Here is a 121,415-nt window from a genome sequence, read left to right as displayed (position 1 = left end):
TATGCCCTTCAGCTGAGCCAGCTAACACGAGAGGGTGGCTGTGCAGACTGGCCCACTTTCTGAAGAATGTTAAATAAAGGTCACAGGATCCAATTCCTAACCCTGGCCCAAGCCTCCGATGCTCCCCAGCTCACTGATACCTCTCCTGTGTGGTTTTTCTTAAGCCCTGCATTCATGACTTGGACCATATATTTAAACTGCCAGTGCTTATATGTATTAACCACTTCACAGCCAGGATCTACTTAGTTTCTGGAGGAAACAGTCCTCAGAACATGTTTCTTGTGTCATCCTGAGGTTCCTCGTCACATCCAACCAATTGTCCGTTCATTCACACATTCGTTTAACCATCCTGCACATTCCATGCCAGTCTCCTTGCAGTTGGGCACTGTCCAATTTCTTCTCCAAATTGAGAAACCGAAGCCTAGACAAGTCCTGCTCCAAAGAATATGCTAACAAAAGAGCCAACTTTGAGAAGACAAACTTTGGCAGAGTATAACAAAGCAACTTAAATTCTCCTTCATACTTGTACTCTCACTCTCTCCCAACAGCTTGGGAAGAAGGCAGAGAGATGATTAGTACATCTCAGACAGAGCCAGACTGAGGCCCAGGAGAAAATACAACACAGGGGACCTGCCTTTCAGCCTGGTGTTCCCACCACCAGTCAGTACCTCCCAGGCTTGGGAAGGCTCTCAGGGACACCACTATCTGGAGATGATGTCAGCCCTTAAGTGATGAGAGGGAACTTATCATTAACCAAAGCAAAACCTCAGAAGAAACTTACTATGAAATGGGTCTCTGACATTTCTTGAATAAAGACGGTCTTTGGAGAGTCACACCGAGATAAATTCTCACTCCTCTGGGTCTGGAATCACAGCTTCTCTATGCTCTCTATGATGTCGGACAAAAATGTGACCGCAAGCTCTTAAACTTGCTTTCCACCAAAAGCCGGAGAGAGAGATCATCTGCCCACCACCTCGTAACAACTGGAGCCAAATCTCTGTTTCATTTTTACCAAGAAAAAGACTCCATCCTACCACAACAGGCCTTTGAATTCAAGCCTCTTCACAGAGGAAGCAAAAGACTTCCTAATCTCAAGCAAAAAAAATGCCAGCTATGTGCTCCCACAGGGTTCCAGTGCCCTGCAGGCACAGGGCACCAGGGCTATCACAATAACCTCCCAGCTGATCTACAATTCAATTCTCTTTTGTATAAAACTCCAGACACTGTCGCAGTTCAGATCCCAAGCTTCAGTCCCAGGACAGTCCACTCTGTCCTCTCTACCAGAAGCATCTCCTGATTCAGAAATCTAGACAGACTAGGATCTGGGGCCCAGAGACGACCATATACATAGCTCTAACTCTTTCAGAGGAAAGATGAATTCCCAATCTGACCCAGTAAGTGCTGCCTTCTGTGTACCAGGCACAGGGGAGAAAGGATGTGGGTGAGCAGTGGGGGATGGGAGCAGAGAAGAAGTAGGAAGCCCTCAAACACACATATACCCAAGAAAAATGAGCCAGGCAGCCATTGTGTCAGTAGTGAGGGTTTTATAGTAAGTGCTTTGGGTGTCAGAGGAAATGGATTTGACCGGGGACATTGGCTAACTTGCCAGTTTCCCAGAGAAATGTCAATCTCCTTCCCTCTGCCCCTCAGGCCTAATCCCACCATCAGATTTATTTTTGCATCCAGCCCTGTCCTCTGTCTCTCCACAGCTGACTATAAAATTTACTGTGCTTTTATCAGCACCAGGGTACCTGGTGAATAGTATTTCATTTAGGCTTATAAGAAGCTGTAAAAAATAAAAAAGAAAAAGAAAAGAAAAGAAAAAAAAAAAGAAAAGAAAAAATGGACATAAATCGTAATGGTTACCCATGATGTATTGTTAAGTCAAAAAAGTTAGATGCAGAGTAATGTGTAGAGTAGAATCGCATTTTTCTTACCACTGCCACAAACAAAAACAAGCATACCCACGTGTATCAGCTGCACCATGGGAAATGTCTGATTGGGTAGGCAAAAAATGGTGAAGGTTAGAGAAAAGTGTTATAAAATCTACTCCTTCCTCTCCCTGCATATAACCTGAGATAATCACTTCCTGATCCTTCACTAGGGGCAGGAATGTCTCAGACCCCAGTATAGGGGCCCATGGAGAAAGACCAAGACATAAGTCCTGCTTGAGTAAAAAGCCAGAAAAGCAAATGAGGCTTGACTAGCCTCAGGTATTATTTGCTCACCCTCAAGGGCTGGTAGATGATAACCCAGTGAGATATTCCCTCCCAGCACCACTTCTGCATAACAGACTAAAAGTCAGTCCCTAAAACCCTCACCAAGAGAATACTTGGGGCTAACAGGAACGTTGAACAGTGGATTTGGGGGCCCAGGAGTCTACATTCTAGAGCTCTGCTTCTCCCTTCTCCATGAATTCACTGGGACTGACTCAGAGCAGGCTCTAGCCTCAGGGTCTAACCCAACACACGTTCCAAGACAGAGTAGTGGATAACCCTTAAGTGACGAAGTTCACCAGGCAACTACCTAGATATCTGAGGACCAGAATGACCTGCAAAGAACAACGACAAACTAGGAACAGATACCATTTGAAGCAGAAATAGAACAGGCAGACCAAGAAGGTAAAATAAGTAAGGATGATGGATATACTTAATGAGATAAAGAACAGCATGAAATGAAATAAAATATGAAAGTATTTTAAAAAAAGATATGAAATTATTTAAAATATAGAGGCATTATATATGAAAAACATAATATAGAGTTGAAAAACAACATAATGGAAAATTAGGCATATATACATACACACATGTATATACAAGTGTGTGCATATATATTTGATATATTACATATACATGTAGGACACCTAAAGCATAAACCATGAAAGAAAAAAGTGATAAATTAAACTTCTTGAAATTAAAAACTTTTGCTTTTTGGGAAACACTCTTAAGAAAATAAGAGGCAAAACATAATAGATGGACACATCTATTAGAATGGGTATGGCTGAAGAATGAATTGCTGAGTTAAAAGATTAGATTGAGAAACTCTCCTAGTAGGAAGCAGGGAAAGAAAAAGAAATAGAAAAGTTAAATAATATGAATAATAAAAGTAGATCTGCCAAAAAAAAAAGTAGAAGTATCAACATTTGGATAATAGGAATTCCAGAAAAAGAGAAAAATAAAATAGAAAATATTTGAAAATAAAACAGATACATTTCCTACAACTAAGTAAAAATGAAGGACCTCAGAATGAAAAGGCTGTAGAGTCTTTTTTTTTTAAGTTTATTTATTTATGAGAGATAGAGATAGCATGAGTGGGCTCCCTCCTGGCAGAGAAAGGAGGAGACACAAAATCCGAAGAAGGCTCCAGGCTCTGAGCTGTCAGCACAGGGCCCTTCATGGGGCACGAACTCACGAACCTCGAACTCATGAACTGTGAGATCATGACCTGAGCCGAAGTTAGATGTTTAACCGACTGAGCCACCCAGGTGCCCCGGCTATAGAGTCCTAAACAAAAGATATAAGGGAAAATCCATCCCACATTACAGAATACCATAGACAAAACAAAGAAAAAAATTCTAAAAGCTTCTAGAGAGACACCAAATCATAAGAACTAGATTGACATTAGGCTTCTCAATAGCAACAATGAGATAAGAAAACAATAATTTAATGAATTGAAGGAAAGGATTCTTGAATCTAGAATTTTATATCCAGCCAAATTATCACTCAAATATGAGGGCATCATAAAAAATATATTGAGGCATATAAATCCTCAACTTGCCACATAAAGTCTCTCCTTGAAAATACTTTTTTTTAAGTTTATTTATTTATTTTGAGAGAGAAAGAGAGCATGAGTGGGAAGGTGCAGAGAGAGAAGAAGAAAGAGATGGAGAGAGAAAGAATCCCAAGCAGGCTCCACACTATTGGTACAGGGTCCAGTGTGGGGCTTGAACCATGAGACCATGACCCAAGCTGAAATCAAGAGTTGGACACTTAACCTACTGAAGCAGCAGCAGATCACTATAATAACTGGGGGAAAAAATGGATAAGCTAAAAAAAAAAAATCACATTTCTTTTTAGAGGCACTGGAAAGCTAGAGATACAAAGAAATCTAATGAAATTAAATTCTAGGGCAGAAAGAACTCTTCTAAGGCGAATGGAGATTAGTGACTGCTTTCCTCTCTGAGGGCATTTGCTGAGTCTAGGCAGGGACTGATAGGAATTGGACTTGTCAGAGCAAAGACAAACCTGCTGAGAGAAAGAATGAGAAAAAAAAAAAGCCAGCTTTTAATGGCCATGTGGGTTGGCTTGACAAAGTAGAACTTTACAAAGCCTCAAGTGCACAGCTGGTTTTCCCCACTGGCTTGTGTTCCACCACAGCAATTTTACTATGTTCTGGGCGATAGAGGAGTCTAAGGGTTAGAATGGAAATTCAGGGAGAGATTTCCTGAAATATTATGTTTGACAAAGAGAAGTGTACTTGAAAAGAGGGCCTGCAATAAAGACAAGATTAACATTAATCTTAAAGATATTTGAAATTAAAAGTAAGCTGATCCAGCTCAATATCAAACTGGATTGAAGTAATGAGTCCATCATTTCAGCTGTCTCAGAGAAGAAAGAGTTGTTCTCGCTCTGGGAAAAAATAACATCTACTTCAGATTCTGTGGCTATTAATATATGAGAGAGAGAGAGAGAGATGGGGTGGGGGGGAATAATGTGAAGAATTAGAAAAATGTGACCTATAAGCAAGAGGAAAAAATAAGCAATAGAAATAGTCGTATGGGTGATCCAGAACTGGAGTTAGAATTAGCAGACAAAGACTTTTAAAAACTGTTATAAATATGTTAAAGAAAAGATGTACAAGATGGATGAAAAGATAAAGAATGCCAACAGAGGAATTGAATCTATTGAATTGCTAAAAAAAAAAAATGGATATTCTACAATTGAAAAAATACAATATTTTAAGTTAAGAATTCATTAATCCATCTTTACACTTTCCCTATGCCTCACTCCAGGTTGCCAGTGTCTCCCAGAAAGGAGCTTGTGCACATATCTGGTGCCCTAGGTTTTGTAACTGCCACCCACAGGATATGCCTTGCTTATGTGGCTCTGGTGGTCAGTGGGACTTACATTCCAGGGTCTCAGAACTGTAACAAACAAACAAACAAATATTTTTAACTGCCTATCCCCCCCGGACACAGTGCAGAGGCAGTAGACGGAAAAACCATTTTTCCTCACAAGGCCTACTTGAAGATCTTAAAACTGCAGTCTGAGGTTCAGGCTTTTAATGTAACACATATCTAGGGGCCAGTGGCAATCCCCTTCAAAAAAAGAGGAGGCTGGCAGGTACCATCTTTACACTTTCTCTCTACCCTGCCCCAGGTCTCTTGTGTCTCCAGAAAAGGAGTGTGTAAGTCTGGCACCCTGGCTTTTGTGGCTGTGGCCCAGGAGATACAACTCTTGACAGCCTGGCTCTGGTGGCCAGTATGGCTTGTGTTCATGGGTTTGACAGGACTGTAGCAAACCCAGAAACAGTTTTTAATTGGCTGTCTTCCCAGGGATCAGTGCAGAGGAAACAAAGAGCATGTCCGTCTCCCAGTGTTTCCCCGAAAGAGGTATAGTTGCATACTTTAAAAGCTGTTGTCTGAGAGTCTAGCTTCCAGTCAGCCTACATCTAGGTGCTGACTGAAATTCTTTCTTCTGGGACACTGACATGCCTTGGCACACGCTCAACTACTGGGAACCACCAAGAACAAAGAAGGCTGCTTGGACAATTACAAAGGCTTGAGAGAGAACCAAGAGCTAGGGCAGGGTTAAATAATAAAGTTCAGGGGCACCTGGGTGGCTCAGTCAGTTAAGCATCCGACTTCGGCTCAGGTCATGATCTCGCGGTTTATGAGTTCAAGCACCGTCTCGGGCTCTGTGCTGACAGCTCAGAGCCTGGAACCTGCTTCAGATTCTGTGTCTCCCTCTCCCTCGGCCCCTCCCCTGCTCACACTCTGACTCTCTCTGTCTTTCAATAATAAATAAACATTTAAAAAAATGATAAAGTTCATCTCCTACTCTTTCAAGACTGGGAGAGGTGGTTGTTTTATCTAATGCATAGAAACCAACTTAGTCAAGGAAAATGAAGAAACAGAAGAATATGTTCCAAATTAAATAATAAGATAAAACTCTAGTAAAGGACCTTAATGAAACAGAGATAAGGGATTTACCTGATAAATAATTCAAAATAACGTTCACAAAGATGCTCACCAAGGTCAGGAGAATGATGTATAAACAAAATGAGAATTTCAGCTAGGAGGTTTAAAATATAAGAAAAAAAACCAAACAGACAGAAATCATACAGCTGAAGAATACAACTAAACTGAAAAATTCAGTAAAATGGCTCAACATCAGTCTAGATGAAACAGAAGAAAGCATCAGCAAACTGAAAGACAGGGCAATGGAATGCATCCAATCAGAGGAGCGAAAAGAAAAAAAAAATGAAAAAGAATGACTTTACAGCCATATAGAGAACATTCCATCTGAAAGCAACGGAAAACATATTTTCGAGTGTACATGGAACATTCTCCAGGATAGATCATATTATTAGACCACAAAACAAGTCTCAATAAATTTAAGAAGACTGAAATCATACCAAGCATCTTTTCTGACCACAATGGTATAAAACTAGAAATAAATTACAAGAAGAAAACTGGAAAATCCACAAATGTGTGGAGAATAAACAAAATGCTACTGAACAACCAATATGTGAAAGAAGAAATCAAAAGAGAAGTCAAAAAATATCTTGAGACAAAGGAGGATGGAAATACAACCTACCAAAACTAAGGGGATGTAGCCAAAAGCAGTTCTAATTTCATAGTGATAAGCACTGAATTAAGAAAGAAGAGAGATCTCAAACAACCTAACTTTACACCTAAAGGAAGTAGAAAAAGAGCCCAAAGTTATAGTAGAAGGAAGGAATAGCAAAGCTCAGAGTGGAAACAAATGAAATAGAGACTAAAAAGACAATAGAAAAGATCAATGAAACTAAGAGCTGTGTTTTTTTCTTTTGAAAAGATAAACTAAAAATTTTGGCTAGATTCTTCAAGAAAAAAGTAGAAAGGAATCAAATAAAATCAAATCATAAATGAAAGAGATGCTACAACTGATACCACAGAAATACAAAGTAAAATTCTACTATGAACAATTATATGCCAACAAATTGGACAGCCTAGAAGATATAAATTCCTAGAAACACAAAACTGTCAAGACTAAACCATTAAAAAATATAAAATCTGAACAGACCAATAAATAAGCCCATACATTTATGGTCAATTAATTTTCAACAAAGCAGCCAAGGCTGTACAATGGGAAAAGGATAGTATCTTCAATAAATGGTGTTGGGAAAACAGCCATGTGCAAAAGAATGAAACTGGATTCTTACACCATACAAAACAATGAACTCAAAACGTATTAAAGACTTAAAACATAATACCCGAAACCATAAAACTCCTAGAAGAAAATAAGCACTAAGCTCTTTGACATTATTGGTCTTGGCAAAGATTTTTTTTTATTTGACACTAAAAGCAAAGACAACAAAAGCAAAAATAAACAAGTGAGACTATATCAAACTAAAATTCTTCTGTACAGCAAAGGGAACCATCAAGAAAATGAAAAGTCAGCTTATAAAGAATGAAAGAAAATATTTTTAAATCATGTATCTGACAAGAGGTTAACATCCAAAATATATAATTAAAAATGGGCAGGGGCACCTGCCAGTCGGTTAAATGTCAGATTCTTGATTTCAGCTTAGGTCATGATCTCACAGTTCATGAGATTGAGCCCCATGTCAGGCTCTGTGCTGTCAGGTTGGGATTTTCTGTCTCCCTCTCTCTCTGCTCCTCCCCTGCTCAAACACACACACACACACACACACTGGCACTCTCTCTGTGTCTCAAAAAATAAATAAACATTTTTAAGTGTTTTTAAAAAATTGGGCAGAGTATTTGAATAGATATTTTTCCAGAGAAGACATACAAATGGCCAACAGGTACATGAAAAGGTGCTCAACATCACTAATCATTAGGGAAATGCAAATCAAATCCACAGTGAGATATCACCTCCTGTCTGTTAAGCTGGTTGTTATCAAAAAGACAAGATATAACAAGTGTTGGAGAGGATACAGAGAAAAGGGAACCCTGTGCACTGTTGATGGGAATATAAATTGATTCAGCTACTTGGAAAACAGTAGAGGTTCCTCAAAAAATTAAAACTGAAACTATCATATGACCCAGCATTTCCACTGCTGGATATTAATCCAAAAGAATTGGAATTACTGGGGTACCTGGGTGGCTCAGTCGGTTAAGCATCTGACTCTTGGTTTGGGCTCAGGTCATGATGTCACAGTTCACCAGTTAAATCCCCACATCGGGCTCTGTGCTTTCAGACTGAAGCCTGTTTGGGATTATCTCTCTCCCTCTCTCTCTGCCTCTCCCCTGCTCTTTCTCAAAATAAATAAACTTAAAAAAATTTTTTTAAGAAGGAGTGGAATTACTCTCTCAAAGAGATATCCGTATCTCCATGTTCATTGCAGCATCATTTACAACATGTCAGGATATAAAAACAACCTGTGTCCATCAGTGAATGAATGGATAAAGAAAATGTGGTATCCGTAAACAATGGAATATTATTCATCCATAAAAACAGGAAATTCTGCCATTTGCAAAAACACGGAAGGACATGGAGTATTATGTTAAACTACAGAAGTCAGACAGAGAAAGACAAATGCCATATGATCGCAATCATATGTGGAATATAAAAAAACCTGAATTCATAGATACAAAGAACAGATAAGATGTTGCTAAAGATGGAGGGGGAAAAGGGTGGGCACCATGGGTAAAGGTTGCCAAAAGGTACAAACTTCCAGTTATAAGATAAGTCCTGGGGATATAATGCACAATATGGTGACTATAGTTAACAAATACTGTATTGTATATTTGAAAGCTGCCAAGACAGTATATTTTAAAAGTTCTCATAAGAAACTTTTGAAGAAAATAAACTATGAAGAAAAAAGTTCTTCATAAGAAAAAATTGTTAACTATGTGTGGTGATGGATTTTAACTAAACGTATTGTGGCAGTCACTTTGCAACATATACCTATATCAGATTGTTATATGTTATTTTTTAATGTTTATTTATTTATTTTTGAGAGAGAGTGGGGGAGGAGCAGAGAGAGAGAGAGAGAGAGAGAGAAAGTACCAAGCAGGCTCCATGCTCAGCACAGAACCCAACATGGGGCTCAATCCCATTAACCATGAGATGAAATCTAGAGTCAGATGCTAAACTGACTGAGCCATCAAGGCACCCCCAGATCATTACACCTAAAACAATGTTATATGTCAATTATATCTCATTAAAACTTTTTTAAATACCAGTGTGTTTTATTTTCTTATACTCTGTAAGACATTCTCTCACCATTACCCAATAAAACTGGATATCAATATAAAAATAGCAAAAAACATTTTCTCTTAATCCTATGCTGATGATAATAATTTATTGTGTGCACTCTCCCTAGTCATTTCCTCTCTGCTAAGCATTTCTCATGCAGTATTTTATTTAAAATATCTTCAAAATAAAAAAGAATTCATTGGCTGAGCTTATGGCAGACTGAATACAACAGAAGAAAGCTCAGTGAACTTAAAGGCTGGTGAGTGGAAACTCTGCAAAGTGAAGCATGCAGGGAAAAATTGATGAAAACAAAACAGAATATGAAAGACGTGTGAGATGTGAAAAAATAATCTCACATATGTACATCAGAATCCTAGGAGGAGAGAGGAGAAATAATGGGTCTCAAGCCAACAATTTTCAAAATCCAACAAAGACAGCAACTCACAGGTTAAAGGAGCTCTCAGCAAATCTCAAGCAGAACAAATAAAAAGAAAGCCACACCTATGCACATTATAATTAAACTGCTAAAAACTAAAGATAAAAGGAAACCCTTAAAAACAGCCACAATAAAAGACACACCACTTGCAGGAGAAAAACAATAAGAATGATGATGGACTTCTCAACAAAAACTATGGAAGCCAGAAGAATATGAAATAACATCCTTAAAATATTGGAAGAAAAGAACCCTGCCAGACTAGAATTCTATACCCTGCCAAAATGAGGCAAAAAAAAAAAAAAAAAAAAAAAGATATTTTCAGACAAATAAATGTTGAGAGAATTTACCATCAGTAGTACTGTATTACAAGAAATGCTAACTGAAGTTTTCCAGATTGAAGGAAAATGATCCTAGATGGAATCACAGAACTGCAAAATGAAAGAAAAAGTAGCCAAGTGGATTAATATAACACAGTTCTTAATATAAAAAGACTATCAACTATTCAAAACAACAGTAACTGTGTATTATAGGAATTGTAACATATATGTATACTGTATGTCAAAAACAGCATAAAGGGCAGGGGGATGGTAAAGAGATTACAATAAGGTTCTTACATTGTTCATGAAATGGTAAAACACTAAGTCAAGGTAGGCTGAGATACATAAAAATCCATACTGTAATCCCTAAAGTACCACCTTGAACAAGGTAACTTTTCCAGGGTGAAGATAACGTTGTCTAAGTTGTACCAGGAAATGCATTTGTTGAAACTTACCGGGGACACCTGGGTGGCTCAGTCGGTTAAACATCCGACTCATCTGGCTCAGGTCATGATCTCACTGTTCATGGGTTCGAGCCCTGCATCTGGCTCTGTGCTGACAGCTGGGAACCTGGAGCCTCCTTCAGATTCTGTGTCTCACTCTCTCTCTGTCCCTATCCCCCTCACATTCTGTCTCTCTTTCCAAAAATAATTAAATGAACATTAAAGGGCACCTGGTTGGTTCAGTTGGTTAAGCAACCAACTTCAGCTCAGGTCATGATCTCACAGTTCATGAGTTCAAGCCCCGCGTCAGGCTCTGTGCTGACAGCTCAGGGCCTGGAGTCTGCTTCGGATTCTGTGTCTCCCTCTCTCTCTGCCCCTCCCCCACTTTCTCTCTCTCTCCCTCTCTCTCCCTCTCTCTCTCTCTCTCTCTCTCTCTCAAAAATAAATAAACATTAAAAAAATTAGAAGCCAACAGATGAAATAGGATGGAATAATAAAACTACTTTGATTAATCCAAAGGAAGTCAGGAAAACATAAATAAACATATAACCGATAAGACAAATAAAAAACAAAGCATTAAGATGGTAGGATTAAAGCCATCCATAACTATAATTACACTAAATGTAAATAGAATAAATTGCTTCATTTAGAGAACAGAAATTATCATACAACATAAAAACAAGACAAAATAAGATCCAACTAAACGTTGTTTGCAAGAGATGCTCTTTAAATACAAGGGTACAGATTGTTGAAAATAAAAGGACAGAAAATAATACAACATGCAAACATTAACCATAAAACACCTGATGCAAATATCTTAGTGTCAAACAAGGTAGACATAAATAAATAACAACAAAAAAGTCTCTGGCAAAATTGATCAACAAAAGGAGAGAAGGCTTAGAACAATGTAATGAATGAATGTGGGCACATAACTACAGATACACACTTCATGTCACAAGGATATACATATAGATCAATAGAATAGAATTGAGAGTCCAGAAATAGACCCACGTATTTATGATCAATTGATTACTGACAAGAGTGCCAGGACCTATCAATGGAGAGAGAATAGTCCTTTCAGCAAACGGTGCTGGGATTTGACAATGGATAGCCAAATGCAAAAGAACGAGGTTGGACCTCTACTTCACACCATATACAAAAATTACATCAAAATGGGTAAAAGACCTAAATGTAAAAACTAAAACTATAAAACTCAGAGAACAAAACATAGGGGTAAATCTTGACCTTGTGTTAGACAAAAGTTTTCTAAATATAATGCCGACAGCGCAAACAAGAGAAAAAATAAATTGGACTTTATGAAAAGTATAACTTGTATGCTTCAAAGGACACTATCAAGAAAATGAAAAGACAAGCCACCAAAATGGGAGAAATTGTTTGTAAATCATACATCCAAAAAGGGTCTAATATCCAGAATATATAAAGAACACATAAAGCTCAACAATAAAAAGAGAAATAGCCAATTTTTAATATGGGCTAAGGACTTTAGTAGGTATGTCGCCAAAGAAGATATACAAATGAGCAATAAGCATATAAAAAGATGCTCAATATCAGGGGCACCTGGGGGCTCAGTCGGTTGAGCGTCCGACTTCAGCTCAGGTCATGATCTCGAGGTCTGTGAGTTTGAGCCCCACGTCGGGCTCTGTGCTGACAGCTCGGAGCTTGGAGCCTGCTTCTGATTCTGTGTCTCCCTCTCTCTCTCTGCCCCCAACCCAGTCGCATTCTGTCTCTGTCTCTCTCAAAAATAAATAACATTAAAAAAACCTTTTTTTAAAGATAGTCAATATCAATAGTCACTAGGGAAATGCAAATCGATACCATACTGAGATACTACTTCATAACAACTAGGATAGCTATAATCAAAAAGACTGTCAGGGCACCTGGGTGGCTCAGTCGGTTGAGCAACCAGCTCTTGATTTATGCCTAGGTCATCATTTCACAGTTATGAGATCGAGCCCCATGTCAGGCTCTGAGCTGGGCGTGGAGCCTGCTTGGGTCTCGGTCTCTCTCTCTCTCTCTCTCTCTCTCTCTCTCCCTTCCCCACTTGCACTTGTGTGCGTGCATGCATCACTCTCTCCAAATAAATAAACATTAAAAAAAAAAAAGACTGCCAATAACAAATGTTGATGAGGATGTGGTGGTGTGATTCTCTACTACACACACACACACACACACACACACACACACACACACTGCTGTGGTGGGAATGTAAATGATGCAGCCACTTTGGGAAACAATTTGGCAGTTCCCCCCAAAGTTAAAACATAGAATTACCATATGGGCCAGGAATTTCATCCCTAGATACGCATCCAAGAGAATTAAAATCATATGTTTACATAAAAACTAGTTCACAAAAGGTTCACAGCAGCACCATTCATAATAACCAAATGTAAAAACAAGCAAATACCCATGAACTTATGAAGGGATAAACAAAATGCAGTATATCCCTACAATGGAATATTATTTGGCATTTACCAGAAGTAAGCTTTGACACATGCTACAACATGAATGAACCTTGAAAACATTAAGTGAGTGATGCCAGACATAAAAGGGCACATATGGCATGAGTGTATCATATGGAATGTTCAGAATAGGCAATCCATAGAGACAGCTGATCAGGGTTTGCCTGGGGTAGGGCTCAGGAGGAATGGAGAGTGACTACTAATGGGTATAAAGGTTCCTTAGGGGCAATGAAAACATTCTGGGATTAGATGGTAGTAACAGATGCATAACTTGCTAATATTTTTCAAAAACACTGAATTTTATACTTTAAAAAGGTAAATTTTATGTTGTTTGAATTATATCCATATCTAAAAAAAAAAAAAATTAGGTCGTCGTATTTGAAAAATTAGACAAAATGGATAAATTCTTGGAAAAATATAACCTGCCAATCTGATTCAAGAAACAATGGAAAGCCTGGATAGTATGATTATTCAAAAAAAAAAAAAAAATTGAAGCGGTAGTTAAAATCTTATCCCAAAGAAAATAAAAGGCTAAAATGGCTTTTGAAGCCACGAAACTGTCAATGAGTTCTTTCAGAAAACAAAAATTCATATCATGAGACACGTATACCCATACAAAAACTAGACAATGACTATATGAAGAAGAAAAATTATAAGCTTATCATTCATAAATATAGATGCAGAAATTCTACATAAAATATTAGCATATCAAATCCAACAGTTATAAAAATGGTAACAAACCATGACCAAGATGGGTTTATCCAGCATTGCAGTGATGCTTTAATATCATTAAATAGAAGTTACTCACTTTTATGAGAAAAAAATGTACACTATTTCAACAGTGTAGTAAAAGAATTTGACAAAATTCGATACCTGTTCGTGGGAAAACAAAACGTCTTAGTAGACTATGACTAAAGGAGAACTTATTTAAGCTGATAAAAGGCACTCCCAAAAACACATAAAAATCATTCTAGGTCGATGGAGAGGTGCTCAGCCTTCAAGATCCGCAAGGGGAGGTGGCCGCTGAGCACAGGAGGAAGCCCCGCTTTTCATGGGTGCTCTGTTTCAGGCTTGGTCCAGCAGTGGGCAGGGCCCGTGGAAATCAGCGAGAACTTGCCATCAGGAAAACATGAAGAAATCCCAGGAAATTAACAAGGGAAAAAGAAAAGAGTGTAACTTAACTACCTTTCAGAGAAAGCAGAGGGACTCTGAGATCACACAGCAAAAGCAGAAGGCAGCTAATGAGAAGTCTGTGCAGATTAAGAGGAAAATGCTGAGTGACTGTCTGGAAAACCTGGTGCTACCACCTAGTAGGTATATTATAAGCTCTGTGATCAAGACTTTGTAGAGTAAACAGTCATTACATGTCCGGTAACAGATCCTTATAAAACTATTTTAAACGTTACCTCTCAGCTTGTCTTCGTGTGATGTTTTAGAGCCATTCTCCAAAAGTAAAACACTAACCGTGCATATGAAAAAAAAATTATTCTAAATGAAGAAACGTGTAGTTATACACTTTAAAATCAGGAATAAGACAGAGATACTCACTACTGCCATTTCACTTCAACATCGTACTGTATGATTTAGGGAACATAGACAAAAAACAAAATTAAAAGCATAGGAATAAAAAAAAAAGAAATAAAACCGACAATATCGGTGGATTATATGATTGTCTAGACATAAAATCCAGAGTCATTTAAATAACTAGAAATAAGAGGAGATTCCTAAATTTGATAATTTCACTGTGGTTGTGTAAGAGACTGTCCTTGTTCTCAATAGATACATGATGAATTATGTAAAGGTAAAGGGTCGTGGTCTCTGCAATTCATTTTTAAATGATTCTGCAAACCTAGAATCATTTTAATGGTAAAAGGTAAGTAACCTCGATTATATTACATTATATATATATATATATATACACATACCCAGCAGAGAGGGAGATAAAACAAATCTGGCAAATATTATCAATGAGTGAACTTAGGTGAAGGATAAATGGGAGTTCATTGCAACAGTTTTGCCAGTTTTCTGTAGATTTCAGATTTTTTTCAAACTGACAAGGTTAATGACAGTCATAGAAAAGTCTAGTAAGGTGATTGGATATAAGATTAATAATAAAAGTCAATTGCGTTTCATTGCATCAGCAACCAAAGAATTGGGAACTAAATTTTTTTAAAGGACTAAATTTATAATCACAAAACTGTATCACAAAACTATAAACTACTTAAGAATAAATCTAAGAGCAAAAGAATGCAAGACTGATGTAGGAAATCACAAAGTTTGTTTGAAAACATTAGGAAAGACCTAAATCAATGGAGAAACAATCCATGTTAATGGCGAGGAAGAATTAATATCCTAAAGAGATTATTCTCCCCAAATTGATCTACAAATGCAGTACAACGTAAATACCAAAAGGGTTTTCTTAGTTTTGCTTTTTGTAGAATTTAAAAGCTGCCATGTCATGTCAGTGGAGAAAGCAGAGGCTAGTCAAGAAACAGAGCTTATAGGGGTGCCTGGGTGGCTCAGTTGGTTAAGCATCTGACTCCTGATTTCGGCTCAGGTCATGATCTCGTGGTTGTGAGATTGAGCCCCATGTTGGGCTCTGTGCTGGGCACGGAGCCTGCTTGGGATTCTCTCTCTCCCTCTCTGTCTCCCCCTCCCCCCCCCCCCACTTTCTCTCTCAAAATAAATAAATAAACTTAAAAAAAAAATAAACAGAGCCTATAAAATTAGTTACCTAAATGAGGGGAAAATAAAATTGGTTTGAGGGGCACCTGGGTGGCTCAGTCAGTTAAGCATCTGACTCTTGGTTTCAGCTCAGATCTTGATCTCACAGTTCGTGGGCTTAAGCCCCACATCAGGCTCTGCACTGACAGCAAAGAACCTGCATGGGATTCTCTCTCTCCCTCTGTCTCTGCCCCTTCCCCACTCATGCTCTTTCTCTTTCTCTCTCTCTCTCAAAATAAATAAATAAACTTTAAAAAAATTGCTAGTGTCATTCTAAGAAAAATTTTTAAAAATTTAAAAGTAAAAAAATTAAAAATAAAATTGGTTTGTAACTCATCCATACATAAAAATCATTTCCACCTATATTAAGAATAAATGTCAAAAGCTAAACCTTATAATTTTATTTTTTTAAGTAATATCTGCACCCAACATGGGGATCAAACCCACGAGCCTGAGATCAAGAGTCACAAGTTCCACTGACTGAGCCAACCAGTGCCCCTCAAGAGCAAAATTTTTAAATGTTTTAGAAGACAATACTGTTGAAAATCTTTCTGACCTTGAGGATAAAGAAAGATTGGTTCAGAAACAAAAAAATGCTACCTTTTTAAAAAGATTAAAAAATTTGACAATATTAAATTTAGAACTATGTTCATCAAAACCTTAAAATGAAAGGATGAGAAGATATTTGTAATGCCTAAAACTGACAAAGCACTAGATCCATGATATATAAAGAATTCTTACAAATCGGGGCGCCTGGGTGGCTCAGTCGGTTGGGCGTCCGACTTCAGCTCAGGTCATGATCCCGTGGTCCGTGGGTTCGAGCCCCGTGTCGGGCTCTGTGCTGACAGCTCAGAGCCTGGAGCCTGTTTCAGATTCTGTGTCTCCCTCTTTCTCTGACCCTTCCCTGTTCATGCCCTTTCTCTGTCTCAAAAATAAATAAATGTTAAAAAAAAATTTTAAAAAAAGAATTCTTACAAATCAATAAAAAAGGAACCAACAGCTCAATTTAAAAATAGGCAAAAATAAATAAATAAATAAATAAATAATTTATTAATTAATTAAAGCATTTCATGGAAGAAGGAAAACATTTGGTCCATACAATGGATTGTTACATATCAGGGAAATACAAATTAAAAGCACAATTATATACCACTATACGCCTATTAGAATGTTAAATAGACCAACCAATCCAAGTGCTGGCAAAGATGTGGAAAAACTCAAACTCTCATAAACTGCTGATGGGAGTATAAAAGGGTTCCACTACTTTGGAAGATAGTTTGGCTTTTGCCTAAAAACTTAATCAAATGACCTAGCTATTCTAGTCCTAGGTATTTGCCCAAGAGAAATGGAAGTATGTCCATACAAAGACTTGTATACAATGTTCATAGCTGCCTTATTTGTAATAGTCAAAAACCGGAGACAATCCAAATATCCATGACTAGATGAATGGACAAACAAACTGTGGTGTATCCACAGAATAGAATACTCAGGGAAAGAAGGAATGAATTCTGGATACTGGCAACAACCTGAATGGGTTTCAAACTAAGTACACTGGGTGAAGAAAGCTGGATTTTAAAAGTATACCACCTGTATGCTTCCACTTATATAAAATTCTGAAAAATGAAAACGAAACTATATAACCTAGAAACAGAAAGCAACTCAGTAGTTAACTGAGTAAGGGGAAAGAGGTGCAGGGCAGAAAAGAGGTGTTACAAAGGGTCACGAAGAAACCTTTGGTGGTGATGGATATGCTTATTATCTTGATTGTGGTAATGATGTCATCAAAACATCAAATTATACACTTGAAATATGAGCGGTTTGCTGGGTGTCGAGGAAAAGAGCTTGCCATAGCTTGACTCTAAGAGAACGGAATAATGTCTTTTAGAGAGAAAATGCTTCTTTTTTTTATTCAAATACCTCAACGGGCCTTTTGGGCTGGGAAAGTTGAAATACCTTGGGCTGGCATGGGGGTGGGTTGAGACTATGGAAGAGTCCTTAGCTCTATAAAAGAGAAATTTTTCACTTTAGGGAAAGAGTCCAGAATTCAGAGAAGAGAAGGATATGAGAAAGAAGCCTCCAGAGAAGTTGGAAAGAGTCCCTAATACCTACTGCTAGCAGAGACTATGGAGAACGATGGCCAATGAGAAATTCCCTGGGGTGGAGACAGTCATAGAACTTTGATACCTAATATTCACATGTAAATGGTTTCCTATTCTATGAAGTATTTCCCCTTCACCATCCCCAAACCTTTAGCTCAGTCTGTTCCAGACACTGGCCTTGAGTTCATGGTGTTAGGGGAATCCAAGAGGAAGGGACAGTTCTGCACATCGGAAACAGAGAGAGAGAGAGGCAGCAGCTGCAGGAATTGTGACATCAGCTAAGATGAGTGGGAGCACACTGGAGGCAGCAATAACAGGAGTAACTGGAAGGTAGAAGCATTCCACTCAAGAATGTTGAACTATTGAGGCACCTGTGTGGCTCGGTCGGTTGAGAGTCCGACTTTGGCTCGGGTCGTGATCTCACAGTCTGTGAGTTCGAGCCCCACATCTGGCTCTGTGCTGACAGCTCGGAGCCTGGAGCCTGCTTCAGATACTATGTCTCCCTCTCTCTCTGCTCCTCCCCGACTCATGCTCTGTCTCTCTCTCATGCTCTCTCAAAAATAAATAAACATTAAGAGAGAAAGAGAAAAAAAAAACTTAAAAAAAAAAAAGAACGTTGAAATATTAGGGCAGGGGACAGGACTTTCTCCAGCATGTGGGATAAGGGAAATGAACCATTTTCTTTGAGTATTAAAGGCAAGAATGACCCTAGACTAGCTGACTTTGTGAAAGACCACTCTAGACCATGCTAGCCGTCACAGAAGTGACTCAGTAGGAACGGGGTCACAGACAGACAATGACGTGAACGGCACCCCCTGGAATTGTGCCTTGTGCTGTTAGTGCATCGTTTAGGTGCACTAGCTCTTTAGGTCAATAGCTCAAACCATTCTGAGTCCCTAAATTATCAATAACCTACCTTACTCCCTGTCTCTCTTTCTTTCTTAAATGTATGTACCAAAAAAAAAGGGAAGATTTTTAGTTTCATTTTCTTCACAGCATCATTCTTCCATTGGCTGGACCAGAAAGGAACTCAACTCCTCTTCTCTAATTTCCCCTTAGTTCACCCCAAATAGAAGCCACCAGATCCTTGTATTATCCCCGACTTGACCCAAGTCCCATCCTTCCTCCAATAAAATATGGCTCACGAGGAGTTTCAACTGTGAACTAACAAGAGAAGGAATATATCAAGACAGTGTAGGTGGAAGGAAGGGGTTGTGAGAAATGCATTTCTCCCAGTTGCCATTCACTACCCCTCCGCATGGCTGGGCAGTAGGCTTGGAAGGACCTTTAGGTTGATGTTCATGTTGATCACACCAATAAGACAAGCCCCGTAACAATAGGAAGAAGCATAACGCAAGTACCTCACACGTGTGCGAGTGGCTCACAGCTTATCCCCATGTCTACATACTTACCTTGTGTACTTCCCATAACCTTGTTAGGCTGTTATATTATCTTCTATTCTTTTTTTAAATATTTATTTATTTTTGAGAGAGAGAGAGAGAGAGAGACAGACAGACAGACAGAGTATAAGCAGGAAAAGGGTAGAGAGGGAGGGAGACACAGAATCTGAAGCAGGCTCCAGGCTCTGAGCTGTCAGCCCAGAGCCCAATGCGGGGCTCGAACCAACAAACTGTGAGATCATGACCTGAGCCAAAGTCAGAAGCTTAGCTGACTGAGCCACCCAGGTGCCCCTATCTTCCATTCTTACAAAAGGAAAACGAAACTTAGAAAGGTTAAATAGCGTGCCCAATTCTTCTGAGTCCAAACCACAATGCCTTTCTGCCATCTAAGATGCTATCCCAAACAAGTGCCAGGTCTAGTAGGACGTTTCAGTCAGGGATTATTAACCTAGGTCCCAAGGGGAGACCCCCAAAGTGGGGAGTCCATGAACTTCTTTAGGATTTATTTTCAATCACCTCTAATTGAAATTTAGGGGGCGCCTCGCCTGGGTGGCTCAGTCAATTAAGCGTCCGACTTGGGCTCAGGTCATGATCTCACGGTTCGTGGGTTCTAGCCACATGCTGACAGCTCAGAGCCTGGAACCTGCTTGGATTCTGTCTCCCTCTATCTCTGCCCCTACCCTGCTCACGCTGTGTCTCTGTCTCAAAAATAAACAAACATTAAAAAAACTGAAATTTAGCATTTCCTTCCATTTAGAATGTGGACAACAAACCACAGTAGTGGTAAGCAATACCTTGGACTTTGTCTCCAGGAGAAACCATGGACATTTTCATATCTATGCTGTTGTTGCAAATGTCTCAAAATACTGTTTACACTCATCAGGATTTCAGAATTATGATTATTAAGTTCCTGCTGGATCTCATTACAGTGCATTAAAAAATAATCACATATGTTACTCTATCACCACTTTAGTAACTGTGATTCATAAGTATCTTATGCATTTAAAAGCATTATGAGGGGAGTCTGGGTGGCTCAGGTCATGATCTTGCAGTTCCGTGAGTTCAAGGCCCGCGTTAGGCTCTCCGCTGTCAGCGTGGAGCCTGCTTTGGATCATCTTTCCCTCTCTCTCACCGCCTTTCTCCTGCTTGTGTGCTCTCTCTCTCTCTCTTTAAAAAATAACTTTAAGGGGCGCCTGGATGGCGCAGTCGGTTAAGCGTCCGACTTCAGCCAGGTCACGATCTCGCGGTCCGTGAGTTCGAGCCCCGCGTCAGGCTCTGGGCTGATGGCTCAGAGCCTGGAGCCTGTTTCCGATTCTGTGTCTCCCTCTCTCTCTGCCCCTCCCCCGTTCATGCTCTGTCTCTCTCTGTCCCAAAAATAAATAAAAAAAAAGTTGAAAAAAAAAATTTAAAAAAAAATAAAAAATAACTTTAAATCAATCAAGCAAGCAAGCAAGCAAGCATTATGAGAAAGTACCTGTAGGTTCCTCATACTTGCCAAAGGGGTTTATGGTGCACACATACACTCATGCCAATGCACACACACACACACACACACACACACACACACACATATTTTCCCACAGGTTGAAGGATGCGGCAAATGGTCAGGAATTGTGTTCTCCTCTTGTTCCTGTTTACGACCATATTGTACTGCAGATATTTATATGTCTTTCCTTCCTTGCTAGCATGTGAGTTCTAATAAAGCAGGAATGGTATCTTCTATTCCTTTGAGCCTTCAGTGCCTAGAACGGGGCTTGGCATTCGCTGAACAATCATTTATAGAGTATCTACTGTGCATAAGGCGCAGGTCCCATTGGGGGTGGCTGAATAATGGAAAGACTCAAAGGAGAGCAATAAATTCATTCACAAACTTGTTTGAGCATTCATTCATTCATCCGCTTAGAGGATTATCTAATGGCTACTCGACGCCAGCCACTGAGGTAGGCTCTGGGGAAAATAGGAAAAATGAGATCTGAGTCCTTGTTCTCACAGGACACCCATTCTAGCTAACGAAAACAAGATTTCTGAAGACAGACAAATGGGAATGAGGTCACTTGTTCTGGAGAGTCAGAGTCGTAGGGAAAATCTAGTTCTCAAGTCTATGTTTATTAGATCTTTTTAGCCAAAAGGTTACTGGGAGAAACTAACCACAGGGTAGAAAATGTAGACTAAGATGCCCTTCATAAGAGGAAAAGTCTGTGGGGTCCACAGGAGGACAATTTACCTTGTTGTGTGGTTGCTGGTCTTGCCTAGCAAACCTTGTGGAGACGTTAGTCTTCCATTGCCCCCGGTGTTTCAGGGCCGGCCTGTCCAAAGACAGCAAGATGGATGCGTGCCGTCTCTGCAGTTCTGCTCTGCTTCAAAGATTCTATGATGCTATCAATTAGTCAGAATGTGCAAGGTTGCCTAGATACCTTGGGGCTTCTTTTTCTTGTAGGAGACCAGAGCTGGGTGACCTCCTCAAACCTGCCAAATGTGTGGTGAGAGACCAGGTATGGGAGAATGTGGTCATACAACTGCCTGGATATCTGGGCCAGATCATCCGTCCAGGCAGGAGGGCAAAGGGAGAGACACCCAGCAGAACTAGGAGAGAAAGGGATGGGGGCTGGGTGTGTCTTAACACCGAAAAGGAGAGCTGGGAAAAGATAACAAGGACAGCAAGGTTTGGGGTTAAGACAAAATCTGATAAAGTGAAACATTTCCCTGAAGAAGCATAAAATCCAAATACAAAGAAATAAATTTAATGAATCCATACAACATCTCTTCCGAGAAGTATAACCTTAAAATACAAAAAATAATTTCACTTTGGTAAATCTAGGTCCCACCCACAGCAGTATCTCTGTCTGTGTTCACTGAATGCGTGAAAAAATATTTCCTAGGGAACCTCAACTCCTTCATCTGTCCCCAGCTCCAGCTGGCCTCTCTCTTACCCTCCTTCGGCCTCCTCCATTCTGTCGGAACATCCTGCTTCAGCAAATGGTGACAGTTATCGCTAGGAATTAAGTACGTACATCAAAATCAACCTGGATGATCTGGAATATTATTCTTTTCAGTCTGTAGCCCATGATAAAGGCCTCTACTTTTTCCACGGGAAATTTCTTGGAACACTTCATTTTTCAATCACGCCTCCATCTAGTAAGTATTTAGTAAGAACAGCATAGTCCTGCCTTCCCTGGAGCACTACAAAAACGTATCTAACCGAGGGCTTGCAATCTACTAGTCCAGATGAGAAATGCCTACAGGTAACTCTGTGACAAGGTAGAATGTCACAGGTGGCTCAGATTAATGGGGAGAGGGGAGGTAGAGAGAGAGAGAAAAAAGAGAGGACATCCACTGGGGCAATGGTCAGGGACAGGCCATCTCCACCTAGTTCTGGAGGGTAGAATGCAGAATAGCGGGGCCTGTGGGAGGGGCAAGTTCCAGCGAGGTAGAAGTCAGAGTGAAGTCAAAAGGCCCTTCAGTCAGCTTTAGCTGTTCAGAAGCAAGAGCTTTAGGATCATGTGATAAATGCCCAGTCACTGGAAGTATTCATTCAAATGAGATTTGGATAATTTACTAAAGATATGGTGGAAGATATTCCATATACTTCCCCCTGTTGGTAAGAAGTTTGGGCTAGAGAGATGCTCTCAGCAACTTCTGACTCTACGTGTGCCTTACTCCACCGGCAGAGCAGGAAGTCAGCAAGCGAGCCTCCCAAATGAAACATTAATACCTCATGCAAAGAATCTTGGGAAATCAAACATTCTTTATTCATTTACTGTATTTCATACACCTAGCAGTCCTTTAAACAACTATCGACAGCAGCAACACGAACCACAGGTAGAATGAAAACGGGTGCCCCAAATGGCACCCTCCCCAACACACACGCATGTGGAGAAGCACAGTCCTACAGGCTGCTGACATTACTCACTTTAAGCATGAAAAGATTCCTACAGGGCTGCCTGGAAATCAACCTTCTTCATCCTGGAGCTGATACTCCGAAGTCTTTGTTCTCTTTCCATGTTTGAGGTCAACATGACAAGTTAAGGACAAGTTAGATTAGATTTCCAGTTTATTACATGAGACCCTATCCTTCTCAAGTGTGCATCCCCAAGTGAGGACCCAATCTACTATAAGCAACGGCTGAAGCATCCCAGAGGGGGACTCGGCCAGCCAGGCCTCACGGGCAGATGGCATGTATGTTTCAAGTCCAACAGCCACAGGACCCAAAGCCATAGAGAACTAGCAGCTTGGGCCTCAACTGAAAAATTTGCTAAAAGGGGATCTCTCGGGCCCAACTGCTTTGATTTTACAAGTTGGCCCATCTTTGGCCCAAATATGCCAATGATAGGTATCATTTAATGCCCTTGAAAAAAACACTGAGTAACAAAATGCTAAGAGTACCCGAGAACCCGGGGTTCTCTTCCGGTCATCCAGAATGTGAAGTCAGCTAGAAGCTTGCCTGTTGGTCCCTGACCGACTCATCTGCCAGAGGAAAGGCTGGTCAGTATCCAAGGCATGTGGGGCCCAACCCTGAGGGAGTCCCTATTTCTCCTTCTGTGCCTGCTGTAACCTCTTGGCCACAGCAGTGATCAGAGCAGCTCCCTTTCCACTCCCATCTTCTGACAGCATGAGTGTCACATCACATCGAGGAGCTAGTTCTTTCACGGTTTCCTGCAATATCCGAGAAAAGCTACAAAAGAGAGAGAGAGAGAAACATCATCAGCACTCACATAAGGGATCAACATATTTGTGAATGGTTCCAATCTAGTTTGTTCCTTCCAGCTTGCTTCTCAAGGCTCTAGAACAGCTCCATACACCTCTTCCTAAATAGCTGTTTTAATTTTACCTTTTGTTGAGCAACTATTAATGCCAGAGGCTCTTCTAGGTGTTTTACATACAGAATATACATACAGTCAAAGTGTAATAACAGTTCAAAAGCAGTTATTAGTATTTTCACAACATAAAAAAAATTGATGCTCAGAAGTTAAGAAATTTTTCTAAGCTTGTACAACTAGTAAGTTATATTAGGACTTGAACCAGGCCTATCAGTTCTCAACCTCACATTTTTTTTTTGTTTTTGTTTCAAAAATCCCTAAATGTTTATTTTGAAAAATTTCAAACTTACTATAGAGCTGAAAGACTAGTTTGCTGAACGCCTGAACACCCTCTGCCTACACTCAACAAAGTTATAATTTTATCCTACTTGCTTTATCCATTCACCTATCCATCCTTCCCTCCCTCCATTGATTTTCCCCCAAAGCACATAGTTGGCCTCTCTCAACTATCCTTTGATATATTAAATCCATTTGAGGGGACATCTTGTAAGTTGAATTACCAGGGCAGTCTGTGAGGTCAAAGTATGTTTAACAGAGGCCTGGGCATCTAGGCCCCATGTCCTGTGATCCTGTGTTACCATGAATGGTACAAGTGGTGTTCATCTCTGAGGGCCAGCATGCTAGAGCAGGTTCTGAACCTGACTCCATCACACAGCCAGTGGGTGACTCTGGCCAACCGCTGATGCTCCCTGGGGCCCTACTGGTTATGTAATAGGAGAAAGTTTGAGGTCTTCTTGAAGGCACAGCAGGGTGGTTAGCCCCCAACTTTCCAGAAGAAAGGAGAAATGGCTTAGTGGTCACAGGTCAATCAAGTCTTTCTTTCTTCTTTCTTTCTTTCTTTCTTTTTCTTTCTTTCGTTTCTTTAAGCATACAATTCAGTGTTTCTTAGCATATTCACAAAGTTATGCAACCAGCACCACTATCTAATTCCAGAACATTTTCATCATCCTAAAAAGAAACTCCATGCCCATTAATAGTCACTCCCCGTTCACACCAACCCCCAGGTGCCCCCCTACTTTCTATCTCTATAGATTTGCTTATTCTGGACATTTCATATAATGGAATCGTATAGTAAGTGGCCTTTTGTGTCTGGCTTCTTCTTTCAATTAACACTATATTTTTCAAGGTTGATCAGAGTTATAGCATGTGTCAGTACTTCACTCCTTTTTATGAGTACTAGTCCATTGTACAGATACACTACATCTTGTTTATCCACTCATTGCTTGGTGGACATTTGGACTGTTTCCCCCTTTGGTTATCGTGAATAGTTCTGCTATGAACGTCACCAACAAGTTTTTGTGTGAACATGTTTTCAGTTCTCTTGGATACACCTCGGAATGGAATTGCTGGGTCATATGGTAACTCTATGTCTATCTTTTTCAGGAACTCCCAAACTGTTTCCCACCAGCAATGTATGAGGTCTCCAATTTTGCCATATCCTCATCAACACTTGTTAGTGTCACTCTTGTTTATTACAGCCATCCTAATGAGTGTGAAATGGTACCTCATGGTTTTGGTTTGCATTTCTCCAGTGACTAATGATACTGAGCATCTTTCCACATGCTTATTTGCCACTTACACATCTTTGGAGAGATGCCTATTTAGACCCTTTGCCCATTTGTTGATGGGGTTATTTGTCTTTTTAATTGTTGAGTTGTAATTGTTCTTTCTATTTTCTAGGCAGAAATCCTACATCAGATATAGGATTTGCTAATATTTTCCATCATTCTGTAGGTTGCCTTTCACTCTGTCGTATTCTTTGATGCACAGAAAGTTTTAATTTTTATAAAGTCCAGTTTACCTATTTTTTCTTCTGTTACTTATGCTTTTGATGTCATATTTAAGAAATCATTGCTTAATCCAAGGTCACAAAGATTTATACCTATGTTTTCTCTTAAGAGCTTAATAGTTTTATCTCTTAAATTCAGGTCTTTGATCCATTTTAAGTTGATTTTTGTACATGGGATGAGGTACGAATCCAACCTCATTTTTTTTTGCAAGTGGATATCCAGTTGTGCCACCATTTTCTGGAAAAAATATTCTTTTCCCATTAAAAGGTCTTCACCTTCTTGTTTAAAATCCCTTGACCATAAATGTAGGGGTTTATTTCTGAGCTCTCAATTCTAGTCTGATGATCTCTATGTTTATCCTTACGTCAGTACCACACTGTTTTGAGACTGTAGTTTTATTGTAAATTTCAAATAGAGAATTGTGAGTTCTCCAACTTTGTTCTTTTTTAAGACTATTCTAACTAGTCTAAGTTCCTTGCATTTCCATATGAATTTTAGGATCAACTTGTTGATTTCTGCAAAGAAGTCTCCTGGGATTTTGATCATGATTGTGTCGAATCTGAAGATCAATTTGTGAAGCAATGCTACGTTAACAATATTAAGTCCATTAACATAGGCTGTCATTCTATTTAGGTCTTCTTTGTTTTATCTCAACAATGTTTTCTACTTCTCAATGTACAAATCTTACATTCCTTTTGTGACATTTATTGCTAATTATTTTATTCTTTTTGATTGTGTTGTAAATGGAATTGTGTTCTTCATTTCATTTTCAGATTGTTCATTGCTAATGCATAGAAATGCAATTGATTTTGTGTATTGATCTTGCATCTGAAATCTTGCTGAACTTGTTTAACAGTTCCAATAGTTTTTTGTAGATTATTAAGGGTTTTCTGTATACAAAATCATGTCATCTACAGACAAAGATAGTTTCACTTTTGCCTTTCCAATATGGATACTTTTTATTTCCTTTTTCTTGATTAGTTGCCCTGGCTAGACTTGCCCTTGATTTTCCCTTTGAAGTCACATATGTTTGGTCTGGTCTGACAAGCCTCTGCCTTTAATCAAGTCTGGACTGAGAGACAAAAACCATGCAACCATCTGGAGGCAGTGCCAAAGCAGGACAATGTTGAACAGCAGTGACAAGAGTAGGCACCCTTGTCTTGTTTCTGATTATAAGGGCAAAGCATCCAGTCTTGCACCAGTACGTATGAAGTCAATTGTGGGTTTTTCATAGATGCTTCATCAGGTGGAGTCCCTTTAGCTCTAGTTTGTGGGTGTTTTTATCATGAAAGGTATTGTATTTTATCAAATGCTTTCTCTGCACCTATTGAAATGATCATGTGGTTTTTGTCCCTTGGTCAAGTCTTGGTTCAAGGGAGAAGAGGCTCGCAGGAACCACATCAAAAGTAAGCGACTGCGAGGGGGAAAACAAGAAAAGATACTAGGCAGTGATGTTGGAGAATTAGTCATCACCGTAGGAGGGGCTGAGGATCAGGGGTTACAATAATAGTATGTTCATGTATATATTTCAGTATGATTGGAAACTTTTATAAGCTCGTTAATACTTTTCATTTTCACCAAAACAAAATGTTAAACATTAAATGAAAATAATAGCTTTCATCATTGACCTTTTTGTGATGTGCCATGCACTCTACAGATACTGTTTAACTTAATCCTCGGGGCGCCTACATGGCTCAGTCAGTTAAGCGTCCGACTTTGGCTCAGGTCATGATCTCGTGGTTCATGGGTTCGAGCCCCGAGTCAGAGACTCTGTGCTGCCAGCTCGGGCCCTGGAGTCTGCTTTGGATTCTGTGTCTCCCTCTCTCTCTGTCCCTCCCTGACTTGCGTTCTCTCTTTCCCTCAAAGATAAATAAACATCAAAAAATGTTTAACTTGGGGCGCCTGGGTGGCGCAGTCGGTTAAGCGTCCGACTTCAGCCAGGTCACGATCTCGCGGTCCGTGAGTTCGAGCCCCGCGTCAGGCTCTGGGCTGATGGCTCGGAGCCTGGAGCCTGTTTCCGATTCTGTGTCTCCCTCTCTCTCTCTGCCCCTCCCCCGTTCATGCTCTGTCTCTCTCTGTCCCAAAAATAAATAAAAAACGTTGAAAAAAAAAAAAAATTTAAAAAAAAAAAAAAATGTTTAACTTAATTCTCACAACCACTTATGAGGTAGGTAAGATTTTTGTTGTCATTTTACAGATTAAGAACTGAGGCTCGAAGAGGGTGAGAAACTGACCCTCAGCCTCCCAGCTTCTAAGTGGTGGAGCCAGGATCCAACCCTACATTTCCTGATGGGGCTCTCAATCCTTCTGTCCACTGCCTCTGAGCTAAGAAAGTCATAACCAGTTCATACTTGGCAAACGCTCTATGCTGTACAAAATACTCAGTTCTCGTCACTTCCCTGTGAGGTCAGGTGAGAATATGTCAGTAATAATGGCTTGTATTTGTGGAGCACCGTGTCAAGTACATGTAGGAACTCAATCCTCATGGGGCCCTATGAGGCGGAGATTATTACTACCTGCCTTTGACTGTTGGCGATCAGGGGGTTCAGAGAGGATGGTGAATACTCCCACATCCTACCACTAAGACACAGAGCCACAAGGGCTCACACCTTGTCTGCTAGAGCCGTGGGGTCCACTTTCAGCTTCAGCACCCTCCCACCCCCACCTCTCTGGGGCACTTACTGAGGGTGCAGCTTGTACAGGGTGCCATCCACACCCACGGTGACCTTCAGGTTCTCAAGCCCCTGGTCTTCCCTCCTCTTCTCCACGATGGCTGCCAGGCCAGCGCCATAGAGCTGGGCTGCCCGCCGGGACACAGCTCCACACACCTCCTTCACCACAATGCTGTCCTCACACGTGCTGTCCAGGCCAAGCTGCTGCAGGATCCTCCTGACCTGGAGGAGGGCCAGCCGATCGCTGCAGACAAGCAGAGCGGGAGGTCAGGACCTGCTTCGGGGGGCCCCGGAACCCGCTCCACATGGCTCACAGCCCCCCGTCCCCAGATGCCCTAGGCAGAGGGAGGAGAAAATGATCCAAGAAATGGCTAAGTTAGAGCAGAATGCCACAGAAGCTGAGACTCAAGAAAGTCTGCCGCCCCCAGGAAGTCCCATCATCTTTACAAAATAAAGCGTAGCACACAGTTTCTCACACCACGTCTAAACTCTCCCACTGAGCACGCCAGCTCCTGCTGCCCTGCTGTTTGATGAGAAGCTAGCTTTCCTTCTATTTAACTTTTTCTGATTTCCTGCTTTCTCTTCCCAACTAGACTACATGTCCTTGAGGGTAAGACTATATTCTCAGTAGTAGCCAGCATAGGGCTGTGTATATTCAGTGGGCAAGTGAAAAAATTAATATACAATGTACCATCAGCACCTTTGTGAGCAGGAATCTGCACGTGGGACCACGAGCATGTATGCACGTGCAAAGCACCCATCGCGGGGACAGGCTGGCCTTGAGTCTAGACCCTGATTCTCTCATGGTGAACTTACAGAGCTCTGACTCCCAAGCTAAACAACATGAAATTATATCCTTGACTGCCTCAGGGAATACTTAGAGAAGAAGAATGTTATCAAGAGAGAACTGAGAAAAAAAAAAAAAAAGAGAGAGAGAACTGAGAAAGAATCTATACGGCTGTATAGTGGGTTCAGCAGGTGAATGGTGGCACAGCCAGACAAGAGAATCCTTTGTAAACCTTAGAGGTGAATTTGCATGAGACTATTTAATGCTATGGCAAGTATTCATGACATATTAAGTGAAAAAATAGATTATAAAATACTATGCGCCATATGATCTTGGTTTTCATGAATTTGCATCCTTGCATAGAAAAAAAAAAGCAGAAGGAAATCTATTCAGTTGCTGGTAGGATTACCAGTAGGTTCTTATTTTCTTGCTTTTACTTTTGAATGAGCAATATGTGTATAGGAAGAAAAAAAGGGGATTTTTTTAAGTATGTAAAAAAATAAAACCTGAAATTCTTTCCACAGTCCCAGCCTTCACAGTTTATCTTGTTCTTTCTGTTTTATTTTTTTTTTAAGTTTATTTATTTATTTTGAGAGAGACAGAAATAGTGTAAGTGGAGGAGGGGCAGAGAGAAAGGAGAGAGAGGGAATCCCAAGCACAGAGCTCAATGTGGGTTCATGTGAGATCATGACCTGAGCCAAAACCAAGAGTCAGGACACTTAACCGACTGAGCCACCCAGGTGCCCCCACCCCGCTTCTTCTTTCATCTACATTTCCCCGCTCAATCCTCAGAGCAATCCTTGGAGTTAAGCAGTAGAGTACTTATCTTTTATAAGGAAAGGAATTGTCCAGAAAGGTGAAGCAACTTGCCTCAGGTCACACACCACAAGCAATCTTAAACTCAGACTCTGAGACTATAAGCCTAGGACACTCCCCACAACCCAAGAATCGCTGTTGCATCCATTGGACAATGTGCTTTGAAATGGACCACAGACAGCATAGCACCTACCATTCCCAACTGGTACCAGATTGGATGTGATTTTCTTTTTATACCATGAAGTTTAAAAACAAATAAAATAACTAGAAATAGGAAACCAAAGCATCCAAAGCAGACACCTTTTGTGTGGCAGAAGCAAATATTTCTGGAGGCATATAGGTCCTGCTAACTTACTCTTGTCCAAGAACATCTTCCTTTGTATTCAGGGGACACACACACACACACACACACACACACACACACACAGCGAAGATAGTCAATGTGCTTATCTCTTGCACATGAGGAAGAAATCATTTTTCCCCACAGCAAAAGAGGATCGCTCTGGTCATCAACAGTGATGACTTTTAACTTGCACTTTTGAATCTAATAGGTTGAAGAGCAGACCAAAAGGGATGCTGGATATCTGCTTATCACAACTTCCGAAACACAAAATTGCTGCTGCTGCTGCTGCTGCTTATTCCAGCACCATCTCCTTAGCAAGAACGGCCCTACAACAGTCCATCTGATTTCTCTAAGTACACTGCTTTCACTTCTAAAGAGTTTTCTGTTTTTCCCAAAGTGATTTGTGGCTTGCTGGCATGTGGCCATGCAGACCAGGGAAATTACATGAATGAATGCAAATTGAAAGAAATTCCAAATACAAATCTGGACAAGAACGGCACTGGTAGGGAGAAAAAAAAAAAAAAAGCAGTGACATTGACACATTTGTACATGACTGGTGGTGGTGGAAAGTGGAACCACCTTTTTAGAAGTGTGTCCACAGGGAAATGCTTCTTTTTTTTTTTTAATTTTTTTAACGTTTTATTTATTTTTGGGACAGAGAGAGACAGAGCATGAATGGGGGAGGGGAGGCAGAGAGAGAGGGAGACACAGAATCGGAAGCAGGCTCCAGGCTCTGAGCCATCAGCCCAGAGCCCGACGCGGGGCTTGAACTCACGGACCACGAGATCATGACCTGAGCTGAAGTTGGACGCTTAACTGACTGAGCCACCCAGGCGCCCCGGGAAATGCTTCTTTTAACCAGATACTTCTACTCCTGAGGAAATAATTTGTGAGCTGCAAATGGTTACACAAAAAGAATAATTACGGTGTTACTCAGAACTGCGGAAATCCATAAATTATAAGCTAGACATCTTATACTAAAGGGAGAGTTTAGTAAATTATAGTATAGCAATCTAATGTAACATTATGCAGCCATTTTAAATGATAATTACACCAAAGACTTGAGATGGGGAAGTCTCTAGAAGTATTCCAGCTAAAAATTGCAGGAGTATTAGCATTAACTTACCATCATTTTACAATCTCAAGTGAAATCACAGATCTTGGCAATAAGCATCAGTGACTACTTACATCATAAAAGACAGACAGTAGTGTCTAGGTGGCTCATTCAGTTAAGCGTCCAACTGTTGATTTCGGCTCAGGTCACGATTTCACATCCCGCATTGGGCTTGGTGCTGACCGCATGGAGTCTGCTCGGGATTCTCTCTCTCTCCCTCTCCCTCTCCCCCTCCCCTGTTCCCACTCTCTTTCTCTCAAAATAAATAAATAAACTTAAAAAAAATAAAAGTAAACAAAAGAGAGACAACTCAATGCCACTTCTGAAATATTCTTGTCCAAAACTCAACACTGAATCTAACCATGCATCTAGGTCTAACTACGAAATTGTAGAAAATATAAGAGAGAAGAAAATCTTAAATGCTATAACCAGCAAAATCTAGAACACAGGAAACTTCTAGGATAAAATAAGTTTCTTCATCCAATATATTCCAAGGGGAAACAAGAGAAGTTTATATATTAAAAAAGATTCTAAAAAAAAAAAAAAAAAAAAAAAAAAAAAAAAATATATATATATATATATATATATATATATATATATATATATATCTCAACCAAATGACCTGTCTGGACCTTGTTTGGATATTGATGCAAACAAATGCACTGTAAAAACCATTATTTTTAGGCAATTTGGAAAATAGAAACATTGGCAGGATATTTTGACTTTAAGGTTTATCATTAGCTATTTTAGGTGTGGTGATGGTAATGTGGTTATGTTTTTTTTTAAAGAACTAATATTTTATAAACACATTTTAAAATAATTATAGGGGCACCTGGGTGGCTCAGTTGGTTAAGTGTCCAACTTCGGCTCAGGTCATGATCTCGCAGTTCATGAGTTCGAGTCCCCTTGTGTGGCTCTGTGCTGACAGCTCAGAGCCTGGATCCTGCTTCAGATTCTGTGTCTAGCTCTCTCTCTATCCCTCCCCCACTCATACTCTGTCTCTCAATAATAGATAAACATTAAAATTTTTTTTAAATAACTCCCATGTTTATAGCAGCATTATCAACAATAGCCAAAGTATGGAAAGAGCTCAAATGTCCCTCGATGGATGAATGAATAAAGAAAATGTGGTATGTATACACACACACACACACACACACACACACACACACACACAACGGAGTATTACTCGGCAATCAAAAAGAATGAAATCTTGCCATTTGCAACTACGTGGATGGAACTGGAGGGTATTATGCTAAGTGAAATTAGTTAGAGAAAGACAAAAATCATATGACTTCACTCATATAAGGACTTTAAGAGACAAAACAGATGAACATAAGGGAAGAGAAACAAAAAGAATATAAAAACAGGGAGGGGGACAAAACAGAAGAGACTCATAAATAGGGAGAACAAACTGAGGGTTGCTGGAGGGGGTGTGGGAGGGGGGATGGGCTAAATGGGTGAGGGGCATTAAGGAAGCTACTCCTGAAATCATTGTTGCACTAGATGCTAACTAATTTGGATGTAAATTTTAAAAAATAAAAAATAAAATTAAAAAAGTTTTTAAATAGTTATAGATAAACTCACATAAAATGTGAGATTTGTTTTGGGGTGCCTGGATGGCTCAGTCAGTTAAGTGTCCAGCTTCGGTTCAGGTCATGATCTCGCGGTTCATGGGTTCCAGCCCCACATCGGGACTTTGAGCCTGGAGCCCACTTTGGATTCTGTGTCTCCCCCTCTCTCTGCCTTCCCCCTGCTCATGCTCTGTCTCTCTCTGTCTCTCAAAAATGAATAAACGTTAAAAAAAATTTTTTTTAAATGTGAGATTTGTTTCAAATTCATCCAGTTTAGGGGTGGGAAAAGCAGGAGTATATCAATGAACCAAGTTTGGTCATGAGTTGATCATTATTGAAGGTGGTGATGCAAACAGTCAGTTCATTTTACCATTCCCTCTATTCTTCTATGTTTAAAACTTTTCAGGGGCATCTGGGTGGCTCAGTCAGTGAGTGTCTGACTTCGGCTCAGAGCATTATCTTGCCATTCATGAGTTTGGGCCCCGCGTAGACTCTGTGCTGACAGCCTGGAGCTTGGAGCCTGCTTCAGATTCTGTGTCTCCTTCTCTCCCTGCCCCTCCCCCGCTCATGCTCTGTCTCTCTCTGTCTCTCAAAACTAAATAAATAAATGTTTTTTTTTTAAATTCAAAAAGAACTTTTCATAATAAATCATAAAATAGAAACCAGAATTATAACTGACAATTGTCCTGTACAATCACTGAATAAACAATATACAGAATGATATGTGTAGTATGATTGCAATTATGCAAATATGTTTACACACTTTTAAAAATTTGAAAGGGAATATGTAAAAATCAAAACAGCTATATTTGGTCATGAGCATATAGGTGATTTTTTTTTTAAAGAGTTTTCTTTCATATTATGGACACATCAACTTTTTAGGAACAAGAGAGGATCATTTTTCAGCCTAAGCTAAGTCCTGTGTAACAGTTTAGGAACCTCAGGGCCCAGGCACGCAGCTGGCCCTTCAGTTGTGTCCTGTGGTCCTGATGCAGCTGGAGAGACAGAGCAGCTCTAGGAGGAAACCCCTTGCCCAGCCAGGCCCTTACTGTTTTTATTTTTAAATCTCAAGCCTGCTGGACCCCAGCATGACAGCAGCACATCCCAATCAGTGCCTCTCAGACCAAGCAGGTGAACCTGCTCACACATCACCTTTCAATCTGGGACAGGAACTTGGTTTCAAAGATGCCCCTGGTCCGGAGACGCTCTGAAATCTGCCCACGGAAAAGGAGACCGTGCTTGGTGAGGTCAATCAGGATCTGCCGCACAATCTCCCCCAGGTACATCCCACTGGTCATTTTCTCATATCTGTTTGGAGAATAGAGATAAGATTGGTAAGAGCAGGAAAATCAGCACTGGTGAGTGGTTCACAAAAGGACCACGGGTCTGGGTATGGAAGGTATGCCCATTGGCATCCAACAACTGCCTGGTTTGGAGTGGTTCGGAGTAGGCTGTAGATCCAGAGAAATGCAATGTAGAAGTCTGCATGATGTGGGAAAGCCAGTCTTTGGAGCCATGTTGACCAGGAAGAAGCCAGGCCCCAGCTCTCCCACATACTAACCGTATGACCTGAGCAAGCACTGTAAGTCATCATCTATAAAACAAGCAGCAAACTCCTGGTCCCACAAGAGCGTTGGGAGGCCAGCATCTGGCGCAGAGCAGGTACTGAGCAAAAATTGAGTCCCTTGCCAGGTCCCAAAGCCCGCTCTCCTCGGCTTTGTATTATAAATCTGGTCTACTAGATTCCCCTTGGCTTTGTATTTGGAGAAATCTAGAGATTCACTAGAGATTCTCTCCATGAAATAATAAACTGCACACACCAGGGGTTCTTTAAAAATATTGGCTCTCCTCCCCCTTTCTACCAGGCTATGAACTCCATGAGGGAAGGAACAAGAGGAAAGGGGGCTCTGTAACCAACAGGCACTGACCAGACACTTTGCACAGGCATCTGCAACAGTATTAATAACAGTGATGTGGAGCTAGACAGCCACTTCCTGCAGGGTCAGGTGGAAAGCTGAGTATATCTGAGACTTACGTGCTGGACTTGTACTCACTTAACTGCTTGGGACCTCATCAGTCTAAGAAACTAAGACTTAGACAAATAATGGTGACAGCAAGGCAAATTCAAATGTGTGCCCCCTCAAACTCTCACTCTAAAAATGTCAGCCTCCAGTGGATTCAGACACAAAACTGAGTCAGAAGGAACTTGCCCCTTCAGAAGAGCCATGATACTCAAATGCCCCAACTTGGGATTCAGAGACAAGGTTCCTTCTTTTTGGATCAACCTCTGGTTCAGCTGGGCTGACCATAACTCACCTTCCTCTCAGCTACAGAGACTAGTGCCAAAGGAAGAGCAGGACCATTAAGGCTGGTCTTGGCCTTGCCCAAGCATCTTCCTGTACAGTGTTCTCAGCTCCCTAGTTACCAAGGCATCTGTGGCCCAGGTATCTCATTACATGTCCTATCTGTTCAACTTCTCCACTTGGATATCATCATCATGATAAATCTATATTTTCATCTTATTGTATATATTAAGATACTGAGTTTCATTGTGACAAACACCATATGGCCTGATAGTAAAACATTTACAATCTGGTCCTTTACAGAAAAAGTTTGCCAACACCTGCTGCCACGGATGGGCCTGGGTTAATTATCAATTCCTAGCACGTTACCTCTATTCTACCCACTGCTTTCTCTCTTAATCAAGAAGCTCGATGAGAACACAAGTGAAAATGTACTCTATTTTTTTTAAAGAATCATTCATTGCTTTCAGTATTTTTAATATGACTAGTAAATGGAACATACCTCACAAGTGATTGTGACCCGTGGTGGGACATGACATCATGACTAAGAACCAATACTCCCATCCATCACTTGCTGCCCCACCCCCACCCCCAACTGCAACAGAAGTCACCAGAGTGGCAGCCAGCTCTTGAAAGGCTGAGGATGTTGACCTCTAAACTGGATTTACTAGAAGCCCACCCTGAGAGGGCCTACTAAGTCAGCATTCCCCTGCTCTGTGACACTTGGCCCACGGTGAATGGACTTTGTAACCATCTCTGAATCACTTCCAAAACCACCACGAGACCTTATGCCACCTTATGGTAATTAGAAAAAGGTACCTCTCCTTTCCACTTGTTGGGAACTTGCCCTGTGTTTTGTTTTTGTTCTAGTCAGACACTTCACTGACCTCTGATGGAGAGTTGTAATAAAAATACAAAGCTGTACTGTCTATGATATGAACACAGTACCCTCCCCCAGAGCTGGTAATGTCGTACACAGCACAACATGCATAAATACACACATCTGCCCTCCTCACCTCTGTTTGCCAGGGTTCAAAGACCCCTCATCCACCTTCTTGTCATATTGCGTCCGGATGTCATCTATGCAGCCATTATCTCCAAACCCTCCCCACTCGGTGTTAATGCACATCTTCCCTTCGTCTCCTTCCACCAGCTCGATGTTCTTCATCTCCTCCATGTAGCACATGTTGCTGCCTGTTCCTAGAAGGAATCATGAAGGGACTTTAGTCTTCAAAAGACATCACCAAGTCCTAAAGAAGCAGAGGAGCACAGTGGACGGGAATTTAGGCTTGGAGTCAGATATGACTGGGTATGAGTTCCAGCTTAACGCTCATCACTAGGCGACCGTAGACAAGTATCTCATCTTTTAGGGGTCCAATTTCTTCATCTGTAAAAAGGAAATAACACCTGCCTTATAGATTTGTTATAAAGGAAAAAATGAGATGGTGTTCACAAGCTTCCTCCACATAGTAAGCATCCAGGAAAGGGGTCCCTGAGATAACACCATCCTCCTTCTCCTCATCACCGTCATCATCGCATCACATCATCATCCTCTTCCTCATCATCACTGTAGGCTATAGGCACACAAAGTGAGCTCCCAAGTAGTCACAGTTAGCATCCAGAGCTAGAAGGGACCATGAGGAATTATCTAGTCTTAGAAAAGTAAACATTGGCATCCATAGGCCACCTTCTTTCTCCTTTGCTCATGACGTGGTCTCAGAACTATTCTCAGAGCAGCAGCCCAGGCAGCGACTATATTCAGTCAAGCAAGTCTCACCCCTTTGTCCTCCTAATTCTAGCCTGACCCCTCCCACAGATGAGGAAACTCAAGTCCAGACAGAAGGAGTAACCCTCCCACAGTCACAAAATGGTAAGAGTTTCTGGGAGATGAAACTCTTGGCTGGCACTGAAGGCATCTCACTCTACCCCCTCTCCTTGTTCTAGCCACTGTTCACATTCAGGGAGTCCAGACAACCAACTGGAACAACTTTCCCGGATTCTGTCATTAGTAACCTGTGCCTGTCACTTGATGCCTATCATCTCCATCTTCATCTGTTTAAACCCCTTCCCTTCACCAATTGGAGTCATCCCCTTGAAATCCACCCTTCTGCTTAGTCACTGCTGGACTTCTCCCAAAGGTCCCTAAAATACCTATATTATATGCCAGGCCACTCCCTTCTCTTCTCTTATACCTCTCTTCTTCTTTCCAACTCTTCCCCACCCTGTGCACCCTGACAGCCAGAAGAGGTCAGATAACAGAGGAGATGTACGTTGGAGCCGCATGAAAATCTAGCTCCTTCAGCCCTAGGCCCACATGATCCAACTATGGTCTCTTTCCACCCAGGATAATTTGCCTCAAGGCCCTATTTTGAAAATCGCTTCTTTCTATGCCATTCTCCTTCCTCAACAAAAGGGCAACGTTGGCTAAGGACCCTTAAGGAGAAAGATATTAAGTAAAGATTTAGAAAGTAGGAGACCTGGAATCCTAATCTTAACTTCATCTCTGCCTTGGTCAAAGCTGGCTTTAGACTTGCTGTGTAATGGAAAAATGGTCCCTGTGCACTTCCCTACGTTAAAAGGAAACCACCAGGGAGTCCCGGGTGGCTCAGTTGGTTAAGCATCTGACTTTGGTTCAGGTCGTGACCTCACAGAGATCTCACAGAGTCCTCATCGGGCTCTGCACTGACAGCTCAGAGCCTGGAGCCTGCTTCAGATTGCCTGTCTCCCTCTCTCTCTGCCCCTCCCCTGCTTATGTGCTCTCTCTATTTTTATGTCAAAAATAAAGAAACATTTAAAACAACTAAATAAATAAAAGGAAACCACCAAAAGATGAGATGATGAGAGCAGGCTAATGGGACATGCGTGACCACTTACCTGCAATCAGGCCAATCTCACAATTAGGATCTTCATATCCACAGGTCATCATAGTCCCCACTGTGTCATTCACGATCGCAACTATGTCCAGGTCAAACTCCTGCAAAGGAAGCAGCCATATTGTAAGTAGGATGTACAAGCCAAACAGGCTCAGGAGGGCCACATCAGCTCAAGGTGGGGCGGGGTTGGGGGGTGCGCGGCAGAGGCTGGAGTCACAGGGCTCGGCACAGGATGGCAGAGTAAAGGGACCTGGGAGAAAGGGCAAGGTGAGACATGAGCCTTAACACCATAACATACATTTCTCCTCTTGATGGCTTCCCTGAGCATGTCCACCACATCTTCCCCTTCACAGTCAGTGGCCTTGAAGCCTTTGGTCCACTCAATGAGTGTTCCCTGAAGGAAAGAAGAAGAAGTTCATTTGAGCAATAATAGTTTGCTGGGACCACTGCACAATCTCCACATCCAATAGATTCGAAGTGCTGGGGTCGGCTGCTAGTCCAAACCATGTGCTTTTGACTGTTCCATCTCTGCAGCCTATCACTGGGCCCAGAGCATGATGCCCAGACAAGGTCCACTGCCAAGGGGAACAACTGTAGCAGCTTGTATTTATCAAGGGTCAACTCCTGTTCCCTGGCCATGACCTCACAGAACAAAGGCCTGGATCACAGGGATTCTATTTCTAATTTAACCAAGGACCGATTAAGATGTGATTAAAGGGGCGCCTGGGTGGCTCAGTGGGTTGAGCGTCGGACTTCGCCTCAGGTCATGATCTCACAGTTCGTGAGTTCAAGACCCACGTCAGGCTCTGTGCTGACAGCTCAGAGCCTGGAGCCTGCTTAGGATTCTGTGTCCCCCTCTCTCTCCGCCCCACCCCTGCTTGTGCTCTGTCTCTCTGTCTTTCAAAAATGAATAAACATAAAAAAAATTTTTTTAAAGATGTGACTAAAGATAAATGCTACAAAATGTCCATCAAAGCATGGTTCCACAGTGAAAAACTAGAGGCATCCTATCATTACAATATACATCTATTATCTGGTACATTGATATAAGAAACGTTAAACAGTCATAAAAAATCATGCTGTAAGAGAACATTGAATGTTAGAGAAAAATGTTCACCATACACTGTAAACACACGTTAAACAAATACAGATGCTGAATTATACTATCATTCTTTTAAAAACCACACACACATGGGGCGCCTGGGAAGCTGGGCTCCCTTGTTCCTTTCCTGGTGGATGTACGTAGAACACTAGAGATTCACTAGAGATTTGAAAAAAAAATCGCTCTTTCTTATTAGTTGCAGTTACAAAAAATACTATTTTTTAGAAATCATTCTTTTTTCTCCCCAGCCATCAGTGGCTTTGCTCCCAGCTATCAGTTGGTCTCCTCCTGCCTCTTAATTGTGTATCCATGAACTTGTCAGAACTTCCGAGAGGCTGAGAGGCCAAGTGTCCTGGGTCAGGAGGAGTGGCTGTGTCTTGGTGCTCATGGACCATTCAGGACTTTGGACAGCTGCATGTGGCTGCCTTCCCCATCGGTGATTGATTGACTGATTCATTCATTCATTCACTATTTATTCACTTATTTATTTATTTATGAGAGAAAGAGAGTATGAGCAGAGGAGGGGCAGAGAGAGAGAGGGAGAGAGAGAATCCGAAGCAGGCTCTGCGCTGCCAGAACAGAGCCTGATGTAGGACTCGAACCTGTGAACCGTGAGATCACGACCTAAGCTGAAATCAAGAGTTGGATGCTCAACCAACTGAGCCACCTAGGCACCCCAGTGTTTTAATTTTTAATGGCAGCAGTCATACAGCAATGTGTTGCCTTTGTAAAAAAAAATTAGAGTGTTACTGATAAGGACAAAGTCCCCCTTAACTTTCCATCCCCCCAATCTGAGAGATAATTAGACCTTTCCAGGTCAGTTAATATGGATGTCCCACATTCCTTCCCTGAGCAGAATATTCCTCAAGTATAATTGCATAGAAATAAAAAATACCTATAGAATAAGTACTATTTTTAATCTCCATTTTTCAAATGAGGAAACCAGAGAGGTTAAGTAATTTGCCTAAGGTCACACAGTCAGTAAGCGGAGAAGCCAAGATCCAACGTGGTTCCACACCCATGCTCTTAACTATTGTGCTCTGCTGCCTCCCTGTTAGGTAGGAAATATCTGTGAAGCACTCAGAGCATAGTCCACCACAGAGCAAGCACTGTGTGTGTGCCTGTTAAATAAAAGTCAAGTAATTAAGTCCATATGACTGATAGGCTGTAGTTTACTTAGTCATCCTCCATTGCCATTTGAATTATTTCTAATGTTTCGTTATAAAAAAGGAGTGCTGTAGTGAACATCCTTGTTCGTTCCTTCTTGGCACATGTTTGAGAAATAGAGTCTTGAGAAATGGGTCTTCCGGCCTTAGCATTCTGGCATTTTTAATTTTAAGAGAGTCAGCCATATTACCAGATAACACAACCTCTTGAACCCCTCTCTCCTCATTCTCTGAATAATTCGGGTGGGAAGGCGCTGCTGACGTGCATGTTTCCACGCTGTTCTCAGAGCCCCGAAGAGCTCTGCCTCAGTTTGATTTTGTACTGACCAATCAGATGAGGCCTGCATGGCTCAACTTTCTCATATGAGAAATGAAATAGGATAGAAAATGGAGTGTAACGCATACAGTAAGAATACTGTTTCTTGATTTTTTGGTTTTAATTATATAGATGTAGGTGTGCTGTGCATTTTAACCAAAATGGTTCAACGACACGGTTCCAGGTCCTGGTCTCCCCAAGGGTGAAGTGTAAGAGCCTGGGCTCTCAGGCCAGTATCACCAGTGTTTATAGATGTGGCAATTTGGACAAGTCACCTACCTCTCTGTGCTTCTGATTTTCCTAACCACAACAAGGTGATTAAAAATAGTATGCATACATACAATGAGATATCACTGAGTTTAAAAAAGGATGGAAATTGTGACACGTGCTACAACATGTATGAATCTCGAGGACATTATAGCTAAGTGGAATAAGCCAGTCACAAACAGACGAATACAGTATGATTCCACTTAGATGGGGTGCCCGAAATAGTCCAACTCATAGAGACAGGAAGTAGACTAGATGTTAGGAGGGACTGGGGGAGGGGTAACTGGGGAATTATTACTTAATGGGTATAGAGTTTCAGTTTGGGGAGATAAAAAAGTTTGGAAGATGGATAGCGGTGATGGTTTCATGGCAACGGGAATGTACTTAATGCCACAGAACCGCACACTTAAAAGTGGTTAAAGTGGTCAATTTTGTGTGATATCTATTTTACTACAATTAAAGAAATGGCACAAAACAAAACAAAAATAGTACGTACATCATGGGGACGTTGAGTGGATTAGATGAAATCTTAACAAATCTTTGGTGTCATTCTTATTATCATTGTCATGGGCTCTCTGGTTGACTTGTGTTGACCAGACTTCTCCCCATAAATTCAAAAGTGGTGCTCTCCTCTCCGCCAGCCCTGTAAGTAAGCCTGTCAGAGAGCACACGTGCTCCCTCTCCATGAGCTGGTGAATGGGGTTTTTGGGGTGTTTTTTTTTTTAATGTTTATTTATTTTTGAGAGAGAGAGAAAGAGAGAGCATGAGCAGGGGAGGGCAGAGAGAGAGGGAGACACAGAATCCGAAGCAGGCTCCAGGCTCCGAGCCATCAGCACGGAGCCCGACACAGGACTCAAACTTGTAAACCGCAAGATCATGACCTGAGCTGAAATCAGTCGCTCCACCCACTGAGCCACCCAGGCGCCCCCGGAGAATGGCGTTTTTATCCCAGAATTCCAAGAAAGCCTTGGTGATACACGTTTCTAAATTATTATGAATGATTTATTAAAACTGTTATCCATGATGTCCTTCATTGTCAACTAAGTAAGTGTTTGTGTGATAAATTCTTTCTCCGATTCTAGTATCAGGAAGGAAATACACTTCTGATGCACCGGTAAACTTTCATTCAACAGATAACACCCTGCAGCCTACCGTGTCTCCCTGTTTACACTGGCCGCCCAGGAGTTCACAGGCATTATTACTACTTAAAAGTTATAACTGGCTTTAACTGGTCATTACCTCTCTCCATCTCTCCATAATATGATTTAACCTCCCATTTAACAGCTCTCTTACGCATGTGTCCCTTTACTGTATACTGCCCTAAATCTCTTGTGAACTTCAATCCAAAAAATAACAGTGGGGCCACATGGCTGGCTCAGTCAGGAGAGCGTGTCACTATTGAGAATAGAAGTTATTTAAAAAAAAAAAAAAAAAGAAAAAATCTTTAAAACAAAAAACAAAAAAATACCAATGAAAATGGAACATAATGAATAGAAAATATTAGTAGAAAACATAATCAAGTTCTTGATTATGTTTCCCCAGCTGCCCTGAACCTGAGACCCTTAAAAGAGGAAATAAACATTGACTCAGAGGTACGCTGAGGTTCCCTGGTGGAAGAAAGAAGCCCACCGGGCTGTCTGTAAGCCTGCGGGGCTGTCTTACCTTGTCAATGCTCGTCTGCCTGCAGGGAAATGAGAATGTGAAGCCCAGGGGCAGCTGGGCTCCCTTGAGGCCCATGTAGTCCAGGAAGTCAGCGATGCACTGCACAATGTGGTCAAACAGCTGCAGGGAAAGAGTGGCAGTCAGGCCAGGCCAGCAGGGACACAGGGTGGCAGGCTGGCCCCTCGGGCACAGAACTCCCCCGCCCGGCGCTCACCTCCTCGCCGGTGCCCTGCATGATCTCCAAGGGGATGGCGAAGATCTTGTTGTACATTCGCACCGACCTCCGTCCACTTCTGATCTTTACCAGGAGGACCCGGAAGTTGGTTCCCCCCAGATCCAGGGCAAGGAACTTGCCTTTCTCTGTGGTGGAGAAAGTTGGAGCTGCCTTCCACCAGCGTCCACAGAACAGGGGCTCACGTGGAGGCATTGAGAGGAAGAGGAGACACCAAAATACAGCCGACTCAGAGCCTTTTCCCTTGGGGCTCTCGAGCCAGAGGAGTGTGGCCGTCACCAAGCACAGCGTCAGAGCACTGGGCAGGCGCTTTGAGGCTGACTGAGGCCGCCTGCTTTTCTCGGTATCTGCTAAAGGCCACACTTGATACTTATGCTCAAGGAGCCTCTGAGGGTGAATCCAGGCCAGGCTACACTGACTGCAATGAACTCTGGAGGGTGTTTCCATCCTGTCTCTGTGTCCTAGAGGGAGTGTTCATGAAATGATTCTTCCTGCCCCCTGCTCTTCTCATTCCTGGATTCCCACACCTGCACGTGACCAATAAGAAGCCATGTCAAGTCCGACCCCCATTACCATCCAGGGCCAATAGTATCTCTCATTTCTCCTGACGTTGAAGAGCACCAGAGTCTGTTCTGTGTGACCTTGCAACTTGCCCTCTGCCTCTTCTCACTCCGTTCTGGCCACACCGGTCATTCTATTGTTTCCCGAATTTGCCGAAGGCATCACTCCCAGCCAGCTTTCTGACCCCTTATCCTGCTCTATTTTTCTTCATAGCATCTGCTGCTACATGGCCCTTGTTTATTGTTTACTAAATGTTCATGGCTTTTGCTTATTGTCTGCCAGCCCAACAGAACGTAAGCTCCACAGGGGTAGGGACTGTGTTTTCCTCCCTGCTCTCTGGCCACGCCTGGACCAGAGCCCGACCTATCGTAGGTACTTAGTGAAATTGTGAAAAATGAAGGCAGAAGGAGTAAAGAGATCAAAGAATGAACACTTGAACAGTGTCTTTTACTGCTCCTATTTTTTCTCCCCACATAGACTCGAAGGATATTAGCGCTGGAAAAGATCTCTGTTGCTGTGAGACCCAAGGTGCAGATGTGTGGCTTTGAGTATGTCATCTGACCTCTCCGAGTCTCCGAATTGTCAGCAATAAAATGGGAATCATTTTTTCACTACATCACTTACGAAGTGGTTGTGAGGAGGAAATGAGATGAGAGATTCCAAAGAAAATCACAAGACAAAAAGCATTTTACAAACGTCATTGTTTCCATGTAAGGCTACTGAGGTTCAAAGAGGTGAAGTGACTTGTCTAAAGAACTCACCCCACTTCTTGTCTAAAGACAAGAAGCCACTTGTCTAAAGTGGCTCCTCTGGGCTGAACACAGGGAAAGGGTCAGAAAGCAATGAGAGAGAGAGAGAGAGGAGTAACCAAGCCCCAGGAGAAGAGAGAGAGAGAGAGAGAAGCAGGCAGAAGACAAGCCAGACAACTCCAAGTGTCCAGATGGCAGCTCCCAGGGACAACACCTGGGTCTTCTGTTCGCCAACAGCGTGGGGTACACTCTGTGTCCTCGACTACATAGACACACACATGTGACCTAACTTAGGTATTCTTCCGTTGCAAATGCCTTGGATCAACCAAGGCAAATAGATTCAGAAGGAGTACCGACCTTCTACCCTACTCCCCCTCCCTCCATTACAGACACGACTCCAAGGCTTTTAAAACAAAACAACCTAACTGGGTTTGAGGAGTTTTGGAGAGCTCTGTGCATGGCCCACCTGTACCATCTGGCATCCCGCAAACGTAGGTGGGCAGCATCTTGACCGTGGCCAGCAGGTGGGTGTCTCTTTTCAGCCCGTACTCGAATTCAGTCCGCATCTTGCCCTGCACAGCCTTAAGTTGCTCTTGAGTCAGCTGGAACAAAGCCAGCACCTTGTCAATCTGCTTCCGTTGGGTCTGCACACGGGAGGCCACCGCTGTCACCATGGCAGCCCCCTTGGTGCTTCCACTCTCCGACAAGAGGAAGCGGACATCACAGTTCGGAACCAGTTTCCTCACCACCTTGTGCAGGCGTTTTGGGTATCTGAAGGCAGGGGTGATGGCAAAATATGTAATAATCATAAAGGCCCATGCCTGGTCAATGGGAAGAGACCCAGGTGTAGCAGTGGAGTGGGGTCCTGGGGAGCCTTGAGGAGCTGGGTTCACCTCTTTAGTTGCCAGATGGTGGGAGGGTAAGGAGATGACTGGGGGGAGGGGCTAGGGCAGCTAGGGTAGCAGAAGGGACACTTGGAGGCTCAAAGAAGTGGCTGTTATTTTTAAGTTTATTGAGAGTGAGAGAGAGCACAAGAGGGGAAGGGGCAGAGAGAGAGGGTGGTACAGAATCCGATGCAGGTTCTAGGCTCTGAGCTGTCAGCACAGAGCCCGACGGGGGGCTCGAACCCACGAACCATGAGATCGTGACCAGAGCCAAAGTCAGACACTTGACTGACTGAGCCACCCGGGTGCACCCCAAGAAATGGCTATTTTATCATTAATATTTCAATCAGTAGGGCATGTCCACAAGACTGTATTGGCTGAGCATCATCTCTGTCCAAACGGGAAGGGTTCTTTCCCCAGCTCTTTCCAGTGTGTAATCACCTGACTTCCAATACCATCTCTATTAGCCAGAGGGACTCTCACACTTCCTCCTTCTAGGAAATTCTCACTTCTCTGTGTTTTCTTACCAGTATCCTTCCTGTGAACCTGGCACCCTCTGCCATTCTGATTTTTCCTCATATATAACTGAGTGTATATTACTTTCCAATCTTACCAGATAGTAGGTACTTGATAATAACATAGATAGATGGACAGATGGATAAACACATGAATGGATGCCCTTCTAGTCAGGCAACTGGGTTTAGCAAAATATTTTTCTTTTCTTTTCTTTTTTCTTTTCTTTTTTTCTTTTTGAGAGAGAGAGAGAGCATGCGCACGCACTGCAAGCAGGAGAGGGGCAGAGAGTGAGAGAGAATCCTAGAACCCAGTGCAGGACTCAATCTCACAACCGTGAGATCATGACCTGAGCCAAAATCAAAGGTCCGATGTCTAGCGGACTGAGCCACCCAGGCGCCCCAGAATATTTAAGAATGATCCCCCAAGGCAACCCAGCCAGCTAGATGAATATAGTCTCTCTTTCCTCTGTAAACTCAGAACCAACAGGACGTGGTTGGTGCCAGCAACACGGAGAAGCAGCAGAGTTTAGAGAGAACCCTGGGACTCTGCTCTGGGGAGACACATTGTGAGGGATGCAGGCTGGCAGGCGGCACTCACTGAGGATGTATCTTGTAGACCGTGCCATCCATGCCCACGGTGGTCCGGAGCCGCACCAGCTTCTTGTTCTCCCGGAGGCGTGTCAGGATGGCTGCCAGGGCCGCTGCACAGAGATTGGCTGAACGGAAGGACACGATGGTGCAGACGTGCTGAACTGCGATGCAGTCGGCCTCCGAAGGCTCCAGGCCCAGATCTGTCAGGATCTCTCTTGTATTGGCCAGGCCTTCTTTATACCTGGCCAGGGAAATAGGAGTGAGAAGACCACACTTCTCCATCCCATGAGAGTCCCCTTAGAGAACCACATTTCCCACCTTGCAGGAGTGGGAAAATAAATAAGCTGGCACCTAGTAATAGAATAACGATAACAATATCAACAATGATCATAGCAGCCACCGTTTACTGAGCCCTCGCTATATGCCAGGCACTTGTCTACAGATTTGACACATATTAACACAACCCTCACAACAATCCTGGGGGAAGTACTGGCATTACCCTATTGTACAGAGAGAGACCTGAGGCATAGAGAGGGTAACTTGCCCACAGTCGCATAGCCAGGAATTGCAAGGGTCAGGATCTGAACTCAGGCAGTTAGATCACGAGCTCACCCTTTTAACCACCCTGTACTATTCTGCCTTTCACAGAAACGCAGTCCCTGCTATGCTGTGCACAAAATCAGACTCTAGGAGTCAGATGCCACTCTGCTGAGCTCAGAATCTAAACTGATTATGAAGCTCAGGGCAATGCTGGGGTTTCTAAGCCTGGGGAACAGGACCCTGAGTGGACTGGTTTCAGCCGCCTTCACCAGCCCTGTCTCCATTGCAGGGACCTCTGTGTGAGGTCTCTCATCACCAAAGCCAAAGTCAGTCTCCAACAGCACCAGGTAGAGAAGGTTCTTGCTGTAGCAGGAGTTCTTACCTTAAGATTCCATGCATGGGAATCTTTAATGGGCCCAAGAATGCCCTAATAGTGTAAGCAAAATTGAGTACAAATGTACATTTTTATGGTAAAAGGTCCAGAACTTGAATTAGACCCTCAAACAGGTCTGTGGCCCTAAAAAGGTTGTAAGTGACCACTTTAGGGAGGAAGAAGGCAGGAAAAGAAAGGAGTTGACCTCCAACCACAGAATCCCTGGCTGATGAAACCAACAAGAAGCCACACTTGAGCCATGGTAGGCATCGCCGACTCACCCGAAGCTGGGTCCAGGTCCGAAGTTGTCCTGGTGAAGATCTGGACAGATCTGGTCCCTTCAGCTGGACCACTACCATGATCATACCACGCCTTGGCTCCCCACTCTAACCTTCTGCAGAGTCAAGGTGAAAAGGACCCAGCCAGCCACTTACTTCTCCATGGCAGCCACATGCCGTGTTTCAATCTTGCCCTTAGTGTGGAGAGCAGAGGATTTCTTGCCGCCAAACAGGAGGCCTGCCTTGGCCATCTTCAGCAAGATGATCCTAACAAGTTCACCCAGGTACAGGCCGCTGATCATCTTCTCAAACCTACAATTTGGTGAACAGATCAGTAGCAGCAACACCTTTAGTTACGCAGCATCCTTCCCAATGCTCATGAGCTATGGCCCATGGTCAAGAGCAGGAGTAACAGAAAGACAACTCCATGGGTCAGGAGGCCTCAGTCCCCATCCCAGCCCGGGGTGCCCTTGGGAGCTCACTTATTCTCTCTGGGATGCATTCTCTTCATCTATAAAAGGAGGGGGGGGGGCGCACCTGGGTGTCTCGGTCAGTTAAGCGTCCAACTTCAGCTCAGGTCATGATCTCGCGGTTCACGGGTTTAAGCCCCACATGGGGCTCTACGCTGAAAGCTCAGAGCCTGGAGCCTGCTTTGGATTCTGTGTCTCCCTCTCTCTCTGCTCCTCCCCCACTTGCACTCTGTCTCTCTCTCAAAAATAAACATTTTTTAAAAATTTATAAAAGGAGAGAACTATGCTAGAGGAGACCTAATATTCCTTCCTTCTCACAAAGTGCTTGACTCCAAGGATCTTTATCACAAATCACCCCTGGCCACAGGAGTAGCATTCTCATATTAGGTATAAGGAATCTTGACTTCATGGACTTCAGGTGATCCTAAGATCACCAACCATGGCATGACAAATCCAAATTTCAGACACTTCCAATTCCTATACCATGCTTTTGTCCCAGAGAGAAAGATGCTGTGTCTGTAGAACCAGAGAGGTTCCACAATAGTGTGGATGACATATCCCACCAGGCTACCTACACCTTGACTTTGAATTTGTACCCAACAAGCAATTACTAATTGTTTCCCAGGGAAAAAACTAAATATAATTTTTATTCTCCAAAATAATGGACACAAAATCAAGGACAACCTGTTTTCTAATCAACTTTACCTATTTCGTTATAAAACCTCTTAGAACATTGCAGAAGCAGAAGACAGTCAAAAGAAATCCTGGTTGGGTTTGGGGGATGAAATTTGTTTTAAGTGAGATGGAGAGAGTGAGGACGACAAAGTCCAAAAAATGGGTCCCACTTTCATGGGCCATGACTGCTCTGTGCCACCAGTGAAACAGGTATGTGCTGGGGAGCAGGTACGTCCAAAGCAGAAATTTGTTTTCCAGGTATGCGGTTCTAGTGTTTGAATCATTTCTAGGAGGGACTCAAAATATTTATTCATCAGAGCTTCTTGGGAAAATGGCTGGGACTCGAAAAATTCCCGATGAGCCTGGAACATCTCACCGGGCCAGAAAAAATAAGGAAGTACTTCAAGAGTGATGGGAGCACATCGTTAAGGACACAGGGGACCAGTTTGGAGAAGCTTCCATTGGTCACGTCCAAAAATATTTGAGCATCAAAATAAATAATGATAAGAAGAACCCTCCATTAAATAATTAAAAAAAAAGAATCCATGAGTTCATATTAGTATAAACAAATAAATGGAGGAGATAGGAAAGCTGTTATTTACAGTAAAATAACAACTAATAAACATGGAGGGAATAATAGATTTGGAAATTCATCAATGGATGCTAAAAGTAAAGAGTGAAAATTTAATGAGAAAGGATATTTACATAGCCTCAAAGCAGGCTTCACCAGATATGTATTCTTCACCAGATATGTATTCTTTACAGAAGGAATAACAATAACCTTCTGGTAGAGAAACCTTTGCATATCCCCTTAGCCGAGTGATTCGAGGTAGCATCACATGTGATGGAACACACAGCATGTGCTTCCAGATGTGATGCACTGAAGAGGAAACATCGTCCCCTCTGTGATATTCCTGCCAAAAATACACCACCTGAATCTAATCATGAGGAAACATCAGGAAAATACAATTGAGGGACATTCTGTAAAATATATGGCTTATATGTCTTAAGATCATAAAAAACTAGGAGACACTACAGAAGATTTCCAGATTAAAGGAAGCTAAAAACAACAGCAACAAGATGTAAAGTGTGAGCCTGAACTTCGTCTCTTTTATAAGGGACATTAACGGGGCAGCTAATGAATTTTGAATAAGTTCTATAAGTTAGATTAAGTATTTATTTCCTAATTTTGATAATTATACTTTGATTATGTGAGACAATACACTTGTTTGCAAATAATACATTTTGAAGTATTTAGGACTAAAGGGATACTGTTTGCAACTTAGTCTCAAATGGTTCAGAAAAATAATTCTATTTAGACATTTTGTATATATGTGTATGTATATACATGTACACAGAAACAGAGAGAGAATATTAGTACTTAAGGAGTCTGGGTGAAGGGGAATTTTGTACCATTTTTGTAACTTCTCTGTAAGTTTGAAATTATTCAATTTTTTTTAAAGAAAGGCTTTTCAGGAGCTCCTGGGTGGCTCAGTCAGGTAAGCGACCGACTCTTGATTTTGGCTCAGGTCATGATTTCACAGTTCGTGGGATCGAGACCCACAATGGGTTCTACACTGACAGCAACAAGCCTGCTTGTGATTCTCATTCTCTCACTCTCTCTATCCCTATCACGCTCATGCTCTCTCTCTCTCTCTCTCTCAAAATAAACAAATAAACTTTTTAAAAAACTATTCTTTCACTTTGAAAGGAAAAAAACTAACAAAACAAAACAAAAAAAGAAAAAAATTTTAATGTTTATTTATTATTTTTGAGAGAGAGAGAGAGAGAGAGAGAGAGAGAGAGAGAGAGAATCTGAAGCAGGCTCCAGGCTCCGAGCTGTCAGCACAGAGCCTGACGCAGGGCTTGAACCCATGAACCATGAGATCATGACCTGAGCCAAAGTCGGATGTGTAACTGACTGAGCCACCCAGGTGCCCCACAAAAAAAAAAAAAAAATTATCTAAAAAATGTCTTTTTGTCCAAGAAACACTTCATGAGCTGCAACAGTGTGTAAGGCACTCTGCTTGTTAAGGCAAGCTCTGGGAGCTCAGCATGCAGGCAGAGCTAGGGCAGACTCCCAATAGTTACTCCACTGGTGAGTGTGGGATGAGAGTTGGGAAAGACCCCCAGGTGCTATGATCAGGCCTCTGAGAAAGTGGGGTGACAGGGGAGCCCTGGAAACACCAGTGAGGGACTTGCCTGAGTCCTGCTCCCTTGGCCACATCGGTCTGCGCTATGGCCCCTCGTCCGAACGCACCAAGAGGGCAGGACCCGAGTCCCTGGGTTCACTGCGTATCTCCCCTGCCTCACACATATGTGATCCGGAAATACGGACTGAAATTGAATCAGGATTATGACCTAGGGGGCATCACTCCATTTCCTTGCCTTCACTTTCCACAGGTGTCCAATGAAACTGAAACACAAGCCTCGCCTCGCAGAATCATTGTGGCAGGAAACTAGTCACATCTAGAAAATCTGCCGGGTATAAGGTGTACCTGAGGGACTGGCAATTTACTGTAAATACCGAGGCCCCGATTTAGAGCACACGAGGGGACTCACAGCTGCTTCCCAGGGTTGAGAGAGCCAAGGTCCAGCTCCCGGTCGAACTCGGTGCGGATGTCTTCCAGAGCCCCGTCGTCCCCAAAGGCCCCCCACTCCGTGTTGATGCACATCCTGCCCTCGTCGCCTTCCACCAGGTCAATGTTGCTCATGTCCTCCATGTAGCACGCGTTGGTGCCAGTGCCTGAACAAGGGATCAGAGCGAATACGCAAAGACGGAAGGGCTCCCAGCTGGGCAAAGACAGAGAGAACTCTTAACTGCCTGAGAGTCCTCTGAATGTACCACAAAGTGCTTTTGATCCACTTCCCGGGCCTGGTTCTCACTGAGGGAACAGCTTTGGCAAGCCTGGAGTTCATGAGGAATAAAGCTGACACGCCAAGTCTACACTTCTCAGATGTTAATGGTTTGCGGTCATGAATGGGGTCGATTGTGAAGAAGTCCCTGATGAATATGCATGAGAGCTGACAAAGCACATTTACAAAGAGGAGGATGAGTTAACCTAACCTTGGAAATTAAAAAAAAAAAAAAAAATCACTAACCTACTGTTAATTTTTTTAATCCTTTCTCTAAGCTACTTAGCGTCTTCTCTATTTGATACTAAAAATATTCTGTACTCACGGCCTGCCACAAATTGTTCCTGGCATAAGCTATATCCTTATCTTTGACAGTGATCAGCTATGACATAAGAAAGCAACATTCCATTATTCAAACACAAAATCACTCCAAGGAGATTCCTCAAACACTACAATACTGGGGAGTGACTACAAAAGGGCACAATCTGTTTGGGACCTACTGGGCTGATGACAATGTTCTACAGTCGGATTGTGGGGATGGTTAGGAAACTCAAAATTTACTAAAAATCATTGAATTGTATCCCTTAAATGAGAGGATTTTTACGGCTCAATAAAGCTGCTTAGAAAAAAAATTTTTTTAAAGGATCTCCCCCTACCTGATGCTCTGGTCTGAGGATTTTAAAGCCAACATGAGAAATAAGAAATGAGAGAAGCAGAATGTAAAACAGTACCTAGAGTAAGCTTTTCTAAGAAAAGTGTGGACTCTGTTTAGGCGTGGCTCCCAGTCTGCAGGGTGCCACACGTAGTCACCAAGACACGGTGACAGCGGTTAGAAGATGTGACTGGCAAGCGCCCATCCCATTCTGAGCTGAGGGCTCCGGAAATGGGAAGGCAGATCAAGCCGCTTGGGTGCAAAGATCCTGCCCTTTGGGATCCTGCCCAAAGAGAGAGCAATTCAGAAAACTCTCCCCAGTAGTGGTAACGGAACGGGGAGGTGGCAGGAAATGTTCAAGAACAGTCGATAAATCTAATGCATTTGGTTTTATTGTCCCCCATGCTGCCTTCTCACGGCCAGCGTCTGGCAGACTCCCTCCCAGCTCAGGTGTCGAGAACCACCCACCGGGCACCTTCGTGGTGCTGCGACGTCCCTGGTCCAGGCCCCCACCATGTCTCGCCCACACAGGAGATACAGTGACCTCTTGGCTGGTCACCTTGCTTCCATTCTTGCCCCAGGAGTCAATTCTCTTTGGGTGACACGGCAGCCGAAATGAGCTTTTTAAAAACGCACACTCCATTTACCCATTCCCCACCCAAATCCTCCAGTGCCTTCCTGCCTCCCCTCGGAGCAAAAGCCAAAGACCTTATGGGAACTCTGTCCTGTGTCCCACGCGATCTGCCCAGTCCCGTCCACTCCCTCTGACCTGAATAGCCTATGACTCTCAGCCTTCACTCACTTTGGTGCAGCCCCCATTCAGCTTTTTAGGGTCCTCGAGCATCCCAGACGCAATCCCACCTCAGAGGCCATAGGTTTCCTCCTTCCTTCGCAGCGACTCTCTTCCTCTCGATCTCCACTTGGCTCCTTCCTCCTCATCACCAAGGTCCCTGCTCAAATGTCACCCCTCACCGCCACCTGCAGTTCTATTACTCGTTTATACCTTTCAGGCCTTCCCCCCACTTGCCCACTGAAAGCTCAGGAACCTCCGAGTATTAACTCACCACTGAAAACCCAATAGAGCATGGGGCCTACCACACAAAAGGCATGCAGGAAATACTCGTTGAATGAACGGATGGATGGATGGATGGATGCATGTTTTAATTTTCCATTTCCCTATGTTACTTCTCATAAATAGGAAGTGTCAGCACCCTTCCACAGAATTTACTCGGTTGGCTAAAACTAAGCCCCAGACCGATCCCTTTTCCCAACCCGGAGAATCAAGTCAAATTGAGTTACCAATGATGACACCAACTTCACAGTAGGGATCATCATAGGCGCACGTCATCATGGTCCCCACGGTGTCATTGACCAAGGCCAGGATGTCCACGTCTATGTCCTGCTTGAACACAAGTCCCAAAGGACATCAGTGGATGAGAAGGAGGCATTATCCCTTTATCTTTCCCCACGGAGGAAGTGAAAGCGGTGAAGGTGACCGAGACAATTACTAGACCCTGCCTGCTGGGCCTGCCTGGAAGAAACAAGGCCTCTATCAAGGTTCCGGGATCTAGAAAAGAGGAATGGCAGTCGGGAGCTAAAGAGTGGAACCCATGCTCCTGCCTTATGGGTGAAGGTCTCCATGCAATGAAATATGAGTGACAGACCACCAGGACTGCAGTCTTGATCTGAGAAACACCAAAGAAAGCATATTTATTCTGGGACCCAAGTCCTCCCCCACGGGGACAGCTTAACCAGACTCAGCCAAGTCCTCTCCGTGGGCAGCACTAGGGACATCCCATCTGGGTTTCCCATGTTGGCAAGTCAACTTGGGTTATTACCTTATGGTTCCCCCAAGGTTTGGGGGGACATTTTAAAGTAAAACGAAACAATAAGAGAAAAACACAAGATACAAGAGATTGTGACTGCATGTTTAAAGAGAAAAAAGACTGGAAGGGTATACATTAAAATATTCCTCGTTGTCAGGATAACAAATAATTTGGGTTTATTTGTATGCGTTTTGGCTCAGCAAGGAGCATGTCTTCAGGTATTTAGATTATTATAAAATTTACTCAACGAATAAAGATAGCCCATGAACAGACAGTGGAAAACAGAAGAGACAGCCAGACTGGAAAGAAAGCAGTCTTTTAAGCTCAGAGAGGAAAGGTGGGGCTAGAGCATCACACATGCATAGGGGCTAACCAAGACCCTCTGAGGGGGTTGGGCCACCTTCCAACAGCAATTGGACCCAGCTCACCACCTGGAACCAAGGCTCACCAATGGGCTCATCCAAACTGGTCACAATCGGTCACATCTACAGTGAGACCTTCCCTAAGATCCATCCCATCTCTGATCCCCCCTCTGGGGCAGGCAGAGTAGGAGACCCCACCTCGAGAGAACTGGGCTGGGACTGGTAAATTCCTCACCTTGTGTTTTTTTATAGCTTTGGCCAGACAATCCACCACATCAGTGTCTTGAACTCCACGTGCCTTAAACTTCTTGGTCCATGAAAGCAGGATGCCCTGGGAGAAGATTTCAGAGCCAGTGAAAATGAGGAAGGTGCTCAGTTCTGAAAACGAGGGGCAGACATTTCATGCATCAAGTGCAGCCCCATGGCTTTCTCTTCTTTTAGCTGAACCACCCCCCCAATTCTTTCAGCATTCCTTCGGAGGGTTTTCCGAATAATCTAAACATCTTTATTTCATGTGAGCAGTCTGAAATAGCACACACGGTGCCAGAAAGAACAACTGCTGAGGAGTCAGAACACTTGGACTCACAAGATATTAGACAAGTCATTTAACCCCTCCGAGCCTCAGTTTACTCGTCTGTGAAGTGGAGAAACGTCATATCCTGCCTCGGCCCCAGGAATGCTCTGAGGGAAAGGCCTGGCATATGGTAGATAAACATTGTGTGTGCAGAATATGTGGTCTGCCAGGTCCATGAAACAGAACCGGCATGGTGTTACCTGGCAGGACTCCTTTGGGAACTTAATTTCAACTTAGAAAAATGGTTCTCTATTTGCATGATCAATTAGTTGCTTAAAATTGGTGTTTCCCAGAGCACCTCACTGGCTCAGCTGGTAGAGCGTGCAACTCTTGATCTCAGGGTCATGAGTTCAAGCTCCATGTTGGGTGTAGAGATTATTTAAAAATTAAAATAGATAGATAGATAGATATTTTTAGTGTTTATTTATTTTTGAGAGAGAGCTTGAGCGGGAGAGGAGCAGAAAGATGGGAACAGAGGATCTCCAGCAGACTCCTCCCTGACAAGCAGTGAGCCAGATGTGGGGCTCAAACTCACAAACTGAACTGTGAGATCATGACCTGAGCCGAAGTCGGATGCTCAACTGACTGAGACACTCAGGTGCCCCCAAGATAGAACCTTTTTTACAAAATTGTTGTTTCCCAAGAGTTTTGTAAAATAGCAAATAATCGGAATGTTTTAGACTTAGAATTTTGGAGACAAGTGATTTGCCCGCAGTCAAAAGCAGCTGAGCCAAAATTCATAAACTCCCCGACCACACCCTCCCAATCCCTTCAGTTTATGGATAAAGAAGCTGGGATTTTTTAGAGAGGAAGGAAACTGCTCTAGAGATAGCACAGTGAGTGAAGGGTCCAACTGGAATGCCGTTGTCGGAATCCTGAGCGGCCACCAGGTCTTTTCCCCTGCACCACAGCGCCACCTAGTGGCATCTCTCCCTAACTTCTGCCGTCACTGGTTACGGAAACAGCCTTGCTTCATGGGATAGAATAAAAGAATGTAGGGTGGCGTCCCCCCAAAAAGTGTACTGGAGACATGTGGGACTTATTGAGGGCAGGGCGTATGGCGGTGTGGGGAATAAATGCTTGTGATATATAGTTAAGTGGAAAAAAGGTACATACAATTATATTTTCTAAAACTATGCACACGGCAATAACATCAGTGTTGAAAATAGACATGGCTGGAAGGGAAACCAACCATTCAAGGAGCGGGGGTATCTCTGAGAGTTGGGATTAGAGGTGATTTCTGTTTTCTTCTTTAAACTTTTCAATTCCTACCCTCATCTCTCTCTCTTCTACATTGAAAAGTATTACCATTTTATCATTAGAAACACATACACAAACAAAGAAATTTCTCTCTAGCTAAGACTTTTCTGTTCCCTCACTTAAAAAACAACAAAATAAAACAACCACAGCAAAGTGACCGCCCCTCTTAATTCCCAGGCTCTTATTTTCTTTAATCATTTTTTAGTTGCACAAAGAAGCCTCCCTGGCCACCCCATTCTCAGGAAGGCTTTCCCTTCCCGCCTCCTTCTGCACTCAGTTTGCCAGCCCCCACCTTCTCCAAGAGCCCTTATTTTAGTGCCACAAAACCTATGTCCGCAGCAGAACCATGATTAAATAGCTGTGCCCACACTGAGTTATTACCAGTGCATTTCCTGTGCCTCAAGTTTTTCTACTTTTCTTTAGGCTTCACTGAAAGGCAGTTGGGGGGGCGGGGAATTTTATAAAATACAAGTATTCAATTAGACTTTGATGAGAAAAACCAGTTTTCCCTTCCTCAATATAATCAAGCACTCTTCCCAAGTTTAAGTGTTACCTGAAAATCCTTACTGGGGAAATGACACAAAATGGGTCAAAATGCTTCCAGGCACCTGCTGCCATTTTAAACAAAGTTCTAGAGCTATGTCTCTGAAAAGAGTGGGTGGGGGCTTGTGAGCTTGGCCTGTGTGGCCTTGGGCAAGTCTCTTAACATCTCTGAGCAGCAGCTTTTCTCACATATGAAATGATCATATCTACTTCATATGATTGCTTGGGGAATTTAATGAGATAATACACATAAAGAGTTCACAGTATAAGATACGCTGCCGAAATCTGAGGTACAGTGCCATTAATATTATTATTATTATTATTATTATTATTACTACATAAAGATGCAGGCAGGGATTTGACTTAGATAAATGCCAAAATCCCAGATAAACGAACTATACATTCACCACCAGTTATCAAGAAAATATACAAGTTTGGTTTTCAAACTCAGATGAACTCCAACAGAGCTCAAGAAGTCTCTTCCTTCTTCCTGGGGTCTCCCTTTCTGAGCTCAAATAAAAGGTGCTTAACTATTTGGTGAATTTGATCTCAAATCTGGAGGCCTAATTTCCAACGACTCCTCCTCCCCCTTCCTCTACAGACTCTGGGACCTCTACTCCTCCAGCCAGCAAAGATGATGATACCTCACAGCCAGACTCCAACCGGCCTCTTCTAACATTCTCTGAAACCATCTTAATTTTTGATTTAAAAAACTTTTTAATGTTTATTTATTTTTGAGAGAGAGACAGAGTGCCAGCGGGGGAAGAGCAGAGAGAGAGGGGGAGACACAGAATCCAAAGCAGGTTCCAGGCTCTGAGCTGTCAGCACAGAGCCCAACACCAGGCTTGAACTCATGAACCACGAGATCATGACCTGAGCCAAAGTCAGGCGCTTAACCGACTGAGCCACCCAGGCACCCCTAATTTTTTTAATTTTAATTTTTTTAAGAGAGAGAGCGCGCACACAAGTGGGGGAGAGGGGCAAGGGAGAGAGACAAAATCCCAAACAGGCTCTATGCTCCACATGGAGCCCAATGCAGGGCTTGATCCCATGATCCTGGGATCATGACCTGAACCAAAATCAAAAGTCAGATAAATTGACTAAGCTACCCAGCACCCCTGAAGCCTTTATACCAATTTTTTCTAATCCTTTTTTTTTTTAAGTTTATTTATTTATTTTGAGAGAGTGCATGTGTGCATGTGTGAATGGGGAAGGGGCAGAGAGAGAGGAAGACAGAGAATCCCAAGGATGCTCTGCACTGTCAGAGGAGAGCCCAATGTGGGGCTCAGACTCACATATGGTGAGATCATGACCTGGGCCAAAATCCAGAGTCGGATGCTTAGCTGACTGAGCCACCCAGGTGCCCCTAATCCCTGTTTTTATAAAATAATAAAAATGTGAACCTCAGCCCATCCCCTGCATAGATTGATCATGGCAAGTTCCCATTCAGTGGAATCAAGTAAATGATTGATTGAAACTCTCAATTGTCAGATAGTTAACAATCGGCTATTAAATACAAGACACTGTGCTACAGATTGTGGGGGTGGGGAAAAAGAATAATATAAAAAGAATAATATAAAATAGCACCTGCGCTCTAGAAACATCTATTGAACCGGGGGACAAGGTACTGAAGCACCAAGAGACAAGTTGCATGGGGACAATCATTGTGGTGACCCTGCAGGTATCACTGATGCACCAGGCACTGTGTTGGGCACGTCGCAGAGGTTTTGTCTAAGCTTCCCCTCAGCCTGGCAAGTAGCTATTATTATCCCCATTTTACATACGGGAAAACAAAGGGCTCAAGAAGTTAAGTAACTTGACCGGGGGACACAGCTTCTTTTGAGCCATGATTCAAAGACAAGTCTGTGGGACATGAAAACCCGTTCCTTTTCCGCTATTCCACACTGAAAAGTGGCTCATGCCAGCAATAGCAAACACATCCCAAGGCCGTCCGTGATATCAAGGTGCTCCATGAATTGTCAGCTGGGTGTCCTGACCAGTACATGCAGGAGGAGATCATGGGCCACCACCCCAGACTGGTGTGGCCTGGGGAGACCTGACTCTTGACTGTGACCCCCTGGCCCCAGAAAGCTCATTGTCCTTTTATATGGTCCCTGTTTACTTTTGCAGATTTACATAGATGGGGTTTGACTTCTCCCTGTTTATCAATTGAACATCTGAGTCACACAGAGTTGAGACCCCAGCTGGGTAGTGACAACACTGTCGCTCCAATGACCCCACCTACATTCTCCTCCTAAGGGCTCACTGGAGAGGTGAGACTCCGTGAGCCTTCCTGCTCTATTCCAGTCAGCTATGTCAGCCATGCTAAGTGTGGCCCCCACCCCGGAGGCTGTAAGAAATCCAAACCTAAGTCCCCACAAATTAAAACACTCTCAGGTGGGGCTCGGCAATGTGTGTCTAACAAGCCCTCCAGGGGATTCCCACGCAACCAAGTCTGAGACCTAAAGGATAAAAACTATTCTGTTGTCGTGTGCTGTGCCCGTGTCAAGTGCAAAATCAAGGCAGCCACATTTGCAAATTCTTTGCCTCACAATTCCACCTCATTGTGCAAAACAAGGAAAAGAAAAAGAAAAAGAAAAAAAAAAAACAAGAAAACTCTTGCTGACCTCTCCTGTTCCCAGCCTGACTCCTGAACCTGCCCACATTCTCCAGCCCCGAACCCCAAATCCCACACAGCTTCTTCCCTCCCCGGCACGAACCTTACCTCTTCCAGTTTAGTCTGTCTGCAGGGAAAAGAAAAGGTTAGGCCAAGGGGCAATTTCTTATGCTTCAACCCTTTGGTCTTCATGAAGTCTGCCAGACAGTCAGCTACGTATTCAAACAGCTACAGAGAAGAGAAAGCACAGAACACTGGGCTAAGGCATGGTCACTTATAAACTTGATGCCAAGTCCTCCCCACCCCCACCTCACAGAGCCCTTGCCCCAATACCTCTGAGCCGTTTCCTCGGATAATTTCATTGGGTGTTGGGTAGAACTGACTCTCCATCTGGACGTTTCTTTTCCCCTCTTCAGAGACCTGCACCTTCAAGACTCGAAACTTGGACCCTCCAAGATCCAGGGAAAGAAACTCCCCTTTTTCTATTAAAAAACAAAGTTATCACTTATTGAAGGTCTGTTATACAGCAAACTCTGCTTTAGAAGTTGGACATGTAATAAATGTCACTAAATCTCACAACCACCCCATGAACTAGGTATCATCATACCCACTTGCTGAGACTCTAGAAGTACAACCATGAGCTGAGCCCTCCCAGTAAGGGGCAGAGCTGGGGCGTGGCCCAAACCTGCCAGACTCTGCAGCCTAGGCCCCGCCCACTGGGCCACGCTGTAGGGCATAAACGTGGAGGCAAACGCAAACCCACTTGAGGCAGGTGGTATTAGAAATGGGCCTTGGGGCACCTGCACGGCTGTTGGTTGAGCATTTGACTCTTGATCTTAGTTCACATCATGATCCCAGGGTCGTGGGATCAAGCCCTGCGTCAGGCTCTGTGCTGAGCATGGAGCCTGCTTAAGACTTTTTCTCTCTCCCCAACTTGAGGGAAGAAAGAAAAGAAAAGAAAAGAAAAGAAAAGAAAAGAAAAGAAAAGAAAAGAAACGGGAAGGGAAGGGAAGGGAAGGGAAGGGAAGGGAAGGGAAGGGAAGGAAAGAAAGGAAAGGAAAGGAAAGGAAAGGAAAGGAAAGGAAAGGAGGAAGGAAGAAAGAGAGGGAGGGAGGGAGGGAGGGAGGAAGAAAAGATAAGAAAAGACAAGAAAAGACAAGGAAAGACAAGAAAGAAAAGAAAGAAAGAAGAAATGGGCCTTGAGGATGGAGTCTATTCTAGCATGCCACAACCAGGCTGAGAGCAGATACTCCAAGAGTGGGCAAAGTGCTGGTAAGGCAGAAGGAAAAGGCAGAGAGGTATGCAGGGAAGAGAAACCGGCCCCATACAAGGCTCAGTCTCATGGGCAGAGGGAAAAGACTCCAGAAGGGAAAAAAGACAGGGACCAAATGATAGCCCTTAAGGGGCCAAGGATATTCATATTTGGGGCCAGACCCAGCCCAGTACAAGGCAGATGCTGTTAATAAAAAGGTGGGAATAATAAATAAATAAATAAATAAATAATAATAATAATAAATAATAATAATAATAAAAAGGTTGAGGCAGTTCACTTTGGTGACTTCAACTCGGGATCCAGCCAGAATTTCTGCTAGGACTCTTGCCAGTGTCTGCATCAGCCACAGATGTGGGATAGGAAGGCAGGTGTACAAACTCTTGAACCAACAAGCCTTTGTATAGAATTATCTATGCCTGACAAGTGGCTACAGGTTAGGCATGCTTCATGATATACATACACCCAAGACACATGTAAGTGAAACTCCATGACCGCAAATCTGGTCACCCAAGTGGCCTTATTTTGTACCGTGTGACCCTAGACACAGCTGCATGGATACAGGGACCAGCTGGCCATTCAGATTTACTTCTTGTGAAATATGAAATAAAACACAGTGAGAAATTGCTAGTTGGTGGTAAAAACCAAAGTGGAAGGTGCCCCAAACCAGAGGTCAGCTGAGGAGCCAAGGTGGCCCTATATATGTAGGCCGAAACCACGGAGGGAAATTCTGACTCCTAGTTCCCTTGCAGCTTAAGTGTACCACGGTTCGTGCCCTCAGATTCACGAGATCCTGTGTGTCTCCCTTTTTGCTTTCTGTGTCTTTGTACAACAGACCTCCTTTCTTGACCTGGCTTGCCTGGGTTCTCCGTTCCTGGCATTAAAGATCTAGAGACAGGCCCTCCTGAGCAGTGCTCTGCAGACTTCAATGTGCATGTGAATCTCCCAAGAATTTTAACATGCAGATTACATGATTCAATTTAGGTGGGCTCAGAGATTTTGTGGGTTTTAAAAAAATGTATGTATATATACGTATGTATGTACATATGGATGTAATCACTACATCCAACATGGGGCTTGAACTCGTGACCCTGAAATCAAGAGTCGCATGCTCTTTCAATTGAGCCAGCCAGGCACCCCTGAGATTTTATATTTTTCTTTTTTTTTTTTTAATGTTTATTTTTGAGAGAGACAGAGACAGAGAGAAAGAGTGTGAGTGGGGGAGGGTCAAAGAGAAAGGGAGACACAGAATCAGAAGCAGGCTCCAGGCTCTGAGCTGTCAGCACAGAGCACGACGCGGGGCTTGAACTCACAGACGTGAGATCATGACCTGAGCCGAAGCCAGACGCTTAACCGACTGAGCCACCCAGGTGCCCCGAGACTTTATATTTCTAAACAAGTTCCCAGGTCTCTGCTGCAGGTCTCTGGACCACAGTTAGAGTTGCACGGGCTTAGTCATTTATAGACCCAGCCAGCTGGATCTTTTGTTTTTGTGGAGATTATTTGGACAGAAAGATTCTTATCTCCCTAGATCAGCCCCCAAAGAAGCCTGTTGGAGTCATTTATTATTCATGAAGGGAATCCAGGGACCTGATACTGTGCGATTTTTATTAGCCTTCATCACGTACCAAACAAGAGATGCTTTCACAGATGTTATCTGAAGTAGGAAATAGGGAAGATCACACAATCCTTGTATGAACATTTACTGAGCACTGACTCTGTGCCAGATAACACGCCACGTGCTAGGAAGGCACAGGGAGGGCAGGAGTGAATGCCACAGAGGAGGCGGAAAGAGCCGAGTACTGAAGAATGCGAGGGAGGGAGGCGGGCAGCCGGCCAGAGGAGGTCCCAGGGAGGAAACCTGGAGCCAAGGAATGAGCTCACATAGGGAAGGGAGGGTCTGCTTCTGAGGAAAGAGGGAGGTGTGACAGAAATGAGGCTCGCAGGTAGTCTCGGGATAAACTAGGAAAGAGCTGGAAAAACTGCCCCACCCCAAAGAGCTTGAGCTTTATCCAGAAGGTGAGGGGGAGCCACAGAAAGATTTGAAGCATGGGAGTGCCGAGCTCTGATGGAGACTTGGGGAAAATGCCTCCAGCACCAGTCAGAATAGACTGGAGGATTTTCATAACAGAGGAGCTTCCTGTGCTGCGGTTCGGGTTGGAGGTGATATGCAAAACCCAGTGTAGGGTAGCATGGATTCATCCCTTCCTCTGGACACCGGTGCTCTTATCGGTGTGCAATCGCCTGGCTCCACCAGTGACTCAAGATGCAATTTCATGGAAACCACCTGGCGTGGTCCCTTCTGTGACTTTGACCCCAGAGAAAGGACTCGTTGGAACCTGAGGGAGGGAGGACCTACCTAGAAGAAGAGACAATAGCGGCAGTGGGGCCGTCAGGATCTCGACAGCAATTATGAAGATTATCATGACTGTCCAATCGTGGGGACGTAATGTACAACATGGTGACTATAGTTAATAGTACTGTGTTGCGTATTTGAAAACGGCTAAGAGGGTAGATCTTAAAAGTCATCATCAGAAGAAAAAAAGAAATTTGTCACTACATGTGTTGCCAAATGTTAGACTCACTGTGGTGGTCATTTTGCCGTATATACAAACATCAAATCATGTTGTACACCTGAAACTAATACAATGTGGTGCCAATTATATCTCAATAAAAATTTTTAAAAAATAAAAAGATAACGATCTCCCAAGAGAGTGAGGTTGCCTTGACAATCCGCCTCTGTAGGCGGATTCTGTGACCTTTCCGAGGCTCCAGGGTTTCCTTCTCCTAAGCCACTCCCAGGGTTTATGCCCCTGTTCCTTCCTGTTCCCACAGATGCACGATGACTGAATGTGTAGATTCCCGGAGACGCAGAATCTCCAGGGGAAGAGACCTGAGAAACCACACCACATTTAGGAACTGCTTCGGGGGAGTCTTTTTGTTTTTTGTTTTGAGAGAGAGAGAGAGGGCACAAGTGAAAGAGGGGCAGAGAGAGAGAGAGAGAGAAAGTGGGGCTCACCCAGGGCTCATGCTCACCCAGAGTGGGACTCGAGCTCACGAACTGTGAGATCATGACCTGAGCTGAAGTCAAATGCTTAATGACTGAGCCACCCAAGCGCCCCGCAGCTGAGTCTTATACTCAGGTGAGCAAGGGACCCCTGTTCTAGGGCAGCCCCCTGGGCATATCAGCTGACTACGTCAGGCCCCCTGGGCTCCCCTTCAAGGCTCCCCCCTCAGTAGCAGCATCTGGAGTCGGGCCTACAGCATCACAATCACCGTCACAATCATGTGATGGGCACTTCCCGTTCCCCTTCCCTCGTGACTGGTAGAGGATAAGGCACAAAGGCTAACACTTTTAAGGCACTTTGTAAGAACAGTCAGTTGCAGCTCCCTCACTGAAAGGCTGGGAGGGAGCTAAGCTCTAACAAGTTACCCCCTCTCAGGTAGGTTTGGATAAAAGGAAGGGAATTACAGACAGTAGGTGAACTCAGGATTTCTCTGGCACCTGCACACATTTTTGAAATGGAGGTCCCAGTGGATTAGCAGCATTTTATTTGTTTGCTTTTGTTAGTAACCATGAAATTACACCACCAGCTCACAGGAGCCACACAAGACTTGGGGCAATATTTGCGAGATTTTAAAGCACTCCTTCCACATGACTTCATCAGATCCTAACAACCCTGATCTTTTACTGATGCAGACAGGAGTGCAGTGGTCCTGGGACTTACCAAGGCCACTTGGCCCCAGGGACTCTGGGTCCCAAGACCTCACTGCAACAGGATCACCGGTGAGAATTATTATATGATGAGAGGCTCTGAGGAGAGGTACCTCCGGGCCTGAGGGTTTCTAAGACTTGTCAGTTTCACTTCCAAACCTTCCTGAAATAGCCAGGGCCAGGAAGACGCATCTATCCCCACAGCCTCCAGACCATCAAAGTCACTTTCCCTCGCTTCTGGGGACACACCTCAGCAGGAAGAACCAAAGCACAGGAAGCTGGGAGGACTTCACCCTGGTGCCTCCCGCCATAGACACACCCATGACTCAGATGCTTACTCTGAATGGCCCTGGATGACCCTTCGAGGACCACAGTCCCCTAGGTACTTTCATAGAACAGCATCTGGAACTCAGCAGAATTTTTTAAACAGGACTGTCTCTCTCCAAAGCTTATGTCCCTCCAGGGTGAGTAATTGTCCACCATGTCACCCAGCCACCACTGAGGGAATAGGACTTTCACATCACAGTTCCCAGAGAACTCTCGAATGGCAGAAACTACCTTGACCCAGTCATTGGCCCACAGGGGCCCAGAACCCGGCTAATCCAAAGCCCCTGGGAGTTTCCTAAACTTCAGTCTCTGCTCCTTCAAGGGCCCCAAAGCCCTCGCTGGAGCTTGGTGGGAGCACTGGGACACTGCCATTGGGGGAGCTCATTGGTCCTCAGTGTTCTCATCTGACCTGGGCAAAACAGTTACAACTCAGGGTTCTTAAGGGACAGTAACACCTCTGACCACAGACGGTGCCTGGTAGACACCTGTCTACCCTTCCTGTCCCTCCTGTGGCTTTGCCCAGAGGCTGAGAATGGAGGAGGTGGATGGAAACTTGTGGATTCCCTCTAGAGACCTCTAGGCTATGGTCAGCAAAGCAATAGTTCCCCAAGGATGTCCACATCCTGGGATGCCTGGGTGGCTCAGTCGGTTGAGCATCTGACATTTGATTTCGGCTCAGGTCATGATCCCAGGGTTGTGGTATGAAGCCCTGCCTCAGGCTCATGCTCATGCTCATTTTCTCTCTCTCTCTCTCTCAAAATTAAAAAAAAAAAAAAAAAAAAAAAAAAAGATGTCCACATCCTAATCCCCAGACCTGTATATATGTTAGTTACATGGCAAGGGAAAATTAAGGTTACAGATGGGATTAAAACTGTTCATGGGTTGGCCTTGATTTTGGAAGATTATCCTGGATTATCTGAGTGTGCCTAATGTGTAATCACAAGGTCTTTAAATGTGGAAGAGAGAAGCAGAAGGATCAGAGTCAGAGAGAGATTTAAAGATGCTCCGCAGCTGGTTTGGAGATAAAAAGGGGCATGAGCCACGGAATGCAGGCGGAAAATGCAAGGAAAGAGATTCTACCCCAGAGCTTCCAGAAGGAACGTGGCCCTGCTGACAGCCTGATTATAGCCCAGTGGGACCCAGTTCAGACTTCTGACCTTCAGAGCTGTAAGAGAATAAATTTTGGGTGGGTTTTAAGCTGCTACGTTTGTGGTAACTTATTATAGCAGAAAACAGAAAACAAATACAGAGGCCAACTCTCTCATTTTACAGATAAAGAAACTAAGGCTAAACGTTTGGCCAAAGGTCACCAAGAAATGGGCCTAGAACCCAGGTTTCTTGAACTGTCATTTATTCTTCCTCCCACTACATCACCTTATCTTCCATTACTTACCACCTTGGGCCTAGAATCCAGATACCTAGGCATGAAACACCACTTATTATCCATTCAACAAATATTTCAGGGCCTAGTGTGCATCAGGCACTTCGCTAGGTGCTCAGAACACTGTGGTGAAGAAGAAACAGACCCTGCCCTCAGGGAGCACTGGCCCAGTAGGGAGACCCGGCATGGGAATGCTTCCTAGATGGAGGCAGTGACCGCTACCCTGAGATTGAAGAGCCAGGTTGATGTTCACGAGAGGAAGAATGTTGGATACCCCAGCAAGTGAATAAACAAAATGTGTGGGGCCAAGGTGAGCGGAGAAAAAGCAGGGTACATTTGAACTTTGGTTCAAAACTTTTGGTATTGACTAGACTGAAGCAGAGAGAGTTGGAGAGGAATGTGCACAGAGGGCTGGAGAGATAAGCCAGGGGACAGGTACCCATCAGCCAGGGAGAAAGCAGGGAGATCAGGGTCCCTGGCAGCCCCTAGCCCCACTCACCTGAGCCATCTGGAATGGCCCTGACAAAGGTGGGCAGCATCTTCACGGAGGCTGTGGGGTTGGTGTCCTTCCCCAGGCCCTTCTGCATTTCAGCCTGGAACCGAGCCATGATGTCCAAAAGGGTCTCATCGGAGAGCCGCATGTGATACAGGAATCTGTCCACCTGGAACAGACACCAGGGTGACCAGGGTTGCCTGTTAGGGGTGCTTGTCCTCCACTCCCATCACGAAGCTGCATTTCTGACTCTGGGGACATCGACAGTCATGATGTCGATTCCCAAAAGTTCCTTGCCTGACCCCTCACATCTTGGAGACAAAGTGGGGAATTGGAAGAACAGAATGGATTGGAAGGCTGGGAGGCAGGAATTTATTCCTCTGAAGGGTGAGCTCTGAGGAAGAAAGGATTCTCCCATTTTTCTGACGGGACAATAGAGGGGCAAAAGCTACAAAGGATTCAGGGTTTCTAATTCCTAGCCCAGGGCCTGCACCCTTGTCTCATTGCCTCTCCACTACAAAAGACTAGCTATAGTTTGAAAGGTAAATTCCTAAGCACAGAAGTTTTCACTTCCAATGATGACAATATATACCCAGACTTGTTTCCTTTTGTTTATGGGCTGCTAGGAAGCTCAGCTAAATTTAGTTTCCAATTGCAATCTCTAAATTCTAGTCCTTTAAATTGTCATTCTGCTTTTAACTGAGGTTCTAATTAAGATGAAGTTTAATTTCTCTTTAAATGTTTTTTATTACGTTTCTTTATTTTTGAGAGGCAGAGAGAGACAGGGCATGAGCAGGGGAGGAGCAGAGAGAGAGGGAGACACAGAATCCGAAGCAGGCTCCAGGCTCCGAGCCGTCAGCCCAGAGCCTGACTCGGGGCTCCAACCCATGAACCGTGAGATAATGACCTGAGCCGAAGTCGGACACTCAACCGACTGAGCCACCCGGGCGCCCCAAGATGAAGTTTAATTTTTAAAGCCAGCCCCAGTAGCTCCTAAAAATGAGTGGGAAACACTCATTTTCAAATGAGTGGGCAAAGGACCACTGCCCTAATGGAGGGACACTATAAAACTCACTCTGGCTGTGCTTAGTACAACAGTTTCCTCTTCATGGTAATGCTCATCATTTGGTAGTGACAGCCTGAATTCCCAGGGCTTACTGGAACAGATGACTGAGGGGGTCACGAGTAGGGACAGTGGCACAGATGCCCTGTATTTGCCCCTCCTGCTTTATGTACACATACTGAGCAGCCTCTCCACCCACCCAAGTCACAAGCAGACTTGATCCCAGCACATTCCTAGAGGAATCACTCTCCCACACTTTTCTCAAAGGCTAAGAACATTCGTTGCAGTCTACAAAGTGCTTTCATGTAGGCAACCTCATTCAATCTCCCTGACATGGCTTTGAGGCAGCCAGGTGAGGCCAGAATTCTTGCTTCTGGTTGAGAAATGAGGTCTCCAAGCCTCAGAGTCATGAAGCAACACTGGGAGAGCTGTAAGTGAATGGCAGCCGTGGGACTAGAATCCAGTCTGGTTTTGCCTGGTTTTGCTTCACAGCTCTGTGCAGGACACAGGAGCCCAACAGAGACATTACACGGAAAGTGCAGGGGCCACATGACCTTTATCACAGGACAGGTGCCTAGTCATCAGCCAGGCAGGCCTACTGGGCGGCGCCCCAGCTTAGGCTGGGGACAATATGGAGACCCAAGCCAGTGAAATGGCGCATGGCTCCAGGGACTTGGGGGCCAGGGAGAGGCCAGAAAACCATCAGAGAGCCATTAGCAAAAAGGACAATTGGGCTTTCAGTGTATTTGAGGAGATAGGATGGAACCAGGTCATGCTTCATTAAGGGCTTCCTGTTCACCCTGAGTCTGTTTATGACTAATTGGTTGGCACAGCCACACACACGGAGAAAACCGACAGAAGGGACGTGACCCAAGTAATTGGGGCTTGGGGAAGGGTGAGATGTACTACACGGGAACTAAACTTGCTCCCTTTCCACCCCAAGGACCCTGAGATGCGCCCTTGGACCTACAGCTCATTTTGCTCAGCGCCCAACAGAACTTCTCCCGTGTCCCCATAGTGTCATCCCTCACGTACAAGACATGGGTTTGAGGCCCCATTGGGGTCATTTGCCAGCTGCAGTTTAAGAGTCCTTCAGAACTGTGGGTTTCCGCTCCTGCTGTTTCACTAAGTTCAAGTCGTGACAGAAAGAATGTCAGCTTAGCAACAATTTCTTGTTTATTCTTTGTACCTCCCACAGGACCTAGTGCAGTAGCTAGACGGGAAAAATGAAACATATGTTGGGGAGGGAAAGCTGTATTTTAAATCCAAACAGGTGATTTGGGGCCTGTGTAACCAGGCACATCCTTTGCAGGCACTAAGGGAGGGTGTTTGAGTTGCAGAAAACCAAGCACACATTTGGAAAGACTCTGAGACCGTGAAACAGGATATCTTCTAAACAAAAGAGCCAACACACGGTACATTTAACATAGAAGAGCAAATTCAAAAATGTAAGCTCAGACTTGCTGAATGACAGAATGTGGGAGCCGGAAGTGACTTTAGAGATCACTTAGTCCAAAGGTCCCATATGAATCAAGAGTCATAAAAAGGTTCACCTCTTTGACCCAGTGATTTCGGTTCTGAAAATCTAACCTTATGATGATCACAAAGATGGATAACAGTAAACACATTCCAGTGTTTTTCATAACAATATCTTAACTGTTAAAAAATGTTTTCGAAAGTAGCCAAATGTCAGGGGCACCTGGGTGGCCCAGTTGGTTAAGCAACCAACTTCCGTTCAGGTCATGATCTTACGGTTGGTGAGTCTGAGTCCCACATCAGGCTCTGGGGTGACAGCTCAGAGCCTGGAGCCCGCTTCGGATTCTGTGTCTCCCTCTCTCTCTGCCCCACCCCCGCTTGCACGCTGTCTCTCTCGGTCTCCCAAAAATGAATAAACGTTAAAAAACATGTTTTTAAGTAGCCAAATGTCCAACAAGAGGGAAAAGATTAAGTTACAGTATATCCAACATGATTGAATATCAGAGGATAATAAAATGATAATAATGAAGAAATGGGAGAAATGGACACAAGTGGTTACAATATAACAATAAGTGAAGGACACAAGAGTCAGAATTGTAGATGAGCTAGAAATACAACTGTAAAAACACACCATAACGGCTTCCACCGGGCAAATCTGACAGTGTTTGTGAGAGGGGTGGGAATAAAGGTAACGTTTCCCCTTTTCGTAATGTTGACTTACTGAACCGTAAAAAGTACATACTGAAAACCTAACCAGCCCTTCTCTTATGAGTGAACAGTCTGCAGGTCAGTGACCAGAGTCAGCCCAATGTTCTCAGTAGGTCAAATAACGTCAATATATTGAATTGGAAAAGAAGTTATCACAGTGGTGTTTCCTTCCTTCCTTCCTTCCTTCCTTCCTTCTTTCCTTCCTTCGTTCCTTCCCTCCCTCCTTCCTTCCTTCCTTCCCTCCCTCCCTCTCTCCCTTCTGGTTTTATTTTGTTTGGTCTTTGTTTTAACATTGGTATAGGGAGATTGAAAAAAATTGTTCCAGGGTCTAAACGGTAACCCTCCCAGGCAAGTATGGCCCAGGATCTTGACACTCTGGAGGCAGGAAGCACAGAAACTAAGGAGGGGATAGACTACCTGACCCTGGAGAGAAAGAAAGGGCCTGTGCCTTTTGACCAGGTGTGTTTACACCACGTGGAGGAGGGCACAAGCCCGTGTTCTCAGAACCTGTGACTCATCCAGCAACCAATAAACCAGATGTCCGTACTATCCCAGTCACCTGTTACTTCAGGTGGCCACAAGGTGCTCCTGACTATCCCTCCTCAGCTCACTCTTCAGCTTTCTTGGAAGGGGAGAGAGGAGGGAGATGGGAAGGGTCAACCTCAGGCCCTGACAAAGGCTCACCCTCCTCGCAGAGGACCCGAACAAATCCGTGGAGGCTGCAACCTGGGGCTGGTGGACAAGCAGGTCCCACCTGATTCTAGGATGTAACAAAAGGAACCAAGGAAATGAAACTAATTCGCAGAACCAAATGGAAAGGTTCCAAAGACTTCTCTCTTGGGTTTTGTAGAGATACATGCAGGTTTCTTCTTTACTAAGCAGGTAATAATGGAAAGTGAATCTTTAAGTTGTACTCTTTAGGAATTTTCTACCTCCTCAAGAAGCCAGTAGAGGACTCCATGAAACTAATCAATAAGTGAAAATTAAGACAGCTTAAATCAGATTGATTCACAATACTTTAAGATTTGCTATAACTTCTAACCCAATTCTCTAATGAACAGAATTTAGTGGAGGTTTATCCCACCAAGCACATGAGGGCTGTAAGGGACCATGCTTCCTCTCTGTGTTTGAAAAGCCTGGAGGCATCACAGCACAATGGAAAGAATGCTAGGGGAGTCAGAGACTTGGGTTTAATCCTCTCTCCACCTTAAATACTTGGGTGGCTTTGGCTAAGTCCGCCTCCTGAGAGGATTTCTGTTATCTGTAAATTGAGAGACACTAGTGCCCAGGGCGCTGCCTCGGCAGCTGGAGTGGCTGGTGTGGCAGGCTGGGCTCCTTCCAGGCTGCCAGCAGAGAATGGTGAGCCTTGGCAACTTTTAAGCAGCCTACCTTGGAATCAATTTTGTGGAGAGGTTTCGTGGGCAAAGCGGCGGAATAATGCACAGCCTACCATTGGCCAACAGCCATGGCAATAGTAAATATTTCAACTGTTGTACATCAAAACCCACATCCCTCTTGGTTGGTTCCCATGCTTCTATTCTTTCAAGCACATGAAGAATCATGTGAATTACTTGAAAGGTTCTCAAAATTTCTCTCCCCTCCTTTGTAGCCTTTCCCCTCAAACATCCCTGACATCAAACACGATTGTCTTTCACCTTTCTAAAGACTTTTGCCTCATCCACACCCAGTGATATCTGCCAGGAAGTGCAGAGTGAAATGCAAGACTGAGGACAATGTCTAATGCCCAGCCTGTGGGAGATTTGCTCCGCTCCCCACTCCGTGAGCTCTTTGCTGGTCCTGTGCTCCCTGGGTCTTCTCTAATAAGCTTGCTTAAGTCCCTTTGGATGCAGCCACGGTATCAATTAGTTCTTTCAGTCAAGAATGAGCCAGGTATCTCTGAGCTTTGCGAGTCCTTACCTTCTTGATCTGATCCTCCTTCAGCTTGGTGAAGTAAAATGCCATCAAGTGTACGGCAAACATTTTTTCCAAGTTTGGTTTCTCCTGAGATGGGCAGAGATTTCTGTGCAGTGTTTACTCCCGTGTCCCTGGAGTGCTGCCCACTCCCGGTCAGGCTGGAGGCCTCCAGGAACTAGGTGCTACAGATTAAATACCTCCAGGCTGCTTAGTTCAATGATTAAACTTGGCCCCCTCGCTCCGGTCCCTCCCTCCAGCATACATTTGATTGTCTAATAGGAGGCTTGGGACGGCAGCTGAGGATTGGTGGAGGGGAGGCAGGTGATGGGTTGCTTGACTCTTTGAGAATTGGGTGCCACAAAATACCATTGCTAAGCAACACTCTCAAGCCAGCGTTCCACCAAGCCCACTCAGCCGAGGAAAATCCGAGAAGTTGGGCGTTAAACAAAGCCAACTTTGAACCAGCTGAGCTGCTCGGCAAATGTTTGGTCTCAGCCTTTTCTCTTTTGTCCTTTTCTTCTCAATCCAGGGATGTAACTCCTGACTCCCTGCCCCTCCGTAGCACTGTCTTAATTAAGACTAAAACATTGCCCTGGTCAGGGAGATTTCAAGAATGTTGAGGCAAATCCCTCCATTTGTGACAGATCAGATCTCTTGGCCAACAGCCCATGGTAATGGAAAAGAACCAATAAAAGTTTATCTAGTCACAGTGATAAGCCAGAAAACCTTGATTACATAGGTAGTGACCCAGGAAAAAAATATACACGAGAAAGAATGGACTGATGTCACCAGTGCTCACCGGAAAGCTGCTGCCGGAGAGAAAGACTGAAGTCAGAGGCAGAAATGTCTCATGCCACTGAGAAATTTGGTTTACTCATCTCACTCATACTGGATGTGAGAAGGACCCAGAAAGGGGCCAGCGTGTGGGTACTTTAGACCTTGCACTCTTCCTGCAGTCATTGGTCAGCTAACAAAATCAGTAACAACTGTAGTGTTAACAAGAGCAGCTAGCAAGGAGGGAGCACTTACTGTTCCCATTTCATAGATGGGAAAACTGAAGTCCGGAAAGGTTAAGTGACTGACTCAAAATCACAAAGCCTGTGAACGGTGCAGTGAGGAATCAAACCCAGGAGTTTCATTCCAGGGCCTAGCCTTTAACTGATACATAATGTCGCCTCTCGTCTTCCTCCCTGCAATGGATACGCAACTGATACCTATTAATAGCACCAGCTTTCCGCTGGACTGTTGTCAAAAATTCCGACCACTTGGATAGCTACATACAGGGATACCATTCCAACAAGGTCTTCCCGGTGAGGGGAAGTAACAAATGGAGGAATTCCTGACCATAACTTCCCAAATATTAATCAAATGCTTCCCCAAATTAGCAACCGAACTAATGTTAAGGCAGGTCTGCCGGGAGCCCCCCAATGTTTCTCGCTCCCACATATACCTGATCTTCAGTTTAACCGCCTCAGCTTTGTTTGCTTTTCTGCCACACAACCTCATTAATCAAAATGATTACCAAACAATTGCCTGGTGAAAGAACCTTCAACTGCGGCCTCTTCAGAAGCCACCGATTCTCGAGTCAGCGCTCTTTACCCATCCATCATGTGACTGGGCCTCTGGAAGTCTAGTGTAAGCACACAGCGTTTGACTAAAATTACTCCAGATACTTCCCTCAGATTGATATAAAACTGTCTCCCAGATTGAGAAACCCCATCCTTTTCAGTCTGTTCACCCCTCAGACTATGAACTCTCTTTTCACTCCTTTACTTTGTCTATTATCCAAGCAAACAAAAGTTAACCTTCAGTTGATGAAACCATTCAGTTCCCCAAACCACGTGGAATCGTTGGTATTCTGAAACAGACGTGCTATGCCGGAGTCCGTACAGGCTGGGGATGACATCCTGGGGCAGATCACCTGCCCACAAGTGATAACAATACTTGTCTTAAGTCCTCAATTTTGGGGCATCTGGGTGGCTCAGTCGGTTAAGCATCTGATTTGGGCTCAGGTCATGATCCAGCCCCACCTCGGGCTCCGTGCTGTCAGCACAGAGGAGCCTGCTTTGGATGCTCTGCCCCCTCTCTCTCTGTCCCTACCCAATGGTTCTCTCTCTCTCTCTCTCTCTCTCAAAATAAACAAATAAACTTAAAAAAAAAAAAAAAAGTCACCTCTGCGGTGCAGTGTGGCACCGACCGTCCTTGATTTATTCACCATCGGGGTAAAAGGTTACAATGGCCAGTGGACAAAAAACCACAAAGCCCTGACCGAAGGTCCCTACAATCTCATGGCTGCTTATGTGCACAGATAGGCAGCCTTGGGGATTTTCCTCAGGCAGACAATATCGGAGGATGTTCACCTGTTACATTTTCCATTTTTAATGTCAGCACATCTGCACCTACTTTCCAGGTTTGAGCTAGCCAACTAAACTGAGTTTAACCATTATAAAGATCACATACATTTGGAGTCCTGTACCTCACTCTCCTCACTTTATAGAATAAAGACAAAATATTGCGCCAAGTCTCATCTGATTATTCCAGCCCAACAACTTAGAATTTTTCACTCTTATTAAGTTTCTATGTAGCTATTCAAGGATATCTGGGTGTGAGTCTTATAAGCACTTAGATTTTGTTTAAGAACACCCATTCGAGGGTGGGCACCGCTAAGTGACATTTTCATTAAAGGATATTACCCATCTGACCCAAATCTTTCATGTAAGAAGGGAAACGCTCTCAGCTCTATACACATCTCCATTTCCATAGAACTCTCCCTTATGGAAAGGCCTAAAGATAACACCTGCTTTCTTTTAAGTACTGAGCATGGTAGGAGGACTAGAAGTTTAACAGAATGTACCAATTTATTTAAAAAAGTTTTTTTATGTTTTTGTTTATTTTTGAGAGAGAGAGAGAGACAGCGTGCAAGCAGGGGAGGGTCAGAGAGAGAGGGAGACACAGAATCCGAAGCAGGCTCCAGGCTCTGAGCTGTCAGCACAGAGCCTGACGCAGGGCTCAAATTCACGAGCCGTGAGATCATGACCTGAGTTGAAGTCGGACGCTTAACTGCCTGAGCCACCCAGGCGCCCCGAATGTACCTATTTCTTTAGTAAACACTTTTATAGTGTATACTAAGTGCTTTACAATATTAATTGCCCGAGCAACTATCATTTCATGCTCTTCATTTTACAGGTGGAAACACTGAGGCACAGGGCCCAACTGGTACATGGTGGAGTAAATATTTGAATGCAGGCAGTGTGGCTTCAGAGCCCATGCTTAGCCACTGTGCTGTACTGACTCTCGCTAACCTGGAAGCAAAGCATAAGGAAACACGGGACCCAACCTGGGAAAAGCAGCCTAAAGCCCCAGGCAGCACAATGGAGAATGCACATGCCCTGGGATCCCACTTTGGCTTTGCCCTCAACTGAAGATGAAGGCCCTAGGTTCATATCTGCAAAGGGTTCGTAGCTACTCCAAAGTAAAAGAGATCACCAAGGAATCCATGTGGCCCACAGTAGGTACATGAGAAACATTTCTTTAATCCAAGCCCCTTCTTGGGTAGGGACCCCTTCTTAAAATTGCTCTTTCATTTCATCCCATTTGGTCCCTCAGAACAAGAAAATGCGGGGCGCCTGGGTGGCTCAGTCGGTTAAGCATCTGACTTCAGCTCAGATCACGATCTCGCGGTCCGTGAGCTCCAGCCCCGCGTCGGGCTCTGTGCTGACCGCTCAGAGCTTGGAGCCTGCTTCGGATTCTGTGTCTCCCTCTCCCTCTGCCCCTCCCCTGCTCATGCTCTGTCTCTATCTCAAAAATAAATAAAAACATTAAAAAAAAAAAAAAGAATAAGAAAATGCATGTAGCCCATTCAACACCTTCAGTAAAGCATAACCATAAACCATTAGAAGGTACCAGTTCCATTTACTGGCATGACTGGAACAATTAGGAATTTTATAAATATTCTATTCCTGTTCAGTAAAAGGAAATAGATCTTGAATTCTGCTCCATATTCTTTTTAATGATAAATCCAAAATTAAGTTGTCCAAAATGTAAATCAGTCTAACCTGCTGGTATTCCACTTACTGCAAAAGAGTAAGAGTATGTGTGAGAGAGCAAACTTCCATACAGGAAAGTCAATGTAGAAACTTCCAAGCCCTGCCAAGAGTTAGTTACTATGGTGTCTCTATGGGAGCAACCACAAATGAAGCAGAAACGTTAACTTCAGCAAGTTTCAAAAGAATGCTACTGATCATTTTTTAAAGGTTTAGTCCTGACCCAGAAGGGATTGGAAATGCTCATAAAAAAATAAATTGCACACAATTATTTTTATCACAACTCTACATTAAGAGCTGTATTTGCAGGGCTCCAGTATTTGCTCAGTCGGTTGAGCGTTTTACTCTTGATTTCGGCTCGGATCATGATCTCGCAGTTCGTGAGTTCGAGCCCCAGGCTGGGTTCTGCCCTGGTGGTGCGGAGCCTGCTTGGGATGCTTTCCTCCCTCTCTCTCTGCCCCTCCGCTGCTCATACACACTCTCTCTCTCTCTCTCTCAAAAATAAATAAATAAACTTTAAAAACAGCTGTATATGTTAAAGAGAAACCAGTCACACAAGAAAATTCAATCCGTGTGGCTTTTAACATTTTTCGGAGTAGTTACAACCTCAATTGCACAAACCAGCAAACTCGTAAAAGCAAATGAGACTTCTGGTTAAACATGTGGTAAGCCCACCAGGAAAAGGAAATGAAATAGTGATTAATAAGAGATCTTAATGTAATTTTGAAAGGTAGAAAGCCGACAGAGACTAGCTTAGCAGAGGAAACCTTGCAGAGAGTGACCTTGCTGAGAAATGAGAAAAGACATTTTCAACTCTAGAAATGCTCGGGAATTGCAGGCCCTGATACCTCAGAAGAGCAGGAGGCAAGACATAGTGCCAAAAATGGGAGATCTTTCGAAGAAAAAAAGCGGCATGCATCAAGTATGCCCCTCCACCTAGAGCACAGGGTGACCAACCAACCACCACCCGTAACAGCGAGTGGGCTTTTATTCACTGGAGAGATGGAACCCCAAAGCCTCTGGACTCAGGACTACCAGGCACCGTGGGAAGTGGGAATGGGGCACAAAACTGAAAATGCGGTCTCCAAGTGAAAGCCTCAAAATAGGCAATGAGACCCCCAAACCACTTTCTGCCCAGTTTCTGCCAGCAGACATCTATCTATAGACATCCCCTTCCTCCCTTCCTGGGAGGAGTCAGGGGATCCAGTTTTTCCTCTGGTAAAACTAAATGTCCTTAGATATGGAAAAGGCAAAAGGATAGAGACAATAAACAGATCAGGGGGTTTAAAGTAGAGGATTAATGGGGTGTCTGTGTGGCTCAGTCGGTAAAGTGTCCGACTCTTGATTTCAGCTCAGGTTGTAGTCTCATGGTTTAACGGGCTTGAGCCCCACATGGGCTCTTTGCAGGCAGCACAGAGCCTGCTTGGGATTCTCCCCCCGCCGCCTCTCTCTCTCTCTCTCTCTCTCTCTCTCTGCCCCTTCCACACTCATGCTGTCTCTGTCTCTCTCAAAAAATAAATAAATAAAACTTAAAATTTAAAGAAGAGGATTGAATAAGTGAAGCATAGGGAAGTTTTTAGGGCAGTAAAACTGTTCTGTATGATGCTGTAACAGTAAATACATAATGCAATGTTTGTCAAAACCCATAGAACTTTATAGCACAAAGAAGGAATTTAATGTATGTGAATTTAAAAAAATATTCAGAAGGGGCACCTGGGTGGCTCAGTCAGTTAAGCATCTGACTTCAGCTCAGGTCACGATCTCAGTTTGTGAGTTTGAGCCCTGTGTCAGGCTCTGTGCTAACAGCTCGGAGCCTGGAGCCTGCTTCAGATTCTGTGTCTCCTTCTCTCTCTGCCCCTCCCCTGCTCTCTCTCTCTGCCCCTCCCCTGCTCTCTTTTTCTCTCTCAAAAATAAAAACATTTTTAAAATTAAAAAAAAAAAAAAGAAGTAATTGAATAGGGGCACCTGGGTGGCTTAATCAGTTAAGTGTGTGACTTCAGCTCAGGTAATGATCTTGCAGTTTGTGAGTTCGAGCCCCACATCAGGCTCTGTGCTGATACCTCAGAAATAATAAATAAAAACATATTTAAAAATATAAAAAATTTTAAATATTTATTTTTGAGATAGAGACAGAGAGCAAGCAAGGGAGGGGCAGAGAAAGAAGGAGACACAGAATCCAAAGCAGGCTCCAGGCTCTGTTGAATGTCCCAACCGAAGGACATTCTATAGAGTATGTGACTAGTCCAGGGGCACCTGGGTGGCTCAGTCAGTTAAGTGTTCGACTCTTGGTTTCAGCTCAGGTCATGATTTCAGTTTATGAGATCAAGCCCCGCATCAGGCTCTCTGCTGATGTTGTGGAGCCTGCTTGGGATTCTCTCTCTCTCCCTCAATCTCTGCCCCTACACCACCCCCCTCTCAACATAAATAAATAAACTTAAAAAAATTATATGTGACCAGTCCAGCTCAAAGCTATTGAAGTCATCAAAAGCAAGAAAGTCTGAGAAACTGTCATGGCCAAGAGGAGCCCAAGGAGATAGGACAGCTAAATGTAACAACGTATCCTGGATGGGATCCTGGTACAGAAAAAGGACATTAGGTTAAGAACTAAGGAAATCTAAATAATCTGTGGACTTTAGTTAATAATAATCTATCTTTATTGGTTCATTAATTATGACAAATGTACCACACTAATGTTAAGATGCTAACAATAAGGGGAACTTGGTATGGGGGTATACGAGAACTCTGTACTATCTCTGCAACTCTTCTGTAAATCTGAAACTATTCTAGGGGCACCTAATCAGTTAAACGTCCAACTTCAGCTCAGTCATGATCTCATGGTTCCTGCATTTGAGCCCTGCATCGGGCTCTGTGCTGACAGCTCCGAGCCTGGAGCCTGCTTCAGATTCCGTGTCTCCCTCTCTCTCTGCCCCTCCCCCACTCGCACTCTGTCTCTCTCTCTCTCTCTCTCTCTAAAACACAAACATCAAGAAAATTAAAATAAAAATAATAATAATAATAAAGTAAAACTATTCTAAATTTTTTAAGTTTATTTTTTTAAACCTTATAGATGCTGATATTTGGGAAACACACTGAAAAAGCCAGCTAATAACCCAATAGCCAAAGCAATCCTGAGAAAGAACAGATATCATAAAACCTGATTTCAAGCTATATTACAAAGCTATACTTAACAGAACAGTATGGTACAAGCATAAAAACAGGCAGCTAGATCAATGGAATGGAACAGAGAGCCCACAAATAACCCCCCACATAAACAGTCAACTAATTTTTGATGAGGGTGCCAAGAACACACAATGGGAAAAGGATGGTCTCGTCAATAAATGGTGCTGGGAAAAGTGGATATCCACATGCAAAAGAATAAAACTGGACCCCTAACCTTACACCACTCACGAAAAGTAACTCAAAATGATCAAAGATTTAAATGTAAGACCTGAGGGGTGCCTGGGTGGCTCAGTCAGTTGAGCATCTGACTCTTGATTTCAGCTCAAGTCACAATCTCATGGTTCACGAGTTCAAGCCCTGTGTCAGGCTCTGTGCTGACAGCGTGGAACCTGCTTGGCATTCTCTCTCTCCCTCTCTCTCTGCCCCTCCCCTGCTCACTTGCTCTCTCTCAAAATAAATAAATAAACTTAAAAAAAAAAAAAGAAAGAATTCATGGCGTTCCTGGGTGGCTCAGTTAAGTGTCTAACTTTGGCTAAGGTCATGATCTTGCAGTTCATGAGTTCAAGCCCCGCATCAGGCTATGCACTGATAAAGCAGAGCCTACTTGGGATTCCTCTCTGTCTCTCTCTCTGTGTCCTTCCCCCATTCTCTCTCTCTCTCTCTCTCTCTCTCTCTCTCTCTCTCTCAAAATAAATAAAAAAAAAAAACTCATATTATAGCAAAAAAAACAAAAAAATCCAATTTAAAAATGAACAAAGGGCCTGAAAAGCATTTTTCCAAAGAAGACACACGAATGGCCAAAAAGAACATAAAAAGGTGTTTGACATCACTAATCATCAGGGAAATGAAAATCAAATCCACAATGAGATATCACCTCCCCATGTTAGGATGCCTTTTATCAAAAAGAGAAGAGATAGCAAATGTTGGCAAGAATGTGGAGAAAAGGGAACCCTATATACTATTGGTGGGGATGTAAATTGGTACAGTTATTATGGAAAACAGTATGGCAGTTCCTCAAAAAAAATAAATAAAAATGGAACTACCACAAGTTTCAACAATCCCACTCTTAGGTATATGTCCAAAGGAACTGAAATTAGTATCATGAGGGGATATCTGCACACATGTTCACAGCAGCATTATTCACAATAGCCAAGATATGGCAATCATCTGAGTATCTGTCAATGGATGAATGGATAAAGAAGATGGATCATTCAGCCATGAGAAACAAGGAAATCCTGCCATTTGTGACAAGGATGGACTCTGAAGGCATTATGCTAAGTGAGATAAGTCAGACAGAAAAGGACAAATATTGTATATCACTTATATGTGGGATCTAAAAAAACTGAACTGGGGTGCCTGGGTGGCTCAGTCAGTTAAGCATCTGACTTCAGCTCACGTCATGATCTCACGGTTCATGAGTTTGAGCCCTGCGTCAGGCTCTACGTTGACAGCTCAGAGCCTGGAGTCTGCTTCAGATTCTGTGTCTCCCTCTCTCTCTGCCCCTCCCCCACCAGATTCTCTCTCCCCCTCAAAAATAAACAAACATTAAAAAATTAAAATAAATAAATAATAAATAAATGAATAAAACTGAATTTGTAAACAGAGAGTAGAATGGTAATTAGCAGGGACTAGGGAATAGAGATTTTGGGAGATATTGTTTAAGGGGGCAAACTTACAACAAGTAGATAAATAAGTTCTAGAGATCTAAGGTATAACAAAGTGATTACAGTCAACAGTACTATATTATAAACCTCAAAGTTACTAGAAGACTAAATCTTAACTGGTCTCAATACAAAATGACATAGTAAAGGCATTAGCTAATGCTACTGTAGTAATCATAGTGCAATATATAAATGTATCAAACTAACACTTTGTACAGCTTAAACTCATACAATGCTATACATCAATTATTTCTTACTTTTAAAAAAGCCATCTTATGATCCAATTAACCTGCATCAAAACCCAAAAGTTAATAAGCCCCATCCATGTCAACAGAGCTTCCTATTAGCTTAATTCCTCACTTTTAAATATGAACAGAGCCAAAGATTACTAGACACTCAAGAAAAGTTACCAAAAAGGCAGAAATCAAACCAAAGAGAATATATATATCTATCTGTAGATAGATAGATAGATAGATAGATAGATATATGAAATAGAAGAAAAGTTTTAAAAAATTTGTTGTCTTTAGGAAAATAAGACATTGCATCCACAAAACAAAATTAAGATAACTCAAAATAATTGAGCTGGAGAGGCAGAGTGGAGGAACTATATGACACTTAAAAAAAAAATCAGTATTTTTTTCTAATAAGTGTTTTAAGTTCAAAAAGAAATTTAACTCTGGGCTAATTAGGAAAGGTCATAACTGATAAAAAGCTTATATGAATCTATAAGGAATTTCTTAATAAGACTTTCTGGGAATGATTTAAAGGGGTACTTTCTGACACATTTTCCAGTATTTTTTTACTATGACAATATTAAGCATTTATATTCTCTGGTTACATTTTATAGCATTCTTAATTAGCTTTGAGCAGTTTAAATTCAGCTAATAAGTTAACAGTGTTTAAGAAATACTGTACTAAGATTGTCAGTAAATGAAATAATATATAGACATACATGATGCATTACATTAGTAAGGGGAGAAGAGCATTTGCCTAGGAAAACAGGCAAGATGAGCTTTAAGATCAGGGCAAGACTTAGTTGAAATATGTAAAAATACATTCGTTCTAACATTACTAAAAATTAAATAACAGCAGGCAGAATTGATAATTCATTTATATGAATTTGTATATATATCTAAGTCACAGTTTATGGAGCAGGTAGTGATGAAATTAAACCACTGTGCAGAATATAGAAGACCAAGTCACAGGAGGTTTTTCTTCCATCATCTCTCAAGGTAGTCTTTTCTTCTGATGGTTCCAAGTCTCCACTAAAAAGCCCAGCACTGGAAGCATCTACAGTAAAACCTTGGATTGCGAGTATCTTGTTCTATGAGCGAGTGTTCTGCAAGACAAGCTAGCATTTCTAATAAATTTTAACCTGATAAGCAAGTGATGTCTTGCAAAACCAGTAGTACATGTCGCCGAATGTCACATGATCACAACTGAGCAAATGGTTCTCGACACTCCCCTTGATATACGGAGTGCTTTGGATTACAAGCATGTTTCCGGAATGAATTATGCCTGCAAACCAAGGTTTTACTTTCTTAGACCTCGGGACAGTCAGCTGTTAAAATGCCAACATTCTCACACGAAGCAACAAAATTCTTACCTTCTGTTTCCCTCACTGCCATATTCCCCTTTATTCTTCTGAATTGTGACCCTTTCTTTTCAAATGTGTATCTAAATCTCTTCTCAGACGTAGACATTATGTTATCGTCACTCCTTTTATTTTCAAAATGAAAAAAGGAACTATGAAATTATAATAAAGAGCTCTAAGGAACAAACACTATGATAAACTAAGGTTTTGATATGCTAAAGTAAAGATAGAGAAATGACCTATAAAGTTGTACCAAAGTCATGAGCATAGGGGTGCCTGGGTGGCTCAGTTGGTTGGGAGTCTGACTTCAGCCTAAGTCATCTCTCTGTTCTGAGTTCGAGCCCCATGTTGGGCTCTGTGCTGACAGCTCAGAGCCTAGAACCTGTTTCAGATTCTGTGTCTCCCTCTCTCTCTGCCCCTCCTCTGCTCATGCTCTGTCTCTCTCTCTCTCAAAAATAAATAAACATTAAAAAAAATTTTTAAAGTTATAAGCATAATTTCTAACTACTGATTTAACAACAACCCAAAAAAGTACAAAGGAAAAAAAAGGAGTAACAGCTATATCAAAAGGGAAATGGAAAAAAATGAGTGACTTAAGCAAAGGAGCAATTTAAGAAAGCTAAATCCTCACCTGATACTAACAGGAAATCAGCAGCTAATGTCTTAAAATGCTAACTCAGAAGATAGTAGATGCATATTATGTCGTGTCAACGAGGTAAATTCTAGAAGAAACAGATAATAGAGTTGGGAGTACTTGTCTCTGGTTTTTCAGCTGTGTATATATTCCTTTGAAAAAAAATTTTTTTTAAATAGCTTAAGCTTATTTGGCTTATGTATATAGATTAGAGATAGGTTAATGTGCAGAAGTGTGTCTTAGAGGAAAAGTTATCTCCAAGTAAGCTTTGTTTTGAATTTGTATCATGAATTTGTTTTGAATTTGAATTTATTATACTTCAAATACTTATATGAAAAGGGAATTTTATAGAATGTGGTCAACATCCATCTATTTATCAGTTTTAAAAGGATAACAATGAGTGATACACATGTTAAGAAAATGAAAACATAGCTATTAAGAGAAAAGAGTAAGGCAACTTGTAAACATTGCAGATTACTTCAGGGACTAAAAATACACACACACACATACACATATATACATACTATATATATATATACATATATATATATATATATATATATATATATGTATATATATATATATGCAAAACATATGTATATGCATACATATATATATGTATATGTACATATGTATATGTATATGTATACATATATATGTATGTATGTATGTCTTGGCCTGATTAAAAGTACTTAAAAAAAAAAAAAAAAGACTTTCCAGCAGGGATTTCAATTTCACTGCCCCTTACAGGTGTGTCCATTGGCAGTTCAAAGCAGTCACTAAGATTACAAGCCTTTCCTGAAGCTTCTGTAAGCACCAGAGGCTTTTCAAGGGCTTAGAGTGGATAGGAAGCACATGATAGTGAATTTTAGGGTAGATTATAAAAGTATACCCTTGAAGAACCAAGTTCAAGAGCACCTCCTCTACCCAACATTACCAAAAGTAGCTTCTTGCATTGTCTTCTTTGCCCAATCCTATTTCAAAAGTTTTTTGTTGTTCTCTAGCATTTTTGCCCATAAAGACAACTCTTATCTATCTTCTGTCTGAAATTGTCCCCCTATGTTCAGTGACAGGCTTTTACGTAACAGTGATAACTCAGAAGTCTGTTTATAAACCTTGCTATCTCTGCTCAAGTTTATGTATTTTATAGCTTTAGAAATGGAGGAGAGAAAATAGCCGGATTCATTTATACGTTCGCTTGTCTCTTAACAAAGCATAACCTGTCATTGTACCCTAATAGGTTTGAGGTGGACACACCTAGAATAAGTGCATCGTAATTATAGACTCCCAGTCATAAGCTAGAAGAGGCTAGGTGTTTTACGATGATTGTCTTCTATGCCTGTGATTCACAAGAAGTCATTTTTTCAAAGGACCCAAACCTATTTTGCAGATTCACACTACTCCACAAATACAGTGCACAAAAGCATTACGAGCCATTGGTTATTATTCCTAACCAGTTACGTACTATGCACATTTTATTGAATTACCTAGATCTGTTCTGATGGAACTGAGGTGGGCATCTAAGCCTCATGTTGATGTTAAGCTGAATCCACAATAAACCAAGGAGGGCTCTCAAGCAAGAACTTCAAAACCTGCTAGAAAACTGCAAGGAAAAACAAAAAAAGTTGTTTTTGAAATGTTGAGAACATGACCTTAGTGGAAGGAAAACCAAGCTGTTTTCATGGTGACAATTGTAAGCACACTGCAGAGAATTATTCAGGGCCCCTCCAATTACATTTTTCCTTTCAAAGTTACATTTTTCCTGATTTCATCTTTCTTTGGTATTTTCTTCTAACCACAAAGTTTTCCCTCCCCCACAAAGAGAAGGGTTAAAGAGTAAATGATTTATCACTATTTATAAACTCTCCTTAACTCAGTGTTTAAGCAGCCCTTCCCTAACAGCACTCCCACCCCCTCTCCTCTCGTCTGGGTCTTCACTAACATTTAACTGTCCTATGTTTGCAAGTGTCTTGCCTAAGTGTCTTCTCTGACTCACCAACCTGGCCCCTAAGCTGGAGACAGTAGCAGAATTACAACATTCAAAGTGATGTGCCTTACCACTTAAATACAGTGACATCACATCCATTATACAGGTCAGTTCATGAATATTTCTTGAGACCATCTGGGCAAGAATAGATGCACCAGGTCTGCTATAGTATAAGTCACAGGAGAAAGCAAATTCTAGAAGCTGAAGTTGCTCACATGCAGAAGATCAAAAGAAATATGCCCTTCCAGGCACTTCACTACTCTTTACCCAGAAGCAGGGGAGAACTCAAGTCAGTGCCACCTGTTCAACCTGTATTTCCATAACAGCAAAAGTCAAAAGAATAAAGACTGCCATCTCAATTAAATGAAGTATCATCTGAACTCTGAACTACTGAAGGAAAAGCCAGAGAGATGGCTAGTTTGGTAAACTTGGCTGTTCCCTGACCCAATTTCAACCAAATCAGGTCTAATCCCTAGTCTGAAGTCAGCCTCAACTTAGCAGTTGAAGAAATTAGTTCAGCTCTTAAAACAACCTAAGAGCTCAATTCACAGCCCAGAATGAACCCAAACATTCAGGTTCATTTACAAAAGAGTTCCTGTATACCAGGCCCTGTGCTAAGTGGGATCTCATCACACTTAACCTACTGGACAAATCTAAGTAGGCATTATTGTCCATGCAGAGACCAAGCCCCAGAGAGGGCAAGGTCAATGAGCTTGGCAGTGATGAGAAACTGTACCCTGATCTGTCCAACTTTTGTCATTCTCTCCCCTTATTGTACTTCTTCCTAGCATATCTCTGAAATTATATCCCCTTATTTCAGAAAGACTGATTTTCCTTTACCATATTTCAGGAACCATAGTATAGCAGTGAACCAGACAGACAACAGTATTTGCCCTTACAGAGCTGACATCATTTGTCAACTTACTCCTGTTTGTTCCGTATCCAAATACAACCTCTATGATGGCAGAAACATTATCTGCCTTGCTTTCTGCCTATATCCAGCACCAAGAACAGCCTCTAGTACATGGGTACCAGCAACGTGTGTCAAAAAACTTCAATCATGACATCTTCAGCAATGGTGTAGGAAACTGGTCAAAACATTTCACCAAACTGATTTTATTCTCATTCACAGTTCCTTATAGTGCATTGTCTTAGTGCTATACTACAAATGACCACTATATAAAGCTTTAAATAAAATCCCTAAGACATTCCGTAGTTTTTAAATGTTGAAACAAACAGCAGTTATCCTTAAGAGCTAATTTTCCCAACCAAAAAACAAAACAAAAACAAAACAAACAAACAAACAAAAAACCCGTAATAGCCACATACCGTAGCAGGCAGTAAACACATATGAGGAAAAAAGGATTTTAAAATAGATTTTTATTGGCAAAAATAAAAATAAAACTAATCTGAATCAGGTTCCTTCTTCTTTCTTCTTGTCCCTTTTGAGTAAGTCCCAGGCTCTGTTCTTTCTTTGCCATCAGTTCGTTGTGTCAGCCACTCCTTTTCTAGCTGTTTCAGCATGTCTGCAGTGAGGAGTCCTTGCTGCACCAGTCTGGAAGCTAGGGATTTCTCTCCTCCATTGGGGACAGGTGGCTCAGCAGCTTTACTCCCTACAGTTTTGGTGCCGCGCACCCTTCTAGCTTGGCTCTTTAAAGTTCCTGACAATCGGGACCGGTTCTCTGCCGACAAGCTCTCCAAGTTCAACAGCTTATGTGACTCTGAAATTTTAATCAGTTTGGTGATGTTGTGTACACCATCTTGGATAATGCCATCTAGTTCTTTCTGGAGATCTCGAATGAGGCTGGCATCTGGAAACATATCTATAAACCGGTAGCTAGGAAAAGACATATTATGTTATATAGCAACAGCCCTTATCAGAATCACTGGGCTTATCTCAATGATGTAACTACATCTGGACACTGGCCCCCAAATGTTCTGTTTTTGCAGACTCTGTCCAGTGCCTTTGCTCAGCCCCAACACACCTGAGGAATACTGTCATTATGAGGGTAGGTCATCACTCATATCTTAAGTGAATCATATTTTAAGGGGGACAGGCCCCTCCTTTGAGAATCACTGATGTAAAGCAGCACCTTTCAAATGTTAATATACCAATGAATCACCTGGGGATCTTGTTAAAATGTAGTTTAAGTTTGGGGTGGGCCTGAGATTCTCTAGTTCTAACAAGCTCCTAGGTAATACCAATGCTTTTGGTCTGGGGACCACCATCTGTGTAGCAAGAATCTAGTACACTTCCTCACTTACCTATCTTAACTAGAATCATAAGAAGTCCTTAGTCATTTTTAGAATGGGTATAAACAAGGCTCAACTGCCATAATGGACAACAAACATAACAGACAGCACCCTGTAAAAATGTGCCTGTTACTTGAGAGAGCAAAAGACCATTCATAAAACCTTTGATTTTCCCTATTACTCAGAAAAATGAGAGTAGGTAAAGGAAAAATGTGATACCTCAGCCAAAGGTAAAGATCCAAGACATCATGGACAGCTTCTAAATCCATGAGGTCTTTAATATTCTTAGGTGGAAGTAATGGCCATTTAATATATCGGCGTAACCACGAGAAGGTCAGTGGCTCATTCCTGCTATACTGCCTGGCAAACTGAAAGAGAAGAAAAGAGTTTGGTGAAAGAATCAAAACGCACTTAAATCTGCAATCAGAAACAGAAAGCACAACAAAACATTAACTGCGGTTGTGTGTTCAACAGGCTGGTTTCTTTCCTTCTTTATACTTTTCCATACTTTTAAGAATATTTAATACTTCATAAAGATACCTTCAAGAAAAAAAGTGGGGGGGGAGGGGTGCTTTCCTTCATTTTCCAAAGCCAGGGCAATAATATGTACATCAGAAGTCGTACAAAAACTAACAGAGCCTAAATCTGTTAACTTTAATGAACATTTAATGTTACAAGTTTTGGACAGATATTTTTGAAGTCTCTCATTTCTACCCCTTTATGGAATGGTCCTGTAACTGCAAATATAAGCTGTATCTTGTCAATATCCTTCCTTCTCATAAAGAAACTCTGAGGGGGCTTGATGAAAGGTTGGGCATGAGTCGATCAAGCTAGTAAACAGACTCTGCACCTCTTCACTAGCTGTGTGGCTCTGGCCAAGCCATCACTCTGTGCTTCAGCGACCTCATCAATACCATAAGACCACCATACCTCCTTCTCGAACCACAGAACACTGTTGGGAGAATGTGCTCGGAAAACCAGGCTGCCCCCAACCCCCACAAATGCCAGGCATTATTATGCATCACAATATACTATAGGAGACAGAAATACAACCATATGAGACCTGTAGAGCAAAAGTTTACCTTCAAGAATAAGTTGATTTCAAATCGTTCATTTCCTGATTAGGGAAAATTATCTCTAAATGTTTAACCTAAGTAAGGTCCATACTTCAGAGAGGCGAGGCAGTTTTAGAACAATTGTGGTTAAATAATGTTATGATTTTATTAAATTCAGTCATGCATTCTGCTAACACATGCCAAACAGAATAGCCATGAAGGATGGAAATGTGACCAAGCTAACGTGCTGAGCAGGACAAGCCAAACTTTAATATTTCTGACCACAAACTAGTAAAAATCCAATACGTAAAAGAGCCAAGTATGGAGCTGTCCAAAAAGGGGAAGGGAGAGATACTTATCCATTCAGATACCTCCGTCCAACAGCTGGCCCTAAAGGAGCTCCCTGGAACACCATTTCCAAACAACTATCCTGTGGGGCACCAGAGGCCATCAATGGGATGGAGGTCTTTTAAAGGTCAGTCATAATGGTGATCAAGAAAAAAAGGAAAAATCTCTACATTTCATGTGCTAACAGTATCAGAACACATAAGCAACTGCTGGCCTCTACCATTCCAGACTTCTTATCCCTTAGTAAAATGCTTCTGCTTCATTAGAACAGCTGTTTGAAGGGTGGTAAAACAGAGTCAGGTCCATGGACCCGAGCTCCATCCAGGTCACTTTTTTTTTTTAATTTTTTTTTAACATTTATTTATTATCAAGAGACAGGGAGAGACAGAACATGAGCATGGGAAAGGCAAAGAGAGGGGGACACACAGAATCCAAAGCAGGCTCCAGGCTCTAGCTGTCAGCATAGAGCCCGACGCGGGGCTCCAATTCACAAACTGCGAGATCATGGCCTGAGCCAAAGTCGGACACTTAACCGACTGAGCCACCCAGGTGCCCCCACCCAGGTCACTTTATAGCATTTCAGACTTTATTCCAGAAATTTCAACCTTATGCTAACTAACTCTCTCATAAATGCCAGCTCTAAGAAACATATTTCCTAAGTAAATACCTGGGTGTGCAATACCTCTAAGACATATTAAAGGGAAAAGAAAAAGGCAAGTTGCAGAATAATTCATTATAACATTTATGGGAAAACACACCCACAAAACTAGAATTTCCATATGTACACATATGTAAGCAAATGCAACGGAAAAGGTCTGCAATGACACAGACTGTTAACGGTAGCTCTGTCAAAAGACGGAGATTGGGGGTGGTAGCCCAATTTAACCTATCCGTAATGTTTTCACTTCATGCAGTGAGAAAGCATTTATGTATTATTTATGCGATTTGAAAGTAATTTCGAACATAAGTTTAGAAACAGATTTGGTGAGAACACAGCCAGTACGCAGAATGCTGAGTTCTATACAGAAGACAGGGGCAAGACTAGAGTCAGAGGAGGATTCCAAGAGGAGGCCCTTGGGTTTAGTGGGACAGGGAGGGCACTCCAGGAAGAGGCGACAGGGGAGAGGCAAGGGCTCCGCAAAGTGAGAGGACATGGCAGGAGGCTGGGAGTTCAGCTTCCACTGCCCTTCCCTGCTCCCCTTTTTTGGGTGCGTAAATGCTCCTCAGAAGGCAGAGGTTTGTATCCCTATGCAAATGAATAAGAAGGGGCTAAAAGCCTGGCACCAAACTCATACAAGACAGCAATCCCTGGCTCAGTGCCTTATAATCAGGAAAACCGAATACTATGACCACCACTAACCCCTACTCCCCTTCCCCTTCCAAAAAATATTAACCAATGCTACTAAGAAAGAAGTGTATTAGCGAGCACCTGGATGGCTCAGTCAGTAGAGCATGTGACTCTTAATCTCAGGGTTGTGAGTTCACATCCCACACTGGGCATGACGCCTACTTAAAATAAAAATAAAAATAAAAATTAAAATAAAAATTAAAATTAAAATTAAAAGCAAGCAAATAAATAAATAAATAAATAAATAAATAAATAAAAAAGACGTGTATCATCAGGCAAGACCCCCTTCCCTCAAAAGAATTTGTCGTTTAAGAAAAAAAAGAGCCACTTTATATGTAAGTTCTTATATAGTATCTCCTATGGAAAAGTGCTCTCCAACTGTTTTACCTTGAATAACAAAGTACTGTTTAGGGAAATACATGGACTTGAAACAACTCAAAATATAAAGATAAAGGCTTACCTGTAACAACGAAGAGCAGACAAAAGGCTGCTTCTTGTTGATAGGAGCTGTGCAGAAAACATACCTCACTCGTAGACTTAATGGAATATGCTGGATCAACTCTGCAGAAAATTTAAAATCATCCATATTGCAGACAAAGTATTGCCCATCAACTTGTGAAAAGTCTACAAAAATATCCTGGAGGGAAAAAAAGATACATTATTGGACTGCCTAAGTGGGCATGAATAAAGTACTCAAGTCTACAAAAGACAATCTCTGAATCCTTAACAGTCTTCTAGAAAGGCCTGTTTAATTCACTGTTCTCACAGGCTAAAAGACCTCCCCTATAGCTTTCCCAACCTGAAATACTCAGAAAATTCCTCCAGACAAAAGTCCCAGAAGATCTTGAGAGGAGGTTTTCACTTTCAAGATAAACCTCATAAGTAACAATATCACAAAAATAGACTATCCACTGATGCCCACGAAGTTAATTAGTAACTGTCTGCAATATCAACCTTTTTAGAAAAGATATTTTAGATATTTTAGGAGAGATTTAAAAGTACGTTTTTACTTACAATGAGATTAGAAAGTGTCGTATCAGGGAGATGGTAGGCAAACATTTCAATCTGTTCCGCAGTTGGATGAAGACCAGCTGCCTTTAGTAAAAGAAAGAACAACTCTAAGTTTTTCCTTCTTAGAGGACAACTTTTCTTAAGTTGTTTATAAAGTCCTATATTCAGGCTAAGCTCTCACCAAATGAGTTAAATGACAAGAATTTGAGTAAAAAAGAAAAAAGCAATGTCACTTTCCCATTTATCACCAACTGAGAAAGCTGATGAGATGGTTTAGTGACCCTGACCAATTATACCCACTGAGTTGGCTCATCAACCTTTCGCTGACATTTTAGTTAGTATTTCTCAAACCTCTGATGATCTGACAGAGTACCAAAAACGCTTTCCAGGGTCTCCGTTATCTTCACTGAACAAAAATGAACAAGGAAAACCCAATCGCTTTAACCAAGGCAATAAAACTGACAGACAAACATAGATAAATACATGAGAGAATGTCTACACTGGAGACCAGTCTCTCTTCAACTGTATCCCAGTATTAATAAGGCGGGTATAAGCAAAAAGAGAAAGAGAAAGAGAAAAGGAATGGGAAACACAAAGAGGAAAGGAGGAAAGAAGACAGACCTGAGTCACGGGAGGGACGAAGAGTATGGGCACAAGAAATGAGGCACACAGGGGAAATGGGGGTGTGTCCTTAGCAACTGCACTCTTAACAAAAGCTACAGAAAGGATTTCAACCGCAGCTTTCCTCCAGGAATTTTCCCTTGCATCGACTCATTTATATTCCCCTTTTACTAGGGTCACTGAAAAACGAGATGAGCCACAGTAATTTATAAGTAAATTTTCTAGGCAACTTAAATTATGAGTTAACAAACTTATAACTAAAATACATACGCTGCTGCCTCGTTAACCGCACTAACCAAAAGTTAACCTCGTCCGAACTGGCTCAAAGTTATATCGCTTAGTACTGTTTTTGCCCCACACTCAAGAGTTTCTTCTACATTCAAGCTTCTCACAATTTTGCAGCTGGCTGTCACAGCAACTACGCCCCTCTCCCCACCCAATGCTAGAGTACAGAAAGAACTCAAGGAAAATCAGGTTTACTAAACTCGTTCAATCTGGATCTTCCATTTGCTCACCATTCTCTAATGAAGGGGTCCCTAGGGCTCTCCAAAGCAGTAAAGTAGGGCTTTCTTGACAGGATTTTCATGGCACAAAACTTTCTTTTGCTTATTTCTGTTTCCAGGTGTCTCAGGCAAGGGTCTGGAAGGTGAGTGAAGGAAGGAATGACTGTCCTTCGCAGACAAATAATCAACACGTTACACCTTACCTTTATGGGATCCACAGGCCTATTCAAAATTTCTTTTAGTAAATTGAGATCTTCTCGATTCATTGTTGTCACTTCTCCTTCTTTATATTTTGAACTGAATCTACCAGCTCTGCCAGCAATCTGTAAGGCCTGAGAGGTGGTAATTGGTTCTATTTCCTTCTCTCCCTTTTCATTGATAGTGGGTTTTATAAGGGAGTAAAAAATAATTCTTCTTATGCTCCTGAAATAGAAATAAAAGTAATCTCAATACAGACTGCTGTATAAAATACTCCCCATCATTCGGGTCACTACAGAAATGCTCACTCCAGTTCTAATTTAGACCTGCTTACAATCTTTTCCACTCTTTACAGTGTAAGAGAGGTTTGTCAGTAATTCTTTTCCTTCCCATTAAATAGTACTTTTTAACAAATGTATACATTTACTAAAAACCATTAAACTGTGCAATTACAATGAACTGTGGAGTATGTAAATTATACTTCAATAAGGTATAGAAAATGACTTTTTTTTTTTTTTTTTTACCAGTAAACCATATAAAGTGCTATCAGACTGTTTTTAAAAGTTGGCTCCTGGGGCGCCTGGGTGGCTCAGTCGGTTAAGCGTCCGACTTAGGCTCAGGTCATGATCTCACGGTCCGTGAGTTCGAGCCCCGCGTCGGGCTCTGTGCTGACAGCTCAGAGCCTGGAGCCTGTTTCGGATTCTGTTTCTCCCTCTCTCTCTGCCCCTCCCCTGTTCATGCTCTGTTTCTCTCTGTCTCAAAAATAAGTAAACGTTAAAAAAAAAAATTAAAAAGTTGGCTCCTATTGGGGAGCCCGGATGGCTCAGTCTGTTGAGCGTCTGACTGTTGGTTTCGGCTCAGGTCATGATCTCAGGGTCATGTTAGGTTCCATACTGTGCATGGAGCCTGCTTAAGATTCTCTGTCTCTCCCTCTGCCCTTCTTCCCTGCTCTTGCTCCCTCTCGTTCTCTAAAATAAAGAAGCTGGCTGCCATTAACAGCTTTGAATACTTCTTGGATTCCAAAAGGTATAACTGCCTTGCCTCCTCAGAGAAAATACAGACACAACACTGTTACTCTTAGAGATAATGGCCAGCCCCACATTCATAATGGGCACTCATACACCTGCTGAGAACCTGAAAATAAAGTGAGATACTATACCAGGTTAGTGGGAGACAGTGTCATTCAAAATCCCTAGTGCGATATTTTCTTTTTATTCCCTCAAGAGATGGCAGCAAGATAAACTTCACGACTGTATTATAATACCCATTCTCCTAAACATTAAGTGTTTGGTCATTCTAATTCCAATTAGAAAACCCACAGAATACCCATGATTATTAAAAACAAATTACTTACAAATTAAGTCCCATGCCAATTGCATCTGTAGCAACCAAGATTTTGCATGGATCATCAGGATCATTAAACTTTTTTGCTTGAGCAAGTTTGGTCCCTAAAATAAGAACAGTTTACGTTCGCTCAGTGCTCTCAATCTTTTACCACATCACACTAAGTATATCTTAGAACCCTCATCTCTCATTCTCCATTCTTATGAATAAAACTCTTACTGTTTCAAACTTACTGCTTTATGTCCTCAAAGAGCCACTTATCTTTCGTTCCTACTCCTTTAAATATCCTGACAGAGCAACACAATCCCCTACTAGCCCCATTTCTGAGAACACTTATAAAGAGATTTCAGGACTACACCTTTAAGACTATGTATTTTAATGACATTTCTGTAACAAAATCATCAACTCAACATTTAAAATACAGTCTAACAAGAGCAGCAAGAGCTATAATTAAAAACTTCTATCCCCACCGAGATGAACCAGAGAAATATATTTATTTTATGTGACCCATAACAAATTACTAATGTATCAAACAACCTTATTCAGTACCTTTTACTGTGTTTTCTAGACACATCTCAACATAAATGGCAAAAAGAAGAGACTTCATGTCCCTGTAATGATGAAAGCCAATAATTACCAGGTGGGAGACTGCCATATATAACAGCTGATTCCAATCCCCGGATTTCAATCTGTCGACTCACAGAATAAATATCATTCTTGCTAAAACAGACAATGCAATCCCCAGGCCGAAGGTTGTCTAATGATTCTAGTGCATGATCCAGCACAGAAATGGGGGTAAGCCTCTTATAGTTTCGAACCTACAATAAAGACATGATATTGTAAAATAACACAACTAACTCAACTTCCTGTCACTATGAGGTGAAAAATGGGCAGAGCAATCAAAAGCAGCTAAAAATTGACAAGTTCCAATGTTTTTACATTTACATGGTATTTTACAATATAGAAAAACATTTATTTTCATATTATAAATGTTACCATCAGTTCTCATTGGTGTTTTCTAAATTAACAAAATGTTATATACAGCATGCCACAAATTTTTTTTTAAATGTTCTTTATTTAAAAGTTTACTTATTTTTGAGAGAGAGCGCATGAGTCGGGGAGGGGCAGAGAGAGGAGGGGAGAGAGAGAATCCCAAGCAGGCTCTGTGCTGTCAGTGCACAGCCCGAGACGTAAAGCTCGAACTCACAAACCGTGAGATCATGACCTGAGCTGAAGTCAAGAGTCAGACGCTTAACCAACTGAGCCACCCAGGCACCCCCATGTCGCAGAGTTTCAAAGCACTTTCACATACATTCGATTTTCGTGGCAACTTGGTAAGTTCAGAGGTTTACTATTATTTCAATTTGATGAAAAAGCAAAATAGAGTCCACATAAAAGATCAGGTCTGATAAGGATTCTTTCAGTTCTAGCCTTCTGCAATCTGCCTAACAACGCAAAGCTAGTTAACAGCAAAGCCAAGACTAGAACCACAATTTTTTCCACTACATCCCACCCTCTCTCTGAAAGCTAAACACAAAACTAATGAACCGATTTTTAAGTATTTCTTCATCTTATTAAAGAACTATAGTAAAAAAAAAAAAAGACACACACACACACACACACACACACACACACAAAAAAAAAATTAGGATTGAAAGGAAACCAGTTATTTTCTACTGTCCACGTTGGAGAAAGGGATACAAACTATCTCCAGCAAAAGGCCCTAATCTCTGACATCCGAAATTCTGAAAACCATATGCTTTTGCTAAGCCTCAAACTTCCAACATTCCTGACTTATTTAATTCTAAAGAGAACTGCTCACACTCCATAAGGCGTTGTCAAGAGAAGATTACGAGTCTCTTGTACTTTTGGAAGGCTTGGGGTGTGATGGTCATTCCGCCGGAATTCCGGATCATGAGGTTCAACCAAACACGTATGATCTAGCCAACTGTGAGGAAATGACACTTTCTTTTTAGTTAAGTTCTGACTTTGCCGCTATCTGGGACCCCTGAAGCCACTGCTGGGGTACTCCAGGCTATCTGCTATGCCACCTTGAGAACAAAGCATGTGATCTACCTCCACTTCCTCTCCCGTCGTGTACATGAGCTCAGTAACCAGGTCAATGGCAGCAGATTCTCCACACAAATGGACTTCTTCAGCACAGAGTCCTGTCAAATGCAAAATCGACAGTTTTTTAAAGATACGAAATTAAATATTTCACACTTTATATAACAAAAATACTTGAAGTTTCCTTACCGATTGCTCTATAACTTTACCAAGTGTTTTCATCAATATTATGTCTTTGGTAATTATCTCTTTGATTCAAACCTCACGACAACAACCTTCTAGCGGGCAAAGATTATCTCTATAAATCTCAGTTTTTGGTTTTTTTTTTTGTTTTTTTTGTTTTTTTTGTTTTTTTTTTGAGAGAAACACAGACGGTGCAAGTAGAAGAGAGCAGAGAAGGAGAGAGAGAGAGGATCTCAAGTAGGCTCCATGCTGCCAGCACAGAACCCAATGCGGGACTTGAATTCATGAAACTGTAAGATCATGACTTGAGCCAAAACCAAGAGTCAGATGCCTAACCAACTGAGCCACTCAGGCATGCCAATCTCAGTGCTTTTAAACTGCTTTGGCTATGGTTTTGAGTCCACTACAGAGTAAAGCCAACAAAGGACCAGAACCCGGCATTCTGATGGTTAGTACTGAATCTTATACTTGTGTTTTTCAAATTAGGCTCCATGGAATGACTGAGGTACCTCGGAGGCTGGGGACCGGAGGGTAAAAGAAACTCCAAGCTCCTTACCACTGAGCAGATCCACTCTCATTTTAAATTACAGGCTTTAAGGTATATGATTTGTTTGAAGAGAGAGTTCAGCTATTTGTTTTTAAGTTTGCAAACACCTGCCCTATAACACAATGATCAAAAATTCACTCCAATATCAAGCAGTAGAAATATTCATTCACGTCCATGGACCTCAAGAACTCCCAATTCCAGGAGCCTATCCTAAAGAAATAATAAAATAAATAAAAAGCTATGGCCACAGAAATTTTTACTGTAGCACTATCAATAATAGGAACAAATGTTCAACTCTGTGGAAAAAAACAGTACAGCTCTTCAATGGAGAATGTGCAATATTAATATGTGGTGTGAAAAAAATCTATGAAACAAGAGAACCGAAAAAACACACAAGATACAAAATAATATATTCACAAAACACCATATGCACGAGGAAAAAGACCGCATGAAACACCAAAATGTTAAGATGGTTGTGTAAAGGTGGCGAGATTTGAACATTTTAACTTTAATTAACCGATTATGCTAACTTTATAGTAAGAAAACTGGACTTCCCATTTTTAAAATAACATTTAGGAACTAAGAACTCACACTAGGCTGAATTTTGTTCGATTTGTGTCAAAAAGAGAGGATCCTAAGAACTCTATCTGGCAATGTCAAGCAGAGAAATGCAACTCCGTGCAGAGGTCACAAAGCACGGGTGTTAGCATTAAGACCACCAACCTAGAAGCGCTCTGGTCCAGGCCCATCCTCTGGCTGGATCTTTAATCATTTGAATTTCATCAATCACAGCCACTTCATCTAAAATAAAAATTCGTCATGAGCAATACAATCTACTTAAATAATATTATAAACAAATCATAGCACCCAAACTCAAGCTTTCATCACCACCATAATCACCACCATCGCTCACTCACGAAGCACTTCTTTTCTGGCAGGCTTGTTCTAAGTGCTTTACAATTTTAACTCATTTAATCCTTACAACAAATCTATGCCATAAGTATCATCATTCTAGCCGTTTTATAGAAGAACAGACTGAGGCCCAGAGAAGTTAAGTCACTGGCCCAAGCTTATACAGCATGTACAGAGATCAAGTTTAAGATCTAAAAACATAAAATTCTAACCCAGGCGATACAACATCTAGTAGGTTCATTTGTCCTATTTTTTGCAATCTCAGAGGGAGCCTGGAGAATCTACTTAATAAGAACTAACATATCCACAGGGTAGTAAAAGAAGTAAGCATCTAGGCTTCCAGGAATAAGGAGCAGACAGTCCTACTGTAAATGAAGCTTCTCTATCATATGAACCCAGACAGGTGTCAGGAGCAGAAAATGGGATAGAAAGTGTAATTTCCTGAGCTCTAGCTATGCCCATTCTTAGGGTTTTTTTTTTTTTTTTTTTTTAACATTTATTTTTGAGACAGAGAGAGATAGAGCATGAACGGGGGAGGGGCAGAGAGAGAGGGAGACACAGAATCGGAAGCAGGCTCCAGGCTCTGGGCCATCAGCCCAGAGCCTGACGTGGGGCTCGAACTCACGGACCGCAAGATCGTGACCTGAGCTGAAGTCGGACGCTCAACCGACTGAGCCACCCAGGCGCCCCTGGGGTTTTAAAACCTCATCACTAAGGCAAAAATTAGTGCCTCATTTTATTTTCTAACGCCAAAAAGATTTTTTTTTTAATGTTTATTTTTTATGAGAGAGCGAGTGAGCGAGCAGGGGGAGGCGCAGAGAGTGAGGGGCACAGAGGATCCAAAGTGGGCTCTGTGCTGAGAGCCAAATGAGGGGCTCGAACTCACAAACCATGAGATCATGACCTGAGCTAAAGTCAGACGCTTAACCAACTGAGCCACACAGATGCCGTTGCCAAAATGTTTTCAACAATATTATTTTATTCTCCTTGTGTCATATCAATTATATTTTAATCTTCTTCCTCAAATACCAAGGAGTTGAGAAGAGCACATTAAAAAAAATTAATATACCCATAATAACATTTAGGAAACAAAAGAGAGGACGTTTTATACTGAAAAACCATCAGATTAAAAATTACTTATTCCAATTGGGTACATACAAACAAGATTAGAAAAGAAGAGACAGAAGAGGGAATTTTGATTTATGAACTCCTGTGCTATCAGAATGTCTACAATGTGTTACTTTTATAATAAATTCATTTGTAAAAAAACTACTCAGAAAGTTACGATTATTAAAATGAAAAAACTAACTAGAGTACATAATGTGTAATTCCTATTTAATATACACACTCACAATGCACACATTAAGTATATGCATACACAATACAAACATAAACATAGAAGAAATCTGGAAAATACACACCACAGCGTTAACACTTGTTGATTCTGGATGAGTAGGACTGGGAGGTTATGGGTTTTTTCCTTCTCTTTGCATTTATGTTTATATTTTCTATAACAAAGATATGACTGCTTACTGGTAAGGAAAAGTCAATATTTATTTAAAATATCTTCAGGGGCGCATGGGTGGCTCAGTTGGTTAAGCGGCCACTCTTGGTTTCAGCTCAGGTCTTGAGCTCAGTTTGTGAGTTTGAGCCCCATGTCAGGCTCTGCACTGACAGCACAGAGCCTGCTTGGGATTCTCCCCTCTCTGCCCCTCCCCTGCTAACACACACCTCCCCCCTTCAAAATAAACATTTAAAAAATAAAATTAAACAAAATATTTTCAAAACTACTTAAATAGAAGTTCATTGCAGTGCAATATATAATAATGAAAAACCCTAAACAACCTAAATATTCTTTAGTAGGGGAATTAACAATTTTAGTTGTAAGATGGAATTTTCGTTTTAAGTTTAAATGAATAAATGTGATATATATATTTATGATACATATTATACACATAAGATAAACATCTAATATACATATAACAAGACTAGTTCTAAAAACATGCTGCATAGAGTACCAAGCAAGTTGTGGAACAATAATACAGTATGATAATCACCTGACTGTTTTGAATCATACAATCCATAGTATCGGTAGGTAACATGTATCAGTGATGTAAAAAAAGACAGGAAAGATACACACCAAACACTTGACAGCAGTTGGATCAAAAAAGGAACTAAACTGGGGAGTGGTAAAAAGGAACCAATTACACTTGTTAACATTTTAGTTCCTTTAAGAGAAAAGGGGAGAGGAACATTCACAAGCAAACACCACCAAGAGTCTGACATTTATTAGTGAGCACTGGTGAGCACTGGATATGTTGTCCTATTCGTGTCAATTTAAAATTTTTTCACAATAAAAACACATTTCATATGTTTAACTGTATTTTAAAATAAAAACTTACTAAACCCTAAAGGTTCTTAAATGGCATGTACATACAAGGAGTTGTAACACTGCACATCTCAACTGTACAAGCAACATGGGCAGCCTGTTTCCCATCTGGCTCCACGGTCACACGCTCTTCACCTGTTACCAAGTCACACGGCACGCCCTAAGGTGACAAAAAGATATCTGGAGTTATTGCCATCTTTAAAATAATAGCAAAAAGAAGTTTGGGTTGTCTAATATTCTCACCATTACCATCAAATTTATTCCCAAACCTTTAAAAAAATTTTATGAAAGCCGCTCTTACACAAAGTATGTCAACTTGCAAATACCTCTAATTAGCTAAATTCTCAGGTATCAAAAACATGAGACAGTGTAGCAGTTTCACTTAACTTTGTATATTTCTGCACTGTAGCAGTATTAAAATAAAACAAATGTGAATTGTTTCTGGATTCAGGAAGAATATCATAAGTAATATTTAAGAATGGAAAGACCTTCTGGGGTGCCTGGGTGGCTCAGTTGGGTAAACACCCAACTCTTTTTTTTTTTTTTAGCATCCAACTCTTAATTTCAGCTCAAGTCATAATCTCAGTTCATGAGATGGAACCCAGTGTCCCGCTCTGCACTGCGAGCACAGAGCCTACTTGGGATTCTATCCCTCTCTTTCTCTGCCCCTCCTCTGCGCTCTCTAAATAAATAAACATTAAAAGATTAAAAAAAAAAAAACAAACCAGAAAGATCTCCTAATATAATTCCTTGACAAGGAGCAACATTAATACTATCGTATAACAGTTTGCCCAGAAATTAAGGCGTTCCTCAGGACGAAGTGCTTTTGGTGCTAAATCTGGGAAAGTCTAGGCAATCTGGGACAGCCCATCTCCCTAGTGACCTAAAACTAATCACAAGGAAACATCTGACATGTCCAAACTGAGTGACAGTTTACCACAAATGACCATTAGTCGTCCAAAATGTAAAGGTTATGAAAGATGAAAGAAGGATCCTAGGAACTGTCCTAGATTAATGGAAACTAGAGACAGAACAAAATACAGTGCTGGCACCCTGGACAGAATCCTGGGGGGTTGGAAGAGAATGGGGGTGGTATTACTGACAACTGGCAAAATGTAAATATGGACTGTAGATTAAGTAATAGTATTCTATCAATATTAAATACCCTGCTGTAGATAAATGCCACGTGGTTATGCAAAACAAAGTCATTGTTCTGAGGAAATATTTTCTTAAATATTTATGGATAAGGAGGCATTATGTATGCAAATTACACAAATTATTCTGAACAAAAAAACAGAATACAAGTTATCTTCCCAAACTGGTTCATCTTACATTATAAAGTTATAATAAAACAGTGAACCAAAATGTGGCCCATTTAGTGAAACGATGCCTCAGACTACAGGGCATTCGGTCCTTTTCAGGTTTATCATTACTTCTTTTTGATAGCATCATAGTCTGATCTAAAAAAAAGGTAAATTAAATATCGTATCAGAGTTAGGTTAACTCTGAGGAAGCAAAGGAGGACTTCAGAGGGGAGTTTCAACTATATCAGTATTTTATTTCTTAAAAAACTAAATAGAGCAAGTATGGCAAAATGTTAGAATCTGATGGGAGTTGGGGAGTGGGTTCAGGTTATTTGTGTGTAATTCTCTGCACTTCTCTGTATTTGTGAAATATTCTGTGATAATTGTGTTTCATTCATTCTAATACACATTTTTTCACATTTTACTATCTCTGAAATCAGAATACATTTTAACAACTGACGGCAAGTCAGAGTCAGTTGACAGCATCTTTTTCTTTCTCAATTATACATAAAATAGTGGTACATCTTACAAAGTACAATGAACTATGACAACTTTTATTAATGGCAAATTACTACATATGCCCTTTCCCAACTCCCACCTTCACCCTGCCCAGTCCTCCTTAACAAGAATATTAGCAATTTTCAAGAAATTAACAAGAAAATTAACAAGAAAAAAAGCAAATACTTGGTAATATACTGACAGCAGCATTACTCTTTTCGAAGATCTCATGTGCCAATAATTTTAAAGGGCCACAATACACTCCAGATTTTGCTGACAAGTACTTCTGGATTGCATGATAAGTCTTTCCACTGTTTGTGGGGCCTGAATGGAATATTATCTTCCGCTGTATGGCTCTGGCTTCTGGGTACCTAAAACATAAGAAGGTAAACAGCTTAATCCCATTAACCTCAAAATCTACCTTGGCAAAAGTATCAACTGAAAACTATTCCAATGAAACATCTTGTTAATATTCACAAGAGAGCATCTTTGGAAACTAAAATTAAACGACAACTTTCAGATCCACAATAAAATAATGACTATTTTCTAAGACTGGCATTTACTAACTAGAGGACAGAAAAATCTAAATGCAAATTAATTTCTTGGATATTTTTGCTATTGTACTAGTCCCTTTTCTTCAGAAGTTACTTCAAATAAGTTTAAACCCCATCCTGCTCCATAGACATGTTCACATCATTTCCACAGCTCTAAACACATGAACCTGTAAGTAAATATGCCTAGCCTTCTGAATTTCAACATATATAACATAATAATTGAGTCTTCTGCTTCTGGCCATGATGAATGGTACAGGACTTGCCCTCCCACCATAAACAAGTACAAAACTGGACAGTATATGCAGCAGCTGCTTAGGGACATAAACAGCAGACAGTGTAGGACTACAAGCCCTGAAACAAAGGAACACTTGAGCTGTGCCGTACTGCACCCCAGGAGGGCACAAGGAGGTGGAACCCAAGCAAAGTATGACAGTCCCAATGAGCTGAGCAGTAGCGAGAAAATTCAGAGATGCTAAAGCAGGTGGAATTTGAAAGCAAACTGTGGAAAAGAAGAAAGGGTTCAGTGCAGAGGATGCCTTGAAGTCTATGTGAGGCTACCCTGTGGATCCTTGACCAAGGGCTGGGCTGAACATGGGCAGGGCCCACCCAACCACAAAGGGTTTGGGCAGAAAGTCTCAAAGGGGTGGCAAAGTGCTAGATGTCGGAGTTCCAGCTACAGTGTGGAAATGGTGAGAGCTCACACTGGAAAGGCCACACTTGAGTTGTAAGGCCAACACCCTAAACTAAGGGCTACTCTAGATTTGTCCTAATAAAACCTACAACCTAACTTGATCAGAATCAAGGGGAGATACCAGAATTAATTGCCTGCTTTTCTAGGGAAAACAACTCCTAGCCTCCTTATGATTTCTTGTCCAGCATACAACAAAAAATATTATAATGATATATTATATATATATATATATATATATATATATATATATATATATGATCACTAATCTCCCAAGATTAGAAACTGAAAATCTCAAATCCACAAATAAAGAAACTAACCAGTTAGGTGGTATTCTTAAGTCACTGATCTTACGTAGATCGTCCTTACATTCCAACACAGGAAATATCTGTTTCGCATGTCTCAAGAAAAATGGAAATAAATCATCCACATGAGCTGAAAAATAAAACACTACATTAACACATACAGTCTACAAGTTATCCATAACCAAACTCAGTGAAACTTTTCCTCTTAGTGAGCCAGTTCAGGGGACACTGCCCCCAGGATAAAAAAAAACTCTGGAGCGAGGAATTCCTTTTCTGAGATCCTGCTTTGTCTTATGTTTTCTTCCTAATTTCGCTTACACTTTCTACAGAAACAACAAATTGGCTGTCAACCACCATGCTCCACTCCTCCAATATAAATAGGTAAAGATCAACTTGGGTGAAAGTTAAGTTAAAAATAAACAACCTGGATATATACATTAGAAAGAAGACCTATGGTTACTGAACAGAAATGGACGCGCAAACACTTTACATTTAAAAACCATAACCAGGGGCGCCTGGGTGGCGCAGTCGGTTAAGCGTCCGACTTCAGCCAGGTCACGATCTCGCGATCCGTGAGTTCGAGCCCCGCGTCAGGCTCTGGGCTGATGGCTCGGAGCCTGGAGCCTGTTTCCGATTCTGTGTCTCCCTCTCTCTCTGACCCTCCCCCGTTCGTGCTCTGTCTCTCTCTGTCCCAAAAATAAATAAAAAAAAAAATAAATAAATAAAAACCATAACCAAAGCCAAACTGCCGACGGGAACACAACAATAACGTTCTTATATTTTTTTCTTTTACATCAAGAACTCTGTCCTGATATGTGGGAGAAAAAAGTCAGTGGCAGAAACAAATGAAATCCACCATGTATTAATTCTGTCTTCTGTGAGAGTTCATTTCACTGCGGCCTGTACACAGTACAGAGTGGAGAGCAGAAGGTCAAGGCCCCCGCCTTTCTCAAGCTTAAGATATATTGTTGATTTAATCCACGGACCCACTATAAAAGCAAAATGACCTCTGAACGCCTGGGTGGCTCAGTCTGTTAAGTGTCCGACTTCAGCTCAGGTCATGATCTTGCCGTTCGTGGGTTCGAGGTCTGTGTCAGGCTCTGTGCTGACAGCTCAGAGCCTGGAGCCCGCTTCAGATTCTGTGTCTCCCTCTCTCTCTGCCCTTCCCCCACTCACGCTCTGTCTCTCTCTCTCTCTCTCTCTCTCTCTCTCCCAAAAATAAATAAACCTAAAAAAAAAAATTTTTTTTAAAGCAAAACGACCTCAAAGGCCTCCTATGAAAGCACGGAATTATTTACAGGATGTTAATAAGCTCTGACCAGAGAAATAAACATGAAGAATGGGAAGAAATACAAAGTATGTTCAACACATTTTTAAAGAGATTTTTAAAATTCTCTAAACACTTGCCTGCACTGAAGCAAATATCATTCAAAATAATGTGAATGTCCACATCCAGGGAATGAGATTGCATGATATAATTTCTAAAGCTTATGAATGCTTGATGGAAGAGACGAGCTGCAGGAAATACAAAACCAAAATAGGTAAGACTTAGTCTTCATTTCATTTCTTATTTATAAGTGTACATATACAGGGGCACCTGTTAACTGCTGGACTCTGAATTTCAGCTCAGGTCGTGATCTCACCATCCGAGCCCCACATCGGGCTCCGTGCTGGCAGCACAGAGCCTGCTGGATTCTCTCTTTCTCTCCCTCTCTCTCTCTGTCCCTCTCCTGCTCATGTGCACGCTCTCAAGATAAGTAAATAAACTTATAAAGTGTATATACACGCAACACACCTAACTCATCAAAGTGATTTTGGTGGGGGGCACCTGGGTGGCTCAGTCGGTTAGGTGTCCGACTTCGGCTCAGGTCATGATCTCACAGTTCTTGGGTTCAAGCCCCGTGTCGGGCTCTGTGCTGACAGCTCAGTGTTTTAGAGCCTGCTTCAGATTCGGCGTCTCCCTCTCTCTCTGTTCCTCCCCTGCTTGTGCTCTGAATCTTTCTCTCTCTCTCAAAAATAAATAAATATTGGGGCGCCTGGGTGGCGCAGTCGGTTAAGCGTCCGACTTCAGCCAGGTCACGATCTCGCGGTCCGTGAGTTCGAGCCCCGCGTCAGGCTCTGGGCTGATGGCTCGGAGCCTGGAGCCTGTTTCCGATTCTGTGTCTCCCTCTCTCTCTGCCCCTCCCCCGTTCATGCTCTGTCTCTCTCTCTGTCCCAAAAATAAATAAAAAACGTTGAAAATAAAAAAATAAATAAATAAATAAATAAACATTAAAAAAAAACATTCAAAGTGACTTTTTTTTTTGAGGTGGGGCCAGGGGGTCTACAGCTGGTTTACTATCATCTGACCAAAAGTGAAATCCTAGCACGACAGGGAGGAAAGCTAAACACACAGCTCCCTTGCTGTGTGTCCAGCACAGCAGATGCATCTTGCCCAACTCCTGCCAAGGCAGAAGTAAAGGTCAGGGAATCCTCCAGACCACACCCATGCACTTATTTCCAGGGCACACTAGGTCTCACACAATACTGACAAAGATGTAATCTAAGAAGTAATAAAATAATATCTCTAATAGAAATGCTAGCAGCCTTACCATCGAGTCCATAATCAGCACCCAGTTTCTGAATTTCTTTCCTCTTGTAAAACTTGTCTAAGATCTTCTTTACTTCATCTGAAAGAAAGATTTGCTTAACATTGGTTTTCCAGATGGAGAAAGGCCCAAAGAGCAAAAGATACTTGAAATCCTAATAGTCAAGCCAGCGGTCTACTGAGTGCTGTAAGCACTTAAAGGTTTTAGTTGACCACGAGCTCTTTATGGTTTAATAGTGCAATGGGCTGTCCAGAAAAATTATAGTCAAACAACAGAATATTCCTGTTATACTGCAGAAGAATAAGCAAAGCACCCCAGGATTAGACATGGTCCCTAGCCTCCATCAGGCCACTTTTAGATAACTGTATTCTGTTTCATTTACTTACAAGCATTCTAAACATCTAATAGTGAGCAGCCAAAAAGTATCTAGAAAGACAACCAGTACCGCAAGGACCAGATCATCATGTTTTTATGTAAATGACTAAAGAGGTGAGGGATGATCTTTAGTTGGAAGATGATGGTTTTAAGAAGAACAGACTGGGGCGCCTGGGTGGCTCAGACGGTTGAGCGGCCGACTTCGGCTCAGGTCATGATCTCGCGGTCCGTGAGTTCGAGCCCCGCGTCGGGCTCTGTTGCTGACAGCTCGGAGCCTGGAGCCTGCTTCGGATTCTGTGTCTCCCTCTCTCTCTGACCCTCCCCTGTTCATGCTCTGTCTCTCTCTGTCTCAAAAATAAGTAAACGTTAAAAAAAAAAATTAAAAAAAAAAGAACAGACTACACTTATTTTGTTCTAGATGGCATAATTAAAGCCAGTGGGAAGTAAGGGATGCAGATTTCGGTGGAACTTATACAAGAACTTCTAACAATTAGAAGAGTGAAGGAAGCTGCCTCAAAAAAGTGCCAGCTCCTTGTCACTGGAAGTATTCAAACAAGGCTTAGAAAACTATTTCAAGGGTGACAGCAGAGAATCACTGGGCTAACAGGGGAAGCTGAGTTAGATGTCTGCTGAGGAAACAGGCCACTATAAATCAATAATGTCATAAGTGAAAATATTTTAATCAATCAAGCTGAAATTGTATTAACACTGTACATGTTAAATATCACTGCATTATTCCACAGAGATAAACATTCTACTGATCCAGGCACACATGCTATATTGCTGGAAAGGCAGGCAAAAATGGAGAATACAGTCTTTGCCCACAAAACACAGGCCATCCAAAAAAATAGAAATGGAAGGAAAACTTCCAAACTCATCCTATGAGACCAGCATTACCTTGATTCCAAAACCAGACAAAGATCTCACGAAAAAGGAGAGTTGCAGGCCGTTATCCCTGATGAACATGAATGCAAAAAATCTCAACAAGATGCCAGCAAATCGAATTCAACAGTCCATTAAAGGAATTATTCGCCACAATCAAGTGGGATTTATTCTTGAGCTCCAGGGATGGGTCAATATTCACAAATCAATCAATGTGATACACCACATTAATAAAAGAAACGATAAGAACCATATGATCCTTGGGGTGCTTGGGTGGCTCAGTCAGTTGAGTGTCCCACTTTGGCTCAGGTCAGGTCATGATCTCACAGTTCGTGAGTTCAAGCCCCGCATCAGACTCACTCCTGTCAGCGGAGTCCACTTTGGATCTTCTGTCCCTCTCTCTCTCTGTCCCTCCCCCTGCTGGCGCTATCTCAAAAATAAATAAACATTAAAAAATATATATATATATGATCCTCTCAATAGATACAGGAAAAGCATTTGACATCCATTTTGATAAAAACCCTCAACAAACTAGGGATAGAAGGAACATATTTCAACATCATAAAAGCCATATACAAAAGACCCACAGCTAATAACATCCTCAATGGGCAAAAACTAAGCTTTTCCTCTAAAGTCAGGAACAAGACAGGAATGTCCACTCTCACCATTGTTATTTAACACAGGACTGGAAGTATTAGCCTCAGCAATCAGACAACAAACAACAACAACAAAAAATAAAAGCCATCTCAACTGGTAAGGAAGAAGTCAAACTTTCACTATTCACAGACAACTATGTAGAAAACCCAAAAGACCCCGCCAAAAATTACTAGAACTGATACACAAATTCAGTAAAGTCACAGGATATAAAATCAACATACAGAAATCTGTTGCGTTTCTTTACCACAATAATGAAGCAGCAGAAAGAGAAATCAAGGAATTCATTCCATTTATAATTGCACCAAAAACCATTAAGATACCGAGGAATAAATCTAACCGAAGAGGTAACAGATCTGTACACTGAAAACTATAGAAAGCTTATGAAAGAAATTGAGGAAGACACGAAGAAGTGGAAAAACATTCCACATTCATGGATTGGAAGAACAAATATCGTTCAGATGTCCATACTACCCAAAGCAACATACACTTTTTTTTAAATTTTTTTTTAATGTTTATTTATTTTTGAGACAGAGAGAGAGCATGAACAGGGGAGGGTCAGAGAAAGAGGGAGACAGAGAATCTGAAACAGGCTCCAGGCTCTGAGCTGTCAGCACAGAGCCCGACGCAGGGCTTGAACTCACGGACCGCGAGATCATGACCTGAGCCGAAGTCGGACGCTTAACCGACTGAGCCACCCAGGCGCCCCAGCAACCTACACTTTTAATGCAATCCCTATCCAAATACCAACAGCATTTTTCACAGTGCCAGAATGAACAATTCTAAAATTTGTATGGAACTACAAAAGATCTGAAATAGCCAAAGCAATCTTGAAAAAGCAAAGCAAAGCAAAGCTGGAAGCATCGCAATCCCGGACTTCAAGCTATATTACAAAGCTGTAATCATCAAGATAGTATAGTACTGACACAAAAACAGACACTCAGATCAATGGGAACAGAACAGAAAACCCAGAAATGGACCCACAACTACATGGTCAATTAATCTTTGACAAAGCAGGAAAGAACATCCGATGGAAAAAAGACAAGTCTCTTCAACAAATGGTGCTGAGCAAACCGGACAGCAACATGCAGAGGAATGGAACAAGTTCCACCACTCTCTTACACCATACACAAATATAAATTCAAAATGAATGAAAGACCTAAATGTAAGACAGGAAACCATCCAAATCCTAAAGAACACAGGCAGCAACCTCTTTGACCCTGACCGCAGCAACTTCTTCTATGTCACCAGAGGCAAAAGCAAAAATGAACTACTGGGACTTCATCAACATAAAAAGCTTCTGCACAGTGACAGAAATGATCAACAAAACTCAAAGGCGGCCTAAACGGAAGAAGATGTTTGCAAATGACATATCAGATCAAGGGTTAGAATCCAAAATCTACAAAAAACTTAGCAAACTCAACACCCAAAAAACAAATAATCTAGTTAAAAAATGGGCAGAAAACATGAACAGACAATTTTGCAAAGACAGTCAGATGGATGGCTAACAGAAATACGAAAAGATGCTCAACATGATTCATCATCAGGGAAATACAAGTCAAAACCACGATGAGATACCACCTCACACCTGTCAGAAGAGCTAAAATTATATACAAGAAACAACAGGTGCTGGAGATAATGAGGAGAAAGGGGAATCCTCTTACACTGTTGGTGGGAATGCAAACTGGTGCAGCCACTCTGGAAAAGTGTGGAGGTTCCTCAAAAAGTTAAAGGTAGAACTACCCTACCATCCAGCAACTGCACTGCTAGGTATTTACCCAAAAGATACAAAAATACAGATTCGAAGGGAATCATGCACCTTGAAGTTTACAGCAGCATTATCAACAATAGCCAAGCTATGGAAAGAGCCCAAATGTCCATTGACTGATGAGTGCATAAAGATATGGTGTGTGTGTATACATATGCGCACACACGCATACGTACACACACACACACACACACACACACACACACAATGGAATAATACTCAGGCATCAAAAGGAATGAAATCTTGCCATTTGCAATGATGTGGCTGGAGGTGCAGTGTGTTATGTTAAACAGAATAAGTCAGAGAAAGACAAATACCATATGATTTTGCTAATATGTGGTATTTAAGAAACAAAACAGATGAACATGTGGGATGGGGGTAAAAGGAGAGAAGGAAACAAACTATGAGAGACTCTTAGAGAACTGAGGGTTGATGAAGAGATGTGGGTGGGGGACAGGCTAGATGGGAGATAGGTATTAAGGAAGGCACTTGTTATGATGAGCATTGGGTGTTACAAATGATGAATCACTGAATTCTACTCCTGAAATCAACATTGCACGATATGTTAACTAACTAGAATTTAAATAAAATTTTGAAAAAAATACATAAAATAAATGAGGAAACTTGTTTAATGGGTTTAGGTTTTCAGTTTTGCAAGATAAAAAGTTCTGGAGATGTGTTTCACAGCAATGCGAATATACTTAACCACTACTGGCCTGTACACCAAAAATTAAGATAGTTAAGTTTTGTTATGTATTGTTTTTACCACAACCTTAAGATAAATAAATAGTATTAATACCAATAATTACATTATTAAAATTATTATTTTAACAGTATTATCACATTGTTAAAAGTACCCCAAAATAAAGACCTCCCAACTCCCATGTTAAGTGAAATAGCTAGCCTAACACTGTCTTCGAAGAACTGGTTAAAGAATAGCATATACTGGGGCACCTGGGTAGCTCAGGAGGTTAAGCGTCCAGACTCTTGATTTTGGCTCAGATCATGATCTCACAGTGGTGGGACTGGCTGCTACGGGCTCTGCACGGACAGCGCAGAACCTGCTTGGGATTCTCTCTCCCTCTGTCCCTCCCCTGCTCGTGCTCTCTCTTCCTTTCTCAAAATAAATAAATAAACTTTAAAAAAAAAAAAAAAAGGAATAGCCATGAGTTCCATCACATTTTTCAGTAAAAGTATTATACTTCTTGGGGTGCCTGGGTGGCTCAGTTGGTTGAGCGCCAGACTTCGGCTCAGGTCACGATCTCATGGCTCATAAGTTCGAGCGCCAAGTCAGGCTCTGTGCTGACAGTTCAGAGCCTGGAGCCTGCTTGGGATTCTGTGTCTCCCTCGCTCTCTGCCCCTCCCCCACTCACACTCGGTCTCTCTCAAAAATAAATAAACATTGAAAAAATTTTTTTAAGTATTGTACTTCTGCCCCCCAAAACAAGCTTTGGCCCATAGTATGTTGTAGTCTGCATTTTTAAATTACAATAGGAGTAGAGGATCTCTTTTGCATTGTTGGTGGTAATGCAAGCCGGTGCAGCCACTCTGGAAAACAGTATGGAGGTTCCTCAAAAAACTAAAAATAGAACTACCCTACGACACAGCAATTGCACTACTAGGCATTTATCCAAGGGATACAGGTGTGCTGTTTCGAAGGGACACATGTACCCCCATGTTTATAGCAGCACTATCAGCAATAGCCAAAGTATGGAAAGAGTCCAAATGTCCATCGATGGATGAATGGATAAAGAAGATGTGGTGTGTGTGTGTGTATATATATATATATATATATACATATATATATATACACACACACATATATATGTGTATATATATATATATATATATATACACATATATATATATACACACACATATATATACACACACACAACGGAGTAGTACTCGGCAATCAAAAAGAATGAAATCTTGCCATTTGCAACTACGCGGATGGAACTGGAGGGTATCATGCTAAGTGAAATTAGTCAGAGAAAGACAAAAATCTTATGACTTCACTCATAGGAGGACTTTAAAAGACAAAACAGATGAATATAAGGGAAGGGAAACAAAAACAATATAAAAACAGGGAGGGGGACAAAACAGAAGAGACTCATAAATATGGACAACAAACTGAAGGTTACTGGAAGGGTTGTGGGAGGGCGGATGGGCTAAATGGGTAAGGAATCTACTCCTGAAATCATTGTTGCACTATATGCTAACTAACTTGGATGTAAATTTTTTAAAAAAATTAAAAACAAAATTAACAACAACAAAAATTACAATAGGAGTGACCAATGTTGCTTGTTGAAGTGAACTGCCTGAAAATAGCTTCTGGAGAGCTAGTGCCCTGTGCAGCTATACAATTCCCTCCGCCTCCCAGAGCTTCATTTGGTCTGAGGAAATTCCCTGCCTCCTTAATCGTTCAGAAACTAAAGACGTACAACCTTATAATCTGAAAATCCTTTTGAAACCATCCGCATGCCTCCCATCCAAAGTTACTTTGGGGAACAAAACACACTGCCACTTACTGATGCTAAGCGGACTCCTTTCTCTCTGGAGTCCTGGATGATCAGGATACAGACCACCTTAGGCGAGGACACCCTTATCATGTTCTAACTTGTATTACGTTTGGTTATCCATACATCCTTTCTCCCCGCGAGACTGTAAGTTTCTGGAGTGTTAAGTGCCAGTAAATTATAAAGACTCCTTAAAGCGATCCTCCTCTGGCTTTTCACTGACACCTCCCTTGCCCCTTCTCAGGGGTATCAGTTCTGGGCAGGGGCGAAGGAACAAAAAAGGATGCCAGAAAAAGAGCGGTCGTCCACCGAACGACCTAAGAAAGGCGAATCGTCCCATCGGAAGAGGGTTGAAACGATTCAGAGAGAGCAGTAAAAGGAAAAAGACCACTTCTGGGGCGACATATAAAAGGATCACTAAGACGCAGCCCCAAGCTTGGAGGAGCTCACAAACCAGCGCGGTAGGCAGACACTGACAAGCACGATGACAACGCTTGAGGGGACCCGGGTTCTCCAGGGAAAGGGGATGCGGCTTCCTCGCGGCCACGCGTGGGCCTGCAGACACCCCCGCCGCCCTCGCTGGCTCCCGCACTCACTCTTGTCCAGGGGGCGGGTTAGCTCGGCCCCGACGTCGCCATCCGCGCTGGGGCCCTGGGGTTTCACAGTCAGCGGCACGAACAAAGACGTGTTCGGGGCTTTGGAGCCTCCTGAGGCAGAGGAGGAGGAGGAGGAGGCAACGGCAGACACGCGCCCCAAAGCCCCAGGAAGGGGTTCGACGTGGGCGCGAAGGGCAGAGCAGACGGCTGCCCGGTGGCCAGCCCGGCGCCCCGCCGGGAGCCGAGCCCACAACAGGGCACACCGGGAGAAGGACATCGAGGCCGCACGCCCTATAGGAGGCCGGCGGGAGCAGCCCGGGACTTGGCGGTGGACAATGACGCGCCCCGCCAGTGCCTACAGTCCAGAAAGACCCAGACCGCGCAGGGGAACTGCCCAGGATAACGCCCGATCAATAAGGAGAAGGTAGTGTCGTGCGATTGCTCATAAAGAAGAGGAAACGCTTAGAAATAAAAACCAGAAAAGATGAAATTCTTATATTCTTTCTCTCTTTCATTATTGATCGGGCCGGCTTTCTCTAAAGAAAAGAAAGTAATCAGGCACCATTGATGATGTCACAGATGAGGGGAGGGGGCCTGAGAGCTATGTCACGTGACTCGGGCTGGCCTGGTAAGAGCGCGCGAGTTCAGAAGCGCGTGGACACCGCAGGGCGCAGTGTTGACCAGGCTGGTTGGGGGGTACTTCTGTTGTGGGCACCAGCGTGACTTGCTGACTGGAGCACTAAAGAGCATTTCTCAAGTTTCTTGGATTATTAACTTTGGTTTTCTGTTAGAATAGCGTGAGAGGGCATAACCTGATCTGGCCTTCAGGAGTGTTGCTAAGGAATTTTTTTCTGCAAGTTCTTAGGTAAACCCCTTGTGTGACACTTGTGTAAGTACTCTTTTTTTAGTATGAGCAGTTTGTGTACGTCGTCCAGGCAGCTGAGATGTCACAACCGCATAGCACTAAAATGTCCTCAGTACCCCCAGAGTTTCGTTTCATTTGCATGGGTTGAATACTGTGTCATAGGAGTTTGCAACATGTTAATTCAAAATACGCTGCTGTATTTTCCACATCTCTCTCATACCTGAAACATTAAGATCTTGCAACTTGAAGGGACGTGTCATGTGATATGTAATACTCCTGCGTCAAATAGGATACCAGTAACAATTTGTTAATGTGCCTTTCATTCCCAGGATATATACATATTGATGTATATGCTGATCACATACACGTATACGTGTGTGTGTATATATGTGTGTGTGTGTGTGTGTGTGTGTATATGTATGTATATATATATATATATATATATATATATATATATATTTGGTTTGGTTTTTAATTTTTTTTAATGTTTGCTTATTTTTGAGAGAGACAGAATGTGAGCAGGGGAGGGCAGAGAGAGGGAGGGAGACACGGAATCTGAAGCAGGCTCCCCAGGCTCTGAGCTGTCAGACTCTAGATGGGAGCTCGAACTCCTAGTCAGAAGATCATGACCTGAGCCCAATTGACTAGCCAATACTTGTTTTTAAGTAAATTCTAGCCCCAAGATGAGGCGGGAACTCAGGACCCCAGATCAAGAGTCAAATGCTCAAGACTTAGCCAGACGCCCCCACAGAATATATTTCAAACCTCAGAATACAAGTAGATAACCCTTTGTTCTCAAATAATTTCAGATCTGGTTTTAGTGATAGGAACTGTACATGTTGAGTAATGCAAATGCTTGTTACTCAGGCCAGTGAGAGGTCAAAGAAAGGAGCGATTTCAGATCCTTAAGGAAGTTTCTGCCAGACTTAAAAGCAAATGAAACAAGACAAATAGGGAAGTTGTAAGGAGATTCTCTTCAGAGAAAAGGTGTAAGCAGACGCTTAACCATGGAAAAGGCATACTGAAAAAATTTAAATGCCAGGATTAAGACAGGCTTCCTTCTGTGTTTGGCAAATTGTTGTTAAATTTTTGAGCAGTTTAGAAAGCATCTAGGATAGACTGGAACAGCTGTTTCCCCCACCCCTTTCCTCCAAAAAACAGGGAGGAAAACCAATTACAACTCTCCAAAATTTCTAGCTAAAGAGGGTAGATTAGGGTGTCTGAATTATGGTGGAGACCAGGTATACGGAATAGAGAGACTTAACAAAGGAATCCTTAGGACAATTTAAATATGATATAAAAGGCCATTAAACAAGGATGTCTCATCAGATTTGGAAACTGGGAGAATGAACAAGCCAAAAATTTAATATGCCTTTTGTTATTATCATTCCTTTTGTTAGTATGCCTGACAACCGTTTATAATTTGGGGGCCAGAATCAGCAGTCGTTACTAATCTTATGGATGTAGTAACATAGTCCAAGACAGCTTTGCAGAAAAAAAAAAAAAAATCTTAAAACAATTTTAGTGGTAACTTTGTTTGTACCTCCTTGCAGGTATAAATCGTGGTCTGAGTTTTATGATAGTGTATATAGGTTTTCCTCTTCAGCCATTAGCAGAGTTGAATAAACATTGAAACGGGAATAGTCAATTTAAGATTTTTGCTTTTACAGGATAGAGAGCTGTCATTCCCTTTGGGAGATGTTTACAGTACTGTTATCGGCACCTGGTACTTATTAGAGACTCCATAGAATGCAATAATCATAACTAGTATCCTTGCCTGCTCTCAAGCCTCCATCTTTGTGATTTTGCGCAGTCACTGCAATGATGCTTTGAAAACACAAATCTGATGAAGTTATTCCTGCTTAAAATCCTTCAGTGTATTCTTGGGGCGCCTGGGTGGCTCAGTCGGTTAAGCGGCCGACTTCGGCTCAGGTCATGATCTCGCGGTCCGTGAGTTCGAGCCCCGCGTCGGGCTCTGTGCTGACAGCTCGGAGCCTGGAGCCGGTTTCAGATTCTGTGTCTCCCTCTCTCTCTGACCCTACCCTGTTCATGCTCTGTCTCAAAAATAAATAAACATTAAAAAAAATTTAAAAAAAAAATCCTTCAGTGTATTCTGAATAAGTGTTCAGATAAAGCCCATACTCCATTAATTTGTATGGCATTCAAGGCCCATCCTAAATTAACTCTCCTTATACTGTCTCTCTACTTCCTGTATCTATCATTCCATTCATGCCAGAACTACATACCAGCTATGATGTCATCATTTCACATTGGGTGCCTCTCTTGTATGCCGTAGGACCCAGTACAACTACCGTCCAGCACTAAAATTGTGTCATAATTGTGTCTCTAGAGTAGTACAGTTGAACAAGACAGGTTTGAACTTGGTGGGTCTACCAATATGTGGATCCTCTTTTGATAAGTACAGTATTTTTTTTTTTAGTTTTTTTTTAATATTTTATTTTTAAGAGAGCGAGAACATGAGCGGGGAAGGAGCAGAGAGAGAGGGAGAATCAGAATCCGAAGCAGGCTCCAGGCTCTGAGCTGTCAGCACAGAGGCCAACGTGGAGCTCAAACCCGTGAACTGTGAGATCATGACCTGAGCCAAAGTCAGACGCTTAACCAACTGAGCCACCCAGGCACTTCTGAGAAGTACAGTATTATACAAATATTTTTTCTTATGATTGTTTTTAACATTTTCTGTAGCTTACTTTATGAATAGGGTAATACATATAACATTCAAAATATGTGTTTATGTTATTAGGCTTTTAGTCATCAGTTAAGTTTTGAGGAAGTCAGAAGTGACGCACAGGGGTGCCTGGGTGACTCGGTTGGGCGTCCAACTTCGGCTCAGGTCATAACATTGCTGTTCATGAGTTCGAGCCCCGCATCGGGCTCTGTGCTGACCGCTCGGAGCCTGGAGCCTGCTTCGGATTTTGTGTCTCCCTCTCTCTTTCTGCCCCTACCCCACTCACACTCTGTCTCAAAAATAAATAAAACACTAAAAAAAATGTTTTTAATATAAAAAAAAGTTTTAACTTGAAGTAATCAAAGACCTGATACAGACAAAACATAGAAGCTTTGGTTTTCTGAGCAGATAAAGAAAAAAACTTTCACGTTTTATCAAAAGCAGACCTGCAATCCAAGAAAACTTTGTCTTCTTAGCGTACAGAAAAGCAGAATTTCAGTCTTATACCAGCGTACTTTTTTTTTTTTTTTTGGAGTTTATTTTGAGAGAGAGCACAGGCAGGGAGGGGCAGAGAGAAAGAGGGAGAGAGAGAACCCCAAGCAGGCTCCTCACTGTCAGTGCAAAGCCCAACGCAGGGCGCAAACTCCTGTACCTTGAAATCATGGCCTGAGCCAAAATCAAGTCAGATGCTCAACTGACTGAGCCACCCAGGTGTCCCATCAGTCTTGTACCAATGTACTTTTAAAATCCATCCATTTCAACCTTAGTCCTGATCACACATAAAATTCTTTTCCTCGGGGCACCTGGGTGGCTCAGTCAGTTGAGCGTTTGACTTTGGCTCAGGTCATGATGTCTCATGATCTCATGAGTTAAAGCCTCATGTGGGGCTCTGTGCTGACAGCTCAGAGCCTGCAGCCTGCTTCGGACTCTGTGTCTCCCTCTCTCTCTGCCGCTCCTCACTTGCGCTCTGTCTCTCTCAAAAATAAACATTTAAAAAAATTTTTTTAAATTCTTTTCCAAAGATTTACCTTCACAAGCATACAATTTTTTTTTTCATTCTGATTGTGTCCTAAGCCTTTTTTCTCTAAACAACCCATCTCAAAATTACCTTTTTTTCTCTCAACAAAAGGTATTCCCATTCCTTATATTTTTCTCATGCATATCCTACTTCCCTACCTACAGAATTATTTCCTTATTTCCATCAGTCTTATTTACATTTAGCAGAATTTTAACTTTTAGAAACCTTCCTCTCCAATGAAAATTAAGTAGTAGCCAATTGTGAACTGTTACACCAGAATTCTTTTAGAGCTGAAATTCATGAATACATTTCATAATTTCTAAAAACGTAGATTTTTCCATAGCACAATCTTTCAGTAAAGCACAAAGCACATTTGCCAACAGAAGGTACCCACAGTTTCTCTGCAATAAGAAGCCAAAAGCAGAGAAACCTACATTCAATAATCAATGTTGTATGATTTTATTTGGAAAAGACCCAGATATCCAATGAATTCAATTTATCATTAACTTAGCAAAACTTCAAAGTTGCAGGTTACCAAAGATTTTGAAAGCTACTTAAAAGTTTTACCTATAAACCTTTTTTATTTAGTCTACTTGTTTTTGTCTTTTTAATGTTTGTTTATTTTTGAGAGAGAGAGGGAGACAGAAGATCTGAAGCAGGCTCTGCAATGAGAACACACAGCCCAATGCAGGGCTTGAACTCATGAACTGTGAGATCATGACCTGAGCCAAAGTTGGACACCAAACCAACTTAGCCACTCAGGTGTCACTGTGCATCTGACTCGATATCAGTTCAGGTCATGATCTCATGGTCGTGGGATCAAGCCCCACATTGGGCTACCCACTGAGCATGAAGCCTGCTTGGGAGTCTTCTCTCTCTCTCTCTCTCTCTCTCTCTCTCTCTCTCTCTCTCTCTCTCTCTCCCCCTGCCTCTCCCCTGCACGCACCTCTCTCTCTCTCTCTCAAAATAAACTTTTTTTAAAATACTTATTTAAAAAAACATTTAAATTCACTTAAATACTGAATAAGTTGCAGCTGGGTCCACTAGAAGTCAATCAGTTTGTTCTCCGGTGCCGATTTTTACCTGGGGCACCTGTGGGGAAATCTGAAGTGGGTGTTTTAAGTCCAGGGAGGGGTGATCTTTGCTCCTTTGATAGTGAGGGTAGGAGGAGCAGGAGCCAATGGTGCTGGAGGCATGGAGGATGGTATAGGAGCCGGTTACGTAAGTCGGCCTGGCCCAGCCCACCAGTGATGGTGTGAAAACAGGAGGAGGGGAGGAGGAGAAGGGTGGAGGCAGAGTAGGTGCCATTCGGCCAGCAAGACTGGAGGCTGGTAAAAGCCCAGAGGGCAGTAGAGAGGACTCCTGGTCCTAAAACTCCTCCGCTCTGACAAATGAGCAGATGCACGCTTTCTTTTTTCCACCAACAAAAAGTGAAAATAGGCACTCCGTGTTGGGCCGGAGAAGACAGGGAACTTCCCCCGAACAAAAGGAGTTTTGGCAGCTGCTTTGGGAATATTCCTTAAAGTCCCTGTCCTGAGGTAAACTAACCAGACAATTGGCTCAAATTAACCCAGGAAATGAATGATGGAGAACACCCCACATACAGTAAGAGTCAGGCAACGTTCATCCAGTCTTTTTAAGATACATCCCAGATCTGGGGCACCTGGGTGGCTCAGTCAGTTAAGCGTCTAACTTCAGCTCAAGTCATGATCTTGGCATGAGTTCGAGCCCCACATGGGGGTCTGTGCTGGCAGCTCAGAGCCTGGAACCTGCTTTGGATTCTCTATCTTTCTCTCTCTCTCTCTCTCTCTCTCTCTCTCTCTCTCTCTCTGACCCTCCCCTGCTCATATCCTCTCTGTCTCTCTCACTCACTCTCAAATATGAATAAACAAACAAAAAAGATACATTCCAGACCTGACACACAAAAAGCAAAGAGTGACTTCAGAAAAAGAGGGAGGTATGTATAGCATCTGGACAGCCACCTGTTTTGTTTGATTTATTTTTGAGACCGAAACAAAGCATGAGCGGGGGAGGGGCAGAGAGCGAGGGAGACAGAATCTGAAGCAGGATCCAGGCTCTGAGCTGTCAGCATTAGAGCCCCACGTGGGGCTCGAACCCACCAACCATGAGGTCGTGACCTGAGCCGAAGTCAGACGTCCAACCGACTGAGCCACCCAGGCGCCCCTGGACAGCCACCTGTTTACAAGAGAGCTGTGCACCTTGGGGACTGGGTCTCTATCTCTTATAGTCCAACAGCTTGGGGTGCTTTTTATTTGACTCCAATTTAGTGGGAGATAGCCTAAGAGGGAATCCTTTGGGATTGAGGAAGCTGATCCCATAGTCAATTCCCACAGAACGAGGAGAGTACATTAATTACCTAGGAGTCCATTACCAAAATTCCCTTTTGCTTCTGAATGGCATCCCATCAGGAATACTGGCTCTAAGATTCCTGGGATTCAGAGTGGAGGTAGGCATCCCTCTTTCTCAACTGCTCTGATTCCTTTGTACTCCCTGAGAAGGGATGTCAACCTCCCTCTGCTTCCCCGTTGCATTCTGGACTACAGCGGGTGCTGGTGCCGGTGAATGGACTGAAATGCCACAAAGATTGGGGCTGCCTCTTTCCATTTTGAAGGAACTGATGTATTCAGTGACCAATAATAATACCCTTTGTAAGTCTCTAGATCTAGTATTAATGGGTGGAGTAGAGGTCCTGGCCTTTAAGAAGGGGCAGCTATTCTCTATCAAGCATAACAAAACTAAGCTAGAACTACTTTTCAATCTGAGAGCAGGACTCGGAATGCCAAACAACCCCTGGGTAAGGGCAAATGAGAGACATGAGAAAATGAAAGTATAGAATTCCTATCTAATCCAGGCAATTTTCTTGTGAGTTTTACCCATGATCCAGTCCCAAGGGAGTGGTCCCCTGTTGGGTGAGTGCCCCAAGTAATAGTTCTGACCAGTCCCTTTCAGGAAGCACACAGACAGACATATCTTGGATTTTATGCTCATGGAGGGATCACGCTGCGTTATTTAGGAAGAAACCTGATACAGGAGTCTTAAGGTAAGCACCTTCCTAATGACATGTATGGCCTTCCTGTGCCTGAGGAGAATACAAGTTTTAACAGGTAAAACAGGGAGAGCCTGATGTTTCTGAGCCCAACACCATTACGGCCAAGGTACTGGGATCCAGCCAGGTGGCAGGAGTTTGTCCCTCCCCGTAGTGTCGCCATGGGCAAAAGGTTCTGTCCTGAGCATTCGGGAAAGACACGTTCCGAAAGGTTATACTATTCAGTACATCCCCAAAAAGGAACAAGTAAGAAACAAAGATTGGGGATAAAGATGACTTATCAAGCCACATCAAGGCACTTGGATTCATTCCATAATCCCCATATGGGCTCCCAAAACTGTGGGATCACTGAGCTCAGTCAGGAAGGAATTCTTGAGATGTTTTACAAAGCAACTTAGTAAGTTTAAGCAGCACAGGGACAGGCCCCTGGGCAGGAGCTGCACTTTTGTTGTATGAAGCTGGTGGTTATATGCTTAGTGTTCAACGAGGAGGGAATGTACATACGTTATAAATGTTTTCTTCAAGTTTCTACTCCTAAAATACTTTCACAAGATGTCTCTGGTGCTTATCATTCAGCTCGATATTAACTGGGTGAGATGTACAGACAGTCATGAGACCAGAATGTAGCAACCAGCATGTATTTGATCCTTATCAAAACTATGCAGGCGAGAGGTCAGTCATCTGGGGTAACGGTGAACATTTTTCCATTCCTGTCCCTCATCAGACTCACTTTTTCCTAAAGGAGGACGCCTAATTTTATAATCACTAGGAAAATAAGGTTCACTCATTTACTCAGATACTGAGTGTATTATATAATACGCACAAAGTACACCAAAACAGGACTGAGCCAAGAGGCTTAAAATCCATAAAATTAAAAAGTCTTTTATAAAAGTGTGGCAAGCACAGTCCTGGAGGTGTGCACAGCATGTCTTGGCAACATAGCAAGGAAACATCTAGCGCTTTGACTTGGAGATGGAAATCGTGTTTGGCAAGACTGGACAGGAGAGCCTTACTATAAAGCTAGGGGAGTGCTGGCAGGGGAGCAGGCATTCTCCAGAGTCTTGAATAACTGGAACTGTTTTACAGTATTTAAGCTTTCTCCTGCAACTGAGTCACTAAAAGATTTTTGACAGGGGAGTGACATAAGAATTACGCTCATCGAAGGCCCCAAGCCTAAAAAAGGATGTACTTAAGGGGGCACATTTTCCTCATTATGCCTTTATTTGAAACTTAAAATATGTTACATTCCAATCCAGGCTAGTATAAGCCCCTGGAGAATGCCTTTATGCAAGTTTGACAGATTCAGTTAAATATAAAAGGAATGAAATTAAAGACT

The 121,415-nt window shown here is 42.3% G+C and overlaps 2 protein-coding genes and 1 pseudogene across 4 annotated transcripts; 1 reads left to right on the top strand and 2 right to left on the bottom strand.

The window, feature by feature from the left end:
* The first annotated feature begins 14,082 nt into the window (after positions 1-14,082).
* On the top strand, positions 14,083-14,452 carry LOC122201804 (annotated as a pseudogene).
* Positions 14,453-23,083: 8,631 nt separating this feature from the next.
* On the bottom strand, positions 23,084-71,911 carry HKDC1 (hexokinase domain containing 1). The gene is made up of 18 exons (XM_042908879.1): positions 71,838-71,911; positions 66,680-66,842; positions 59,821-59,969; positions 59,596-59,715; positions 54,729-54,824; positions 53,605-53,704; positions 51,360-51,543; positions 47,809-47,964; positions 46,469-46,702; positions 44,938-45,242; positions 43,144-43,289; positions 42,930-43,049; positions 38,715-38,810; positions 38,418-38,517; positions 36,560-36,743; positions 34,393-34,548; positions 28,617-28,850; positions 23,084-23,999 (listed from the first exon to the last, which is right to left on the bottom strand). The coding sequence occupies exons 1-18, from the start codon at positions 71,898-71,900 to the stop codon at positions 23,852-23,854; spliced, it is 2,754 nt and encodes a 917-aa protein (XP_042764813.1). The 5' UTR covers positions 71,901-71,911; the 3' UTR covers positions 23,084-23,851.
* Positions 71,912-86,078: 14,167 nt separating this feature from the next.
* On the bottom strand, positions 86,079-112,934 carry SUPV3L1 (Suv3 like RNA helicase). 3 transcript variants are annotated; one of them, XM_042908701.1, is made up of 15 exons: positions 112,444-112,934; positions 105,653-105,730; positions 104,469-104,576; positions 103,077-103,191; positions 101,717-101,885; positions 99,761-99,872; positions 97,135-97,212; positions 95,691-95,782; positions 94,252-94,432; positions 93,625-93,718; positions 92,276-92,495; positions 90,952-91,032; positions 90,398-90,574; positions 87,406-87,554; positions 86,079-86,770 (listed from the first exon to the last, which is right to left on the bottom strand). In XM_042908701.1, exons 1-15 carry the CDS (start codon positions 112,718-112,720, stop codon positions 86,338-86,340), a joined length of 2,364 nt encoding a protein of 787 aa, XP_042764635.1. In that variant the 5' UTR covers positions 112,721-112,934; the 3' UTR covers positions 86,079-86,337. The 3 variants fall into 3 exon arrangements, with proteins under 3 accessions (XP_042764635.1, XP_042764636.1, XP_042764637.1); XM_042908702.1 differs by lacking the exon at positions 112,444-112,934 and adding an exon at positions 111,860-111,951 and having other exon boundaries at positions 86,081-86,770; XM_042908703.1 differs by lacking the exons at positions 99,761-99,872; positions 101,717-101,885; positions 103,077-103,191; ... (1 more) ...; positions 105,653-105,730; positions 112,444-112,934 and adding an exon at positions 98,745-98,831 and having other exon boundaries at positions 86,081-86,770.
* Between the last annotated feature and the right edge of the window lie 8,481 nt (positions 112,935-121,415).

Source organism: Panthera leo, chromosome D2 (genome assembly GCF_018350215.1).
Source record: "Panthera leo isolate Ple1 chromosome D2, P.leo_Ple1_pat1.1, whole genome shotgun sequence".
Taxonomy (NCBI): domain Eukaryota; kingdom Metazoa; phylum Chordata; class Mammalia; order Carnivora; family Felidae; genus Panthera; species Panthera leo.
This window is presented reverse-complemented; position numbering and strand designations above follow the sequence as displayed.

Bases quoted from the DNA above. Each gene is read 5' to 3' on its own strand.
- HKDC1 (XM_042908879.1), bottom strand. From the start codon at position 71,900: ATGTTTGCCGTACACTTGATGGCATTTTACTTCACCAAGCTGAAGGAG. The intron at 54,825-59,595 runs GTAAGGTTCGTG...ATCTTCTCCCAG, and splicing joins GACAGACTAAACTGGAAGAG to GGCATCCTGCTTTCATGGAC. The intron at 24,000-28,616 runs GTAAGTGCCCCA...TCTCTTTTGTAG, and splicing joins CTGTACAAGCTGCACCCTCA to CTTTTCTCGGATATTGCAGG.
- SUPV3L1 (XM_042908701.1), bottom strand. From the start codon at position 112,720: ATGTCCTTCTCCCGGTGTGCCCTGTTGTGGGCTCGGCTCCCGGCGGGG. The intron at 101,886-103,076 runs GTTAGTTTCTTT...CTTATGTTTTAG, and splicing joins TTAAGAATACCACCTAACTG to GTACCCAGAAGCCAGAGCCA. The intron at 94,433-95,690 runs GTAGATCACATG...TCTTTATTGTAG, and splicing joins CGACGGGAGAGGAAGTGGAG to GTTCGAAACTATAAGAGGCT.